The sequence below is a fragment of the Chionomys nivalis genome, chromosome 26, assembly GCF_950005125.1.
Source record: "Chionomys nivalis chromosome 26, mChiNiv1.1, whole genome shotgun sequence".
Lineage (NCBI taxonomy): Eukaryota > Metazoa > Chordata > Mammalia > Rodentia > Cricetidae > Chionomys > Chionomys nivalis.
The window spans coordinates 1,560,190-1,682,085 of NC_080111.1; the positions used below are offsets into that span (position 1 = coordinate 1,560,190).

The 121,896-nt window shown below is 45.3% G+C and overlaps 3 protein-coding genes across 5 annotated transcripts; 1 reads left to right on the forward strand and 2 right to left on the reverse strand.

Annotated features, from left to right (window-relative positions):
* Positions 1–25,597: 25,597 nt before the first annotated feature.
* Positions 25,598–82,942, forward strand: LOC130866786 (aldehyde oxidase 1). 2 transcript variants are annotated; one of them, XM_057758367.1, is made up of 36 exons: positions 25,598–25,924; positions 29,830–29,887; positions 30,737–30,833; positions 32,132–32,240; positions 33,265–33,391; positions 35,916–35,977; positions 36,980–37,072; positions 38,647–38,727; positions 39,820–39,964; positions 40,760–40,852; positions 41,662–41,813; positions 41,990–42,083; positions 42,437–42,546; positions 43,464–43,648; positions 44,541–44,703; positions 46,329–46,421; positions 52,736–52,905; positions 53,222–53,336; positions 54,514–54,636; positions 55,300–55,396; positions 57,800–57,924; positions 59,417–59,550; positions 60,418–60,505; positions 63,204–63,290; positions 64,054–64,245; positions 65,752–65,979; positions 68,132–68,227; positions 68,912–68,992; positions 70,230–70,358; positions 70,946–71,020; positions 72,819–72,871; positions 73,855–73,969; positions 80,463–80,528; positions 80,943–81,131; positions 81,597–81,764; positions 82,653–82,942. In XM_057758367.1, the coding sequence occupies exons 1-36, from the start codon at positions 25,883–25,885 to the stop codon at positions 82,701–82,703; spliced, it is 4,086 nt and encodes a 1,361-aa protein (XP_057614350.1). In that variant the 5' UTR covers positions 25,598–25,882; the 3' UTR covers positions 82,704–82,942. The 2 variants fall into 2 exon arrangements, with proteins under 2 accessions (XP_057614350.1, XP_057614352.1); XM_057758369.1 differs by lacking the exon at positions 68,912–68,992.
* LOC130866787 (DNA-directed RNA polymerases I, II, and III subunit RPABC4) lies at positions 78,017–78,334 on the reverse strand. Its single transcript, XM_057758370.1, has one exon. The coding sequence runs from the start codon at positions 78,281–78,283 to the stop codon at positions 78,107–78,109; it is 177 nt and encodes a 58-aa protein (XP_057614353.1). The 5' UTR covers positions 78,284–78,334; the 3' UTR covers positions 78,017–78,106.
* A 13,421-nt stretch (positions 82,943–96,363) lies between the features above and the next one.
* On the reverse strand, positions 96,364–119,007 carry Sgo2 (shugoshin 2). 2 transcript variants are annotated; one of them, XM_057758609.1, is made up of 9 exons: positions 118,886–119,007; positions 115,356–115,481; positions 113,421–113,596; positions 112,334–112,411; positions 109,578–109,663; positions 106,718–106,962; positions 102,657–105,227; positions 100,924–101,074; positions 96,364–96,638 (listed from the first exon to the last, which is right to left on the reverse strand). In XM_057758609.1, exons 2-9 carry the CDS (start codon positions 115,477–115,479, stop codon positions 96,623–96,625), a joined length of 3,447 nt encoding a protein of 1,148 aa, XP_057614592.1. In that variant the 5' UTR covers positions 115,480–115,481; positions 118,886–119,007; the 3' UTR covers positions 96,364–96,622. The 2 variants fall into 2 exon arrangements, with proteins under 2 accessions (XP_057614592.1, XP_057614593.1); XM_057758610.1 differs by lacking the exons at positions 115,356–115,481; positions 118,886–119,007 and adding an exon at positions 113,700–113,826.
* Between the last annotated feature and the right edge of the window lie 2,889 nt (positions 119,008–121,896).

The following is a 121,896-nucleotide window of genomic DNA, read 5'->3' on the forward strand; positions in this document are numbered from 1 at the left end:
TGTTTTGATTTGATACAGGAATCAATTAATATGCTCATATTTTCTGTCTAAAATCATTTCTACCTGCTAAATCAAATCACATTTGGTATTATTTTACAGTGTGCAGGAAAGAATGGGCAAATACGGTAATGTCTCATCTAGTTTTACCAAAGCAAAGAATACAATGATGGCCAAATCACAGACGTGGCTGGTCCAGTGACACAGACGGTTAAAGTGAAGAAGACTTGACCCCAGGGCACCAGGCTCCTTGCTTGGCGTCCCCTGAAATGAAAGTTCTGGACAACTGGAAACAGCATGGTCTCAACCATCTCTGCCAGTTAATATTAAACAAGGCAACATTTCCCAAGCCGGAATAGAATTGTTTATTTTGTTTCAAATGAACTTTGATGACTTTGATCCTCGCAAACATACTTTGTGAAAACACGCTTGCTCTTTGGGTTAGCATCCATGGGAAGACCTTTGCGTATAATGTCCATGTTTTCATGGGTCATCTCACTGAATAATTTGTCATACAGGAATCCTGGCCAGAAGGCTGATGGAAACAAGCTGTCTCTAAAGATGGATTGGTTAAATGAAAACGTCTCCATTGCTGTAAATGCTGCATGGGGTTGTGTGCCTGTGTGCTGAGCATGGAAGGGTGACGGACAGGAGCGCTCCTGGGCACGTGGGAAAACTCTGGTTGCTGCAATGGTTCCTGGGCTCTCAGAAGATGCAGCCAGCATTTTCAAAGTAGAGCCAGAACACTTCTGCCAGTACCCCCAGAACACATTTTCAGGGTTCCAAAGCCAAAACTGTTTTCTAATGAAGAGCAATGTGTATGATTTGCCTTCTTCCTTCACATTGTCTCAGGAGTGTAAGGTGGTGTGTAAAATCTCCCCAGTGAGTGTTCTCACACCTATGTGCAGCCTGAAGCCATATACAAACCCAGCTGCTTTCCTGTAAGTCAGAGGAGTATGAAAATGCTGAACGATGCGCCTCTGGTTACTGAACTTGGTTCCCAGCACCCACACAGCAGCTGACAGTCATCCATTATTCCAGACAGATCTGATGCCATCTTCTGGCTTCCATGGGCATTGCAGACATGTGGTGTGCAGACATACATTTAGGCAAATCACCCCTACATATAAAAATAAATAAATCTTTATTTTAAAAAGTTTGCTCTGGCTACTTATAAAGAAATGAATGAACAATTAAAATATTTTCCACTTGGATTTCACACACTTTACCTGTCAATAGCTAAACCCACATGACAAAGACTCGTTGGGTTGATATTTTTAAAGATGTAAATAGCACTGAAACCAAATCAAACCAAACAACAAACAAAAAAAGCCAAGAACCGTGCAGAGTGGAGAGCGGTGGTGCCTGGGGAGTGAAGAGTTTAGCACTTCTCCTGCCAGCATGCGTGGGCCCACAACCAAGGCAGCTAAGAGGCAAGCACCACATTGCAGGAGACTGCCCAAAGGGGCAAGCAGGAGGGGACACTGCCCAAACTGGAAGGACTGTCCTCAGGAAGAGGCAGTTTGTCTTTTCTACATCTGGGGTGTCCAGCTTGCGGCCTGATACTTGGGGCTCTCCCAAAGAGAAGCTTGTGAGACAAATACCAAGGAGTCCAAGGGAAGCTGAGAGAAGTGCTTTAAACCTTGGAAGGAGCAGCTTGATACTTTGTACCCAGGTGGAACCTTTCGCTACTGAAACAGGGAGTTCGGATCTACCCCTACCTGCTCCTAAATTTTTATGGATCTTTATGGATGTTGAGTATAGCACATATTTTCCCTGGACATAGAGTTTGAGAAAGATCAGGGACAAGATGGGCCTGTCCACGGGCAAAGTCTGGAAACCAATTTAAAATATTTATTCATGGCTCTGGAGGGCCACATAATACAATGTTACCCAGAGGAGGCTGGTGTGCAGTTTATGACACAAGCAGTGTGCACAGAGCTGGGCACAGAGATGTGAGACCTGGGCTCTTCCCCTCATGTGTCTGCTTTGGGCCTGCAGACACCAGTGGCAGGCCTGACCCCTGTCCCTGCACACAGGGGTATTTGGTGGCTGTGGGCTAAAGAGCCCACATCATTCTTTCAAATTCTTTCCTTTCCCTTCTCTCTAGACTAAAAATCAAGTGAACTTGACCTTCAGAGGAAATTGTATTTTTAATGTAATTACTTTAATATCCATGGGAATTTCTTTTTGTCCAAACATTTTGTGTGTGTGTGCATGCAATTATAATAAAATCATGTTGAAGTGCTGAAAAATCTACAGAAATAAGACAGCTTCATAATAGCTTGGTGCAGACTTATGGGCACGTATATTTTTTCCAACCCTAATTTTACTTTGTATATACGTTTTATATTGTATATGCTGATGATAGTTAATGGAGCCAATGTCTCAAATTTCAAGTTACTCCACATTAAACAAGTCATTTTTATTTTAAAATTCTTCAAAGGTTACAGAAAAAGATTCCAGGTTAGTGTAAGCTCCCATGAAGCAGTCACATCAGGGTAGTCTGAGTGATGCCCTCTTGCTAGGCATTCAGGCTACCTCCATCCCTTGTTACAAAGAACACTGTGGTTCATATGATTTTCTCATAGCAAATATGGACCTACTTCTGGTCATTCTCCAGGAGTGGATTTCTGGCAGTGGAATTCCTCAGTCAGAAAGTATGGAAGTAAGATCTAATGCCCTTGTCACACAAATCCCATTGCTTGCCACAGCTGACAAAAAAGGAGATTCTGAGACTCCGTCATTAGGAAAATCAGACATTTAATACGCAACTACTGTGTCTTGCCATTCACCTTGGGACTTCCTGAGCAAATATACTCTATCCCATACTTCCTGCAGTGATTACCCACTTATATTGAAGAAGTCACAGAGTTGGCGTCTTCCCAAAGCCAGCCTCCACATCAGAGCCATCTTTACTATTGTCTGCTGCCTAGTTCTGAGGACTTCTTTCTCCCAGGTGGACTCGAGGTGGTGTGACCCCAGGTCAACGGAAAGAGAGGGACCGTTGGCTTTGGAGCCTCTGCCCTTTCCCGGTACACAAAAAACCCTCTGACCCTTGTGGGTGGCTTGCGCTGAGGGCAAATACAGGAAGATGAAGGGGAGTGAAGGGAGAAAGGGGAAACTCATAAGGTTTGCTTCTCCGAATCATTTATTTCTTCATCCAAGCAGCACTGCCCATTCCCGTTCATCTGGCAGCAAGATGAGGTCTACAGGAGCAACAGTGTGGTTAAATCAGGGAGTCACTGAGTTGTTAGAATCCAGAGGGGGTCAGGTTGGCTATGATGATGGCCCACTATGCTTTCAACGTGTGCTCCTCCCGAGCTCATACTGAAACTTAATAGCTGCTGTGACTGTATCAGAAGGAGTCTCCACCAAGACTGATGGCTACAGCGGGAGAAGATTCCCATTTAAAGGACAATCTAGGACCCCTTCGCCTCTCTTCTGCCCTCAGATCTCTTCACTATTGCACTGCCTCTGCCACGTTATATCACAGCAAGAGAACACTTGCTAGATGGAACACCCTGCTTTTGAATGCGACAGCCCCCAGATCTGTGACCAACAGATTTCTGTGCATCAGAATTGATCTGGTGTGTGGTTTCCAGTTACAGTAGCATAGAATGGACAAACACAGCGGTGGTGGAAGTGTAAACTCTGAAGGTTCTGGTCTAAGTTTGGTTTGAGCAAACAGTGTGCGCTCAGCATGGTGCTTGTGTGTTGTTGACATGCTGTGTTTCAGTTCTTTTAATCACGATTTCACTTCACGGACAAGAAAATGGGGGCTTAGCAAAGTTATATGACAAATTATAGCTAGAGAATTGTGGAATCAGAATTTGAGGCTGTGCATTCTGATATGAAGTTAGTTTATGCTCGTTCAGCACAACCTTATATTCTAATTATTGTTAGTAACTGCAACTCCCTGATTGTCTACCCTAGTCTAGGGTTGTGCTCATTGCTTCCCATGTATTAAAGCCTTAAGTTTTCAATGAACCTCTCCAGAGAGAGGGGTGGGGGCAGGTTGTCCAAGGAAGGGATGAGATTCTTGGAGGACCCGGAGCTTCTGAAATCAGGATAATGTCCTCTGGGTTGTCACCAAATGCAGGGATAAGTTTCACTGAAAACTCCTTCCCAGGACTGAGCTCTTAAGGTCCAAATGAGGAGCAGAAGGAGGGAGAACATGAGCAAGGAAGTCAGGACCACGAGGGGTGCACCCACCCACTGTGACAGTGGAACTGATCTATTGGGAGCCCACCAAGGCCAGCTGGACTGGGACTGAATAAGCATGGGTTGAAACCGGACTCTCTGAACATGGCGAACAATGAAGGCTCATGAGAAGCCAAGGACAATGGCACTAGGTTTCAATCCTAATACATGAACTGGCTTTGTGGGAGCTTAGCCTGTTTGGATGCTCACCTTCCTGGACCTAGATAGAAGTGAGAAGACCTTGGTCTTCCTGCACGGCAGGGAATTTGGACTGCTCTTCAGTATCGAGAGGGAGGGGGAACGGAGTGGGGGGAGGAGAAGAGGAGTGGGGGATAGGGGGAGGGGAGTGGGGGAGGGGACAATATGTGGGAGGAGGGGGAGGGAAATGGGAAACGGGGAGGAGGCGGAAATTTTAATTAAAAAAGAATAAAATAAAACAAAAAAACAAAACAAAAAAAACTCCTTCCCATTACTGAACCTGTGCCCACTCCTGAATGGCCTTAGTATGGAATTAAGTGGCAGAAATATCCTATGACCAATGGGTTTAAACATGCAGACCCCCAACTGGACCCAGTGGGGGACCCAGTGGACTAGCCTGGGTGTAGGGGCTGGAGATTGAGCGCTGTAAAAACTTTATATTTAATTTTTGAGATGAGACAAGGTCTTACTTTGCGGCTTACACCACGCCTGAACTCACTGTGTAGCCCAGACTGTTCTTGAATGTGCAGTTATTCTGCCTTAGCCTGTCTCCTGGGTGTTGGAACTGAAGATGTGTGCAGCCATGCAGTTCTAAGAACGCCTGGGGCTGTGAGATGACTTAGAGGTTGGAGCGATTTCTGAGTTCAGTCCCTGAAACTCAGGGAAAGCTGGAAAGATAGAACCAACTTAACAAGTTGTTCTCTGACCTCCACATACACGTGTGTCCACACGTATGCCATATACAAGTACTCACACCCTATATAAATTTAAAACATACAAAAATCCCTTTGGACCAGAGACATTATGAGTTTTCCAGTTGGTGAAACACCCCTGTGTTGGAGCATGATAGACCTCAAGTCCACTCACAGGAGTCCTTTCTGGATAATCCCTGCTATACCAGTTCCTTAGCTGTTCACCTGTTCCCTTTATGGCAGATTTTAGAGTAACCCAGCAAGAATAAGCAGGGTTTCTTGAATTATGTTGACTATCCTGGCAAATTATTGAAGCTGGGGAGGTGAGGGTCTAGGAACTCCTGATTTTTAGCTACTGGATCAGAAATACCAAAGGTCCAGACTGGCATTTGGTGAGATAAAGTCAGTCTTGTGAGCCCTAACTTGTAGATTGTGACACTAACTCTGAGTAGTTAGCATCAGAACTAACTATGTTAAACCAAAGAATGCCCTGTGTATAGATACAGAGTTTCTAGACTGCTTGGTTTGGGAAACCCTGCACGTCTGCCATCAGGATTGTTCCATGGGGTTGTGGGGCAGAATCTGGCATCTGCTCCAGAGGGATCTGCAGATGGTGAGGGCAGAGGGAGTCCCAGGCAGATGCTCTGTGGATGTTGCAGATCTCACTTTCAATTGATTCCACCTAACGTGAATGATGGCGACGGCTTCTCCTCTCTTCCCCGTCTCCCATCATATTAATCTCAGATGGCATCACATATAAGGAAAGAGGGACATTCACCTGATGGAAATGTTTCACTCGGGCTATGTCTCAACTACAAGTGCTGTGGAAGCAACAATCTTAGAAACAGACTTTTGTCAGGTTTTCTTTATCATGAAGCAAGATACTAGAGCGGCCTAATCCATCTTCACTAAGAGTATGCCTTTTCCAAACTTCACCTTCAGAAAGGGAGCTATTATGGTGCTACCGTCTGTGGTTCTGAAAACAAATACCCAGTTATGCTCACTGAGATGGGGAAAACAGAAAATCATTTTTCTTTAAAACACAGTATTTTACTTTCCTTGAAACCCATCTGGCATGTGTATTGGGGCCATTAGGAAGGAGCCAGCATGGGTAGGGGGAGTGATGGAGGCTCAGCAGCCATCAGCCATTTCTTACTCACAGGGCTGAAACTTCCACCCTCTCCACAGAGGGTCTGTGTCCAGTGCAGAGGCATAAATTACCTGGGCGAATGAAATACACAGTTTCAGATCCAAGGCTATTTCTCGGGGCTTGTGGCATCTCCCTCAGTCACACCAAGTCTCTCCCTTCACCTGTAATACCTCCCTTGCCAACCATTGAAAAGTCCCAGGAATCTTTCCAGATTTTACACGTCATCAGGATTTTCTCAGGACCTATTTGTGGGGTACACTCTTAAGAGAGGTACAACACAAAAACTCAGTGAACAGAAGGGACAACATCAGAAAATACAAAAAAAAAAAAAGAAAGAAAAAAGAAAAAAATCAGAAAATACCACTATGAGGGACACAATTCCCATGCCAGAGATGTACACCGCTTGTGAACATTCACTGTTCGGGTCCAGGTTGTTTTCCAGGACAGCTGTATAGAGAGGTAACACAGGGTCTCATTGCAGGAATGAGAACTTTTAGTGTAACAAAGATATGCCACCTTCTAGGGGGCTTAGCACACTCTAGATAAGACTTGAGTTCCCTAGATCCCGGGTTCTTCCTTGTGACATAACCCATCACACACACAGGGGTTAAGGGCTCTCTCCAAATTGCCTTGGGATCTGGGGCCCAGGAGCCTCTGTGGATGCAGATGCTCCAGGCAGGCTTGTTCTGCTGAGGCCTTGACCCAGCTGGGGAATCTCACGACTCCACCAGTATCCACCATCAGTGGCAGAACTCATTGTCTGGTGAGCAGAGTGAAACACAGACCTTTGCAAGCTTTTGAGGACAGGTAGGTGGTGTCAGCAATGTCATACTCTCAGAGGGATGGACCAGAACAGAGGGACGGACCTGACACAGAGGTGTCATTTCACATTGTCGAGTCTCTGTGGGTCACTGCCTCTCTCTGTTATTAGATGAGCTTGTAGACTCTGAGACTGCAATGGTCTTTCTGTTCTGTTCTGTACTTTACACAAAGTTCTCACAGAGTCCTTCAATAGAACAATCTGCATCAGAAGTTCTTGAGACTCATCGCCCCCAAGGTCAGGGCCCACAGGCACATCGCACAACACAGACCAGGTGGTTGTTAATGCTTCCAGAAGGACAAGGGGCTGAACAGGAAAGACAGATGACTCAAAACAAGCATAAATTTTATTCAGTAGTATGAAGTAAAGGAGTCTGCAATTTGCTAGAGAAAATAATAAGAAAACAGTCCTGTAAACAAATTCAGATGAGATGATAAAGACCTAGTGTCTACATCAATTACCCAGGTTTAAAACCAGATTTTTTTTCCCTTACTAGGTTTAAAATCTTGGGTAATAACTCCACTTATTTTGTTCTTCAAGTTTTTCACATAAGTGACCTGTAGTACAATTCATGGAACGGTTTACAGTGTACAGAAAATATTATAAAAATATCAGGAGTTAGCAGTTGTGGCCATCTCTGGAAGAGAGAGCACAGACTGAAGGTCTACAGAGGACTTCTTTCAGTGTTGGTGCAATGAGACTTTGGATGTGTAGCAGGAGCCTCTAAACCCTGGAGAGATGAGATTCAGTAAAACACGTGGCAATATTACAAAATAAAATCTAACAAAGGCCCCAGGGCCTATGTGGGAGCCCACATATGGCTCAGTTTCCATCTGGAGTCCACTCTGACTTACAAGTCATTGGAGTTCAAGCTTGTCCGCTATGCTTTTTCCAATAACCTTGAGGGCTGTGAGAGACTTCTGATTTATCCCGTGAGAAAGAACACTCTATCTGGTAGACAGTACACTGCTGACGACAAACCCCAGGAACATCAAGATGGAAAGCAAGGCTGCTTCCCAGCAGCGAGCACATGTAATTACAAATTATAAAACTTGTACAGGGATGGTCTTGTGGTTAGATACCGACTGACCGTCTGTGCTGTGCTTTGTTCTGCTTTTGAATATAAGCAAGTTCTGAAATAAACTCTGGGCTGTTTGGCTGTTCTGTTATGACTGGGCAGACCTCCCAATTCTATCCCATATTTTCTGTCATCTGACTTTTCCTCAGCCTTAACAAATCCCAATCCAGGAGCCCTAGCTGAGTTTGTAAGGGCCTAGACGGTCAAGTACATATTTGAGTCACAATCCAAGAGGTTCCCCAGAAGGAAGGTATCGAGACCACTGGGGACACAGCTTAACAAGAACCACAGGCTGTGGGCTCTGCAGCACATCACAGGACAAGCTGCTTCTTGAAGGCAACTGTCCTGATTTACTACTGCCTTTCCTAACTTGCTGCTTTAACCTGATTCTCTGATTCTTAGCTGCCTGTGACTTTTGAAATCTGCTTGTAGTCCCTCAGTTTTCAGCAAAGTATCAAGACTCCTTTCCTGATAACCCCAGCTTCCCCTTTGATTCAAGGCTCTGCCTGAATATTTTCTTTTCGCAGCCCCTGCAGCCCTCCTGTGGAAACCCTTTATACAGTCAACACCTTCCTACCAGTTGAGCCAGCCTCTCGCTGCTACAGGAGGTGGACAACACAGGTCCCCAGGCCCAATACTGGGTGTGGACACAAAACTTTTGGCAGAAGCTGTAACAGAGGAAGCCACAGCTGAGAAAACATTTAGGGACCCAAGACTGGGAGGTTTCACCTTGACTAAAAAGGGGGTTGGGGTACAGACTTCCTGAAGGTCATAAAAGTCAGAAAATCCAGTGTCAGGCAAGACTATAAAGCCAACCACAGGCTGTGATGTGACAATGGCAGGTACTGGGGACGGGGTCTCTGAAGGTGGAGGATGCTTGATGTTCTTCAGGGCAGGTGTTGTGACGAGGCAATTTCAGAAAGTCCAGCGCGGTGACAGAGCCCCCTCCCCATGCTGGTCAGAAAGCACAGGCGGAAGCCTAGCACAGAAGCTGGGAAGCACTCAGCTGTGGGATTTAGGGTATGTGACTGGACGTGCCAAGAAGCGAGGGAGGAGGCTGTGAGTAGATTGCCTTCTGATCAGTGAAACCAGAGAGGAGAGAAGACATGTTGAAAGTCAGAAGACAACGCAGAGAATGGAGAGGAAAGTGTGGGACAGAGCAGTGTCAGGCTGACTGGACACGAGGCTGGGATGGGTTTGGGAGAAAACACAGTCATCAACAACACCAACACATCCAAGAGAGAACAAGCACATTGCTCAGTGAAGACAGAGTAGCGTTGAGAGGCGTCAGAGAGAAGGCGCAGCTGCCCCGTTCTTGTGATTGCTCACGTGTCTCTCACAACAGGAAGAGCTGGCAACAAATCATCAGCTGAGCCTTGTTCAAACAGCCTTGAAGCACAAGATAAGTGGAAATTTAGGAGAACTTGGAGCCCCTTTGGATTTGTTCAAGATGTCACATGGATCAAGTGAATTGTGTCTCACGACAAGATGAGCTTGGGGAGCTATGAGCAGCAATCTTTGTGAGGCATAACAGAAAACCAATGTGGTTCTAGAACATGGGAATCAGTAACCTTTGGCCCCTTTTTTTATTTTGCAATGAGGATTAGGTGAGATTGACTCTACTCTTGGCCAGTTCTCTGTGTTTGTTCTGACGGGGGTTATTGGTGACACAGCCCAAGAAGAGCGGTCTCTAAGAGGAGACAAGGGACCCAAGAAAGCTAACCTTCTCTTTTGGAGTAAGGATTCTAGGCAGGATCTGCTTAATTCTGCAGACACAGTGCATGGAGATTTCACAGGGCACTTGACAGGTTTGGGCTCCTCTGTAGCGAGGACAGAAAATGTAAATGCATGAGACACAATGAAACAACATTCAGTGTTAATGATGCTGATTAATGTTCTCATGAAGATCTGCTTGGCTGATTCCGGTCAATAGTTTAGTCCATTACTTGCATAAGGACAGGAGGCAATGTTCGTCAGATTTGCAGAAATGGAGAAATTAAAAAGTGTCTTGAGAGAATGATCTGCGCACAGAAGACTTGAGAGGAATAAAACTCTCTAGGAGAACAAAGGAGGAGAAATTATCTCTCAAGTCTCGAGGCATCTCAATGGCTTGCATGTTTGTGAGTTTCTGCATGCTCTTCCTTGATTTCTGAGAGTCCATGATTTCATGAGCACCGGTTATATTCCAGGAACAAGCGTGACAGCAAGGCACCTCAGTAACAAACAAAAACAAAGCACAAGTTCGTTGCTTCTGTAGGCCAGCTCCAACGGCATGAGTACAAGATATCCAAGTCTTAATCTTTCCAAACCATTGAAATCTCATCTGTGATGCCCAGAGAGTGGCTATTTCAGTGAGCACGTGGCATACCAACATGTAATACACTAACGCCCTGAGAGAAGACATGTTGCAAGAATGGGATAGTTACATGGAGAATGTCCTTGACGTTCACCTGGTTGCCTCAGTCTGCCCTCCTGCTCAATGGGGATAATAATACTTTTCAGCACTGATTAAGAAGTGCATACCATAAAGATCAGTGTATAGACCTGTGTCAAGTTCTTTGGATTTCTGTGCATGGAGATGCTTCAGGATCCTGGCTGCCTTCTGTCTCTTTATCCTACAATTTAAGAAGTGGTGCCTTACTGCCCAGGGTTTCCATTAACTGTTCTGTGGAGGGTTCAGAGAAACAATAGCAGCAAAGGAAATCAACAAAAATGCAAGTGCAGGGTTATAATTACTTTGATAGGAAGGTAATTGAGTTCATGTAAAAATTAAATCATCAAATAAATAATTTTGAATTTAACTATGTCTGCCTAAATATAAATATTACAATTAAAAAAGTCATTAACAATTATCTTGTTAAAAATAGGAGTTGAGATTGAACTCCTCAGGGGCAGGCCTGAATCAGGGGCATCTGTGGGAGCAGGCCTAAGCCAGCCACCTCCATGGGATCAGGCCCAGGCCAGCGACCTACAGCAGAGCAAGCTTGAACCATCAACCTCCACAGGAGCAGGTACAAGGGAGCAACCTCCAAGGGATCAGGCCTGAGCCAGCAACCCTGGAAAGACAGGGCCCAAGCCAGCAACCTCCATGGGAGCAGGCCTGAACGACTTTCATGATAACGGTCTCAGAGAGAGCAGGAATAAAAGGAACATACCCACATATGATAAAGACAATATACAGCAAGCCAACAGCCAACATCCAACTAAATGGAGAGAAACTCCCAGAGATTCCACTGAAATCAAGAACAAGACAAGGTTGTCCACTCTCTCTCTATCTATTCAATATAGTAATTGAGGTTCTAGCCAGAGCAATAAGACAACAAAATGAGATCAAAGGGATATGAATCAGAAAAAAAGAAGTCAAACTCTCACTTTTTGCTGATGATACAAATGAGATTTTACATAAGTGACCCCCAAAATTCTATCAGGGAATTCCTTCAGCTCATAAACAAAATATACAAAGAACTCAAGAAATTGGTCATCAAAAGAACAAATAACCCAATAAAAATATGGGATACAGACCTAAACAGAGAACTCTCAACAGAGGAATCTACAATGAATGAAAGACACTTAAGGAAATGTTCAACATTCTTGGCCATCATAGAAATGCAAATCAAAACAACTCTGAGATGCCATCTTACACCTGTAAGAATGGCCAACACCAAAAATCACTGATGACGCTTGCTAAAGAGGATGTGGGGTAAGGGGTACACTTCTGCATTGCTGGTGGGAATGCAAGCTGGTACAGCTGCTATGGAAATCAGTATGACAATTTCTCAGAAAATTAGGAAACAACCTACCTCAAGACCCAGGAACAACACTTTTGGGTATATGCCCAAAGGATGCTCAATCCTACCACAAGGACTTGTTCATACCAGCACTATTTGAAATATCCAGAACCTGGAAAAAACCTAAATGCCCCTCGACCAAAGAATGTATAAGGAAAATGTGGTACAATTTCACAATGAATTACCACACAGAGGAAAAAAATTAATGCTATCTTGAAATTTGCAGGCAAATGGATGGATCTAGAAAACATCATATTGAATGGGGCAACCCAGACCCAGAAAGACAAATACAATATGTACTCACTCATAAGTGGCTTTTGGACATGAAGTCAAAAATGCCTAAAATTCACAATCCCAGAGAACATAGACAACAAAGAGGACCCTAAGAGAGACGTACATGGATCTAATCTACATGGGAGGTTAAAAAAAAGACAAGATCTCCTGAGTAAATTGGAAGCATGGGGAGCATGGGGATTATGGGTAAAAGGGTGGAAAGGAGGGCAGCAGAGAAAAATATAGAGCTCAATAAAAACAGTATAATACAGGTGCTGAAATGAACTTGATTGATATGCCCATTTCATCCCTTCAGTAGTAAAAGCTAGTTAATAAGGAGCAGTTTCTCCTCTGCTAGTATAGGTTGTGTGTGATTTTAGGAAATGTCTGGAAGGTTTGGGAAGCAGTGAAGTGAGAGGACCTGTACGGTGAGTCGTGTAGCAATTAGTTCCACCAGTGTCTACTTCCATGAATTCAAGTCACTTTGCCTGGACCCCTGTGCTTGGGGGAATGATAGGAGGAAGCAGACGTTCACAGTTCTCCTGGTGTGGCACTTACACAAAGGATCTTGACTTTACAGAGCAATGGATTTGGGGCTCATGATCTAATACTCACTAGTTCTATGGCTATGGTGAGAGTACAAATTCCTCTGAACCCGGTTTCCATCATTTGTATAATGTGGTGCCTGTATCGCTAGGACCAGGTACAAGTCTGAGCACATTCTCCAAACAGTAGCTTACAGGATGTTTATTTTAGTTCCAGCTCGTAATCTGCGGTTGTCTCTGAGTCCTTTCTGGAGTGAAATGCGGTCTCCAGTGTACCAGGAATAAATGCTTGGGGGAGTCAGTGTGCAGTCCACCACAGGCCTGGCAGTGGAGGAAAGGTTCCCCATCTTTTTGGAGATGGTGTTGTATTTTGAGATCATCACTGTGCGAGAACCACACTTACCTCCTCCACAGCCGCACTTGGTCCCTGTGAGTCAGACGAAAAGTATTAGGGTTCAGGAAGAAAGAGGAACTGGAACTTTCGGTCCTTACCATAAAAAATATTCATTAATGGCAAGCCTGCCATGAGAATGGACATATATTCTTTCTGTTCTTGATGGCGTACAGAGAAAATGATTATATAAGATGAGGCCATTTCCATCTTGATCTTTAAATAGTAAGAATTATTTAAAAAACATTTTTTGATTTTATTTGCCAGATTTGATTAAACCCCATTCTTTGGAATTATGAAACCATGTAATGCTGTATGATACTTGGCCATACTTTGGCAAGAAAATGTGTGGCTTTGCTTCGGAGAATAAGCAAGAATTCTTTGAATTCTAACACAATTCTTTGAATTCTATGGGGTCGAGAAAATAATAAAAGGGCATAAAAACTTGAAGAGTCATTCCTACAGTATAATAAAAGGCAAAGAATTAAACTGAGAGTTTTAATTCTTTTCTCCACCTACTAAGCATGGTTTGTGGTCTGTGTTCCCCAACCAACTTTAAAGAGCTAAGTAAGCATGAGTTTGGCAAGAGTAGACAAATGCCATTCCTCTGGCAGCTGCAAGGAAACATTCACATAAATCCCCAGCACCTCCCTTTAGCCCCAGTGTTCTAGAAGAATGGCCCTCTCCCCAAGAGGAACTCTCAGAGCCTGGGAAAGGAGCCCAGAGATGAAAACCAAGGTCTCTCCCATATTTGTTAGCCAAGCAATCCTGGGCATGTTGCACAATCATCCTGAACCTTCACGGAGTAGAGAGCACAGAACATACAATATCCTAAGCTCTGTTTAAACTCTGACTGCCCTTCATTGTGCCAATAGTGCTGAGAACAAAGGTGTAGGGTTTCCCACCACACACAATTGTCAAGGACATCCAGCATCTATGCAAAGGGCATATTGCACTCATCTGTGCTTCTCTGGGTTTCAAGAATTCAGGATAGTGGGATGAGAACGCAGTTGAACTTGTTCTCCTGAGTGAGCTAAGACCCCTCATTTGTTTATTTGCTTGTTCATTTATTTATTTACCTTTCTACCTTTATAAGCCACCATTTCCTCTGTGACATGTCTGTGTCCCTCTATCCAGAGGCAGTCCTTTGTCCTCTGGGACAAATACCCCTGCCCAGTCTCCCTTGTCCTCTGTCTCCTGTCTTTGTCTCTTATTCCCTGCCCTCTGTCCCTCTGGGGCACATAAATCTCCACTGTGCTGAGAACTTGACCTTGGGGTCCTGAGCCGATACTTTTCCTTTCCTATTACAGTATGTATGGCTACTCTATGCATGTTTGGTACCTATGGTTGTAGTGATATTTTATTTGTATTTTAATAAATTTATTTTAATAAATTTATATTATATTTGTATAGTAATAAATAATAAAGCTTGCCTAAAGTTCAGAAAGTAAAACATCCACACCAATCAATCTTACAGACCAGGCAGTGGCTGGATGTTTCGTCTTTCTGACTTTCAGGTTGAACCCCAATTTCTTTCTCTGGGGTTTTATTAATCATGCTACACACAGAGGCCAGAAGAGTGTCATCTCACCGGAAACTGGAGTTCCAGACGGTTGTAGGCCAGCATGTGGGGAGTAGGGATCAAACCTGGATCCTCTGCTGTTGAAGACCAGCCTCAACGAAAACCACTTCTTGCTAGGGGAAGGCATGGAAATTGAAGAAATACAAGTGAAAGATACGAAGATGCATAAAAATAATAAGACAGAAAGCAAGACAGTGTCGGGAGGGAGTTTCCTGGATTATTCAGATCCCCAAAGTCTCCCACGTTTATTTTCCCACAGGTTTTCTATGAAGGTAAGCCGAGGGAGCAGATAATAAAGGCTGTCTTTACCATGACAACCCGAGACTTCCCATTATCAGCACTCTGTTGCCTCGGTCGCAAGATGACTCAAGTCACCTTCACTTGGCCAACACTTGGTCATGTAGGCAGAAGACACCTCTTCCCCAGGTGACCTACTAGTTACACAATCACATAACATCCTGACCACCTGTCAGGATGCCATAACTTCAAAAAGGCCAGGCGACCATCTCCTGTGTTGGAAGGTGAAATTGTGCCTGTTAATCTCCAAACTCTGATCGCCAGACAATGGTGAGAAACGGGCCTGTATTTCTCCTCTTCTACCCTGTGTAAGAGCAGCGAGTTCTCTTAACTCCTGAACCATCTCTCCAGCCCCCACACAATACTCTTAGCCCCAGATTAAGCCCTATTTGTTGTCCAAGGGGATAAAAAAGTTCATTTGCTTTGGATTAGCTTCAAGACAGCTTATGCAAAAGACTAAATTTAATCTATCACAACAAACAGTGAAATATCAAACACCAATATCTCTGTCCTTCAAAGGCCTCGTTGCAAAGCTCCATGGCTTCTATCCAAGCTAATCCATGGAGTCTACCCAGGTCGGTGACATCACCGAGCCATGGATCAGGACGGGTCAGCAGAAAGATGTTCAAACTGCTTTCCACTGCTGTAGAGCTTCCATTCTGTGGGTGGGGAGAAGAACAGGTCCGCCCTTAGGACTTGTGATCTGCTCACCTAAAAGTGCAGAAAAGAGAGGGCCCTGCCTGTCCCCCAACAAGTCTGTAGAGTCTTGGTGTGAAAGATGGTTTCCACCATGCTAACACACTCTGTTGATAGTTAAGGAGCAAAGAAAATGCACAGCTGGGCGGTGGTGGCACGTGCCTTTAATCCCAGCACTCCAGAGCAGAGGCAGGTGGATCTCTCTAAGTTATTCCATATCCTAGTTTTTTTTCCCAACTTGCTTGATATTTTAGTGCTGTTCTGAATGAAATTGTTTTGATTATTTGGGCCAGTGTCTCATTTCGCTGAGGCTGGCCTAGAATTCCTATTCCTCCAGCCTCCACTGCTAGAGTGCACAGATTACAGGCGTGTACCAGGACACTTGGTGCCATTGTTTCTTAATAATGTTTTCTTCTTGATATGATTTTGCAAACACACAATTAATTTCCAGATACTGGCTTTGTTCCCAGTGAACTTGTTATTGATTCCAAGTTTGTCTCTCTGAATTTTCTATGAATATACTTTTGTTATTTGTGAATAAGAATAGCTCCTTTTTCTTATTTTATTGCAATAACTACTTGTTCACTGGGATAAAGTAATAACACCTCTCATTCTTACCATCCTCCTATTGTCTGGTATGATGTGAGCACTCGGATTTTCTAGATTTTGTCAGATTAATAAAATTCAAGACCGAGGCAAAGTATCATAGTCATGACAAGCTGAAAGCTGGACAGAGGCATCTGAGCCCACAGTTGCTGTTTCCAATTATTAATTATTGCAGTACGTGGGGTGTGTGTGTGCGTGTCTGTGTGAGTGTGTATGTGTATATGTGTGTGTCTGTGTATGTGTGTGTGTGTGGCTGGTGTGTATATAGAGTTTGCACAGACGTCATAGGACAATATTAAATGATCATTTCTTTCCTTCCACTGTGGGTTTTAGGAATTTAACTCAGGTCCTCAGACTTACATGGCACCCACTTTTACCCAGTGTGCCCCTCACTGGCCCTACACCTACAGGTTTTTCTTTTGTTTTATCAAAAAAGTTTTTGATAATATCCCATTTCTCTTACTAACAAGGGCCTTCAGATTTCCTATTTCTTTGTCAGGCTTTTAACTTCTCTTTACAGGATTCTTCCATTTCTTCTCCATCATCTAAAGAGTCAAATTCTAACTAATAAAGTGCCGTCAGTCTGCACAGTCAGCTGACTCAGAAAACAAAACACAGATAAAATCCCTTTGTTGGTAGCTAATGAGAGTTTCTTCATGAGCTGTGCAGTTAAACGAGGGCTTTTCCTGTCATTGTTGAAAAGACCACTTTTCTGTTAGTGCAGTGAGCTTTTACATTTCCTGTTCGTGTAACGGAATACAATGATTGGTTCATTATTCTTAGTGTGTGTGTTTGTGCACATGATGTGTATCTGGGTGTGCAAGCGAGCGCATGACGTGTCTGTGGATGTCAGGACAGCTTTGTGGAATCTCTCTGTAATGGGTTCTAGGAATTGAACTCAGGTCCTCAGGTTTTGCACAGCAAACACGTTGATGTGCTGGGCCGAATTTCTCAGTGATCTGTTTTTAAATATTAACCCCCATTGCATTGCTTTTCTGAATCACAGACACATAGTTGTTGTTTAAAGGTGTTTGCATGTGTGCAGAGAAAGGGACTGAAGATGGAGCATCCAGCTTTTAAAGGCTGTCTTGCGCATGCGCACAGGGGGATGATGTGGCTACGTCATATGCAGATGACTGAGCTCATGCATGCGCACAAGGACTTACGTGGCTGTGTCCCACATAGGTGATGCAACCATCCCGCAATTGGGTCACGCAGGGCATTTTAAAGATCCCCGGAATGACTAGGCATTTTTGCCTGGGGACTTGTCCACACATGTGTGGCCCTGGAGCTCAGAAGTGCCAGCCATACTAGTTTGGCTAAAACCATAACACATACCCTTTCAGTCAAATCTCTTAAAGATTGTAAATTTGATCCGTGCCAGAATATCCTACATTGTAATATAAATAAGCCTTTGTTATGCCCAGATCACAGAGTTCCCCCCACATCAAGTAGACCAAGTCCTGTATGTAAAAGCAAAGAACTTTGAAAATCCTTACACAAGTTTGCAATCTCGGTCTCTCTGTGTGTCCAATGTATTGGAGTGGTTGGAATGCCCTGAGTTCAGTTAGGGTTGGGGTCTTATAGTAGCAAAGATGGGGGTGAGGGATTTCTAAGGTTCAGGACCCCGGATTGGTTGACATTTGTCTAGGGGCGTCCTGGTGAAAAGTGATGGGTGTGTGCTGGCAGGTGATCCTAGCTATAGTGGTTGGAACATTAGGAATTACCTTTGGATGGCCTGTTTCTGGGTGGTGCGCAGGTGGTCTCACCTTGTGGTCCTTCTTAGAACCAGGTATTGCCTTAGGGTAAAGTGCTGAGACTCAGGCCTCTATTGAGCTTGTCATGGCTGGGTCCTACACCTTCTTGACAGACATTTGTGATTAATAACTCAGAAAAGAATACTTTAATTTTCAAACCAAAAGGATAAAGAGACCAGTTCTGAAAACCTAGACGTTGCAAATGCAATTCATATAGCTGACCTTTCCACCAAAGATAACAAAACTGTATGTGACTTTGAGACCCAGACTACGCTGGACTTAAAAAGGTTTGTCCATGCTCAGCAAACTCAATCAAAACTAAATAAGCGTAAACAGAACATAAATGAGAGGACAAAAATAATTTCAAGTATGAACCAAATATATAAGCATACTGACAAAGACAAGCCCCTCCAAACCCAAGCGACTAAAGAGTCCAAGTCAAAGAAGAAATAAAGGGAGAAATTGGAGAAGCGCTTGGCCTGGATTAGTGTCTGAACACTCTCAAATGTCAATCACTAAAACATGTTCATGTGTACGCAGGATGAACTTGGGAGAGATGCCATCAAAATGAAACTTCTTCTCCTTTCTCTTTCAGCTCTGGTTTTAAATTAAATTAGTCTCAGTTAGTTTCCATCTTACTGCTGTCATTTTAGAAACTTTAATTGGTAGCTATAATTTTTTATATTTGTTGAATACAATTTACCAACCACTGTTTTCATAGCTATTACCCACATTTATTTCCTGCGTTGTTCCCTAGAAGTCAGTGTGGCTTATATTTCCTCTGGTCCTGAAGAGAAACAATTTTTTCCTAATTTTTTTTAACTGCAGATGTACACTAGCAAAGAAAGACTTGTAGCCACTTTACCCATCTACCCCTCCTCAGCTTTAGTAGTCATTGACAATGTGCTGGGTTTGATTCAGGTATGCTTCTAAAGCAGGTCTCTGATACTGAGTGATTTCATTCACAAAACACTTCTGTATTTGTCTTTAAAGACCGGAGAGATGACTTCATCAGTAAAGAGCTAGAAGACACATGAGGACCTGAGTTCAGAGCCCCAGAAATCACGTGCAAGTCAGGCAGGGCAGCGTGTGCCTGTCCTCCCAGCCATAACAGAATGTCCTGTCGTATTCACAGTTCGTGCCAGCAGTAGGTGAGAAATTGTCACCCTGGCCCTGCCCCTTACATTCTGGGGTCCTGGCCCAGGTGTTCTTTGTCCTCAGCTCTTATGTCTTCTCTGACTGATCTTCCTTATATTAAAAGTCCTGCAGAGAAATCTATGTGGTGCTGGGTCTCCATCTGTCTCCCCTGTTTGGTCTTTGTTTCAGAAAGACAATTGTTCTGATTTAATATGAAATCATGGCTATATATTCACTATGGTTTGTAGATTTTACTGTAACATGTCTTCTTTTCATCTTCAATGCTTTGCAACTTAAAAGATAAAGATTTTTAAAATATGTTTGTTCCATCCGCTCCTACATTCCAGCCCTCGAGTACAGAGATGTCTGCTTGGGATGGCCACATCTGCCGTGTTCTGTTTCTACATCAGGGTTGTTATCATTCAGTATTTTCCCTGAAAGTATATTGTGATTTGTGTTTAAAAAAATTTTTTTTTATCAAGTCCAGTTAGTTACTCAAAGTGGTAGCGTCATTGTCTCTGGAGATGAGTTACGGAAGAGAAGGGACCTGCTCCCTGCCTGCCTTTTCTGCCTTTTCATGCTGAGACTATACACATGCATCTCATGAAAAGCACACACACTTTACAGAATTCTCATGAAGAAATATTCTGTTGTTTTCTTTTCTATTTTGCGGGGGGCTTTCATGGATTATTGTTTGTCTATACGTACATTGAGGTATTTGTGCATCCAATAGCTGTATTTCAAAGAGGAAACTTAAAAAAAAATTGGTCATCACATAACTTGTTAATTTAAATTTCTACTGAATGTCATTTAGTAATTCAACTCATTTCGTTTTAACCTAATAAACAGGCTAGGACAGGAGGTAATTTTCAAACCCTCTTTCATCTTCATGTCTATTCAGTGGCTCAAAACAAAAAGCAAGGTATCCTGCTGTGCAAGATAATCAATGCAAACGTGTTTATTGTTGCCATTTCCTCCACCATGCTGCTTTCAGGAATACTTGTTAGGTATTATACCCAGCAAAACTTTCAATCACCGTAGAAGGACAAAACAAGATAGTCCATGATTTAACCAATACTTAGCCATAAACCCAGCCCTACACAAAGCACTAGAAGGAAAACTCCAACCCAAGGATGTTGGCTACATCCACAAAAACACAGACAATTGATGATATCATATCAGCAAATCCCAAAGAAGGGAAAAACACACAAATTAACCACGCCAACAATGAAAACTAAAATAACAGGAGATAGCAATCACTGATCATTAATATCCCTTAATGTAAATGGACTCAACTCACCTATAAAGAGACACAGGTGAACAGATTGGAAACAAAAGCAGAATCCATCCTTCTGCTGCATACAATAAACACACTTCAACCTCAAAGACAGACACTGCCTCAAGAGTAAAGAGTTGGGAAAAAGTTTTCCAATCAAATGGGCCTAAGAAACAAGCTGATGTAGCTATCCTAATATCTAACAAAACAGACTTCAAACTAAAATCAGTCCAAAGAGACAAGGAAGGAAATTTCATATTAGTTATGGGAAAAATCCATCAAGAGAAATCTCAATATTGAATAGCTATTCTCCAAATACAAGGGCACCCTCATATGTAAAAGAAACACTTCTAAAGCTTAAATCACACATTAAACCCCACACACTAATAGGAGGAGACTCCCCTCTCACAACTGGACAGGTCAATCAGACAAAAAATTAAGAGAGAAATAAGGGAACTAAGAGTTGTTATGACTCAAATGGCCTTAACAGACAGTTATAGAACATTCCATTCAAACATATAAAAATATATCTTCTCAGCACCTCATGAAACTTTCTCAAAACAACACAAACTTCAACATATACAAAATAATTGGAATAACCCCTTGTATCTTAACGGATTACCATGGCTTAAAATTAAAATTCAGCAGCAACACTAATTCTAGAAAGCCCACAAACACGTTGAAATTAAACAATGCTCACCTGAAGTATCAATGGGTCAAGGAAGAAATAAAGGCTTCCTAAAATTCGATGAAAATGACCACACAACATAACCAAATTTATGGAACACAAGGAAAACAGTGTTAAGCGGAAAGTTCATAGCACTAAACGCCTGCATAAAGATGCTGGAAAAATCCCACACTAGTGAATTAACAGAACATTTGAAAACTTTAGAACAAACTTACCCAGGAGAACTAGATGTCAGGAAATAATCAAATTGAGAGCTGAAATGAACAAAGTGGAAACAAAGAAAACAATACAAACAATCAATGAGACAAAGAGTTGGTTCTTTGTGGAAATCAACAAAATAGACAACCCTTGTCCAAACTGTCCAAAAGGCAGAGAGAGAATATCCAAATTAACAAAATCAGAAATGAAAAGGGGGACATAACAACAGACACGGAGGAAATTCGGAGAATTCAGGTCATATTTTAAAAACCTGTACTCCACAAAATTGGAAAACTTAAAGGAAATAGACAATTTTCTGGATAAATATCACTTACCAAAATTAAATCAAGACCAGATAAGCAAATTAAATAGACCTATAACTGCTAACGAAATAGAAACAGTCATCAAAGTCTCCCAACCAAAAAAAGCCCAGGACTAAATGATTCTAGCTCAGAATTCTACAAGATTTTCAAAGAAGAACTAATACCAATACTTCTCAAATTGTTCTACACAATAGAAGCAGAAGGAATATTGCCAAACTCTTTTTATGAGGCTATATTACCCTGATACCCAAACCACATAAAGACATTACAAAGAAAGAGAATTACAGACCAATCTCACTCATGAACATCGATACAAAAATACTCAATAAAATGCTGGCAAATCAAATCCAAGAACACATGAAAAAAAATCATCCACCATGACTAAGTAGACTTTATCCCAGAGATGCAGGGATGGTTCAATGTATGAAAATCTGTCAACGTAATCCACCATATAAACAAACTGAAAAATAAAAACCACAAATACCATATGTACTCACTCATAAGTGGCTTTTAGACGTAAAGCAAAGATACCCAGCCTACAATGCCCAATCCCAGAGAACCTAGATAACAATGAGGACCCTAAGAGAGACTTACATAGATCTAATCTACATGGGAAGTAGAATAAAACACAAATTGGGAGCATGGGGACCATGGGAGAAGGTTGAAGGGGAGGGGGGGAGGAAGGGAGGAGAGCAGAGAAAAATGTGTAGCTCAATAAAAATCCATAAAACTTTCTATACTGATAACTGCGTGGCTTTTAGCACGCTGAAGTGCCCTGGTGTGAAAGTATTCACTCAGTCAAAGAAACCTTTGTTCTTGCAGTCAGATACACGTATAGCCAGTTCCCTACAATTATCCCCTACAATTGCTAGTCCCCTACAATTATCCTTAATGGCAGGCACGACACCACTCAAGAAAAGGAGACCACATAAGAACCTCAAAAGACAGGCATTGAGCAGGAGAGACAGCTTGTCTGTCCTTACTGATAAACCAGTCAGGGAAGCCCTGAATTCTCTACCAACGGACTCAGGAAGGTGCAATCCACTGGCCTTTGCTCTCTCTAACAAGCTATTCATATTGTGAATTTACCTTTCACCTTGGTTTTAACTGACACAAGATCTTAGCCTAAGAAATTAACTATTTATGCCTTTACTCCTAGAGATATAGGAAAAAAAAAGCTTGGATCGCTAAACCAGACCCAGAGAAAGGAATTCCTTTTCACCTGGGTGCTAACAAGCACCCCATTAGGGGCTGGAAGTGGAGGTCTCCAAAGAAATTCCCTTTAAATGGGCAAGCAAAATGCCTAAGCAAATCAAGAGCCATGGTCTTCCTCTGGAGGCCTGCACTGGTTGCCATGGTTACCACAACACTGTGTTCCCAGCCTCCATGGAAGGAACTGGAAGTGCTCAGCTTGCAACACTACTGCTGTGATATCCTCTACGGTTACGAACCACAACTTCTAGCTTAACAAGTCACACTTAAGAAAGGTAGTTAGTGCACAACCTCACACCCCCTTCTTTCCTCTTCTTAGAATTCCATATTGATTGGAAGCCCCATCCTTAACCAGCCCTTCTGGTGTCTGCTGAGGGGCTTCACAGTCTCACCCCTTCTGAGAGAGTCATGAGCTGACAGGTGCCTGGTTCCACGGCTCTATGAAATGCATGCTTGGTGTGGCCTATGGAATTGCTAAGTGTGTCTGTATGTGTATATAAACTGAACGCTTCATGGGAAATGGGAGCTTTTTTATGAAGAATAAAGAGACATGAACATGAAGAGGAAACACGTTAAAGTAGATTTGTCCGTCCTCAGATCTATCTATCTATCTATCTATCTATCTATCTATCTATCTATCTATCTATCTATCCATCTATCTATCTATCCTCCCCGCCTCAGATTCTAAAGGCTGGAAGAATTACAAGCGTGAGTCACTTGTAAACCAAACTCCACTTTTTAATACCCGCCAGCCATTGTCTCAACTCTAACTTTACACTTTCCTGTATGGTATCAAGACTAATGATTTCTGCTCTTTGCTGGCTGACCTGCTGTGAACTCCTGTCAACAGGGGCCACAGAGGAGAGAAGTACTGAGGGCACGGGGCTTTACTCGCTCAGTCCTAAGTGCTGGCATTTGTCAGCCCCACCCTAGTAATGCCCAACAGCACTAGTTTGTTCTCAGCCTGCTCCAGCAATCCCAGGTTCTGCCTGATGCTCAGTCTGGAGCTGCGCACCTCCCTCAGAGGCTGCAGCCTGCCTTCCCACAAGTCCCCTCCTCCCTCGCAGCCCACCTCCCAAATCTCAGGTCCTGCCCCTGAAATGCCCCCTCCTGAGGTGTTGACAAAGAGTGGGCAGTGCCCTCCCTCAGAGGTTCCCAGATATCTCGGCGTTACTAATCCAACCCCTTCCCTCTGATACCACGGTTTCTTCTTGCACATTGCTGGAAGCGTGCAACGTGATAGAAGCTCATAGAAAAGATTTTGACAATATCCAGAAAATGTACATACGCAGCTACTGTTTGTTTCTGCAGCCCCACATCTGGGAAACCATCAGAAATTCTCTCAGACCAATGTCAGGGCGCCACGGTTTGCTCTTGCAAACAAGAGCAGCAAAAGCATCGCATTCATTGCGCCCCACCAGAACAAAAATCTGAGCAACTGCCAGTGGGTGGCAGCCATTTGAAAACCCTGTGAGATGAGAGCATCTTTTACTAAGTCGGTGAGCGCGGAAGGGGTGACTGGTGTGGGAAAAGATTGTCAATTTGTATCACAGCAGAATGTGCTCCATGGATAAAAAGACTTAAACAGCCACCAGTTTTATTGGTGCATCAATACGGATGTTCTTGTTTTTAAATAGATCTATGGACAAAATAAAGCAAATAGCTTGGCTTTTTTTAGATTTTGTGTGTGTGTTATGTGTTTGTGTAAGTGTGTGTTATGTGTGTGTAAGTATGTGTGTATGTGTGCATGCCTGTGTGTGTTATGTGCACACCTGGGGTCCTGGGACGTCAGAAGAAGGAAATTGGATTCTCTACAACTGGAGTTATGGATAATTGTGGGCGTTGGGAATTGAACCCTGTCCTCTATTGGGGTAACAAGTGCTCCTAAGCACTGAGCCGGCTTCCCTGCCTCTATCAAACAAAGTATTTTTCAAAAAAGGTAAAGCATGCCAGGTATGGTGGAGCACACCTTTAAACCCAGCGCTCAGGAGGCATAGGCTGATGTCAGTCAGTACAAGGCCAGGAAATTTCAAACTAGCCATAGCTATATAGTGAGACTCTGTCACAGGGAAGGGACAGAAGGAGGAAGGAAGGAAGGAAGGAAGGAAGGAAGGAAGGAAGGAAGGAAGGAAGGAAGGAAGGAAAAATGTGTGCGCGCACATGTATTTTGTGTCTACTGATGCATTTAAGCATAAAACATTGCATCTGAAATTTCCTTGCTGACACCCAGGAAGCCAGGAGGTGCTAACCACTTCCCACTAAAGCCCCTGGAGCTCTGGAGATGTAGATTATTCTCTTCTATGTACAAACTTGTCAAGTTTCCCAATAACAATGCGGTGTAGCCCAGCACTCAGGAGGCAGAGGCAGGCGGAGATCTGCTAAGAGACAGCCAGAGCTACACAGAGAAGCCCTATCTGGGAGGGAGGGGGAAGATGTGTTTGCAGGAACATCGTCTAGGACGGTGCACTAAGTGAGACAAAGTATGAAAACTAGTTTGATCTCAGTTGAGATTTCCCAAGTTTTATAATGTAAGAGATAGACAAAAAGTTGCCCTCGGAGCGCAGGTTTTAAGTATGTAGGTAAGATTTTTCCTAGTAAATAAATGTGGTTGTTTGCCTTTAAGGGCACTGTTCTCTAGGAAGTGACTCAGCAATACCGACAGCCTGACCTAAACAAGCAGAGAAGATTCAAATGAGCAGGAAGCCATTTCCAAAGAGCAAGTCTTTGCATCAGCTACGGGGACCTCCTTTGCCTGCAGTGCTGCTGTGAAGCAAAATTGAAAAGATGCCGCAAGATTTCAGTGTGTCACCTGCTTGGCACGCTCCATAGGTGTCTGGAAAGTTTTCCAGTTAGGAACTGGGCAGCACCAGCTCTTCCAGAACTTTCTGGGCGGGCAAGCCCCTCCCCTTGTCTCAGGCAACTTATTCTCTCTGGTGTCTGGTGCTGCCCAGGACCTGCTGGGAACCTCTGGAGCCATGGAGTCCACTCAGCTGCTCTTCTTCGTGAATGGCAGGAAGGTGAGAGCCCCGGGGTTGCCCACGCAGGGCGGACCCTGCACGGGTGCCTGGCCCTTTCTCATCCTGAGCCCTGCTTTCCCTGAGACCTTGGCGTGGATGACTTTGCCTCACTACCTGCACACAGGAGACTAAGGGTTAAGGGCAAGTTTCAGAATTGTCTGAATCCCAGGACCTCTTCCTTCCCAACATCCCCTTTCCATGGCCATAGCAGGACACCCTAGCCCAGCCACTCCTCAAAGAGCAGGTAAAAAGAGCTCCGTTCTTATCCATCCAGCACTGTGAATCCAGCCCTTCCCACCCTCAAAGCCCGAGCTAATAGCATCTTCCAGCCCCGATTCTCCGCTTGTCCGGGGAGTGATGCGCTGATTCAAGCTATCCTGTTCTTTCTCAGAGGAAGCCATGATTTGTGAAGTCAAAGCAAGTTCCTGGCACAGCCCAGCTTGCCAGAGCCAGGCTCTAGGGACTCTGCTGACTGCGGCAGTTCGTTTTGTTTTATTTCCGTGTGTGCTTTGACTCCGAGGACCTTTATGACTGTTCCAAGCAAGGCCTGTTGCTTGCGGACAACAAAGTCCCTGAGCATCATTTAAAGCCGAGGTCTGGCAGTGAGCTGGCTTACTCGGAGTGTTCTCGGTAGACACTGATGGTGCATCGAGGGGGTGGGCAGAGTCCTGCTGTCCACGGTGCCAGTGCTCCTCTGTTTGGGTCCCCTGTGGCTGTTTGGTCCCCTGTGGCTCCTGCATCTGGCTATGGACAAACGGAGCCCCAGCCCTGGCTGGCACTGGCTGACCCTTAGGAAGCCAAGGAAGGTTTAGCACCAGACTTTCGTGTGTCTGTTCTGAGGCCATGAGTTAATTCAGACAGTTGTGGGTTTGTAAAGTGTTTTCTTGAAGAACTGGATCTCTCAAATTATACAAGCCCCACTAAAAGCGTGTGTCCGTGTTGCCCCCCCCCGAGCTTTATGGGCCTCACATGGGATAAGATGGTTCCTTCATGAGCTCCATTAGGACCCCAAAGGACCAGCGTGAGGGTGAGCTAGGCTAATGGGGTGAAGGGTTGCCTTGCTCCTTCGTGTTTTCTTTTGCATAGCAGAATAAGCACAGGAGTCTTCTGTCCACAGTAAACAAGCAGGGGTTCCCTTACACGCCTGCTGCTCACCCAGGTGGCCTCAGGGAGACCACTCCTTTACTAATGGGGGCCATGCTTCTTACTGCACAAGGAGTGATCATGAATATTCAATCTGTGGTTTTGTTATCAGCCTATCGTATGCCAAACTGTGTTTGGGTTTATGGGATACGGCAAACCAAAGAAATGATGAGGCCCCTGCCGGTGTGGAGTTAACACGTCCTGGGGTGACAGCTGACGTGCATATAAATAAATGGAGAGAGCGTGGTATGGGCAGTGACAGGCGCTGGGTAAGAACACTGAGACGGGCAGGATCTCGTGGGGTGGGTGATGGGGATGCTTTGGTCTTTCGGGGCAGTGTGTGGAAGTAGCCAAGCATCCATGTGGGGAAAGAACATTTGAGGCAGAGAAATCCAGGGAAAGAACATTTCAGGCAGAGAAATCCAGGGGCAAAGGCCCTGGGGCAGGAGAATGTTTCCATGCTCAGAGAACAAACTGTTGGGGCTGGAGACATGGCCAGGAGCCAGAGTACAGGTGATGCTGGGGTTTAGTTCAGTGAGGCAGCAGCTGTTGAGTCTGATGTCTCTCACGTTCTCCCTCCCTGCTTCCAAACGGGAGCCTTTCACAAGTAGTGCACCTTTGTGTTCTCATGATATTTAAGAGTAAATGAGCCCTTTCTTATCTGAAGGCTTCTTTAATCTCTCAGTCCCGCCATTGGCACCGCTGGGGGCTTCCAGGAGCCTTGGACCAGGTCCTGGGACCAAATGTTCTGTGATCCCTTGTAAAATAGACTCTAGAAATACTGGTTTGGTTCTTGAATTGTCCCCCAATCCCACAAAACAAACAAACATTATGTCAGCTTTCCCCTCCCGTTTTTGTCCCTCCCAGTTTTAGTGAAGCGTGTGTTTCAACCCTGGTCAGCAAGCTGAGAGTGAGGGGCTATTCAGAGAAGCATGAAAAGCCACTGGGCAGAAGGGTCCTATGAAATTCCAGACTTCTGTGAGTCAGGTCTGCCTTTGCAAGGCCTCCTGGAAGACCTTCAGGGGCTCTGGTGACCCGCACAGCAGCCCTCCAGCTTTTGCTGTTTGTTCATCAGGAAAGGAACGCTGAATGCAGATATAATGAAAGTTAAAAGTCCATGTATTGTCTGGGTTCGATTGGCATAAAAGACACACTGCCAGGAGTTGAAAGTGTCAAACACAGGGACTCTGACTTTAATTCACTGAAGTTGGTTCCCCTCCAGGAAATCCTGATTCCAGAGCAGAAGAGGGGGTCATAACACGTGTGTGGCAGGTTCAGGAGTTCCCTAGGTGATATGGCAGCTGCACAGGTGATCAGAATCGTGTCTTAGAGCTGTTGCTCCTGCAGACCAGGTTCTCAGTGGCAGAGAGGCAGCAGAGAGACCTGTGAGTCAGCTGTTGTAACTGTGGAGGGTCTGGATGATAAAGGCTGTGCTGGTGGTGGCAGTGTAGTGGAGAATCGTTTTCAGACACCCAAGGAGCAGAACCTGGTGACGCTGATTGCAGTGGGCGGAAAGAAAGAGAAAGTTAGAAATAACCTTAGATGTCCTGGCAGAGTGAGAGGCTCTGAGCTGCTTGGGGAAAAGAGGGATGACAGTAAACTCAATGAATTAACATGACGGTTGTCTGAGGGCCAAACTTATTGTATTGCATAGTCTTCCTTATTGCATGTTCCTCCAAAGGGCTTGCTTTGTCCTACTGGTACCTGAGTAGAGTCACAGGGGAGTAGGGGAGTCAGCACTGGATGTGTGCTGTGCCTTCTCCGCCTTCCTTCCCAGAGGGACAAAGTAGCACAATGTGGAGAAGGATGATTGGCGTTTCAAGCAAGCCATGCTTCTTCTGCCTGTTCTGTGACAGCTGAAGGAATCTCAGATGCGTGGGAAATGAAAACAGAAGAGGATACAAGCTGGCGGCCCTCAGGGGGAGGGGATGAGTTAAAAACAAAGTAAAAATGCCACAAATCCATTACCTTATGTGATAACTTAAAACATTCAATTAAAATCTTATTTTATGTGTATGTGTGTTTTCTACATATATGTCTGTGCAGCAATGCATGCTCAGAACATTAGTTTTTAAATAATTTAATCAACACAGAGAAAGGGGGATCCCAGGGGACCATGGACTCATCAGTTTCTGCACCTGGCTATCTGCCAGCCCAGTTGCTTACGTGTGCCTGGCTGCACAGCCCTGCGTGTGCCTAGCTGCACAGCCGTGCGTGTGCCTAGCTGCACAGCCCTACATGTGCCTAGCTGCACAGCCCTGCGTGTGCCTAGCTGCACAGCCCTATGTGTGCCTAGCTGCACAGCCGTGCGTGTGCCTAGCTGCACAGCCTTACGTGTGCCTAGCTGCACAGCCCTGCATGGCTCTGCACAGGCATTTGCTCCTTAGTCTGGGTATCTGGGGACATGGCTGGTCACAGTCTCCACTAACTTGGCAAACAACTCTTTTAAGTTGGCTGCATCCCTCTCTTGGACACTCTGCTCTGCCAGCATCTCTCCTCTCTCTCTCCCTCCCTACCCCACTGCTCTGTTCTGTTCTAGGGTCTTTCTAGGAGAAGCAGGGCAGAGTCGCCAGTGTTCCTGGGAGTGGAAAGAGCTGCGATATCAGGGGACAGGCAGTGCTGGACAGTTACACTTTAACTGCGATGTTAATGCTTGCACATCCCGGGTGCCTTTCCCGCAGGAAGGCAGGGTGCTAAGCAGTGTGAACATCACTTACACCAGCTCTTGTCCTTGTGCACATCACTGTGTTTCTCTCGCACAGGTGATAGAAAAACATGCCGATCCTGAGATGATGCTGTTACCGTACCTGAGGAAGACCCGTATCCTTTGCTGTGTGCTGTGAGCGTGTGTGCTTGTGAGTGTGTGAGCCTGAGGGTCTGTGTTTGTGTGTGAGAGTTCCAAATTGCTCAGCCCCAAAATAATCACACAAAAACTATATTATTTAAGACACTGCTTGGTCTATTAGCCCTAACATCTTATTGGCTAAGTCTTACATTTTAATTTAACCCATCTCCATTAATCTGTGTATCGCCACATAGCTGTGGCTTACCAGGTAAAGTTCCTGCATCTGTCTCTGGAGGCTCCATGGCTTCTCTCTGCCTCTGCCTCCTTTCTCCCAGCATTCAGTTTAGTTTTCCCTGCCTAGCTCTGTCCCCTATAGCTCTGCTATAGACCCACAACAATTCCTTTATTAACCAATGATGTTCACAGCATACAGAATCTCACATCAAGAAGATATCTGAGAGAGCAGTTAGAAGTCTCCGCTAACAAGATGCAGGCAAATGACTCATTGTGTTTCTAGTGTGACGCAGACATTTCATAGAGTATTTATAACATAACATTTTAACACCATATAACATCAGAGACCCACACGATGATAAGGGCAGATATACAGTGTGCCCCCACATGCACATTCTCAGAACACTGCCACGCACAGTCTCCTCTGCAGTCTGGCCCTGTTTTTGGCAGACTGAGCTCCAGCTCCATACAAAGAATGGGTGCAATCCGTGATACACAAAAGGAAACAGGAAGTGATAAGACCTAAGGAGCGGCCTTTGGTGAGTCGACATGGAACTTTCCTATTGTCTATGATGGTGTTCTGTACTAAGTCCTGGCTATTCTGGACATAAATCCATAGACACCGTGATCTTTAACTCAGCCTCTTCCAGTTCGACTCCCAGGCACGAAGTACGGCTGCGGAGGGGGAGGCTGTGGCGCCTGCACGGTGATGGTCTCGCGGTACAACCCCAGCACCAAGACCATCAGGTACCTGCGGCAGAGCCCAGCTCTGAGCTAACTCTGCAGGTCCCAGCTTTATTTCCTCCTCTCTTGGTGACGGTGCTCACCGTGTGGGAAGACCTGTGCGGGCTCTGGGGACCCAGGGATAAACAGGAATACGGGAAGGGTGGGAACATGACCTCAGCTGAGCTGAAAGGCCGCCGACTCTGCCGTCTGGGAAGGAAGGCCGCTGGGAGATGACCATGGAGGAGACAGCCGTGGTCACGCATGCGTAGTGGGGGCCCGCTAACTTCTCTATGGTCACGCATGCGTAGTGGGGGCCTGCAAACATTTCCGTGTTACTATACGTGCGTTCTCTACGTGGAATTACGCCAGAGACCTCCCCTTCCGGAAAGGATCAGTTGGCCTAGCTCTTCTGCTCAGAGCCGCCTGTTGTTGCCTGCTTTGTTCGTGCTCTGTATTTATCTCCAGCGCATTATTGTTCCACATCTTCATCTGTTCCTGTCTCTCCCGTCTTCTGGGATATTCCCATCATGCATCTGTCAAACCACTTCCCTCATCCCCACGTTCCAGATGAGGTCTAGGGTCTGAGCAGCAGCCAGGTCTATGCTGGGCCTGCATTGGCTGGGAAACCTCTCCCTGCCTCCCAGCCTGGCTGCCAGCTCGTTAGGGAACCGGAAGTTCTCTTTGTGCTCCTCTCTTACTGATGTTTCAGGAGATCTTGGGTCACCATGCTTCCTTATCCTTAGCCCCTAAAGGGGAATGATGCCTTTTTAGTCAGTGAAAGCTTAGCGCGTTCTCTCAGCTCTGCCCATCAGGAGCTACTTTTCTTCAGAGGCTGGGAAATCTCATTTAGCTTCCTCTCCTCCACTTTGAGCCACACATCAGGCATCTTCAGCAGTGGTCCTGTGGGGTGGAGCAGCTCTTCACCTGGCGCTACCTCTTCTTCTGAAGAGCGGCAGCAAACTCACTTCATCGCCCACGCAGACTTTGCCCAGCTCCACCCGCAGGACGAAAGCGGCTTTAGTTCATAGCCAGTCACTTGCAGTTAGAGAATATGGGCCCCGACTTGAGAGGGAAGTAATTAGGTTGGTGGAAGCTTCAGGGATTGGCGTCATGAGGTCTGATTTCCATTCTGCCACCGGCTCTCCAGCTGTGACCCTGAATTCATCACTCTGATTCTAGATCTGTGTCTGTAAAATGCCTTTGTGCTGAGAATGAGACACAGACTCCTGCCTGCCTACGGGAGGTGCCCACGGGGCGCTCGGTCCCCTTGTCACGGGATGTCGTTAGTTTGTCACGTGTGCTTCTCTTTGCATCTGAAGGCATCATCCCGTCAATGCCTGTCTGACCCCCATCTGCTCTCTGCATGGCGCGGCCGTCACCACAGTGGAAGGCATAGGCAGCACGACAACCAGACTCCATCCTATTCAGGTGAGGCTGCGCCGCTCCCTAAAGGGACTCTGAGCCCCCGAGCCTGAGAGTGGGACGTCTGGGCCCCGCTGCTTGGTCAGGGATGACAGTAAAAGTCTCTGGAGCTGAGGATAAAGCTGGGATGCGAGGACGGATGAGGGGCTGACTTCTCGGGAAGGTGCTCTTGGAAGACTATAAGATTCCCATACCTAGGCAGATTCTGGCCTGACCAGCTTTGTTTCCTCTGTGTTCCAATTAGAGGGAGGTATCCATCTTGTACCCCACAAACCCAGAGGGAACACCAGCCATGTGCATTGACACATACAATTTTGTTGTTGTTGTTGGAAATTGAGGCAGAGGCAGATGAATCTCTGGGAGTTCGAGGCCAGCCTGGTCTACAAGAGCTAGTTCTGGGACGGACACCAAAGCTACAGAGAAACCCTGTCTCGAAAAACCAAAAAAAAAAAAGCTGAATTAAAAGTATCATACTCCCTGCTCCTTCCCAAATGCTGTGTGAGCTTGGACTTGTCAGAGGAAGATGTAAACACTCATGAAAGAGAGAGAGAGACAGAGACAGAGAGAGACAGAGACAGAGAGAGAAGTGTGGAGCTGTGTCCACGTTCCTTCCCAAGTGTGTGCGCTATCACGCTTTTTCCATGTTTTTCAACTTGAACAGAGTTTGGTCATTTCTCCAAGGCCTTCCTCTGTTGCAGGAGCTCACACTCTCCCTGCACACTGAGGAGTCTTTCACAGACATGCAGTGTTTCCTCAGCCTGACCTAACAGTCACTTAATCTGGCATGCTGCTGGGGCGGAATCACAAACTCCCTGGCCATGCAAAGTCTCACTACCACTGTCTGAAGTCAAGCTGAGCAGCTTATGGGGCTCAACCATCCGACTGGCCCAAGGGAAGCCGCCTGAGATGTGGGCTTTTGGGGGGCCTCCTCTCCAAATGCAGTGAGCTCAAGAATGTCCTGGGGACGCCGCTCTGACTTTGTAGGCCTGGAAGAGAGCGCAAGGTCTGCATTTCTAACCTTTGCTTCCAGGAGAGGATTGCCAAGTGTCACGGAACACAGTGTGGATTCTGCACTCCCGGGATGGTGATGTCCATGTATGCCCTGCTCAGGAACCATCCAGAGCCCACTCTAGATCAGCTGACAGACGCCCTAGGGGGTAAGTATGCTTTCATTTTTACGAGATGAAGACAGAAATAATTGGACACCTCCCATATGTCATGTGCTGAATTAAATGCTATTTGGAAATTCATTTAAATATGTTTACAAGATAGTTACCATTATTATCGTCATTTCATAGAAGGAGAAGCTGAGATTTGGAAAAGGTGGTTTATTAGAAATGATCCGTGTAAGCAGAAGCATTGATTTCTTGAAGTCAATCTGCAAACCAGATCTACACATTGACTTGTAAGAGAGGAATAGAGGCTTAGGATGAACACTCTGAGGAATTTCAGGCCACCATGCAGAGTCCACCTGGAATCTCACTGGGGTGTTTGGCAAAGGAGACAGATGGAAAGGACAGTAGAGGTGGCAGATGTCATGCTAGGTTTAATTACCATCATTGTCTGTGGGTCTAAGGGAAGAGTCAGCAAAAGATTCTTTAGCAAAAGTTGCGTCTAAGTCCTGTGATAGACGCCCTCGCCACCACAGAGCAAGGGTCAGAGAGTGTCTTTGAGTACAGCTGGACGTCAGGATGAAATCTACTAGGGATGCTATTTTAACAACTCTCTCTCTCTTTCTCTCTCTCCATTCATTTTCTATTTACCTATCTGTCTGTCTGTCTATCTATGTATGTATCTATCTATTCATCATCACGAACTATCTATCTCGTGTGTGTGTGTGTGTGTGTGTGCGCGCGCGCACATGTGCATACACACAGGTGTACATTCATTGATAAGGTTCTGAACACATTTTAAGCATTAATAGATTCTCATATTCTATGTCTTTCTGCTGAAATGCTCCCTGGCTCTATTTCTCTTTGTCTCTTACCTCTTATTTTTCTGTTCAGGGAACATGAGTCTAAGCTTGCTTGTTTGCTTCTGCTACAAAATATTTCAGGGGCACTCTGAACAAGCATGGGTAGAAAGGAGTGACCCAGCACCTAAACTGGATCCTGCCTAATTTCCAGGAGGTCGCATTTTGCTTTATGGCTGTTTGTGTTATAAACACTGGTGAAGGATTTTCAAATTTTAGTAGCTTAAGACAAGGGTGGGAAATGTATAAATGATGAAGATTTGAGGAAATCTCTCAGCGGAGAACTCGATCTTGTGCTGTTTCTAAAATGAGGCCTCGGGAGCTGGAATAATGGGCTCAGTCAGTGTCTGGCTTGAGCTTCTGAGTTTTGGTCACTATCACCCACGTAAAAATTTGGGACGGATGGTGTATAACATCAGGAAGATGCATCAGACACTGGAGGGACCCCTAGAACCCATTGGCCAGCCAGTTTCCAGGTTCCAGACTCTGTCTCAAAAAAATGTGGAGAGGAATTGAGCAAGATCCCCAGTGTCAATCTCCAGCCTCCGGATGTACTCACATACACGGTATACACATCAACAGATGTGTACATAGAACACACACACATGCACGCACACAACTATAATATGACCTCATATTGGGGGTGGGGTAAGGCCCCAGAACCGCTGTGATAGAAACACCGACTGACTCATCTATTGCAGCCACTTGTGTGTGTAATCACCTCCAGGTTCAGAATCCACACGCTTTTCCCACCTTTTCTCTACTGTTGCAGAACAGCTTTGATCAACTGAAACTTCCCTCTATGTGTCTCTCTCCTTCCTCCCTTTGTTCTGCCCCTGTCAGAACTGTAGCTGCCACGGTAGGTGTTAATACTGAGAGGAATTTTCCTTTTGTCTTTAAAAAAAACAAGAAAATCCTTCACTAGTAACAACACGCATGGACCATAGCACAGGATGCTAAGCGAAACAAGCCAGGCCCAGGAGAACAAACACTGTATCATACGGACAACCTGGAGTAGAACATTAGCAGCAGGGATAAGAATGGTGATTGAATAGCGATTACCTGAGGTTGGAGAAGGGGAAAATGAGGAATAATCAAAGGTTGCAAAGTTTATTATGCAAAATAAATAAGTCCAAGAAACGCAACTTGGTCCCCATCGCTATTGGTACTATGCTATATAAACAGTTGCCATGAGGGTTGATCTTTGGTTAGATGCCTTCCTTCTGGTTGAATGGTTAAATAAATAAATGGCGTGAGGAACAGAGTGTTAGGTCTGCTCGCAGTGCTGACTGGGGGATACTTATCTCAGATACACCAATCACTAATCAGTTGATTAGACACAGGAGGGTCAGTAGCAACTCAACAAAGTATTGAGTTTTGTTTTAAATTGAGCTCTTGATTGTGACTACCGAACAAGTTTTTGTCTTAAAATCACTGTGTTCTTTGAGCATCTGTCCTAAGAAGAGAGTGTAAGATGTGTCTACAGAGAGTAAGTACAGATGGCCGAGATGTTAAAATATACTCCAGGACTCTTGGCGAAATATCCCAGGATGCTGATGTAAAAATGAAATCTCAAACGCAAGATTTCAAAATGAAGGCGTCAGGCAGAGCTTTCTTCTAAGATGGGGTCCTTCATGCCATCATTCACCTGGCGTTCCATGGCTCCGTCCGGGGCCCGTTAGTAACCAGACCTGTTCTGTCTCCTTCAGGAAATCTGTGCCGCTGCACTGGATACAGGCCCATAATCGACGCATGCAAGACTTTCTGTAAAGTGAGTAGAAAGGAATGCATGGCCAAATGCGTTCTCCAGGAAATAAAACGAAACAGTATAGGAGCTCCCTGGTGTGTTATGGCAAGAATCATTTTTACTAAGACAGGACCACTTCTTAGCTCAAGGTCTACAATCTTGTGTGTCATTTTGTCTGGGAGGAGGCTTAATAGCGAATTGTGAGCATCCAAGATGCTTGCCATTGGCTGTAAGTCATTCCTCCCAAGAAGTTGCTCTTGATCTGTTTGCCTAAGTTAGGGACCTGCCTGGATGCCTGTAGCCCCCTGCAAGCATAATATGTGTGTGTGTGAGTGACACAGCATGAACCTGGTCACAGCGTGGTCCAGCATAGCCCTGGTCACTGTATGGTTCAGCATAGCCCTGGTCACAGTGTGGTCCAGTGGTCCCCGTGCCTCTGCGTGTGTTTGATGGACTGTTTGACAGTGGAGGCAGTCCTTCTCCAGGACAGGGCCACCACGCGCCAATTAGTAAGCTACTCAGTCATTAATATAAATGGAACTAACAAAACCTATGAAAGATGTGACTTTTTTCTTTGCTTTTAAACTATTATATAAAGTAAAAAGCTCTTGTGGAATTTTAATACACATTCCGTCATGGTTGGTCCTCCCCCACCACTAGAAGGTCACTCCTAGGTGAACCATGGAATCAATACCTCATAGATAAGATCAGAACAAACTGTCAATTCTTGTTACTACTATTAGCAGTATTTAAAATATTGTTAGAATCAATAATTGACATGGTTAATGTTTATTGCTGTATAACAGGATTATCTAGTAAGACCTTTATAAACTTTATTAAATAATCGCTGGCATTCAGAATTGTGTATACTTGGTTTTCATTAGCGTTACCTTCGATGTGTTGAAGGGTAAATGGTTTTCTTTTACAACACCTTACAATATTGGTTCTGCAGCTGTAGGCACCCAGTTAGCAATAGAACCCCCAGGGAATTCTCATTGCCTTGTTTTATTTTGTTTTCCTCATTAGGCTTCTGGCTGCTGTCAAAGTAAAGAAAATGGGGTGTGTTATAATGGGGATCGAGGAGTCAATGGATTGGCGGAATTTCAGGAAGGCGATGAGGTCCGTGAATGGGGACGCTGTCATAAATTCGTTCAAGACATGAGCAGTGATGACCGAGTCTTTGGGAGAATCAGTGGCTGCTCGGGTTGACAAATTCATCTATGTCAGCATTCTCCACCTCCCGTTCCCACTGTTTCCATACAGTCTAAAGATTCAGCCCAGGAGGAGATTGGGGGTAGAGAAAGGAGGGTGAGCAGGTCCGCAGTGCGGCCAGCTGAGAGGATGCCTTCTAATTGTTCTGTAGCATAGCAGGGTGATCGTGTTTCACAATGGGTTGTTATTTCAGAATAACTAGTGGAATCTTTAACATTCTCACAACAAAGAACCAATTCACGTCTGAGGTACCAGATGCTGAACAATCACAAGATCTTCTCATGCACGAGTGTGTAATGTCACTCTGCCCCACAAATAGATGCAATTATTATACCAACTGGAAGATAAATAATCCGTTTATAAACCTGTCACATCCGCATGGTCCCTCCTTGCTCACCAGTCCTGCTCCAACGCTGCCGTCTGTAGGACAGAAAAGCACTGGTCCCCAGGGTCTCTCGGTTGTTAACAGCATCTTTAGTGAACAGAAGCAGAGTGGAGATGGAGGCAGAAGAACACTTGACAGGAGAGGCGGACTCCAGGTCTCCCTTCGGTCCTCAATGTCTGCCTGCTCCTGCCGGTCCCCTCCGCTGTCCCCAGACTCGAAGGGAACGTGTAGGGAGCTGAGGCGTGCAGAGGTGTTCTGGCATCTGCATAGTTACGTGAGGTCAGGTCTGTAGTAGAGTCCTACAGATCACCTCCTGTTTGTCTTCTGTCTGTCTGCCTTCTTCTGGTGGGGTGAGGCCCTGTGGAGCCCATTCTTCCTCAGATGATCCTAGAACTAAGCCTGGCCTTGATTTCCTGCTGTTCCTGCCTCTGTCTCCCCGGTTTATGATTATAGGCACGCGCCACCATCCCTGGACTGTCTGAGCGTCTTCTTCCGGTCTCGTTGTACTAAAAACTTAAAGTGGAGGGGCCAGACAATAATACAGTAGCCACCTCTTGTCTACAGATTCTTTTCCTGCAATCTTAGTTACCTGTACTTAACCATATTCTAAAAATATTAAGTGGGAATTTATAGACATAACATAGGTTTCTAAATACATGCCGTTATGAATTTCATGAGGCACTCCCACTGTGCTCACCGCTGACTCCCTTGGAATGTGAACCACCCCTTCGCCCAATCCATCCATGCTGTACACCTCACCTGCGCGCCTGTAACTAAGCAGTTGCCATGGTTATCAGATTGACTGGCACAGCATTGCAGTACTTGTGTTCAAATAACCATTGCTTTACTTGATAATGGCACCAAGCCTGTAGTTCAGATATGTTAATGAGTGGATACAGGGTACTTTATTTTTCAGGGAAAACGTATGTTTAGTACGAGAGTATGTTGCTAAGGTTTGCGATAAGAGTGAAAACTGAAGTGTGTTCATGAACCTTCTAAAGCTCAACCTGCCTCAGGTTTTGGGTACCCACAGGGAGAGATGTCCCCCGAGAACAGGGGACACTTCTGTAACTTCTGTCATTTTCTCTTTTCAAAGACAAGTCCAGAACTCTTCTCAGAAGAGGAGTTTCTGCCTCTGGACCCAACCCAGGAGCTGATATTTCCTCCAGAGCTAATGGTAAGGAAGGCAGCTGCTCACCTTCCTGGTGACCTGTCAGGGGAGTCTTTTCAAAAGCAGAGGGCGCAGCTCTCAGACCTCATCAGAGACACGCCCTGCAGCAGATGGGTTAATGCAGACTTTACAGCTTGTCCAAGGGCAGAGAATTTGCGGGGTGCTCAGCTCAGCATGAATGGGACATCTACATTACATCCACTCCCTCCACGACTCAGGGACCTTTGAGAAAAGAGGGTGGAATTAATGTCTTCTAGAAACGACAGGGTCACTGCCCATATGAACTCATTGCCTACACAAGCTCAATTTAGTCAGCATTCAGCACGGAGAGGTGAGAGTCTCGCCAGCCCCCACCCTTAGCTGGTAAGTCAAAGGCAGCTGGGGAAGGAGGGTCAGTTTTCTTCAAGGTTATGACCACTTCTAGGTTGACCATGACCCAGTGGATGGCCCCGTATCCCTGAGTCTATGGACATCACAGAGTGTACTCAGTCGCCTGGGAGGGTGGGAGGTGAACTTTGCAGGAGTTAGGTGGAGGAATGGGAGGGAAGATAATAAAATTACACGTGTTCATACATGAAAATCTCACGGAATTAGTAAAATTATATAAAGAACAAACTGATGGGCAAATACCAGTGCTCACCCATCGTCCTCACCCCAGAGTCCAGAGAGTGTGAGCCCAGCAGGAGGTGGAGAAGGGAGGGTGGAGCTGCCATGAGGGCTGAGACGTGAGACACAGCTGATGACGTCCGTCTGTCAAAGCCAGGAGGCACAGTCAGTGGGCTTCAGTGTAGACTCGTTTCTCCTTCTGTCTGTGCGGATTTCATGATCTGTAGAACGATTTGACCAAACGAGCACATTTTTATGTTAGTGAGCATCAAAATGAGTTACTCTGAGTAAGGGCCAATGGGAACTTCAGTTTCCAGGTCTAAACACTGCCAGTTTTTAACTTTGAACTCTGACCCTTGGTGGGGCTCTACTCTATGTCACACAATTTAGTTTTCAGAAGATAAGCATTCTTTTCTCTGTTTCAATAAAATCGAATGAGAAGAGGAGGGAATTCTGTCACAAGCTCTCGAATCCCTGTTGCCTTCTCAACAGACAATGGCTGAGAAACAGCCACTCAAGACCAGGGTGTTCAGTGGTGAGAGAATGACGTGGATTTCCCCAGTGACTCTGAAGGAGCTCATGGAAGTTAAATTCAAGTATCCCCAGGCCCCCATCGTGATGGGGAACACCTCTGTGGGTATGTGAACCCCCTGGGATATCTTATGAGGGAAACAAGCTTCACGTGGGTGTGCTGTCAAGAGCCCAGCCAGGAAACCCAGTGTTGTTCAAGGGATGTTCCTGCATTGAAAACTGCCTGCCCTGGGCTTCACTGGGGCAGAGGCTGGCTAGGTGGCCCCATGCTAACCCAGCAGCAGGGCTAGCCTGTGCTTCACTGGGGCAGAGGCTGGCTAGGTGGCCCCATGCTAACCCAGCAGCAGGGCTAGCCTCTGCTTCACAGGAGCAGAGGCTGCCTTGCTGACCTCCATGGTAGACCACCAGCAGGGCTAGGCTATGCCTCACTGAGCACAGGCTGACTCCATGGTAGGCCAGCATCAGGGGTGCCAGTTCTCTGGTTTTCCATCTGGGGACCACTCTGGCTCTCATGTGGAAACTCTTCTGTCTCTCCTCTCGGGGTGGTGTCTCTGTGGCTATAATGTGCTTTACGTAAAAGGCAGTGTCAAGGTCTTCTCCTTTTCCACATAGGCCTAGGGTGGCTGCCCATCTCTCTGCAGGGCCCCCGGAATCTTCTCCCAGTGACTGTGAATGTGCCATACACCACAAGTTTTAGGGCTAAAACTTCTAAAGAGTCCTCAAGTTTTAGCGGCCACTCTCTCTGCTTATGGTTTGCAATAAACAGCCCAATAAAAGCAAACAATTTTTATATTTTATATGTCCCAAGACATGGAGTTAATCATAATTCAAATTTAAGAGAGTAGTTTTCAAATTTAAAATCCTTTTATTCTAATCCTGTGTCTCTTCCACAATCCCTCAGGGCCAAAAGTAAAGTTTAAAGGTGTCTTCCACCCCGTCGTAATTTCTCCTGACAGAATTGAAGAGATGTGTGTTGTGAGCCAGGCCAGTGACGGTGAGTTCTTACCGTCTGTGTTTCCCCGGTGCACTCCTCTGGTCTGCCGCTCAGTCCAGTGATGGACAGCGGGGAGCTGTTTCTAGTTAGACTTCCCAATTCCTCTTCAGACAGAGCCATGAGGGTCCGGAAAAAGTCCAGGCAGAATTCTCTGAAGTCCCAGTTGACCCTGTCTGAGAAGTCAGACTGTCACTGAGGGACTTTCCAACTGCAGTACCAGGGAAACTAACAAGGATTCAAGGAGGATCTGAGCCATGGAGGAGAACAGAAGAAGCAGCTGAATGAGACATGCTGGCTGCTCTCCAGAGCGAGGCAGAAGGAGAGTGGGGGTTAAGCCTCTGCAGTCTGGCCGGCTTCATTCTCATGAAGGGACTGTGGTTAAATGGCAGTGAGACCCAGCAGTCCTCAGGATGGGGGTTTGGGATAAAGTTCCTGAAATCCGATTCTTGGTGATGACATAATTTATCTAAGATCTTGGGGCCGTGACTGAACCATCTCTGACGTGAACCTATTAATATCTCGTGGTTGTGTTTACATATGTGGTTGTTTTTAAATCACTATCAGTATAATATGTGGTAGACTCAGTCTTCAAGGAATCCAACCTTCACGCTCTCCACCACCGAGTCCACCATCAATCCACGCACCACTGCCATCCCCACACCACCTGCATCACCGTCACCATCTCCACCACGGCCGATAGGCACAGCAGCATGGATTCAATATAAAGATTCCCATGCTTGTAGCTTTGGTCCAACACTTTGAGGTCATCACTGACCACACGGCATCACTCACAGGAGACTTTATTTCAGGGCTGACCCTCGGTGCTGGCCTCAGCCTGGAACAGGTGAAGGACATTCTGGCTGATGTGGTACGGAAACTCCCTGAAGAGAAGACACAGACGTACCGCGCCCTCCTGAAGCACCTCAGAACTCTGGCCGGGTCCCAGATCAGGAACATGGCTGTATGTATTTAGCAAGTCAACTCTGGCATTGTGATTTCTATGACTGTAACTAGTGACTCCTTCCTGCTCTTTAAAACAAACCAAAGGAACAGTTCTCTGATGCATCGCTTAACTTTTATTTTAGTGCTTGTGCTTCATAACTGTGTAACGGAAGTGACAGTAACCACTTTTTAAAGTCTCTAGGGGGCCACATCGTGAGCAGACATCTGGACTCCGATCTGAATCCCCTCCTGGCTGTGGGGAACTGTACCCTCAACTTACGGTCCAAAGGTAACAGCAGTTTCTGCTCGGGGAATTACTAAGCTTGATTGTTTCTCTCCCTCTGGGGAGGCAGGAAGTCCTGTGTGGAACATGACTGTTCTCTATAACATCAATAATTTCCTTTACCTTGCTGAGTCTGAGAAGTCGCTCAGTCTGTCTGAAAACTATCTCCCAGGGAGGAGGGCTAGGCTAGAGGAAACATCTTAAGATTCTGTCAGACATTACACACACACACACACACACACATACACACATACAGACACACACAGTACCACCCACAACAGCCCATAGCATCATTTCCCAGGTTTGGGAAGTTGGTTCAAGAGACTGAAGATTCCAGAGAAGGTGTCATTTTTCCACAGATGGAGATCGACAGATCCCTGTAAGCGAGCAGTTTCTCCGCAAGAGTCCCGATGCGGATCTTAGGCCTCAGGAAGTCTTGGTCTCAGTGAGCATCCCGTGTTCCAGGAAGGTGAGGATGGCCCTTCCTCTCCACTTCAAGTGTCTTGTGTGGGCTCAGGACACAGACGTGTGTGTGCAGAGGGGATGAAGTTCATTCTAGGAAGTGACAGAGGCCACTGGTACGGGGGGGGGGGGGGGTAGGGAGGCTTGGACACGGTCACTGTCACCTTGCTGTGTTGTGTCCCTGTCACCTTGCTGTGTAGCCCCTGCCACTTCTAGAACTAGGAGACCGTCTTCCCTCTTCCTCTGCCCCAAACTCTGAAGTTGCTTTTCCAAAGATGTCCTTTGCCCTCTCGGACATCTTCCCTAAGTGAGACAGCTCTGCGTAGATCCTGGAGCCTCAATGAAGCTGAAAAGACATTTGCAGGGGACCTTGGAGGGGGAAATCACAGGTTTGGAGTTGGATACCCTGAGGCCTGAGTTCTGGTTTCAAGACTTGAACTAATTAATGAATCACCCCCAAGCCCATGGCTCCTCATTTGTAGTGTGGGAGAATCAAACCTGACACCTGAGATGTGATGGTTTAGGCAGACTGCTGTCCCAAAGAAGCACACAGAGTGGCTCAAATAATAGAGCTTTAGTTCCTGGGACGTCTAGGGCTAGAACTCTGATATCGAGGTGTCAGTAGGGTTGGTGGCGTCTTTTAAGACCTCAGGCCTTGGCTGTAGTTGCCTCTTTTTTACCGTTTTGTGGTTCTTTTCATGTCTCTGTCCAGTTTGTCTCTTCACGGACACCAGTCAGTTAGGGTCCTGATTTATTAGGGACTCTCTTTACTTTGACCCCAAGAACTGAAGTACTGGGGTTTAAAATTCCAGCATCTGAATTTAGGGAACACAAAACAAGGCCATAACAGAAAGTGCTGAAATCAAATCCCTTCAGGGTGGAGTTGTCTCTCAGGGGAGTTCTGTCTGTGTTTCTTTCCCTCAGCGGGAGTTTGTGTCAGCCTTCAGACAAGCCCAGCGCCAGCAGAATGCACTAGCGATTGTCAATTCTGGAATGCGAGTCCTCTTTAGAGAGGGAGGTGACGTCATTAAGGAGCTCTCCATTGTGTATGGCGGTGTTGGTCCCACCACCGTCAGTGCTAAGAACTCCTGCCAGAAACTCATCGGAAGGTGAGACTCTGTGTGTGTCCTTAGCTTCCAGGTACCCGAGCCACCTGCCCTGTGGGAAGCTGCAACAGAAAGAAGACAAAATGCTTGGGATCTCCCAGTTTGATGGCTGGGAACTCCAACATTTTATCATCATTCTTGTTGCTTCTTAGCAAATTTAGAAATGAGCATTCTGTAATCTGTGTACAAAGTGTGTGAGCATGTATGATGTGCATGTGTGTCTGGTGTGCATACATGTATGTATGTATATGTGTATTTAAGAAAGAGACAGAGACAGGAGGGGGATCAGATGCTCATTTCTTCTCATATAAATTTACATTTTTTTTCTAGGGGGAATTCTGATTAAAAATAGAGCATGTGCTAACTGGTTGCTAATCTCTTTTTCTTACCTGAGTTGTTTTATTTGTAGGTAACAATAGCTAATCCTCCTTGAGAACTTTCTAGATGAATTAAGAGAGCAGTGATTCAGCACATGTGTTTTAAGCCTTCAGTGGTTCAGACTGCCGTGCATATCTTAGTTCAGTGTCCTTAACTCAGTCAGTCTATTTAACACTATGGAGCCTCCGTTTCGTGACCTGTTACAGAGAACCAAACCTACTTTATGAGTGGCTGAGCAGGTTACATATGCGAACACACACAGTGCTACCCCAGGAGCTGGCGTACAGAAATGTCTAGGAGTAGAATAGGCAGGCAGTGACTCTTGAACTAAGGACTTCTGATGGGTGAGACCTATCAAGATGCTTGGAGAGTGGCTGAGTATCCTAAACTCGGCTTGCCTGGCTGTAGATCCTGCTCTCCTGCTTCCTGTAAAGACTACAGCCATCGGCCTTATCTGTTAGCCCAGCCTGTGAGATCACGAGCCCTGGCAGTGAGTCTCCTCCTGTGCCCCTCACAGGCCCTGGGATGAAGAGATGTTCCACACAGCGTGCAGGCTGGTTCTGAATGAAGTCACTCTTCCGGGCTCTGCTCCCGGGGGGAAGGTGGAGTTCAAGAGGACCCTCATTATCAGCTTTCTCTTCAAGTTCTACCTGGAGGTGTGCCAGAGTCTGAAGAGAATGGTGAGTGGGCCATTTTGTGAACTGTGATGCCCAAAGCTGGGGCAGTAGACGCTGCTGAGGATCCGTGAACCGGAAAGGATGAGAAACTAGAATCACATCCTCCTGATGGCTTTCACTGGGAGGTCTCGCGGACGGCTGTATGTCTGAGGAGGGATTATAAGGAGGGCACAGACCTGCACAGGGGTTTGCTTAACACCTCTTGGTTATTAGGACTTCTCATCTGTCTGGATAATGCTGTGAAAACTTGTTAATGAGGTGAATGCGATCTTCTTCCCACCTGCTGAAGCTTACCTTATTGTGTTTGATTCCTTGTCTGGGTTCACCCTCATTCATACGTGGATGGCAGCCACCTCCATATTGGGAAGTGAGTCAGCAGAGGGAGGAGGCTCGGCGTGGTCTCTAGCAATTCAGAGGATGCTGGGTAGAATCACAGTTCTTAGCGATGCTGGTGACCCACAGGCATTCCTTTCCTGCTTTCCCTTAGCTCAGGGCCATGTGATTGCTGCCCAGAGAAAGCACACCTGGAAAAAGTTCCCTGAAAGTTCTGGGTGAAAGGAACTTGGACCTAATTGTCCTCATTAGCCTCCTGCCACAGTCAACCCAATTAGACGAGAAGCCAGGACTCCTTGCCTTGTACAGAAATCAGACAGTAACTTTAAGTCGGATGGAAGAGTTGGGAGAGAGGGCCAATTGGATCAAAACACATTATACAGAGCTCTCAAAGAATTCCTAAAAGTTAATACATAAATAAATCAATAGAAGACAGGAAGTCCTCTCGTGGAGGTCTTGAAAGGCTGCCTTCTCAGTATGGATGAAGATAAATACGAACCTATAGGCCGTATCAGATGCTCGAGATGACGAGCTGGAAATCGTCTCTAAATGACGTATTTCTACCAGGTCTCCAAAAGTGAGAAAATAAAGCAACTGTAGACCCTCACGCCTAATGACCAGCAAACAATACAGTGCTTGGTGAATCTGCTGATATATTTGACAACGTCTGCCCCCATTTATCTTCTCTCTTTGAAAATACTAGCTGCTGTCGGCTTTATTTTCTAGTAAATTTTTTAATTATAAAAGTTAAATCGTGAAGTTTATCATTTAACGTCTTCTATAAAGTAGCGCCTGACCTTCTGTCTGTTCTTAAAGGTCCCTTCTGTGGGGAGACGGCAGCTGTGCCACCTCTGCCCTTCACTGTGCCTGCAGATGTCACCAAGCAGCTTTGGTTCTGACTTTTCCTGCTTCAATTTTGTCTTTTCTGCTTTATTTGACTTCTTTCTGTTGTTGTATTGGTGCATACTCTCCTCCTGCCACTTAGGAGAGCAAGTCTGTCCATCTAGACAAGATTGAGAAAATAATGATGGCTGGAAAATAATCTAATAGAGCAGAGATGGTGGCAGTGAGTGATATTCTGATTTCGTGTGGTCTGTCCCATCACAGAGAAGGATATGTACCTGCAGGGTCCTGTCCTGTGGTCAGGAGGGCATTTAGATTTCCAGGGCTCTGAAAGGGTGAATACTTAACTCCAGACTTCAGAGTAGAGATGTTTGCTGGGAGCTGCACCAGCGTTCTCCCCTAGAACATTCTGGTAGATTGAAATTCCCACTGTTCTTTTCCTCTGTCTACAGGACCCTGCTCACTATCCTAGCCTGGAAGTCAGGCATGAGAGTGCATTGGAAGATCTTCATTCAACACCTCACTGGAGAACATTAACCCACCAGGTTAGTGTGTGTGTGTGTGTGTGTTAGTCTGTGTGCACACGTGTGTGTGTGTGTGTGCATGTGTGTGTGTGTGTTAGCGTGTGTGCATGTGTGTGTGTGTTTAATTTCAAAGACAAGAAGGGCGGTGGGGGCACATGACTTTAGTCCCAGCACTCAGGAGATAGAGGCCAGCAGATCTCTGTGAGTCAAGTCCAGCCTGGTCTACAGGAATGAGGTCCAGTGTAGCTAGGGCTACACAGAGAAACCCTGACTCAAAAAAAAAAACAAAAACAAAAACAAAAACAAAAAACAAAACAAAACAAAACAAAAAACCAACAACCAAATAAGCATTTCAAAGAAAAGACTGCAGAGCCTTTGCCTGTTGGAGACACGTTGCCTTCTTCAGTATTTATTAAAACTTCCTAACTAGGTTGGGAGTTAGGTTGGGAGTCTGGTTCAGTGATGGAGTATGGACAGGGCCTTGAGTTTGATACCTAGTACCTCAAAAAGGGAAAAAGAAAAGTAACCCAAACCAATTAAAAAATCACGCAAAACAACAACAACAACAAAACAAAAAACCCAAACAACAAAACAAAGCAAACCAGGAAATGTTAAAGAAATATGCCTGGTTTTATCATAAACTCTCTCTCTATATATATACATACTATGGCTTCAGGCCATGGACATAAACAAGCAGGCCCATTGTTCCTGGCTTCCTGCCCTGGCTTTGTAGCTATTCATCAAAGCCTAGTTCTGAGTTGGCCGGTGAAATGTTTTGGTACATTTCAGAGGACAAGAACACACCCCTGTCCCCAGGGGTCAGGGAACCACAACACAAGATATTGCAACAGCTGCTAGTTTGTTTTTTCCCTGTACTGGACTACTTTCTTCCCGAGTCCTTCCTGTCCACGTGGGTTTCCGCAGGTTCATTTTATTGTGAAATCAATCAGAGCACAGCGAGCATTTTCCAGGTTTCCTGCTGCAGGCTACACTATGAGAGTGTGTGACCCTGTAGCTTTGGTTGTTTTTGTTTGTTTTTCCAGACACGGTTTCCCTGGGTAGCCCTGGCTGTCCTGGAACTCATTCTGTAGACCAGGTTGGCCTCAAACTCAGAGATTCACCTGCCGCTGTCTCCTGAGCACTGGTATTAAAGCTGTGTGCCATGGCTGGCTTTCCCATAGCTTTCAAATGGAAGTTCTTGTCATAACATCATAACAATATAACTGGATAAGATTAATGTGTGCTTTCTTGAAATAATCTCAGGAAACTGGACCTAGAGTTTGTTAAGCAAGAAATGAGAAGAGATTTTAAAACCTCAGTGCACCCAACCTGTTGACAGATTTCGTTATAAAAATTCAAATCACACCACAGTGAACACTGAATTTGCTGAGGGTCCCTGGAGGTTTGCTGTTCAATATGTTCAAAAAATTTAAATATGCCACACTGCTTGGGGAGAGAACATTGTGAAAGTTAAGAACAGCTGCCTTCTCCCTCGTGTTCTGTGAAAGAACACACTCATAGTCTGTGACTTATGGAGAGACCCTTAGAGCACTTTGGCCATGGATTGCATTTCAGGGAGGAACCAAAGTCAATGATGGTTGTTCAGGTAATCCAAGAAAACGGAGTCTCCTGAGCAGTTGATATTAAATGGATTTGGACAGCTGTGTTCTGAATCAATGTTTGGGGTGTTCTGTGTCTCCCACATAGATAAATTTTGTGGTCTCAGTTTCTCTCTGTCTTTGTCTCTGTCTTTGTCTCTCTCTCTCTTTCTCTCTCTCTCTCTCTCTCACACACACACACACACACTCACTCTCTCAAACACACACACTCTCTCTCTCACACACACAAACACTCACTCTCTCAAACACACACACACACTCTCTCTCTTTCTCTCTCTCTCTCTCTCTCTCTCTCACACACACACACACACACACACACGAATATCCAAGTTTCTAGAGCTATTTCAGCTCTCACAACAAACACTTCTCCCAGTCACGTTCTTGCTTTGAAAGTTCGCTTTCAGACCCTCACAGACACAGGTCGTCAGTGACAGAGGAGGGTTGTTGGGCATCAGGGTCCTTGACGAGTGGACCCCTGCTTTTAAGCTCTTCCGTGAGGGGTAGATGGCAGGGTGAGGGACGCATGGCAGACCAACTGTGACCCTCATACCAGCAAGTAAGAAAGGAATGGATGCGCTCCCCCAATGGCCTAACATCTACACCCTAGCCCGCCCCAGTAGAACCAAGCCTTTTGGAGACATTCTGCATCTATTCCGTCCCTGGTGACTTCAGGAGATCACCTGACTGGGGGCTATCTGATGGAGGAAGGTCATTTGTCAATAAACAAACTGCCTTGGCCCATTTGATAGGCTACCCCTTAGGTGGGTGGAGTAGACAGAATAGAATGCTGGGAGGAAGAGGAAGTGAGCTCAGATGCAAGGCAGCTCCTCTCAGAGACAGACGCCATGCTCTCCTCTCCAGAGCAGACGAGATGAAACTCCAACCCAGGATGGATGTAGGCTAGAATCTTCCCGGTAAGCGCACCTGGGGTGCTACATACATGAATAGAAATGGGCCAAGCAGTGTTTAAAAGAATAGAGTTTGTGTGTCGTTATTTTGGGGCATAAGCTAGCCAGGCAACCATGAGCCGGGCTGTGGGAAGAGGCCCGCAGCCCTTACTACAGATGGCGCCCACATGGATAACTGCATCCACAGAAAGCCTGAGAAAGCTTGGGAAAGAATAGAGTAAAGCGTGTTTTCTTGGTAGCAGCAATTTCTCGGGTCTGCTCTGCTTGCTAGAGGCAAGCAAGCGCTCTCATCTAAGAGAGGCTTCCTGACTCAGCTTCAGCTGTGAAACCTTGCAGCTCATTTAAGAGGTCCTGCCACGAAATACTTAAAACGGTGTTGGTGGAAAGCTGAAGGCATGCTTTTCGGTTTTCAGCCGTAGCAGGAAAAAAATTGTGCTGTTTTAAAATGCCGGCTTTCTGGGCCATCCTGCCAGGGCAAACTCTGACTGTCTGAGGCAGGAGGTCAGCTACAGAGAGAGTATTTGAGTGTTGTAGCTTGTTTGCTGACAAGGACCTTGAAACGCCACAGAGTTGTGGTGATAAACATGGCTACAGCCGGTACCTCAGCCATGAGGCTGGAAAGCTAAGGAATGTGCTGGATCCAGCCGTCAAAGCCACGGCTTTCGTCCTACTGATATTGCTTGGTAAATTAAAGACTCATGTGGTCAGAAAAAGAGAGATATACAGTAAAGAGAGATTCAAAGACAAAGAAAATTTCTAAATTGTGTGTTAAAAGTATATGCAGGCTAAAAGTTCTTAAAAAAAATAAGGAAGAAAGCAGTTGGGTGTGGTAGTACACACCTTTAATCCCAACACTTAGGAGACAGAGGGAGATTGACCTCTGTGACTTCAAGGTGTGGTAGCACACGCCTTTAATCCCAATGCCTGGGAGGCAGAGACAGACAGATCTCTGAGAGTTCAAGGACAGCCTGGTCTAAAGAGTTATTCCAGGACAAAGATATACAGAAAATATAAAACAAAAGTAAAAATAAACAAAATGGAGTTAAAATAAAGCCGCACAAAGATGGAAAGTACACAGAAAATCTTGATACTGTATGCTATTATGCTCTCTTTGAATTGTTTGAATGCTGAGGAAAGAGCAACATCTGCTAAAAGATATTTGTTTATAAATGCTGCTGAACTAATCCAAGATAGATATTTTCAAAATACCTTGACTTCAGAATTTGGATCTAAGGATATGATACTTTGGAAAAGAGTTTCTTCTTTTGTTTTCACAGAAGATGAGACACTGTGGATTGCTTCTTTGATCACGATATGGTATGATAGACCACGCCCTCCTGAAGGGTTGCTGTGAACACCCTTAAAAAATTGCTTCGCTCAACTGCCAACTGAGATGAACCTAGCACACAGGTTATACCCTGAAATATCTGATTAACAGCGCCCCCATTCAGCAGGAAGCAGTTTGGAGAGAAATAACTGCGCCCATATTCCCAAATATTGTTTATAAATGTTCTTTTACATTTCAAGAGGGAGATGATATAGATGTGAATAATTTGCATTGATATGAATCTTGGTTTACTGATATTAATTTAAGGTCAATTTTATTATATGTATATGTATTTCTGATATTGATTAAGGTATTGTGATTGTGTAGTTCACTTAAAAATGTAATGTCTATAGGTTGTTAATGGATAATTATCAATAATAGTCAAGTTTGTAGTCATGTTAGTTAGATTTTCTAGATGTGCATGCATATATTTCAGATAGGCATTCATCATATCTTTCAAAGGCTAGAGAATATGGTATTTTAAATGTTTTAATAACTTAGGGCTTTTCATGACAATGAGACACTCTGCTCCTGGCAGCACCAATCTACTTCAAGAAGAAGATGGGCATCGAAGAGGATCCTTATGGAGTTTGATAGCCATTTGGGCAAGAAACTGCTCTTGCCTGGACTATTTTATAAACTGGACACAAAGAACCCGCAGAGAGAGGACTGCTGAACTTGCCTAAAGGTGAGATGATCTTTCGGGGTTCCTGATTCATGAAAGAGTCTGCGAGACATTCTGCAGGACACAGCAGATAGTGACTGAACTGCCTTTAAATTTCCTGCTTCATGGAAACGTCTCTGGATACTATGGACCTTTAGGCTGAAGATGGATGCCCCAACGGTACAGAGGAACTTTGGGTGACTGTCCAGGCAGTGAGATGTCTCTGTCATTTCTAGAGTTTAGAAGTTGCTTACTTTTTGTTTGCTTAGGTAATATTGTATTCTTCTGGAGTCTTTGATGGAGTTGAATAATAGATAGATAGTTATAGTTTTCCTTAGTTATGATAAAGATAAAATAGATGTAAATATTGTAATTTTTACTTGATAACTGTTTTGTTATATGTAATTTTGCTATGTTAAAGTTAAAGCCTTCCTTTTTTTTTTGTTTAAACAGAAAAAAGGGAAATGATGGAGGAAGGTCATTTGTCAATAAACAAACTGCCTTGGCCCATTTGATAGGCTACCCCTTAGGTGGGTGGAGTAGACAGAATAGAATGCTGGGAGGAAGAGGAAGTGAGCTCAGATGCAAGGCAGCTCCTCTCAGAGACAGACGCCATGCTCTCCTCTCCAGAGCAGACGAGATGAAACTCCAACCCAGGATGGATGTAGGCTAGAATCTTCCCGGTAAGCGCACCTGGGGTGCTACATACATGAATAGAAATGGGCCAAGCAGTGTTTAAAAGAATAGAGTTTGTGTGTCGTTATTTTGGGGCATAAGCTAGCCAGGCAACCATGAGCCGGGCTGTGGGAAGAGGCCCGCAGCCCTTACTACAGCTATCCACCTTCACCCACTGTCTCGAGCCATGTAACAAGCAGAAGGAGGTAGCCAAGTGCGCTGGCCCGCGGTCCGCTCCAGCTGGCCGCTACTTTGATAAATCAGCGTTCGCATCTGGCTGTCACGGGCTTGAAAATTCCCTCAGTCTTTTGGCACACTGAACACAGTGAAGTTTCAGAAGATTTTCTTCACAGTTGTGAAATGTTCCATTATTTACAGTAAAAGGTGTTAGCATTAATAATAGAAAACTCCAGGAGCCTTTTAGATCCCTGGGAACACGTTGGCTCAGTGTCCGAGCCGATAAATTACCTAGAATTCTGCTCCTCAGGATGGAAACAGAAAATCTCTGAGAGTATTTTATAAAAACAAAAAAGAGATGTGGGTAATTTTTCACTCAGATAGTGTGGAAGCTGAGAGCCTATATAATATGATTTTTCTGTACTTTGGGGGAGATTTTTTTCAGAGAAACCGATTTCTCTCTCTGCAGCACTTGAGCAGAAGAGCCTGGTGTTGCTGTATCATCTGTTTGTGTTTTCCTCCCCAGCTCAGGTCTCTGAGGAGAGGGAGGGGGCGCTGTCAGGGAGCAGGGCAGTTGAGTTGGATTGGTGGAGCTGGTGGATGTTGGGGCCGCTTCAGATCCCCGCTCCAGCCTGAATCCCAGTGTGCAGATTTGGTGTCATATAAAGAAAGGATTGAAACCCATGTGCTGAGACCAGTGGAGTTTCTGTTAGAGATATCTGGGATCTGCGTTTCAAAAGCTAAGAAAATAAAAATGTGTCACACTTCCACATTCCAGTCTGACTATTAAAGTGTTCTGATAGGCTGTCTGGAATAGTGAAGACAATGGCAGTTTTCACACTCAGGAGTATTGTGGCTTCAGCATACATGTACACCGCTACTCTCCCATGGGAGACACACTCTGTGATCAGCCCTGCAGTCTCTATGGAAACCTAAAAGCTAGATGTCGGTCCTCTATTCCACAGAGCGTGGACCCAAAGCAGATTCCTCAGGACCCGATTGGGCGTCCCATCATGCACCTCTCCGGGATTAAACATGCCACCGGTGAGGCCATCTTCTGTGACGACATGCCTGCAGTCGACCGGGAGCTTTTCCTGACCTTCGTAACCAGTTCCAGAGCACACGCTAAGATCGTGTAAGTGTCCTCACCCTGCCGCTGGGGAGATTCTCCTCGATGTCTGACTCCGCTCTGTTAATGGAAAGTAGTGGAGTGGAGGGGGTGAACGAAGCTTGGTGACCCCAAAACTAGAGAGGACATGGGCTGGAAGTGTCGGATTCCTCACGAACATCCTGCACAGAGTCACTTGACTGTGCCCCAACTTCGTCCTGTGTCTGGCAGAGAACTGTCAGAGTAGTTACCTCTCCTATGGTCCTTATTCCCTAACCGCCACATTCTCAGTGTCTCTGGCCCACATGTCTGCTCTGAGAAGCTGTCTGCTCTGTTTCCCAAGGTCCATGGACCTGTCCGAGGCGCTCAGCCTGCCAGGCGTGGTGGACATCATTACTGCAGATCATCTTCAAGATGCAAACACTTTTGACACAGTGACATTCCTGGCCACAGATGAGGTATTGCCTTTTTGCTTTCTGTTTGAACAATTTTCCCAGCCAGTGGCACCTCATGTTTTCATAGAGATCGTGTCTAATTTGTCGTGGGAGGAGTGAGGATATGAGCAAAGAGGTCAAGACCATGATGGGTTCACCCACTAAAACAGTCTACCTGAGCTAATGGGAGCTCACCAACACCAGCCGGACTGGGAAGGAACAAGCATAGGACCAAACTAGTCCCTATGAATGTGGTTGACAGTTGCATGGCTGGGGCTGACTGAGGGGCCACTGGCAGTGGCACCAGAATTTATCCCTACTGCTTGTACTGGCTTTTTGGGAACCCATTCTCTTTGGATGGATACCTTGCTCAGCTTAGATATAGTAGGGACGGCATTGGGCCTTCCCCAGAGCAATGTGCCTTACCCTCTCTGAGGAGTGAATGGGGGTTGCTGGATATGTGGAGGGAACTTGGAATTTGTATGTTTAATGAATTCAGATTCTAGAGGAAGGAGTCCACGGTTCGTTCATCCATACTGTTCCATATCCCATGGCATTTTATAATGAGCTCAGCAAAGACGAGCAGACCCTGACCATACAACACTTTCCCTTCAGGGAAGACCTAATAGTCTCAGCCCCCTCTCCTTGTGATAAGTTCATTTACATGTTGTAGATAACCCCCTGCCTACCGTAATTCCTGAAGTGAGAGCTCACGCTTTATTTATGTGTCTGTTTCATGTACTGCTTCCCAGATGGGGTGAAGCCGTGGGGAGCTGTTCTAACACAGGCCAGGTGAAGGCATCAAATGATTCACTTTGACGACGGGATCTCAGGCTACTGCAATGCAGCAAAGACGGGAGCGAGATTCTCCACATAGCTGAGACATCTCAGTCCTCTGTCTACCCAAAAGAACTTCCTAATTTCAAACAACCCAGCCTCTGGCTCTCCCTTAAAGGCAGCTAGGCCCTCACGAGTCTGAAGTCAAGTGTGAAGCTCCCCAAGGCAGGCCTGTGCACACCATTGGAGGCCATGTGACTCATGGCTTTTCCATGTTACAAGTCAGGCTGCACACGGTACCGGTCCTCAGAGTCTGCCCCATAGTCTGCCCCACACAAGTAGAGTTTGCCTCTCTAAGAGTGTGAGCAAGGACCACAGCCAGCGAGAGGAGCCCAGCTGTGTGTGCCTCCTTTCCGTGCCTCAGGTGCATTGCGTGGGCCATCTGGTCTGCGCCGTGATCGCTGAGTCTGAGACCCAGGCCAAACGAGCAGCGAAGCGAGTGAAGGTCGTCTACCAAGACCTGGAGCCGCCGATCCTGACGATTGAGGTATGAGGTCAAGCTGATGGAGGCAGATCAGGGGCCAGAAGGCCGGTGTGAGTGGGCAGCGGTCGGTCCATTCCAGGGCTGTGGTACCCTGGCAAGCCTTATGTGAGCCGTCAGTCTGGGGCTGGTGGCCCCTGGTGCCCCACTGTCCTGTGCAAAGGAAAAGCTCATGGCCCTCCAGGACGAGCGTGACTCTAGCAGACAGAGCCAGTGACTCCAGTCATTGGTGGTTTAGCCAGCATTTATAGGTGTTTACGCCATGGAGCCCTTTATGTGTCTCATGTCACCGAAGGCTGTATGTGCGCCTGCCACAGATGATGCTCAGAGAGGCCCTGCAAACACTAGGAAGTGGGGGCAATGACCAGGGATGGACAGCTCTGTCTCGGTCTGAGTCAGCCTGGAACACAATCGTTCTCCACTGGATCCCCTAGGTATTAGGTGTTTTCTGAGCAGGCTGTGTCCTTGGACTCACTGGGCACGTTTGCATTCGCTTCCTGGAGAATCTCTGAAGCTTGGCTTTCAGTTTAGCATCCCAAGGCTAATGGGGGAATGCCAGGATTCCTTCCACAAGAGGAACGCGACCCAGACACGATCATTTTCCACAGGGCTTGGACTCCCAGGCTTCTAACCCAGGAAGCCTCGCTTTCCTCCCCATTCCCGTTCCAGGAAGCCATAAGGCACAAGTCCTTCTTTGGGCCGGAAAGGAAGCTGCAGTGCGGGGATGTGGATGAAGCCTTCAAAATGGCTGATCAAATTCTTGAAGGTAAAGCTTGCTTTAACAGTGAGCCACAGGGAAACTTTCTAGTCATGTCTAGTTTAGGTCTTGCCTTGTCTCCTAGAAACCATCCCACAGCTTCAGAGGTGCTGCTCCCAGGGAGCAAGTCCCCATTCAAACCACCTTTCCCTGTGTCTCTGGTGGGATCCACAAGCCATGTGAGGGACCCAGAAGCAGGGCATCTTCTCGTCCATCGCCAGCCTGTCCTGTTACTGTGACTTCCCGCTCCTTGTTCGAGGATATTTTCATCAAATACAGAATTCTGAGTTGACTACAGTTGAAAGTTTTGTCCCAGCTCCTCTGTCACCATGGTTACCATGGAGAACTAATAGAGTGTTCTTAGAAGTGCTTTCTTCTTGCAAAACAGGCACCAACCTTTTCCCTGGCTGCTTTCAGGATATGGCTTAGTTTAATCTTTAGTTTATTTATTTATTTATTTTTTTTTTTGAAATTGAACCGTGCTGTGTCATGCCGAGGATTGCTTTGGATTTATCCAGTTTGGGGGTCACTCAGCATCTTAACTCTGTGGGTTTCTATTATCCTCCAAGTTTGGAAAATGGTCAACAATTACTTCTTAAATACTTGATTTCAGTGACATAAACACCAGATTCCCTGTTCTTGGCCACATAGTTTATGAGACTCCATTTTTTGTTTGTTTGTTTTTTTTTTGGTTTTTCGAGACTCCATTTTTTATAGTCTGTTTATTATATTGTTCAGATTGGCATATTTTTTATTATTGTTGTTGATGTTATTATTATTATTATTTGAGTTTTTCTCCCTGTCTGTCATAAAACTCACTATGCAGACAAGGCTGGACTTGAACTCACAGAGCTCCATCTGCCTCTGTCTCCCAAGTGCTGGGATTAAAGTCATTACTACCATATCATTCTTGTTGGAATCATTGACATGGCCCAGCAAGGAGCTGGGTAGTACTCATAACACCCTGACATGGGTGGGAGTTGGGGTTCCCCTCTTGACCTCTGCAAGGAGAGCTGGGGCTCCAGGTCCTTCTGTGGCATCTGTTGGTATCGACTGCTTTCTGGGTAAAGGGATTCTGTCTTCCTAGTTTTCTCTCCTTAGGGTCCTTTGGCGTTCATGAAGCTGTTTTTTTTTTTTTTTTATATAGCTTCAAAATTAATTATGTAACCAGCAGGCATCTTTTGATGTCCTCTTGGCTGTTGAGAAACAGAGGGAAAATGAGAAACACCTGTCCTATTAAGTGATAGAATCCACTTTACAAGAAGCAGTTAGGAGACAGTATTGGAAAAGACGTGGCTTGGCATTAAACCCGCTAAGTCAAAAATAACCTGAGTGGAGGATCTGAGAGAAAGGAGAGTGTGCCGAGGGTCAGAATCACTTAGAAATCCTACAAAGAAGAAGTTTTCATTTACCTCTGTAGTGGGAGTGAGGTTTGTACTTCGCCTGTGGGTGTTTTGGGAATTCTGGCTTCTCTAGAGCCAGTACTGGCACACATGAGGTGCAGGATAACAGAAACTCTGAGAGCAACTGCTGTTGGGTCCTTTATTGTATCCTGAAGTCCTGTTCATGCTGTTTTGTCCCTCCAGCTTTAGGGACTTCTGTCAGTTTGGAGAGAAAGAGAAAGAGAGAGAGGGAGAGGGAGAGAGAAAGGGAGAGGGAAAGAGAGAGGGAGAGGAATGGATTTATTTTGAAATAATATGTAAAAAATAGAGATTTCAGTATGGGAGATTTATGCAGGGAAGGGCTACCCTATTATCTGGAGAACAAAGGGAAAGGTCAGGTTTGTTGGTGGAGAAAAGAGAATCTAAGTTCCATTTACAAAAGCCCAGTGATATTGGCAGCATCACCAGCAGAACATGGGCACACCCTTACTGGCTTGTGTCAATATTTGGTAGATAACAATTATGTGTAATATTACATTAGGTCCTCTTCACTTTGGGTTGGGTTTGGGAGATAGTTCTAGAATGCAGACACACAGGCCGTGTTCTCTCCATTGGCCTCTTGTTGTCATTTCTGTTGTGTATGACACGGTGACTCGATTTTGGACAATTAACTGTCATACTTCTTAGATTAGCTTACATGTAGGGTTCAGGGAACTAGATACATTTAGGGGGAGGAGCACAATATTCCTCTTGTCTAGGACCTAGAAGTCTCCTGTCACAGAATTCTGACTCTAGAGACTCAGAGGTCTTTCCTTAGGGCTCTGGCTGCACACAGACAGGCCCAAGATACCCCTCTATATCTCTGCTTTTGCCCTGGAAGCTGAACACTGGGATTCTTCGCCTTCACGGTGAGGCTTCTCTGTCTAGAGCTCACTCAGTGCAGTTTCTGTGTCAGGAGACAACAGGAGTGGGTGGGAGAGACTGCCTGCTTTTCTGCCAGCTTCTGACGTCTAAGTATTTTCTGTAACAGGTGAAATACATATCAGAGGCCAGGAGCATTTCTATATGGAAACCCAGAGCATGCTTGTTGTTCCCAAGGGAGAGGATGGAGAGATTGACGTCTACGTGTCCACACAGTTTCCCAAATACATACAGGTAACACAGGGTCAGAAGGAGGGGGCGGGGCTAGATGGTTTCTGCCAGCAAAATGGACCGAGAACAATTACAGGCAGAACAAATATAAGTATTTAAAATATTAAATTGGATATTAACAGCCATATAGCTTCCTAACATAGAAGAGGGTTTTTATTAAAATAGAGAGAAGACTTTGTCTGTGGATCCATAGCTATATTTTTTATTTTTATTTATTTTTTTTGTTTTTCGAGACAGGGTTTCTCTGTGGTTTTGGAGCCTGTCCTGGAACTAGCTCTTGTAGATCAGGCTGGTCTCAAACTCACAGAGATCCTCCTGCCTCTGCCTCCCGAGTGCTGGGATTAAAGGCGTGCGCCACCACCTCCCGGCTGGATCCATAGCTTTAAAATCAGCAACAGCAGGCATCTTTTGATGTCCTCTTGGCTGTTGAGAAAGAGAGGGGAAAACAAGAACAGCCTGTCCTGTCAAGTGATGGGACCTGATTTACAAGAAGCAGTTAGGAGACAGTATTAGAAAAGATGGGGCAAGGCACTAAACCCGCTAAGTCAAAAATAACCTGATTGGAGGAACTGAGAGAAAGGAGAGTGTGGTGAGGGTCAGAATCACCCAGAAAGCCTACAAAGAAGAAGCCTTAATTTGCCTCTGTAATGGGAGTGAGGCTTGTTAGATGGCAGAAGTGAGGCTATCCCTGGCTGTTCTGCTGTTCAACCATGGGTTTCTTCTGAGTGCACTGGATGCTTTGGTCCGCCTGCAGTGGTCTAAGCATCTAGGTAAAAGTTAGGGGACAAAGCAAAGGGACCTGGAAGCAGTGAGGAGGCACCAAGGAGCCAGGGAAGGAGGAGCATGGGGGTGAACAGGGCACGGGGCAGGTAGAGCACCAAAAGGGACCAGATCACTGCTGTCCACAGCTCTCCTGCTTCATTTCCTGTGTGACAGTGGGCCACTGATCTTGGGCTCCCCCTCAATAAAAAACAGTTGTTTAGACAAAATGGTCTATAAGCGTTAGGATGATCAAGATTTCCTGGGAAGTCCACCTGGGCAGTATTCTCAGTTTCCCAGTAGGGACCCGAAAAGTAGAGACGGGCGAATAGAGAAGCTTAGAAGACCACAGAATCCAACTGATTCAGAAAACCTCCCTGAGGCAATAGGGGGAAAGATACTCTGGCCGTAGGTCTAGTAGGCACAGAACTATTTCACTGCTATAGAAAGAACTAGTTAATATTAGCAGTGGTTTTGGCAATGCCATTCAAACCAAATGAGTTAACTGTGAGCATGGGTGTGGGTGATGGTAAGGTTATTGGACCTTTTTCCTTTCTGTTATTGATGATAACTACATAAACCTCATGATTTGTGTATCGTACTCAATATTATGAAATCCATCTGTGTAATGGCCCAGGCACTTTAGGATAGACTTCCTGTTAAGTTTGTGGGTATAACAGTGATGGCCGTACGTCTTGCTGAAGATGGGACTAATGAAAACTGTTACTGTCCCCAGGATGTAGTTGCCTCTACCTTGAAGCTCTCAGTCAACAAGGTCATGTGTCATGTAAGGCGTGTTGGTGGGGCGTTTGGAGGAAAAGTGGACAAAACCAGCGTCTTGGCCGCTGTCACCGCCTTTGCTGCCAGCAAGTAAGTGGGAAAACCTGTTACCAGATGCCAGCTTAGGAAACGTCTTTGCCTTTTTAAAGAACCAAAAGAAGTATCAATTACTGAAAAATATGATGGAAACCAGTGTGAAAATATTACAGTTCTTGAGCTGGGTGTTAGTCTCAGCAATCGGAGGCAGAGGAAGAATTTCTGAGTTCAAGGCCAGCCTGGTCTACAGAATGAGTTCCAGGACAAACTAGTCTACACAAAGAAACCCTGTCTAATAAAGCCAAAATAAATAATAAACAAGCAAATAAATGAATTATTATAGTACTTGGAAAGTCAACAGGAACAGGTCCTGAGTGGATGGAGTCACTTGCTTTGAGCACTGAGAGCCTGAGCTGTATGCTTATTGATCAGCTATATAACTGTGTAGTCTCCCCAAGTCAATCAACCTCCCTCTTTCCTCCCCTTACTTCAGTGTGTTTGTCTTTCTTTCTCACTCTTGAATTAAATAGATATTTTCTGGGTTAAGGTTACATTTATTTGTCTCTCTCAAAACCTCACCATAGGAAATTGTTAGCATACAAAAGAGTTCCACAATAGCCCCAAATGGATATTTATTTATGTGAGAATAATCGCACAGAAAGAGATCTGTAGTTCTCTGTGTACTCGGGGAACTGGAACTGAATCCAGCAGCCAAGAGGCATGCATGTCCCTACATCTGCTTAAATAGCACAGGAAACCATGCCCAAAGTGGGGTAGCATCCCAAAGGCCATTGGCTGGAGGATTTCCCACAGCAGGAAATTGTCTTTGGAGCCAACACACCTAGAAGGCATACTATCATTGAGGAATAATCGCTAGCTCTCTTGCTCGCTTGTTTCACGCTTCTTTATTTTCTGTGGCAGACATGGTCGTGCAGTCCGCTGTATTCTGGAAAGAGGAGAAGACATGTTAATAACTGGAGGCCGCCACCCTTACCTTGGAAAGTATAAAGTGAGCAGGAGAAGTAGCCGGGGAAAGAGTTGTGCTGCAGATAGAATATTCTATACAAGCAGATGTCAGTGTCTGTCTGCTGTGCCGGGGAGAAAACACGCATCAATGGATGTGTCCTCTTCAGGGTGTCTACAGCTGTGATGAAATGCCATGACCCAGCACTTCAGGGAGGAAAGGGTTAATTTTACCCACAATTGAATATTACAGTTCATCGTTGAAAGCATTTAGGGCAGAAACTCAATCAAGGCAGGATCCTGGATGCAGGAGCTGATGCAGAGGCCATGAAGGAATTGTTTGTTTCCGTCGCTCGTTCGACCTGCTTTCTTATAGCACTCAGGACCACCAGCTCATGTTGGCATCACCCCAATGAGCTGGGGCCTCCCCCTTCAATCACTAATTAAGAAAATGCCCTACATCCTTGACTACAGCCCAATCTTATAGAGACATTTTCTCAATTGCTGTTCCCTCCTCTCAGGTGACTCTAGCTTGTGTCAAGGTGACATAAAAACCAGCCAGGACAGAATAATTGTCTGCTTTTCTACTTCTTGTGCTCCAGTTGAATTACCATCCAGTTCAATGAGATTTCCTGATTTGCTCAGAGATGTCAGTGAGAGAGAGAGAGAGAACCTGCTAGAATCGTGCACTGCAGAGTGAATAATTGGAAAACCTCTGACTCTGTATGTCCATGAATGGAGATCTGATAACCATTCTTTTCACAGAAAAGGAAAAAATAGAATAATTCCTATAACAATAGTGCTATATAAAATTGCAATTATTTGCAAATTGTTCCTCATTTTTAATATATCAAACATATCTTGAAAAACCATGACCCAGAAATTCCTAAAAAAGATTTTATCATAGAAATTTATTATCTTTTACCTTTTAAAATACTATTCTACATTTTCAAGTTGTCTGATAGCTTTAACAAATAACCAAAATCTGTCAGGATCTTAAGCCTTTATTATGTCATTTCTCATGTAGGTAACAGCCTTGTAGCATGCATAGATTTGGGGAGGGAGGCCTTGCTCTAGTCATTCAGGGACCTGTTTCTCTAATGACAACTTTATCCCTTTAGACTTCACTAACACTGTGACTATGAGCTGTGTGTAACTATTTAAATTAACAAAATAGAATTAAACTAAGATTATGTTCTATAGTGGCATTAACAACATTTCAAGTGCACAGTGGCCACCTATAGTTACTGACTACCATGGTACACATGTAGTCACAATGTTGTAATCATCCCCAAGGACTCTATTGCAACTCTGTACAGGGTCTCTGAGTCCTTCATGGAGCTGTATACACAAGGCAGTGGACAGAGGCACACTAATGAGGCTGATACATCAGGTCTAGCCCTGTAAGTAGGGGACTTAGCTTCTGTCTTTGAGACTGACTTTGCCACTCCCTGGCTAGGAAATGGAGTCTTGTGTGCCCAGATGCCAGCCTGGGGGAGCCTCAGAGCCTCAGAATAACAACTTTAAACTTGACCTCACACAGAACAGTGAGACTGAGTTGATGGTTGATGAGTTACAGGCGTAACTGGTTTCAGTCCTCACTGGAGCATCGTGATACTGCAGGCAGGATGGTCTGAGAGTGAGAGGATGGAGCAGGATATGGCTCAGGAGGCAGGATGAATGCAGGCAGGAAGCAGTAGAGTTGATACGTGGTTGTAGGATATGGATCAGATGAGCTCCCGAGTATACTGTATACAGTAAAACAGTGTTTGTTGAAAACCTTAGTACCATGTGACAAAGAAGGCCACAGAACACAGCCTAGAGATTTCTAAAAGAAAAAAATCAGAAAGCAGTGAGCATTCTGGCAGGAAATTGGTGATCTGGTTTGTGTAAGTTTGGGGGAGAAAGGAAAACTGGACATGGAAACAGAAATGCCCTTCACCTAAATGCACCTTCGCTGAAAGAACTGGGCTATAGTTACAGAGGCCATGACCATGGCAGTGATGTTCAGTGGTGGAGAGCGCGTGAGGACTGGGAATGAGATTGATTTTTACATGGTAACACAGATGCTCTGTCTAATGAGCTTTTGTGCTTCTACTTCTGCACATCCCCTGATTTATTTTCATTTCAAAGCCAGGCAGGGAGGTTCCCCCGTGTATTCTCTGTGTTTTCCGTGGCTGTGACAAAACACCCTCCAAACATCTTAAAGGAGTAAGGATTTATTTTGATTTCTAGTTGGAGGGAATTGCCCATCATGGCGAGGGTGTGGAGAGAGCAAAAGCAGAGCGTGAAGGGTGTTCACACTGCAGCGCAGTCAGGAGGAGGGGAACTGCCTATCATGGCGAGGGTGTGGAGAGGGCAGGAGCAGAGCATGAAGGGTGTTCACACTGCAGTTGGGAGGAAGGGAAGTGTGAGAGCTGTGCTCAGCTCCTGGTCTCCTCTGAAGCTGTCTAGGACCTAAGCCAAGGGGATGGCGCCACCCACTGTCAGGGTTGCTCTTCCCACTTCAGTTAACCCAGTCAAGATGATCCCTCCAGGGATGTCCAGAGGCAATTCTAGATCTGTTAAGCTGATGATTAACTGCCACACAGTGTTTTCCCAGGGTCACTAAGCCAGCTACACTTCAAAGAAAGAGACGTCCAATCTGACTCTGTGAAGCTTTCCAAAGCATGACTAACAAACTTTCTGTAGACTCGATCTCCTGAGCCAGTATCAACAGGCATTTCTCTGCCCCCTGCCCACAGGTAGGATTCATGAAGGATGGCCGAATCATGGCCCTGGACATGGAGCATTATTGCAATGGAGGGAGCTCCCTGGATGAGTCGTTATGGGTAAGCATATTAAAGGAAGTTTTCATTCTCCAAAGAGTGTGACAGGAAATGACTCCACTCAGGAACCATTTATTCTTTATGTAACACTTAATGAGAGTACAGAGACTCTCACTGCTCAGTAGCATAGAGTTACTGCAAACCACAAGTGGAGACGAGACCGTGGCCAAATTGTGTCTCTGCTTCCTCTCCATGCTGCCCACAACCAGCTGTGAGCCCTGGACTGAGCTTTCTCAACTTTGGCTCTCTGGATATTTCCAACTGTGTAATTCTTTATGGGGCCATCCTGTGCACTATGAGATGTCACCAGCATCCTTGACCTGTAGATGTCCCTGTCATGCCAGGTCCCAATCTGAGCAGCCAAAACTATGTTCAGACATTGCTAAATATCCACATTTGGTAGAAGGAAGGATTTCCTCTGGTTGAGTATCCGTGCATTAAAATTTAAAATTTCTAGACTGTCTCAGTCTATAGGCCCAATGCTTAGGGGGAGACAGACATATCCAAGGCTTCTAGAAACAGCTAGAACTTGAAAAAATGATTTGCGCTAAAGTGTGAAAATCAAAGGCAATAATTGAGAAGAATTCAAATCCCTTAAAATTATATTACAGCAAATTGTATTGACCTGGGGTGTCATGTATTTCAGTGTTCTTGTTGAGATGTAAGGAGGGAGCTGTTTCCAGCTTGGTTTCACTGGGAGGTGTCTGCATGATAAGACATTCACAGAAGGCCAAAGTTTTCTCACGCCCATTCTGGGTTTCTGCAGGTGATTGAAATGGGACTTCTGAAGACGGAAAATGCATACAAATTCCCCAACCTACGCTGCCGGGGCAGGGTCTGCAAAACCAACCTTCCATCCAACACGGCTTTCCGTGGATTCGGCTTTCCTCAGGCAGGACTGGTCACCGAAGTCTGTATCACAGAAGTGGCAATCAAATGTGGCCTGTCCCCTGAGCAGGTAACCCTCCTCTAGTCTCGTGTATAAAAAATGCTGACTAAAGCCGGGCGGTGGTGGCGCATGTCTTTAATCCCAGCGCTCGGGAGGCAGAGGCAGGCGGATCTCTGTGAGTTCGAGCCCAGCCTGGTCTACGAGAGCTAGTTCCAGGACAGGAACCAAAAATGCTACAGAGAAACCCTGTCTCGAAAATAAAAATAAAAAAAAAAAAAAAAAATGCTGACTATCTGAGCTGGGAAGGCTTGGGGTCATTACGGTTGAAGAATTTGAGAGGTGATCCAGAGAGGAAATCACTGGCCTGAGTTTGTCCAGCCTTTATTGCCTCTGTCCTCTTATTTTGGTAGCAGGAGTGAGAGGGGGAATACTCAAAGATATCCCTTCCTGTCGATAGCAACGTAGATCTCTTAAAATCTACATTACCTCCAAAGGCACATTGCATTTTGTTCCACTTTTTCTCTTACAGGGATGTAGGCAATTTCTAGACGGGTTTCTGGGGGAGTGTGTGTTTTTATAATGGCCTCTATCTGCTGTGGAGGGAGCTGACCATAACTGGGAGGGTTTCTCATCTAGGAATCCAAGACACTTGGTGTCTTTTGCTCTCGGGTGAGGGTCTTAGTTGCTAGTTTTGGGAAGACAGTCACCATCTACTCTGGGTGTCAGACTTCTGGGGATATCATAATATGTTTGGTTGTGGTTTCCTGTGTTAGACCTATCCAAGACGGAGCCAGTCAGCATTTCATCATGGGAGTGGAAGGAGATCATGCAGCTTCCCCTGCCTTGAGGGAATAATGGCTGTTTGTGGTTGCTCTCGGCAGGGCATGTCACTTTCTTCAGTGGTGTAACCACTAGTCAGTTCCCCATGCTGCAGAAAATAACCTCCTACCCAAGTCTGCACGAGCCGCAGGAGTTGTGTAGTTCATACAAAGCATGCACGGGTGGAAGAGCCTGGGAAGGAGAAAGGTTTCAGTGGGACGGGCAAGGGGCTAAAGAGGACAACGGGAAGGGAAACAGCTAAAATGTGCAGTGCGCATGCATGGAACTCTCTAAGAATTTACAGAGTAATCTCATCTGTCCTTCCTACTAGCCATCAGTTCAATTTAGACAAATATTCCTGTGGGTTGGCTTTGGGAATAAGTGGTCCTATCTTGCCATAGCAGCTACATAACCCAGGTTGCATAGCCCAGGCACCTTTCAAACAGATACCCACAAATACAAGAACTGAGAGTCAGGAATGTAACCGGACCATACTGAGACACTGGGAATAGAGGCCAGGGGCTCCATCCTATAAACCTGGACAAGAATGGCATAGAAACAAGAGAGTCTAGCATAGCTGATGCGATTCTGAGTGGGGGATAAGGAAGATGTCGTGCTTGAGAAGGGCTTTAGCGACAATGGGGCAGCACATAACTTGGCCCTTTCATGACGGGCAGAAGTGGAGGAAGAGGACGGGGTGAACAAACTGTGTCTTCTGAGCTTCCCCTTACTTCTCATTCTCCTCTCCTTTCATAGGTTCGAACCATAAACATGTACAAGCCAATCGATTGTACCCACTACAAGCAAGAGATCAATGCCAAGCCCCTCCTGGAGTGCTGGAGAGAATGCATGGCCAAGTCTTCCTACGCTATGAGGAAAACGGCTGTAGAAAAATTCAATGCCGAGAATTCCTGGAAAAAGAGGGGCCTGGCCATGATTCCCCTGAAGTTTCCTGTGGGTCTTTTCACAGTAGCCATGGGACAGGTCAGTTCTCAGAACCCAGGTGGGATGTCACCCGGCAGAGACCTGGGGAAACAGAGGAGCTGAGGGAATATCCTTCACATTGGATCAGCCGTGTGATGGCAGGGACCAGATGTGAAGTCCCACCCAGGCCGGGTTAGCCTAAGCTGCAGTACTCTGGGACACAATGGCTAGTCTTCTTACACTCCCACCGTGGGTAGGGACATTCTTGGTGGGAAATGGGGCACCCGTGATTTACTGCTGGCTGACGCTAAGCAGCTGAGATACCTGCTTGGGATCCTGTTCATGTGTCCAGTAAGAGACTCCTCTTCTCCCGCTGGGACTTGGTGTTTCTAGACATGAAACTGAAATGGGACATGGTGTGGCACTGGGTGCCCTACTTCTTGCTTGGTAAGGGTCAGCTAAACCTGGAAAGGTAAATTATTTAACTTTTTAAATGCAATTTTAGGAGTTGCTTCTCCTCGTAACTTTTTTTTCTTTTCTTTTCTTTTTTCTTTTTTTAATGGGTTTTCGAGATAGAGTTTTTCTGTAGCTTTGGAGCCTGTCCTGGAATTAGCTCTTGCAAACCAGGCTGGGCTCAAACCAGAGATCTGCCTGCCTCTGCCTCCCGAGTGCTGGGGTTAAAGACAAGCACTGCCACCACCAAGCTCTCCTTATACCTTTAAAGAGAAAAGTCTTTGAATTGCTGTCCTGGTTCCTTTAGCTGACTAAATCAGTCTTTGCTTAGCCCCTGAACCTTACTCTTTCTGCCTCTGGTTTTGAATAGAACTTGTGTGTGCTCACTGGTGAAGGACGGCTGTGTTCTAGCTTCTGTATAGCAGCGATGGGGACTCCTTATCTAGTCTATTACACGTATGTGTGTATGTTGTGCATGCACACAGAGATGCGGCTGAGCCCTTATTACAGTATGTGTGTATGTTGTGCATGCACACAGAGATGCAGCCGAGCCCTTATTACAGTATGTGTGTATGTTGTGCATGCACACAGAGATGCAGCCGAGCCCTTATTACAGTATGTGTGTATGTTGTGCATGCACACAGAGATGCAGCCGAGCCCTTATTACAGTATGTGTGTATGTTGTGCATGCACACAGAGATGCAGCCGAGCCCTTATTACAGTATGTGTGTATGTTGTGCATGCACACAGAGATGCGGCTGAGCCCTTATTACACATATGTGTGTATGTTGTGCATGCACACAGAGATGCAGCCGAGCCCTGACGTCACTGGTTGTGCCTCCTCTGTTTACATGAGTCTCACAGAGGGAGAACTGGGAATGGGTGGGGCCGTGGGATGGGCTCTCATTGACACCTGTGCAGTGTGTGTCCGGAGCGAGAAGACTGTGCGCAGAGAGTAGGAGGGTCCCTTCCTCTCCCCATCTTTATCCTGTCAGCTTCTAGATAAACAATCACAATAACACAGTGAATGAGACTCCACAGTGGACAATTCTAGCCCAGTAAGACTTGGCAGAAGCCGCATGCTCGTCAGTTGTAAACGAGGTCACTTAGTCTAGCTGCTTCTGAGTAGACGACCTTTATATTCTGTAGGGAGCTTGATTGCTTCTGCACAGTTCGGAGGAGCTGTGCAGTCAGGTGATCACTCCAGAGGTCTGCAGCTCTGTGCTAAGATGGCTCAGGTCAGTGGTTCTCAACCTGTGGGTCGAGATGCCTCCGAGGGTCACAAATCAGATATCCTGTATATCAGATATTTACATTATGATTCCTAACAACAGCAAAATTGCAGTTATGAAGTAGCAATGAGAGAATTATATGGTTGGGGATCACTACAACATAAAGAACTATGTTAAAGTGTTACAGCATTAGGAAAATTGAGAACCACTGGTGTAGGGTGGTTCCGGGTCATTTTGCAACTAAACAATAAATGTTTCTCTGTGTACCTTATTTGGATTAGCATTTTGGGGTGATCACTATGCAACACTAGCCCTGCTGTTACCCTAGCTCTGGTTAATACATACACACACGTATACACACAGATAAACACAAACACACACATATATACACACACACACACATACACGTATGATATGTGTGTATCAACCAGCTTGGGGAGAGGGGTGGACAGTGTTTTAGTTACAGCGACACGTCCTGACAAGGGTCAGCGCCTCTTCTGATTCGCCTCTTTTCTTCCCCTCCCCAGGCAGCCGCCCTGGTTCACATTTATCTCGATGGCTCAGTACTCGTCACTCATGGTGGCATTGAGATGGGGCAGGGCGTCCACACTAAAATGATCCAGGTGAGAATACAAACACTGGATTCTCTTGAGTGTGTCCGTACAGATGTGTTCATGAGCGAAGACTGTGTGCATATATCGCTGTCCCAGAATAAAAGGGTGGGACACTGTAGCTTGACAGTTTAAGCATTAAGCTGTTAGCATAAACTGGGTAAATAAGTCAGTTTTATTACTGAATGCCAGAAAAGTGTGTGCCAAAAGATGGGTTTGTTGTATTGCTGAAGATGGCTGTGTGCCTGCTTTCTGCTACCATTCTGATGATTGACAACTGAATTGTCCTTTTCTGAGTTTTTGCTGGGTAGTGAAAAAATGTGTAAACTCAGAAGGATTGTAATGTTTCTCGACCTTTTTATATTAAGGGCACCAAGCAATCAATAACATAAATCAGACTTGATATCTCTAGCCAGCATTATTAGCAATTCTGTGTTAGGGTCCTTCTATTTTGTCAGATTTTTTTTCCCTCAAGATGGGATTTCTCATGTAACAGTCCTGGCTGTCCTGGAACATGCTTTGTAGACCAGGCTGGCCTCAAACTCACTGAGATGCTCCTATCTCTGCCGTGCAAGTGCTGGGATTAATGCCGTGCGCCACCACCACTTAACCGATTTACCTACTATAAAAATTACTAAGATGTTGCTGGTGTTATGCTGTTCATTGTCAGATTTTTTTGCAACCAGCCTTACACAGGAGGACCACTGCTTCCTGTCATTGCAAATTCTTCACAATTTGCCACACCTGTGCCTGCCTATAATCCTAGCCCTCTGGAAGGTAAGGCAGGTGGATCAAACTCAGGCCAAACTCATCCTGTCTCAAAGGCAAAACAGACAAGTAAAAGACATTCTTAACAATCATGACTTTTAATGGCTGCTTGGGGGGTGTATTTATAACTAACTCTACCTCAGTTATTGAGCTATTCCATGAATATTTCTCAAAATAAACCTGTGATCCTCTCACCATCATTTTCTTAACGTGACTCACCAGCAGAGGAATGACTGGACCATGGGGTATGGGCATTTGGAATTATTTGACACGGGTTGCCAAGTTGTTTTCCATAAATTATCTGTTGTTTCATTGTGCCGTTAACTAATGCTAAATTTGATGAATTGTTGAAATAATTAGATAATTTGCCAGGTGAATGAAAGGAGCTCAAGTGATGTCATTTAGATTTTTAAATTACAGGGACATGGGATGTTCAGGTGTTTTTGTGTTTGTTTTTTGTTTTCATGCTGCTAAAACTTGAGAGCTCTTAGTTCTATTTTTCAGTGAGTTTTCTGTGTTTTTTTTCCTTCCTTGAGCCAAAGTCCTTATGTTGAGAGCCTGTGTACTCTGTCAGGATGCTTCTCTGAGAGCCTGCTATTTTGGAAGGGTTCAGAATGCCCGTGTCCTTAGACAAATTGTGAAAAAAAAAAAAAAAAAAACGCTATCAAGCATACTGCTAGCCAGAGAGAGGTTAATTTGAATCAACTAAAATGTAAAATAATAGACCAAAGCAATCCCTGATCCCCATGTTGGCCCTCAGAGGCTCCAGCCCCATCCCCTCTTCCAAGGTTCATGTGTTCCTGAGGCCCGAGTCCTTCCTGAGGAGTGTTCATTTCCTGCAGTGTGTTCAGAACTGCATAGAGAACCACACAGCTCCTGCTAAAGTCATATCCTCTTGGCTAGGATTTTGCAGAGTGTGGTGGTGAGATTAGCTTGACAGTGCTGATTTCATTAAAACAGAGACGGGGATGAGCTTCTCCCCTGCACTAGCCTGGAGCCTTTTCCTCACTTTGTTTCACATGAGAAAATCAGCAGAAAAGAAAATGTGTTTAGAACTTGGAATCTAGACGAGCTAGCCACCAGGATTTTAGAAGAGAGGGGTTTTGTACTTGAAGGAGCTCAGGGTTCTGCTTCTTCATCCCTGCCCTGCATCTGGGGGCTGCACACATGTTCTGTGTCAACTACGTCTGAGCACAGGGCTACAACTAACCAAAGCGTCTGAAAAGAAACTTTGTTCCAAACCTAGGTGGTCAGCCGTGAACTAAGGATGCCGATGTCCAGTGTCCACCTGCGTGGGACAAGCACAGAAACCGTCCCCAACACCAATGCCTCTGGAGGGTCTGTGGTGGCCGATCTCAATGGGTTGGCAGTAAAGGTAAAGCCTCCTAAAGTAGCATCATTCACGAGCCCTTCAGGGTCAGATCCATGGCTGGAGATCAGAAGAGAAGAGTCGCTCATCTCCCAAGTCTCCTCAGTGCAGGGCAGGGCGGGCGCACAGACCCAGCAGGGATTCAGTGCCTGCTGGTCCACTGGTCACCATTCCTCTTACTTCCACCCCAAACCCCCAATGTCTTCCCCCTTCTGTGTCCAGTCAGATTCCGACCTCTTGCCAGGCCTTTGGGCGATGCCCTCTCTCTCCCAGTTCATTGTGTTTCAGTCTGGCTTCTTGAACCCTGAACAAGATGCCCAGAAGATTAACCTTCTGCAACCAGTGTTTAGTTGTGTACAGGATCCTTCTGTTAAGTGTTGACCTAGTGTAGGATGTGAGGAGACTGTCACTTATACCAGTGCGTGTCTGACATGCTCACACATGCAAACATCCCTGCATGAAATCTTTCATGCCATCCTCTACTGCACGGACACCCTATGTCTCCTTGTTTCTCTGTGGGATGACATACCGTGTTGTTTGGACACTGATGTCTTCGCAAAATTATTAGAATTGTAACTTAAAATCACTTACAGGACGCCTGCCAGACTCTTCTAAAACGCCTTGAACCCATCATCAGCAAGAATCCTCAGGGAACGTGGAAGGATTGGGTGAGAGTCACCGCTTCTCTGTGTTTTTCATAGAAGCTAACAAGCAAGAGGAGAGGGGGGAGAAACAAGTGTGGGTTGTGTTCATGGAGAGGGTGATTCATAGGCTCTGTCACTGCACAATGACAAGCAAAAGCCGCTCTGCGTGTGGCACATGGAGATCCCATGCAGTGGGAGAAGGGGTGCATGCAGGTATGTTTCTGATAGAGAAAGATGGTGTCCATGCTCCAGCTCCTGCCCTAAGCTGTGTTCATGCATGTTTCGTCCTGTGGAACCAGGATGCTCCCTGGATACCTGCTGTGTGTTCTCCTTCAGATTCCCTGTGTCTAAATAGAAAAGCAATGCTGAAATCATTCTGCGAAGCCCAGATAGACACTCACTCAGAGATGGGAAACCAGGGGCGGGAGAGATGGCTCACAGGTTAAGAGGACGTGTTGCTTTCCCAATGGACCTGGGTTCAGTTCTCATCACCTACACGTCAGCTCACAGCTGTCTGTAACTCCAGTTCCGAGGGATCTGATGCCCTTTTCCAGCCTCTGCAGGCAGTGCACACACAGTCACACCTTCAGGGGAAACATCCATACACACAAGAATAAAACAATTCGTAAAAACAAATAGGGCATATTCTATACAAGTCACAGACTGGACCAGTCTAGTTGGAGGAGAAGACACACGCTCTGTCATAGACCAGCTACGTTTTCACGATGGCGGACTGTTAAGCGTTAGATAACGTCGAGCTTACATTCATAACCCCTGGTGCAGCTGTCATGCCGACTGCTCTACGTGATCAGTTCTGCAGTATCAAAGGACAGGTGTGGCAAAGGTTTGCATACGGTTCTGTTTGGAAAGACCCCAGCGCTGAGCTCGCCCAGTATGAGCAGTGTGCCTTAAATCCTGGTGGCTCGATTCAGTCACCTTTCTCTCACTTAAAAGCTCTTGTGTTTCATAAAGGCTGATTTCATAATTCATAATTATGAAGTAAGCTGAGTGGTGCCTTTAATCTTGGCACGCTGATCTCTGATTTTGAGGCCAGCCTGGTCTACAAAGTGAGTTCCAGCACAGCCATAGCTACTCAGAAAAAGCCTGTTTTGAAAAACAAACTACCTACGACTACTATTATTATTATGGGATATGAAACTTCTGCATCTGTTCTGGGCATCATTGTTTGCCCCCTGCCTAGTGTCACCTGACCCCAGAAAGGTTGAACATGGCTGACTGGAGAAAGTTGCCCCCAGACGTAGTTCAGGAACACCCTCCTTTGTCATCCATTGGAGGATGCTGCCATGGAGCCCGCCTTCTTCCATAACACTGCACCTGTCACTGTCTCTCTTGAGTCTGTTGACCTGACCTTTGGTTTTCTGTTGAGTAGCCAACCATATGTCCTTGCAGAAACGGGAGACCTGTTGATGTCACTGCACAATTTAGAAAATCCCTCTGCTCGACTGAAACTGTTATGCACACATGATATAAGATTAAACATTTAACCATTGTGTCCCAGAATTAATAACCAAAGTCTTTCCAGGTGACTGAATGATCTCTTCATAAGCAGGAGTTGGATGACCATTATAGTTCAGTTGACGAGCATATCAGGGCAGACATTTGTCACAACCATGTGCATTGAGCAAGTGTGGCTACTACACCCAGCGAGCCATGATTGCTTCTGTAGACAGAGATTGGTGATGGGAATGGTTCAACTTAGGCCATGCTTATGACTGTAATACTTAAGACATGTTGAGACAAACCAAACTCCTGAGCAATTTTCTTGGGAATCCTTATATCTTGCTCTGCTCATCCCTCCCAGGCGCAGACTGCTTTTGACCAGAGCATCAGCCTCTCGGCTATTGGATATTTCAGGTAAGACTGGCCCTTCAATCCGGTGTCATGGAAAATTCTGGCATGAGCTTGAGGAAGAATTTCAGTTCTATTTGCGATTTTGGCCCCCAACCTGACTCACTATGTTCAGTTAGGCTGCTGTGAGAAGAAACTTTTATCTGCTAGTTAATCCAAGTTCCCAGACGACCGTTTCTGGGGAAAATAGTTCACACAGGTGAACTTGGTGCTGATTCAGTTCCTACTGTGGCCGTGATGTGGCTTTCTATGAATTGGTGTTTGAAATCCACAGCTGTGGCTTTTGTTGAGAGTGCAATTTATCCCTGAAGTTAAGACCCAAGAGTGTGGGTGAAAGCGAAGCCAAAATTAGGATAGGCACCTCCTGTGTGAGCAAACAGAGATCTGAGTAGCTGTGGAGCCCTGAGCACCCCACCCTCTAGGAAACCGTTGGTTGACTGTTTCCATGGAGAGTGAGTGCTGAGACAGGGCAGGGTCTTAGCTCCTGTTCTCACTCTGCCTGGGACTCCAGCTGCCCATCAGGGACAGACACTGGTAGCCTTTTTCATGGTCACCTCCAGGCTGGGGACAGAGGGGAGACAGGGGAGAGGACTCAGCAGGCTGCTGGCCTGGACTTCTTTTCTCTTTGACATTCAGCTGTTCTTACTGAAGAGAGGGGGATGGAGCAAGCATAGAGCGAGCTCATGGGAGCCAGGGGACCTGATTCCTCACAGGCAACACTCAATCCTGGAGCCAGAGGGAGAGAAAGCAGGCAGATAAGGCCCCTTGAAACCGTGTTTGCCTTACGATGCAGGCTGAACCCTCAATCTGAGGACCATAGAAGACGTGTTTCTTGGACACGTGTTAGGCATGTGTTATGTGCTGGCATGTCCCTAGACTCAGGTCCTCCTCTGAGTGCCACAGCTCCCTTTTTGCTGGCTTTATCATCATTGTCTGAGATTGCAGGCATTGATCACCTAACAATGCTCCTCAACAATTCTGTTTTTCAGGGGTTATGAGGCGGAAATGAACTGGGAGACAGGGGAAGGCCATCCCTTCGAGTATTTTGTGTTTGGAGCTGCCTTCTCAGAGGTGGAAATAGATTGCCTGACTGGGAACCACAAGGTCAGTTCCACCAGGGCATGTCCCCTGACTGTACTGGGTGAGATGCTAAAAATTCCACACATGCTGCCTACTGGAAGGAAGTTGGGTGTGTGGCAGCACCATGCATTAGCTCTAAGGGTGATCTCTCTGTATTGCTAGAAAAGAAATGAAACTCACCAGTTTCCTTCATGGTTTAATAGCTTCTGTGAAAAACAAAAATCCTTCTTCGTAGGTGTTTCTTTCTTTCAGTTTTAACTGGAAATAGGAAAGAAATGACTTCAAAACAGCCCGACGAGAGCTGCCATGCAGACGTTTTTCTCAACTAGCAATCCTGACTCTTGTGAGAAGTGTTTTAGCGTGATGCTCTTGAAGGGCACTACAAGTGTCCACAGCTTGTTAAGAAGGACCAAGGGTCAGTTCAGGAGAGGCAGTGGTCAATCATGCCCTCTCCTTGGATTTCTTAAGTGTCATCTTAAACTTTTAGGGGATGGGTGGGGTATAGATGCACACTCCTGGACACACACAACAGCATTGAGGACTCAGCTTCCTTTCAGGGTAAAGAAAGTATTCATTGGCCATTATATAATAAATGACCACAGATAAATCAGATGGGACTGGGGTAGCCTTCACAATGTCATCTCACTAAGCTACTAGGTCAGTGATAATCTGCCCCCAAACCTACCAGGAAGCAAGCTCCAGCTTTGATATTTCCAAAATTTTGTATCTATATTCTTAGATTGTTATGCATAACTTTTCATTTATATCTTGTTAGCATATATTTTTAAAGTAGAGTCAGCCTTATCTTTGAAATTATGTATCGCCTCATTGAGCCTCCCTGCTAGAATATCAGATTTGTCTTGATTCTAGAGCAGATTGCATCTCTCTGGGGAACTTGGGACAGAGGCAAAGGACTGTCACTTCAAGCACGACTCTGGTTAGAGTGGCTGTCGCACACTACACTGAGAGTTCTCTCGTGCTAACTAATCTCTGAATCCCTTTGCCCTCAAATGAAAACTTGGTGGGAACACACCTGTTTAGGTTTTTCTTATGTCTTGGCCTTGTGGGAGCTCAGAAGAGTAATAACTAACCCGGTGTTTGTGCAGGGTTTTGTCCCTTTGCTTGTTTTACTGTAATTGAACCTTTATTGACCCACTCGTGCTTCTTGAGCTTTGAATGGCTGGACACTCACGGTTACCACAGACAGACCTGGGGCGGTGCCTCTGAGGTAAATGTCACAATTCTAGTGAAAATTAAAGACATGGACTGTTGTGCAAAGCAGAAGCAAGCTTTGCAAATAAAATTACAGTGAAGTGGGGAATTACAGTAAAGTGAGACTCTTCAGAGTGGAGGGGTTTCCAGGAGGGAAAAAGCCTCGACATCCTTGTCAGGGGTTTTGATCAGGTCATGGTAGAGACTGGAGGGAGTCTGGGTAACTCTATGAGACGGTTAGCTCTCTGGGAGCATCATAGACTGAGCCAATGGAAGGCCCACATACTGTGAATGTCCCTCTAGCCCAGCCAGGCAGATATTCATGTGCTACCCACCCAGTTCGGGTGGTTGAAGGCCCCACCCACCTCCGTCTATCTCTGAGATGTGCTTTCTAGGGGCCCTGGTTTCCTGCTAGCATTGATCTGCATTGCTATGGCCAGCATTACAGGAGCCTTGCTCGGGGTTAACTAGGCCATGTTCCCTTCACTGATGTCTCCATGACCAGCTTGCAGCTCTACCACAGTGGAGACTTAAACCTCTTCCTGCCAGGTAGACTGCAGTCCTTCCTTTCCTAACATTTAGCTCCCTACTGTGGAGGGGCCTGGATGGTCTCCCGGTGGAGGTTTCTTGTGAGAAGCCATCCTTACAAGTCTGTCTGTTACAATCAGGGACATTAGGCAGAAGGACGTGGGGAAGGACAGAGGTGCCTTACCTGTGTCCCTCGAAGGCTTTGGGCACAGGGCCGGAGAGTAGGCAGAGCCTGTCTTTCCCAACCCTGGGTCCTGCCACTCCTCTGTCTGTTCTGCTTGGTTATCTCATCCCCAGATAGAAGCCCTCTTACTCGGGGCTGCAGATTTTGCTGGTTTTCATCCTTCATTGTTCTTTTAACCCCAGGGTGTTCTCAAGCAGCAACTCGGGTCCTTTCCCTTGCTGCCTACAGAGATAGCTCTTGCATCAGTATGAACTCCCAAGATATGTCCTGGCGTGCGTTTGAACAATCTGAAGAGATTTGCAGTATTGGTAGCTCAGGGTAGGCACCGCCATTGACAGAAGGCCAGTGTGTGATGTGTGTGACAGCCTACCAGAAGTTGTAGTTGTTTTTGTTTTGTTTGTTTTGTTTTTGGGACCACCATCGAGCTCCCAAATACACACATGGAGACTTACTCTTTCTAGGAATGCTCGGCCTTAGTTCAGCTTGCTACTAATCAGCTTTTTAAACTTAAATTATCCCATTTCTCTTTAACAAAATTTTACCTCTGGGCTTTTTACCTTTCTTTATTTTATATTTATATTTCTTTCTTTCTTACTCCATGGCTGGCTGTGTAGCTATGTGACCGGTTGTCTATCTCCTGGAGCCCTCCTCTCTTTTTTTCCTCAGTTCTCCTCTCCCCTAGAGTTATCCTTCTATTTATTCTTTCTGTCCACCACCCCACCTATCCTTTCTCCTGCCTAGCTATTGGCCATTCAGCTCTTTATTAGACCAATCAGGCACAGCAACACAGCTTTTCAGAGTTAAACAAATGCAACAGAAAAGAATGTAACCAGCCAGGAGGTGGTGGTGCACACCTTTAATCCCAGCACTCAGGAGGCAGAGGCAGGCGGATCTCTGTCAGTTCCAAGTCAGCCTGGTCTACAAGAGCTAGTTTCAGGACAGGCACCAAAGCTACAGTGAATCCCTGTCTTGAAAAACAAAAACAAAAAAATAACTAAATGCAACACATCTTTAACCAAATAGTTCACAGCATAAATGAATAAATGTATTTAACACATCTTAAACTAATATTCCACAATAAGAAGACCTCCTTTGAGGCTTGTTTCTCAGCCATTCTCATGTTGGTGAAACAGCCTTCCTGAAAAATATCCCATATTTTGAACCTACATCTGTATGTTAGCTTCCTGTTACCGTATAACAAATTGCCCCCAAATAGCAACTGGAAATAATAAATGTCTACTGGCTCACACCAACTCTGAGGGCCAAGCATCTGGGTCGATGTGGTTTATCCAGGTAACACTAGCTAGGATTGCTCCTGAGTCTATGGTCATGCTTTTGGTGAGGGCTACAGTCACTGGTTCTGCTTCTTAGCTCCACCACACTGTGGTTAATGGGACGTGTGGTTCTCTGTGTCTGTCAACTAACTGCCTGCTTTCCTTAAATGATCTCTTTGTCCACTTAGTGTCCCAAGGACATAGCTGCTGACTTCCTTAAGATTTATCAGCTCCAAAGAGTTGGAAATACAAACACATGGAAGATACCTGAATCAGAAGCCACAGTTCTTTCTCCTCTTGTTTCAGAGTGATGTGCCATTGTCTCTGCTGTGGTCTAGTTGTTATTGTAGTAGCAGGCTCTCGTTTGTTTCCCGGCCGCCCAGACTGGAAATAATCACACATACTGTATTAATTAAAAAACTGCTCAGCCTATTAGCTCAGGCTTCTTAGTTAACTCTTACATCTTAAATTAACCCATTTCTGTTATTTTGTATTTTACCACCAGGCTCGTGGTTTACCAGTAAGGTTCTGGGAGAGTCTGTCTCCTTTGCCAACTACATGGCGTCTATCAGATCCTGCCTTCTTTCTCTCCATCTCTGTTTAGATTTCCTGACTGGCTATATTCTTCCCTGCCACAGGCCCAAAGCAGATTCTTTATTAACCAATGGTAATAACACATATTCACAGCGTGGAGAGGGGAACCCCACATGAAGTTGTCTCAATGACTGACTTTGCCAAAGATTGGTGAGAGGGCCATGCACAGGCTGTGAATACCAAATGGAGGAGTTTGTTAAGCACTCTCTTTTTTTGTTTATGCTAAACCAAAACTTCCTTTATACAAGTATTAAAATACAATCACATTTCTAAAGTGAAACCATAGGTACTCGGCTGTAGTCGTAAAGCTACACAGAGAAGCATCAGTGGGGCAAATGTTTGACGAAGACACTCCTGAATTTCACGTTTTCACCGAGCATCGAAAACCACCAATCTTTTAGTCCTTTTCTTGTACATTATTCTGTATCCACATTCTCTGCATCTGATTGGATCTCTGGACTTTATTTCATTTTCGGTGTGACACTCTCCACAAATATATATCATCGGCTGCTGCTTTGGGGGTTGGACGTCTTTCTGGGTATCCATTGTTAGTGCCTCAGCAGCTCAAACAAGCTCTGTGCACGCAAAACCTTTCCCGGGTCCTTAAGCACTCTCTTGGAAGCAGGCTACTGCAGCCCAGTCCAGTCAGAATACAGTGGCAGAGAGTCATAGTCCATGTCTTTAAAAGAAGAACCTTCACTAACCTTAGACTCTACAGGGTCCCTCTTCATCTCCCGTGGAGGCCACTTGTCACCTAGAAGAGCAGTCAAGCTAACTGGTATCAAAGAGAACTTTTCAGTTTATTGTTTTTTGATAAAGAAAGGTAATTACCTGAACTTTTATGGAGTCAGGTGTTCTGGATAATTATCTAATTTTCTACAGGAAATAAGAAGAGCTGTTTTCTCTCTCTCTCTCTCTCTCTCTCTCTCTGTGTGTGTGTGTGTGTGTCTGTCTCTCTCTCTCTCTCTTTTTTGGTTTTTCAAGACAGATTTTCTCTTTCTAAGAACCCTGGCTGTACTGGAACTTGCTTTGTAGACCAGGCTGACCTTGAACTCACAGAGATTCACCTGCCTCTGCTCTAGAGTGCTGGGATTAAAGACCTGCACCACCACTGCCCAATTGTGCATTCTTTCCTCCTTAACGATCAACAGAGTGTGTTAGCATGGTGGAAACCATCATTCACACCTAGAATCTACAGACTTGTTGGGGGATGGAAGTGTTGCCAGCACACAGGCAGGGCCCACTCTTTTCTGCACTTTTAGGTGAGCAGATCACAAGTCCTAAGGGCGGACCTGTTCTTTTCCCCACCCACAGAATGGAAATTCTACAGCAGTGGAAAGCAATTTGAACATCTTTCTGCTGACCTGTCCTGATCCATGGTCCGGTGATGTCACCGAGCTGGGTAGACTCCATGGATTAGCTTGGATAGAAGCCATGGAGCTTTGCAACGAGGCCTTTGAAGGACAGAGATATTGGTGTTTGTTGTTTCACTGTTTGTTGTGATAGATTAAATTTAGTCTCTTGCATCAGCCATCTTGAAGCTAATCCAAAGCAAATGAACTTTTTTATCCCCTTGGAAAACAAATAGTACTTCATTTGGGGCTAAGAGCATTGTGTGGGGCTGGAGAGATGGTTCAGTGGTTAAGAGCACTCACTGCTCTTGCAGAGGATCCAGGTTCTGTTCCTAGTTTTCACATCCTGGCCTACAACCATCTGCAACTCCAGTTTCTGGTGGTATGACAGTCTTCTGGCCTCAGTGGTCACCAAGCAGAGTGGCCACGCATACTGTAATAGGAAAGGAAAAATATCGGCTCAGGACCCCTAGGTCAAGTTCGCAGCACAGTGGAGATTTATCTGCCCCAGAGGGACAGAGGGCAGAGAATGAGAGACAAAGACAGGAGACAGAGGACAAGGGAGACCAGGCAGGGGTGTTTGTCTCAGACGACAAAGTTCTGCCTCTGGAAAGAGGTCACACAGACATGTCACAGAGGAAAATGGTGGTTTATAAAGGGAGAAGGTGAAACCCCATGTTAGGATGAGGTGTAAATTAGGTGAGCCAAAGGAGAATTTTGATTGCTTGACTTCAGTAGTTTGTTAGCTGAACATTGATAACCTCAGGAGGAGGAAGCGGCCATATTAGTGATCAGACCTTGATGGCTGTCTTTGGGAATGTAATCTGATGGTTTTTAGCAAGGCAGAGAGAAAGGGAGAGAAGGACAAGGCCAGTGGGAGCTACACCCGCCAAGATGGACCTAGCTAGATTCCCTTCACAGGCATGGAGGCAAGTACCCAACCCCCCACAAAAATAAATAAATAAATCTGTTTTTTTTTTTTTTTTTTTAAAGCCATGCAGAATGGAGGGTGGGAAGAGCTCAGTGGGTGGAGCATTTGCCTAGGATGTCCGAGACCTCGGGTTAAATCTTCAATATCACATAAGCCATGCATGGTGGTGCATGTCTTCAACCAATGGGGAGGTAGACACAGGAGAATCAGAAGCTGAACAACATCCTTGGCGACATTTAAAGCCAGCATGGGCTACATGCGACCCTATCACAAAAACAAAGGTTTTAGATAACAAACGTGGTTACACAATGAAAATTTGGTTGCTTCTTTATCATGAAAATAACATGATAGGTCCAAAGAAAGACTTGACCCCATACCTGGAAGAAGGCATTTCTCAGCTTCTTCTCTCTGTGTTACCTGCATTAAATATTTATTTTTGTAGACCATCAGAACAGACATTGTGATGGATGTTGGCCACAGCATAAACCCAGCCCTGGACATAGGCCAGGTACGTGTAACTGTTTGTTCTTGTTTCCTGTTGCGGGGGTGGGGCAGAAAGTGCAGTGAGGTCTGAAGAGGAAACATCCCCTGCCGGTCCCCTGGGGACCTTACCCTGGTAGTCGGGGTCCGTGAAGGGTTCCGTCTGCCCCATTGGAGGAAGACATGACGGTTTGTGCACAGGCCTGTGCGGACTCACCCAGAGTTACCATTCCAATGGCTAAGCTAAAACCCAAGGCCTCTGACTTGGAGTCTAGCACTGAATGGGACATACAGAAATGGCTGTGGATGGGGTCCTGGGGACACTCTCCGAGATGCCCTGGAAGGTCCCTTGAACTGCAGTTCTCCAGGTCAGGCAAGCCACAGGCAGCAGACATGCTCCTGGGAAGTCGCCTCTTGGGATACATTCCTTCTCTCCCCTCAGGTGGAAGGCGCATTTGTTCAAGGAATGGGGCTTTACACCATAGAGGAGCTGAGCTACTCCCCTCAGGGCGTTCTGTACAGCCGCGGTCCAAACCAGTACAAAATCCCGGCCATCTGTGACATCCCCACAGAGATGCACATCTCTTTCCTGCCGCCGTCTGAGAACTCCAACACCCTGTATTCCTCTAAGGTGAGCTGTGCTCGCTGACAGAGCCCGGGTTTCTCTGCTGTCTGTAGGGTGGGGAGACGCTGGTCTGCTTGGTGTTTGAGGTCTTTAGGGCACTACAGAAGGAGCCCAGAGTAAACATTTAATTATAAAGTAACTTAACGACATGTTGCAATATTTACAATATGCCTAACATGGACTATCAGATCCCATTAGACTTTTTATATTGCAATAATCAACTTCATTTCTATATATGCTTGCTCCATTTGAAATCATTTTCTTAAGCTAGAATTCTAAATATAAAAATATTAAGGTCAGTGGGTAAATTACTTTTTCAAAAACAATATATGTATGGCAGTCTGAAGGTTTTATATATGTTTGTGTGTGTGTGTGTGTATACTACATGTGTGTACATATATGCATATGAAACTATATTCAGAGAGGGAGGGGCATTTTGTGTCCTAACCTACATGGCTCATTTCTCTCAAGGGTCTAGGAGAGTCTGGGGTCTTCTTGGGTTGTTCGGTGTTTTTTGCCATCCATGATGCAGTGAGCGCAGCAAGACAGGAGAGAGGCATCTCTGTGCCACTGAGGTTCAGAAGTCCACTGACTCCAGAGAAGATCCGCATGGCCTGTGAAGATACCTTCACAAAAATGGTATGTTGCACTCGAGATAAAAAAATCATAAAATTCTTCATTTCTGTCCCCTGGCTCCAAGGCCACATTTCTTTAGCCCACTGCTGTGGTTTTCCATGGAAGAAAAGACGACAGGAACCCCTTAGGGCACGTGAGCTGGATGGAGTAGCTCTTGAACTTGTGCCCTTTGATTGTGTCATCAGCCTGGCCTCGGTTGGTCTCCTGGGTGCTCAGGCCCTTATCACTTGAGGGGACCAGAAGGTTCGTTCTCTCGGTTTTATGTTTCCACCAAGTGAGGCCTAGGAGTTCAGGGTCTGTGGCTTGAGCCTGGGACACAGCCAGGAGTCAAGGTCACTGAGCTATAGTCCACACTCACCCACGCAGGCCCTGGCAGCGTGAGGGAAAGACCCCTCCAGTGCAGCGTCCACGCTGAGCACACACTAGGGTTCTCCACTGTTTGTACAGCAGCATGATTTGTGATATTTCATAGTAAAGGAAGCCGCGTCACTCAGTTCCCTCCCCAGCTACAAGACAAGTTTCCTTTACTTGTGGGGTTGTCCCTCCCGCCCTGCTTCCGTGCAGGCTCTGCATAGAATCCTGGGCCTCACCCTGGACAAACAGCCACCGACTCCACGTTTTCTTCGCCCTTTCCACACGGGATGCAAAGTTCTCCATCCCTCTGCTAGATCCTGTCCAGGACGCCTCTGTACATCACGTGATGTGGTTCTCTGACCTCTCATTGGCCCTACCCGGGATGCCTCCGTACACCACGTGATGTGGTTCTCTGCTCTCTCATTGGCCCTACTGCCTCTGCTGGTTTTCACCTTCACCGACTTCTCCTATATATTTAACCTACGTCAGGAGCGTGTTTCTAACTCATAAGCATCCAAACTTGCTCTTTCTGTCCAGATTCCAAGGGATGAGCCTGGGTCCTTTGTTCCCTGGAGCATCCCTGTGTGAGTCAGATGCGAACTGAGGGACTGGGTCCACCGTCTGCAGGATGCACCTCGCGGTCTCTCTGCTGGAAGATGCTAACCATTAAAGCCAGATTTTCACAGCCCGGAATCATCCACAGCTGATTTTCATGAAGCTGATTTGGAAGTTTCACTTCAAGATGCTCCAGACATACCTAAGCAATTATAAATCTTCTTGTAAATCGCACAGACATTAAATTGTTTCCTCTGAAGTGGTTTCATTCATTCATTTGTTCATTCGTTCATTCGTTCATTCATTCATTCATTCATTCATTATTCTGCCCCTCAGATCTGTACAGTTAAATACAACAGCTAGGCTGTGCTCACTTTTGGTTTGTATACACCAACACAATTATACTATCTAGTGAATGGTGATTTTATAAATGATTTCTTTCCTATTGTGATCTGGAAATTCATTTTTTTTTCATTTCTCCCTGAGAGCAATCACCCCATTTTCCTAATCAGGACAGACATGGGCCCCATATCTAAAGAGTCCCTGGGACCACGGGGGTCAGGAGGAGAGAGATAAATGAACTTCATCAAAACTTCAAAGGTGCTAACAGCATTCCCACCAATCAGGAGGGTGAGGAAGAAGGGTCTAGATTCCAAGGCCAGCCTGGGCTACATAGTAAGACCATGTCCCAACAAAACAAGGGCTAAGGATATAATTGGTGATGCAGTGCTTGTCTAGTGTGTTCAGGGCCCTTGGTTCATTTCCAGCACAGGAAAGAGAGAGAGAAACCCACAGAATAAGACAGAATTTTTGAAAATATATGACAAACGTCTTGTGTACAGAACATTTACAACTTAGAGCAAATCACTTTTCAGTGATTCAGGGCAAAGTACAAGTGGGAACGGAAGGAGGAAGCAGGCACATGGGCAAGTGTAGACCCCAGCCAGCAGGCATCCCATGTCATCCTCTCTCCCTCAGCTCACACCTCAGCTCACACTCCATGATGGAACAGAGTGGACTATCCCACTGACGGTTTGATGGGCACGGAGAGAGACGCAGCTTGGTTCACAGGTTGGCTGGCACCAGATGCAGGTACAGACAGGATGGCAAGTGTGCTCGACAGTCTCTCTAGCAGTTGGTGAGGGACACATTATTTCAATGGACAGAGTTAGATAGTGCATGTGATTATCACCTTCTTCTGGAACATGCAGGTTTCCCACAGATAGAATGATCATGGGGGTAACAGATGGTTTGGCCAGGTGTTCAGAGCATAAAAAGAGACTGGTGGGGAGTGCAGATAAGAGCTGCATAAATGGATGAGCGTGAGCCGGTGTGTGAAGGGTTTTATATCACCGTGTCTTAGTTACTTTTCTGTTGTTATGATAAAACATCAAGACCAAGGCAACTTATAAAGGAAAGCATTTAATTCGGACTCCTTGTCCAGAGGATTGTAGAGTCCGTGACAGTCATGGCAGAGAACATGGCATCAGGCATAGCCTTGTGCAGTAGCTGGGAGTTCAGATGCTGAGACAACAACCATGAGATGTGGTGGGATCAATTTTAGGAAAGGATTGCCAAAGACCATGGTACCCAGTGTGGGTTCTGCACTACAGGCATGGTGATGAGCATCCATGCTCTCCCCGGGAACCATACAGAGCCCTCAACAGAACAATATAACAGAAATCCTGCCAGGAAGTCACAACTTCTTAAATTGTAGGATAAGGAGGCCGCAGGCAGCCAGGATCCTGGAGCGTCTCCATGCACAGAAATCCAAAGCACTTGACACAGGTCTATACACTGATCTTTATGGTACGCACTTCTTAATCAGTGCTGAAAAGTATTATTATCCCCATTGAGCAGGAGGGCAGACTGAGGCAACCAGGTGAACGTCAAGGACATTCTCCATGTAACTATCCCGTTCTTGGCAACATGTCTTCTCTCAGGGTGTTAGTGGCGTAGATCACAGAGGCGCACACACCAGCCCATCAGTGTTGCCGTGGACAGCAGAGGCGCACACACCAGCCCATCAGTGTTGCCGTGGACAACAGAGGCACACACCAGCCCATCAGTGTTGCCGTCTGCTCCTAGGTCTCAATGTTGCTGAGTCACACAGCATAGCCCTGACGCTGGGGTTTCATTATTCCTCTCCGTCTTCATCTTGCCAATGAACCGATCCTCACGGCGTAGGCGCGCTTTCGACATCCACTGAGCTGTAAATGATCTCCAGCAGCTGTGTGAGCTCCAGCGGCAGGGATCTCAGTTTAGTCAGTGATGACTCAGGGTCCAGAGAAGACAGCTCAAGAAAGTTGACATCCTGAGGAGAGAGGTGGACAGGGAACAGGTATCGCCTTTCTAGATGAATCTTTGGACCCTTGAACTGGGCTGTTTGTTCTAAGATAATCTATTGGGCCAACAAAACAAAACTTTACTAACGGGAATTCTGCCACAGGCACTCACACCATGAGTCAGGTGAGCCTTCCTTTCTCAGATGAGGCAGCCACGCCTCCTTATGCCAGAGCCTGCTTCCTAAAGATTCCTCTGGCCACAGCCCTTTCATTCAGCTTTGCCAAAACTAAACCACGAGCTCCCTCTGCTGGTATTTGCTGAAACAACCGAATCTAAACATTTGCATTCTTAGTAAGAATTCATAAATTATAATTTTTCCACAGAAAGTCTGTGACTCTGACCTAGAGTGGAACAGGATGAAATATACAAAACAGAGATGTATTAGCTGTACGTTTCTGGTTTCCTGACGAGATTTTCTAGGCATGGCTGCTCATAGGTGACCCTTTCACGGGACCAGAAATGTCACCGGGAGATGCCTGCAAACACCTCTCTCCACACCTCCTACAGCACTTTTCATAGCTGGAGTCACAGTATTTATTATCTGCCTGGTTATCTTTTTCCCTATTGAACATCAGCTTAAGAGGAGACCTTATCTGTAGTCTTTGCCTGGGATGTTGCTCACGGCAGGTGCTCAGAAACTGTTGCTTAGTGAAAGAAGCAGGTCAGAGGTTATTCAGTGTCTTTTAAGATAGCGGTTCAACTAGAGATTGACAGAACACAGGTCACATAAAAACAAATACAGGTTTAGTAGTAAATAATAGAAATGAGAAAAGCAGGGCTGGAGATGGCTCGGTGGTTAAGACTCTTACACACAAGCCCGAGGGCCAGAGTTTGGAATCCCAGAAGCATAAAGGCTGAGTGGATGTGATGGGCTGCCTGCCACCCCAGCTCTGAAAGGTGTGGCCTTGTAAAGAGTAGGTGTGCCCTGTTGAAGGAAGTCTGTCACCGTGGGGCAGATTTTGAGGTCTCTTTTGCTCAAGTTTCACTCAGTGTGACTGACAGACAGTCCACTTGCTGTTGCCTTCTGATCAAGATGTAGCCAGCACAAAGCAAATCTCAATAGATACAAAATCATTGAAATAACCCTCTGTATCTTATTGGGTCATCATGGCTTAAAATTACAATTCAAAAACAACAGAAAATACAGAAAGCCTACAACCTTGTGGAAACAGAACAACACTCAACTGAATCACCACTGGGTAAAGGAAGAAATAAGAAAGAAATTAAAGATTTCCTGTGATTCAATGAAAACACAACCTATCCAAACTCATGGGACACTATGAAAGCAGTGCTAAGAGAAAAGTTCATAGCACTAAGTGCCTACATAAAGAATTTGAGGAAATCTCACACTAGTGACTTAATAGCACACACAAAAGCTCTAGATCAAAAAGTAAAGCAAACTCATCCAGGAGGAGTAGACAATAGGAAATAATCAAACCGAGGGCTAAAATCAATAAAATAGAAACAGAGAGAACAATACAAGGAAATAATAAAACAAAGAGCTGGTTCATTGAGAAAATCCACAAGATAGACAAACGCTTATCCAAACTAAACAAAAGGCAGAGAGAGAATATCCAAATTAACAAAATCAGAAATGAAAAGGGGGACATAACAACAGACACTGAGGAAATTCAGAGAATCATTAGGTAATACTTCAAAAACCTGTACCCCACAAAATGCAGAGGTGCAGATCATTCCAGAGTAGATGTAGCCAGCTCCTTCGACAATGTCTTACAGCATCAGAACGTACCTTCTCCCCACCTAGCTCTTAGGGTCGGGACACTTGGATCCACAAAGCAGATTGGTGAAAAGGACCGATACGTTTAATGTATAGGAGAGGAGACTGCACCCCAAAGAGGTTTTATCATTTCACCCAAGATGTGCAGTGAAACCTCAGTGGAAACAGGACCCCAGGCCACCACCCACCTCTGCAGACCTAAGTAGAACAATCATATTAACATCATTTGGCCTTGCTCGTCCAGACTGATGTTTTCCTTAATGATAATTACAGAGAAGTGCGCGGTGCCCCGGTGAGGTCCAGGGACACGAGGATATTCCCAGCATTCCTCTTCTTAACCTGAGACTGTCCCCTTGCTCTGTCTTTACTGAACATTTCTATTTCGTTTTGTATCCTTTGATTTCTATCAGCGTTGTTTACCTTCTTATTTGGGGAATTTTCAGGCATACAGTGGATAGCTGCATAACCTATAAATGCCCAACTCTTTTCTGCTCCCCTATTGTCACCAGGGCAGAACACTGCAAAGTCTTTCCCATCACACGTCTACATCCTGAGAGGCAGGACGTCCCACCCAACACTCCAGCCGTGTCTCTTAGGGCATGGCGGCACTGTCACACGTGAGTGGTGTCTGGGAGCACAGAGAACGCGTGATGTGGGGGGCTCCGCACTCCCACGTGCTGTGAACCCTTCTGACACCGTGTCTCGTGAGATCGTAAGACGGCGGTGAGTGTAAAGGTGAGTGCTTGGGATGGTGACGGCCGGTAGCCGTCAATACGTAGCCACATATCCAGCCTTACAGAAAGTAATAGAAGGAAAATCACTAACCAAGGAGTCCAACATTGACCACAATATCTCAGACAACTAGAGACCCTTCACCAGCGCAACTCGAAGAAGGGAAACACACAAAATTTACTACTAAAAAAATGACCGGAGTTAACAACCACTGGTCATTAATATCACTTAATGTCAATGGACTCAACTCACCTATAAAACGGCACAGACTAAGAGATTGGATACGAAAACAGGATCCAACATTCTGCTGTTTACAAGAAACACACCTCAACCACAAAGACAGACACCTACTCAGAGTAAAGGGTTGGGATAAGGCTTATCAAGTAAATGGACCTAAGAAACAAGCTGGTGTGGCCATACTAATTTCTAACAAAGTTGACTTCAAACTTAAATATATCAGAAGAGATGAAGAGGGACATTTTCTACTCATAACAGGAACAATTCATCAGGATGAAGTCTCAATCCTGAATATCTATGCCCCTAATATAAAAGCACCCACGTACGTAAAAGAAACATTGCTAAAACTCAAGGCAGCAATCAAACCGCACACATTAATAGTAGGAGACTTTAACACTCCTCTCTCACCAATGGACAGGTCAATTAGACAGAAACCTAACAGAGAAATAAGAGAATTAATGGAGGTAATGAATCACATGGACTTAACAGACATCTATAGAATATTCCACCCAAATAGGAAAGAATATACCTTCTTCTCTGCAGCTCATGGAACCTTCTCGAAAATTGACCACATACTCGGTAACAAAGCAAACATCCACAGTTACAAAAAAATATCTGTAACCACCTGTATCTTATCAGATCACCATGGATTAAAGCTAGAATTCAACAACAATGCTACCCCCAGAAAGCCTACAAACTCATGGAAACTGAACAGTCAACTATTGAACCATACCTGGATTAAGGAAGAAATAAAGAAAGAAATTAAAGTCTTCCTTGAATTCAATGAAAATAAAGAAACAACATACTCAAACCTATGGGACACTATGAAAGCAGTTCTGAGAGGAAAGTTCATAGCACTAAGTGCCCACTTAAAGAAAACAGAGAAAGCACACATTGGAGACTTAACAGCCCACCTGAAAGCTCTAGAAAAAAAAGAAGCAGACTCACCTAGAAGGAGTAGAAGACTGGAAATAATCAAACTAAGGGCTGAAATCAACAAAATAGAAACACAGAAAACAATTGAAAGAATCAATGAAACAAAAAGCTGGTTCCTGGAGAAAATCAACAAGATTGATAAACCCCTATCCAAACTAATCAAACGGCAGAGAGAGAATTTGCAAATTAATAAAATCAGAAATGAAAAGGGGGACATAACCACAGACACAGAGGAAATTCAGAGAATCATTAGATCTTACTACAAAAGCCTGTATGCCACAAAACTGGAAAATGTTAAAGAAATGGACACCTTTTTAGATGAATACCATATACCAAAGTTAAACCAAGACCAGGTAAACAACCTAAATAGACCTGTGAGTCGCGAAGAATTAGAAGGTGTTATCAAAAACCTCCCTTCCAAAAAAAGTCCAGGACCAGATGGTTTCAATGCGGAATTCTACCAGAACTTCCAAGAAGACCTAATACCTATACTCCTAAATGTATTTCACAATATAGAAACAGAAGAGTCATTGCCAAATTCCTTCTATGAGGCTACAGTAACTCTGATACCAAAACCACACAAAGACTCAACCAAGAAAGAGAATTACAGGCCAATCTCACTCATGAACATCGATGCAAACATCCTCAACAAAATACTGGCAAACCGAATCCAAGAACACATTAGAAAAATTATCCATTATGATCAAGTAGGCTTCATCCCAGAGATGCAGGGCTGGTTTAACATATGCAAATCTATCAATGTAATCCATCATATAAATAAACTGAAAGAAAAAACCATATGATAGTTTCATTAGATGCTGAAAAAGCATTTGACAAAATTCAACATCCCTTTATGATAAAAGTCTTGGAGAGATTAGGGATACAAGGGTCATACCTAAATATAATTAAAGCTATTTACAGCAAGCCGACAGCTAACATCAAATTAAATGGAGAGAAACTTAAAGCCATCCCACTAAAATCAGGAACACGCCAAGGCTGTCCACTCTCCCCATACCTCTTCAATATAGTTCTTGAAGTCTTAGCAATAGCAATAAGACAACATAAGGGGATCAAGGGGATTCGAATTGGAAAGGAAGAAGTTAAACTTGCGTTATTTGCAGATGATATGATAGTGTACTTAAGCGACCCCAAAAACTCCACCATGTAAATTATTGATTCTAACAATATTTTAAATACCGCTAATAGTAGTAACAAGAATTGACAGTTTGTTCTGATCTTATCTATGAGGTATTGATTCCATGGTTCACCTAGGAGTGACCTTCTAGTGGTGGGGGAGGACCAACCATGACGGTGTATTAAAATTCCACGAGAACTTTTTACTTTATATAATAGTTTAAAAGCAAAGAAAAAAGTCACATCTTTCATAGGTTTTGTTAGTTCCATTTATATTAATGACTGAGTAGCTTACTAATTGGCGCGTGGTGGCCCTGTCCTGGAGAAGGACTGCCTCCACTGTCAAACAGTCCATCAAACACACGCAGAGGCACGGGGACCACTGGACCACACTGTGACCAGGGCTATGCTGGACCATACAGTGACCAGGGCTATGCTGGACCACGCTGTGACCAGGTTCATGCTGTGTCACTCACACACACACATATCACGCTTGCAGGGGGCTACAGGCATCCAGGCAGGTCCCTAACTTAGGCAAACAGATCAAGAGCAACTTCTTGGGAGGAATGACTTACAGCCAATGGCAAGCATCTTGGATGCTCACAATTCGCTATTAAGCCTCCTCCCAGACAAAATGACACACAAGATTGTAGACCTTGAGCTAAGAAGTGGTCCTGTCTTAGTAAAAATGATTCTTGCCATAACACACCAGGGAGCTCCTATACTGTTTCGTTTTATTTCCTGGAGAACGCATTTGGCCATGCATTCCTTTCTACTCACTTTACAGAAAGTCTTGCATGCGTCGATTATGGGCCTGTATCCAGTGCAGCGGCACAGATTTCCTGAAGGAGACAGAACAGGTCTGGTTACTAACGGGCCCTGAACAGAGCCATGGAACGCAAGGTAAATGATGGCATGAAGGACCCCATCTTAGAAGAAAGCTCTGCCTGATGCCTTCATTTTGAAATCTTGCATCTGAGATTTCATTTTTACATCAGCATCCTGGGATATTTCGCCAAAAGCCCTGGAGTATATTTTAACATCTCGGCCATCTGTACTTACTCTCTGTAGACACATCTCACACTCTCTTCTTAGGACAGATGCTCAAAGGACACAGTGATTTTAAGACAAAAACTTGTTCGGTGGTCGCAATCAAGAGCTCAATTTAAAACAATAGCCACTTTGTGGAGTCGCTACTGACCCTCCTGTGTCTAATCAACTGATTGGTGTATCTGAGATAAGTATCCCCCAGTCAGCACTGCGGGCAGACCTAACACTCTGTTCCTCACGCCATTTATTTATTTAACCATTCAACCAGAAGGAAGGCATCTAACCAAAGATCAACCCTCACGGCAACTGTTTATACAGCATAGTACCAATAGCGGTGGGGACCAAGTTGCGTTTCTTGGACTTATTTATTTTGCATAATAAACTTTGCAACCTTTGGTTATTCCTCATTTTCCCCTTCTCCAACCTCAGGAAATCGCTATTCAATCACCATTCTTATCCCTGCTGCTAATGTTCTACTCCAGGTTGTCCGTATGATACAGTGTTTGTTCTCCTGGGCCTGGCTTGTTTCGCTTAGCGTCCTGTGCTATGGTCCATGCGTGTTGTTACTAGTGAAGGATTTTCTTGTTTTTTTAAAGACAAAAGGAAGATTCCTCTCAGTATTAACACCTACCGTGGCAGCTACAGTTCTGACAGAGGCAGAACAAAGGGAGAAAGGAGAGAGACACAGAGAGGGAAGTTTCAGTTGATCAAAGCTGTTCTGCAACAGTAGAGAAAAGATGGGAAAAGCGTGTGGATTCTGAACCTGGAGGCGATTACACACACATGCAATAGATGATTCAGTTGGTGTTTCTATCACAGCGGTTCTGTGTCCTTACCCCACCCCCAATATGAGGTCATATTATAGTTGTGTGTGTGTGTGTTCTATGTATACATCTGTCAGGGTGTGTACCATGTGTGTAAGTACATCCGGGGGTTGGAGATTGAACCTGGAGGTCTTGTTCAATTTCTCTCCATCTTTTTTTGAGACAGAGTCTGGAACCTGGAAGCTGGCTGGCCAATGAGTTCTAGGGGTCCCCCGGTGTCTGATGCACCCTCCTCCCCGAGGACAGTAGTCATTCACAATCCGTCCCAGGCTTTTACGTAGGTGATAGTGACCAAAACTCAGAAGCTCAAGCCAGACACTGACTGAGCCCATTTCACCAGCTCCCGAGGCCTCATTTTAGAAAGAGCACAAGATCGAGTTCTCCGCTGAGAGATTTCCTCAAATCTTTGTTATTTATACATTTCCCACCCTTGTCTTAAGCTACTGAAATTTGAAAATCCTTCACCAGTGTTTATAGCACAAACAGCCTTAAAGCAAAATGCGACCTCCTGGAAGTCAGGCAGGATAGTCAGGCAGGATACTCCTTCCCACACACTGCCCCGAAAGACCAAAGCATCCCCATCACCCACCCCACGAGATCCTGCCCGTCTCAGTGTTCTTACGCCAGCGCCTGTCACTCTGTGTATTTATATGCACGTCAGCTGTCACCCCAGGATGTGTTAACTCCACACCGGCAGGGGCCTCATCACTTCTGTGGTTCGCTGTATCCCATAAACCCAAACACAGTTTGGCATACGACAGGCTGATAACAAAACCACAGACTGAATATTCATGATCACTCCTTGTGCAGTAAGAAGCATGGCCCCCATTAGTAAAGGAGTGGTCTCCCTGAGGCCACCTCTGTGAGCAGCAGGCGTGTAAGGGACCCCTGCTTGTTTAGCGCGGACAGAAGACTCCCGTGCTTATTCTGCTATGCAAAACAAAACACGAAGGAGCAAGGCAACTCCTTCACCCCATTAGCCTAGCTCCTTCTCACGCCGGTCTTGTGGGGTCCTAATGGAGCCCATGAAGGATCCATCTTAGCCCATGTGAGGCCCATAAAGTGAGGGGGAGGGACGACAAGTTTTTTAGTAGGGCTTGTATAATTTGAGAGATCCTGTTCTTCAGGAAAAGACTTTACAAACCCACAACTCTCTGAATCAACTCAGCCTCAGAACAGACACACGAAAGTCTGGTGCTAAACATTCCTTGGCTTCCTAAGGCTCAGCCAGTGCCAGCCAGGGCAGGGGCTCCGTTTGTCCACAGCCAGATGCAGGGGCCACAGGGGACCCAAACAGAGGAACACTGGCACTGTGGACAGCACGTCTCTGCCCACCCCCTCAGTGCGCCATCAGTGTCTACCGAGAACACCCTGAGTAAGCCAGCTCACTGCGAGACCTCGGCTCTAAATGATGCTCAGGGACTTTGCTGTCCGCAAGCAACAGGGGCCTTGCTTGGAACAGTCATAAAGGTCCTCGGAATCAAAGCACACACAAGTAAAACAAAACGAACAGCCGCAGTCAGCAGGGTCCCTAGAGCCTGGTTCTGGCAAGCTGGGCTGTGCCAGGAACTTGCTTTGACTTCATAAATCACGGCTTCCTCTGAAAAAGAACAGGGAAGCTTGAATCAGCCCATCACTGTGGTCCTGTCAAAGTGGGCATCGCTCCCTGGACAAGCGGAGAATCGGGGATGGAAGATGCTGTTAGCTAGGGCTTTGAGGGTGGGAAGGGCTGGATTCACAGTACCAGATGGATAAGAAAGGAGCTCTTTTTCCCTGCTCTTTGAGGAGGGGCTGGGCTAGGGTGTCCTGCTATGGCCATGGAAAGGGGATGTTGGGAAGGAAGAGGCAATTCTTAAACTTGCCCTTAGACCCTTAGTCTCCTGTGTGCAGGTAGTAAGACAAAGTCATCCACGCCAAGGTCTCAGGGAAAGCAGAGACAGGATGAGAAAGGGCCAGGCACCTGTGCAGGGTCCACTCTGCGTGGGCAACCCCGGGGCTCTCACCCTCCTGCCATTCACGAAGAAGAGCAGCTGCGTGGGCTCCATGACTCCAGAGGTTCCCAGCAGATCCTGGGCAGCACCAGTCACTAGAGGGAATAAGTTGCCTGAGACAAGGGGAGGGGCTTGCCCGCCCAGAAAGTTCTGGAAGAGCCCGTGCTGCCCAGTTCCTAACCGGGAAAACTTTCCGGACACCTATGGAGCGTGCCAAGCAGATGACACACTGAAATCTTGCGGCATCTTCACAATTTCATGTATTATCAGCGCTGCAAACTCAGGAGGTCCCGAGCCATGGCTTTCGTAGCTGGTGCCAAGACTTGTTTATTGGAAGAGGCTTCCAATTCATTTAAGTATTCTCTGCTTGTTTAGGGGGAGGTCAGGTTGGCTGTAGTGTTGAGTCACATTCCAAGACTGCAGTGCCCTTAACAGCAAATAACCACATTTATTTACTTGGGAAATATTTATCTTCATACTTAAAACCTACACTCAAAAGATAACTCTCTCCTTACATTATAAAACTTGGGAAATCTCAAGTGACATCAAACTAATTTTCAACCCTTGTTTCACTTAGTACACCTTCCTAGATGATACTGTTAATGCAAATGCAGTCCTCATCCCCCAACCCCAACAGAGGGTTTCTCTGTATAGCCTGGCTGTCTGAGAACTCTTTGTAGACCAGGCTGGCCTCAAACTCACAGATCTCCTCCTGCCTCTGCCTCCTGAGTGCTGGTATTAAAGGCGTGCGCCACTACACCGGGCTACACATTTTTATTGTGAAACTTGCCAGGTCTCATTATGGAAGGCTGTGAGCCATCAAGTAGTTGCTGGGAGTTGAACTCAGGATCTTTGGAAGAGCAGCCACTGCTCTTAACCTCTGAGCCATCTCTCCAGCCTGCCTTGGCATTTACTTCCCCCCTTTCTAAGTCCCACCTCAGAGAAGGTGTGTGGGCGCTTCCTGGGGACACGTCTGTGGGACTCCAGGACCAGCCCGCTTGCTTTCTCAGTTCTTTAGATCACAGTAAACAGTAATTACACATTTTATCTCTTGGTTGGGTGCCAATCAAATTTCAGCACCAAGCAGCATTTGACAAAGTCAGTACCAACTGAGATTTCAAAAACCACTCAAATAATAACAGTTTATGCTGCGATCTGATTACAATATGGGTTCTGACCGTAACCCCACCTTCTTCAGGAGAGGCAATCTCACAGAAATTAGGAACAGGACGGAGACACTATTTCCACCACTAGCAAACACTGCAAGGAGACAGACACGCTATTCAGTGAAGAAACACTGTGAATGGCTGGGGATTCATAATCAAGGAAAATAAAAACTCTTCAGCTTCATTTGCTTTCATTTTAAACGTCATTAATTTTGGAGCTCATATGGCTTGAGAAACGCTAGCTTAGCTGTAGACGGAGCTGCCTAGAACTCAAAACTCTGTCTGCGAGTTCTCCCTGCTCTCTCTCCAGGAAAAGATGCCACTGTTAGTGGCTCGCTATCCCAAGGAAAAGGTCTTCAGTTCACTAATCAGTAACTTTTCTCTAGATTACACAATCCATGTGATCAGATCTTCAGATAAGTCAAAGCGAGGGCCAAGTACTTGCGAGACTTGCTAATACAAGTGAAATCACTGTTAATTTGCAATGAACTGTTTACCGTGAATCACCTGAATAGGAATGTTCCCTGTAGGCTCATGGCATCAATATTTGGTTTCCCACAGTTGGTGGCACAAGCAGGATTATTCCTTAAAGTTTTAAGATACGGTTCAGTTCATGCTCTTACAGAGAACCCAAGTTCAGCTCCCAGGAACCATGTCAGAGGGCTCACAACCCCACTCAGGATTCCTCAGGCCCTTGCACTCACGTGTGCACATAGACACTGCATCTAAAATAAATCTAAATTTCAAAAAGGGAGAAGGAAGACATTAGGCGAGCCCAGTTCCCGATCTGGGACTGACGAGATGGCTCGGTGGTTAAGAGCATTCGCTGCTCTTCCACCACTGTGGGCGGTTGACACGGGCCTGTAACTCGAGCTTCAATGGCTCCCTCTTACCTACACAGACAGTGCCCCCTCCGTCCTCACACAGACAAAAACACATACATTAAAAACATAAATAAAATTTAAGTAAGGTCTGGAGAACTAGGATATTAGCTCCTTTCCTGGTTACAGGCACAATACCTGACACATAGTGATTTAAGTGAGTGAGGGTTCTTCAGGCTGCAGCTGGAAGGGATCAGATCCACCATGGTGGAGAAGGCATGGAGCAGGCACGTGAGGTCGGGGTCCCATCTCAGCCACAGTCAGGAACAAGGTTCACGTTGGTGCCCAGCGCACATGTGACCCCAGTCAGTGGGACGGGGCTGCTTTTCCCACCTTCGCTAGTCAGGAAAGCCACTCACAGCACACCTAGGGTTTGTCTGCTGTGTGATCCCAGGTCCTGCAGAGATAACAGTAGCCCTCACAGCTACCACCGCCTGGGCGCTAAGATTACAGATAGTGGGAGTGATGAAAAAGCTGACAGCTAGCGAGTATTCTGAAATCAGCACGGCGGAGGGCACGGTAACAGACAATAACGTTCAAACCCTTTCATCTTCATGTCTACTCAACAGCTCAAAACAAAAAGCAAGGTATCCTGCTGTACGAGTTAACCAATGCAAGCGTGTTTATTTGGTTAAAAGGAAATGAGTTGAACTGCTAAATGACGTTCAGTAAAAATTTAAATTAACAAGTTATGTGATGGCCAATGCTTTTTAAAAAAAGTTTCCTATTTGAAATATAGTTATTGGATGCACACACACCTCAATGTAAGTATAGACAAACAATAATCCAGGAAAGTCCCCCAAAATAGAAAAACCAAACGCAATACTCCTTCATGTCTCATGTCTTGATTTTTGTTATGCTTCTTCTGTTCTGACTTGTGCTTTGAGAACTCAGAAAAGCTAGGATTCATATCTCCTTCATCTTCTCATCTTGCTGCAAAAGAAAAGAAAAGGCAAGATTAGCAATAATGATTCCATGCTAATTATCTTTTTTTCTGGAAGAACTAAGAAGAAAACCATTTCCAGTAAGTGGTTCTCACCTGTGGGCCATGACCCTTGGCGCGGGGGTCGAATGGCCTTCCACACGGTCACCCAAGACCATTGGAGAACACAGATGTTCATGTTATGATTCATAACAGTAGCAAAATTACAGGTATGAAGTAGCAATGACAATAATTTTATGGTGTGGGGGCCACCACAACACAAGGAACTCTATTCAAGGGTCACAGCATTAGGAAGGTTGAGAACCGTGACATCATAGTAAGCAATAAAAACGGAGAGTCTCACTCAGATGGAAGGAAGCTAAGCCTCAAAAAGGACTCACAGATCAGCCGAGCTGCAAAAGACTCTGAGACCACAGCCGCCTGGAAGCAGAAATCAGCTGAGCTGTCTGGAAGGGTTAGACCAGCTGAGGCACCTAAAGGACTCTCTCCAGCCTGTTGAGCTACCTGCAGGCTGCTCAGGGAGCTCCTGGTTCCCAGCTCTGTGGGCTTCACCCATGCTCGGTGGGCTTGGTGATGCAGCTGTGTCTGGGTCATTTCTCCTCTGTAAGTAGCCCCTTACCTGTATAAGCACATTCCTATAAGTGACCCCACTCAAACTGACTGGTCCATCAAGTTGACGTTGGTGGTACCTGTCTGTTGTGGGCTTCCTATCGGATGTGAGTAGATGTGTGGGTGCATCCCCCAGGAAAGCTGTGTCACCAACACTGGATTAACAGATGTTTCCTAGTGCTGTCTGTGAGAGGGCCCAGCCACAATCCCTGGGTAGACGGACTTGAGCCAGGACACCACCCACAATCCCCTCTACTGGCAGTCATGCCTTTATGTAAGCCCTTCCAGTTGGTGACGGGAGGAACAGTGATTTGTGTCCAACCATGGGGTGACAAGGGTGAGAGAGAGGTCATCTCACTTCTGAGAGCACATTTCACAGAAAAGATGATCTCACTGGAAGGTTCTGCTGTAGGCTCTTTCTATAGCTCTGAGCCTTGTGGGAGAGGGAGGCTGGAAGTGAGAACAGTCCAGGGCCAAGATCAAGATGAGGAAAGTCTCCCGACAACATCTGTTAGGAGATCCTCAAGAAGATCCAGTCTCTCTGACACCCTGATTGCAGTACTATAAAGACCTAAGCCGAGCCCCCATGAAGCCATGCCCAGAGTCTGAGAAATGATAGTAGGTGCTGTCTTCTCAGCAGCTAGATTTACGGTGATGCCAACATCTGTTAGGAGATCCTCAAGAAGATCCAGTCTCTCTGACACCCTGATTGCGGTACTATAAAGCTCTAAGCCGAGCCCCCATGAAGCCATGCCCAGAGTCTGAGAAATGATAGTAGGTGCTGTCTTCTCAGCAGCTAGATTTACAGTGATGCTGTGCAGAATAGACAGGAAGACATTACCACACAGTGTCAGCCATGAGCACACGGAGGGCATCATCTGATCCCAGGTCAGGGCAGGAAGAACATTATGATGACTGAACACCTGTGTGGTCAGAAAGCAGTGGACCGGTCAGAAGAGGAAGACGCCTTGTTGATGGAAATCAGAAGCTGTTCTGAGGGCTCCCGATGCCAGAGTTGGGATCACGTGAGTAACGAAGTAAAGATGGACCACGTTGGATTCCAACTAGAATATAACAGCGGCTATTGGTTCGCCTCACCGTGTCAATATTAAGAAAGAAAGGACATTATTTCCTCAGAGAAACAGCAGAACAGAAACTCAACGATGCTCTCACACATCACACTGGAATGATTTCAAACAAACCCTACTAAAAATATTAAAATCACTAAGCAAAATTTTGAGGAACAGGATGTATGGACTCAAAGCATCTCCCCCAATCCTTAAGGAAAAAATAAAATTTTCACACCGTAGAAACCCAGCAGGTCAGATCAAGATGAGCCTTCCCTGCCAGTGGAACAGACCGACATAGCGAAGCCCTGATATGCTGCGCCGAGGATGTGTCCTTTGCGTGGAACTCATTCGGAAATGCATCACGCGTGTAATTATGAGAACAAACAGGAACAATCCCCAAGCCTCAATTTGTGGATATTCTAAGAAAATAACTGACCTGCGATCTTCAAGTGCCAGGAGAACAAAAGGACTAGGGAACCGGCAGGTGGAGTGGGCTAAGGAGAAACAGAGGCTGAACGAAACACAGGGCGCAGACGAGTCCTAATGCAGAGAAAGGCCACGAGCCGTGTGCAATTGGCCAGCGAGTACACGCAGAGATGCTCGGCAACCCTGCTCACCAGAGCTCCACAGAGAGGCTAGAACCAGAGAGCCAAACGGGCGATGAGAGTGAAAGGAACCAGATTCTAACACAGGGTAGTAATGTAAAACAGTCTGGCTCCGTACACAGTTTCCAGCCTGGGTGTAAGATCAAAGAGAAATTAAAACACGGCCATGCGAGCATTTACACACCACCTTCCAGACCGCATCGTTCCTGACAGTGGGAATGAGAGGGAAGAGAAATGAACAAAGGTCTGGTCCAATCCCAATAACGGGGGACGAATGCTTGCTCATCCACCACATGGAGGAGCCCAGAAAACCCCGTGCTAGCGGAGTAAGCCAATCTCAGCGACTAGATACGATTGTGCTCACACACGTCCAGAACAGAGGTGGCTACAACTAGGAAGTAGAACAGTTAACTCCAGCTAGAAGGTGCACAGAGGACAGGATTCCTTTCTCGGATAAGGAAATGTTCTAAATTGATTGTGGTAGTGGCTGTACATACTTGTGAGAGGGTTTTCTTGGTGGTGTTCAGAATTGAATCCACGGCAAGGGCTCACACACTCAAGTATGCCCTGCATCCCTTATCTGTGCGCATTTAAAAACCTATGATTCTGTGCACTTCAAAATGGGGGCAACATATAGTATGTTCCCAAAGACACAGTGTACATCTCAAAAAAGCTAAGTTGTAAAAACCCCTTGGCCCTTCCTTCCCATTTCACCCTCCATGGAGTACTGCCACCTGCTGGTTCCTGCTTGGAAACGCCTGACAGAATCATCAGGGTTTGACAGGAGGAGCAAACACTGAAATGACCCAAAGGACATTTTGTGATCATTTTCTCCAACTTACGGAAAATATTTGTACACAATAGGATTTTTTTGAGAATTGTGAGAAAAAAACTGATTTTATGAGTCAACAGTCATTGGGGTATCTTTATGGGAATGAAGGAAATGTGCAGAGTGGTTATTAGAAGGCAGTAAGAGTTTATAGTTTTGTGAACTACAGTCTCATGCAAGCAAGGTCTACCCTGAGCTGTAACCCAGCCCTGCTGCATCCTAATGCACGGTAACTTCGTTAAGAAATTCTGAGTGTGCACGTGTATGTGCATGCGTGCGTGTATGTAAGAGGGAGAAAAAGGGAGTACATACATATGAGTGTGCACGGGTGCGTGTGCCTGTGTGTGTGTAGAGCCCAGATGGACGTCAGTGTCAATGCCTTCCTTAGCTGGCTCTCTCTGAGCTAGGGTCTCCCACTGAACTAAGATTTGCTAGACCGGCTGGCCAGCAAGCACGGGGACGCTGCTGTCTGCCCCTCCCTCTCCAGGGCTGGGAGGACAGGCGCACGCTGCCCTGCCTGACTTGCACATGATTTCTGGGGCTCTGAACTCAGGTCCTCGTGTGTCTTCTAGCTCTTTACTGATGAAGTCATCTCTCCAGTCCCAGAAAACCTTATTCTTTAAAGACAAATACAGAAGTATTTTGTGAATGAAATCACTCAGTATCAGAGACCTGCTTTAGAAGCACACTTGAATCAAACCCAGCACATTGTCAATGACTACTAAAGCTGAGGAGGGGTAGATGGGTAAAGTGGCTACAAGTCTTTCTTTGCTAGTGTACGTTTACGGTGAAAAAAATTAAGAAAAAAAATTGTTTCTCTTCGGGACCAGAGGAAATATAAGCCACACTGACTTCTAGGGAGCAACGCAGGAAATAAATGTGGGTAATAGCTATGAAAACAGTGGTTGGTAAATTGTATTCAACAAATATAAAAAAATATAGCTACCAATTAAAGTTTCTAAAATGACAGCAGTAAGATGGAAACTAACTGAGACTAATTTAATTTAAAACCAGAGCTGAAAGAGAAAGGAGAAGAAGTTTCATTTTGATGGCATCTCTCCCAAGTTCATCCTGCGTACACATGAACATGTTTCAGGAGTGTTCAACACTAATCTAGGCCAAGCGCTTCTCGAAGCACAGCGACAAGCCCTGCCACACTTGCCTTACGAGGTTCGGCTCTCTCAGGTTGAGAGGGGCGCACTGCCTTTTCCTTCTCGTCTGCTCTGCAGCCTGCTCGTCTGACCCATTCTCGGGGTTAGCGGGGTTGCTTGACACAGAACTGGTGTCCACCAAGTCCGGGAATATTGCTCTACCTGAAAGGAATATTTTCACAAATACTTGTAAAAGCATATATAAAGATATGGAAATAAGTATGAAATAAATAAATACAGTTGGCCTAGCAAAGAGAACAAAATTTAAGACATAAAATTCATTTTGTGAGGAAAACAGACTTACTTACTTAGGGTTCTCACTACTGTGACAGAGACCCCGGTTATAAACACCTTGGGCAGGGCAGGGCCTACTTCACTCACAGTCCATCATGGGAGGCTTCAGGGCAGGAACAGGGAGGCGGGAGCACATGAAGAGGCCATGGAGGGCGCTGATTACTGGCTTGCTCCTCTTTGTTCAGCCTGCTTTCTTATAGGACCCAGGACCACCAGCCCAGGGAGGCCACTCCCGACGACAACGGACTGGGCCCTCACCATCAATCACTAATCAAGAAACTGCATTACAGATTTGCCTGCAGAAGGAATTTTCTCAGCTGGGAGTCCCTTGCACAACTGACTCTAGCTTGTGTCTCGCTGAAGCAAAACTAGCCAGCATCCCACTAACAAGGGCTACAATGTTGCAGCTCTAAAACACAAAAAGCTCTTCATGTTCAACCCTTCCTAAACCTACAGCAATCTCTGCACACTCATTCACACACACAGCTCTGGCTACTCGGTGTGAGTGTCACCTTGGGGCACACAAAGAGGAGTTATTCTTCTAACGTATCCTACCACCCGGACTCTTGTGACTCTGCTACCTAGGGCCCCTTTCATCTAGACTAGCCTTAGCCTGTAAATCCCAGTGTGTATAGACACACTGAAATGTTGGTCCCAAGTAGAAAAACTTTTACATACAAATGTCTAATGCTACAAAATCTTACAAACTCTCTGATGACAAAGAAAATCTTTATGACTGGGCTTTCAGAAAGAAGTGGGGTAAGTAGTTTTATATAAAGCATGATTATAGTATATGTTTAAAGATCCATAATGGTAAATGGTGACAGCCAGTTTCAGCGAATTTTTTCCCATCGTTGTATTTGGTTATTGGTAATAACTATTATTTTTACAAGCAGGGTTAAACAAAAGTAAACACTAATGCTGAAAGTCTTGACTACCCATCAGAGTCTACAGTACGACCTACATGATCATCTCTGCAGCTCACTGTCTGCTTTATAAACGACTTCCTGCACACTGCGCAGCGACCCTTACATCTCTGTGCACCCACACTGTGGGGAAGAGCGGTCTTACTGCTGCTCTGACCACACGAACTGAAGGCAGCTGGACCGAGCCCCACCTTTCCAAACTTGCAGTTTCCCTCCCTAAAATAAATTCAGTGCAATTAACCACCACAAGAATTTACGACATTTAATCCCCTTCCAACACATGAAGAGGGGTGCGATCCGCCCAACACCATCATTAGATAACGCTGTAGTAAAGCCTGAATCGGGTTTTAGGTGCAAATGTGCAAGAGAATCTGTTACCCTTCTCAACGTACAAACCTTTCATTTCTTCTGTTTCTATATGTGCAGTCATATACTGCTTTAAAATTTTTGCAAAACTGCCCATTTCAACAGAAAATACACCAGTGGTCAAGTGAAAAGAACATAACTCTAAAACCTTAGCCTACCTATTCCGGACTTCTGCGTTCTGCGGCAGCTTTTCTGAGTCCTCTCCTTTGTCTTTTCAGGAGCAGGCCCACCTGCTGGAAAGATGAATGCACTCTCCAGGAAAGAACTTCCTTCCATCAGCAGAGTTTTACAAGAAGTCGTCGTCAAAGGTAGTGAGCTCTCCCACATATCGTCAAAGGAAGAATTCTTTATGTTAGATGAGCGCATCTGAGATAAAGGTTTCAACGCCTTTGGGCAGAAGTCCAGTTTATTCTTGGCAATTTTCCCATCCTCCAAGTAGTTTTCCTTATCGGCCTTCTGGGAGTCGCCTGACTTTGTGTGGTCAGTGCTGGCTGTCATTTCCACCACCCCACGGGTATCTGAAGAAAGAGCTAGGGGCCTCTTTCTTTTCTTTGATTTGGATGTCACTCTATCTCCTCTTTTAGCTGGGCAGCTTCCTCCTTTGGCCACACCCACAGACCCGGCATCTCCCAGTGCAAGCCCAGGGCTCTCTTCCTGGCTCTTTGGCGGGCTAGTGGACTCTCCAGGAGGAGCATCTGGTTCTCCAGGACCAGCATCTGTTCCATTCCCGCCCTGGGGTGATCCAGACTCTAAGGCGACAGACTGCTGTGAGGAACCTGGAAGCTGCGAAGTAGCTTCGCTCTTCCCTCCTGTCAAGATGTTCTCCGCTCTGCCTGCAAAGTCTCTCCTCTGCTTTTGAACTAGTACACACGGGTCTGGGATTGGCTCGCCATTTCCCTCTTTATTACTCTTGATTCCTCCAGAGTAGGAACTCGTAACAACTTGGTCTTTGACACAGCTCTTAAAGCCATTCACGTCTTCGTTAGTATTCGCATGTATCTGGCTCACTTGAGAAACGATTTCTGATTTATTAACCTTCTGGCAGACCTTCTTATTTAATGGGTCATGCACACTTCCTTCATCATTTTCATGCATTTGGTTGGTTTTAGAAATTATTTCTGTCTTTCGAAGTGCCTTTTGTCTAGGCTTCTTATCTTCTTTTGAGTCCTTGTGACTAGCAGGTGGCACCTCATGGTCGTGCGCTCTCATCCCCAGGAGGGTGTGAGTCTTATACTCACATGACTTTGCACTATCTTTGTTACAAATGGCAGGCACTTCAAACTTACTAAAATCTTTTAAGGTTCTGGTGATGTCTTTATCCTTTTGAGGTAAGAAAGACTCGTCTATTTCTGAACAATGACCACCTCCGTCATTACTAAAATTATTCACCCTGGAGATTACTTCTGTCTTGCGATTTACCTTGTGCCTAGGGATCCTGCTAACATGGGACTCTATCCGAGCAGGGTGCACACTGGTGGTTTGCTTGGACAGATCCAGAACATTCTGCGCCTGACAGTCATGTAAGCTTCCATTGTTTCTTGCGACAAGTGGAGGTGCTTCTAACTCTTCTGCAGCGTCGACGGCTGCACGGGTGGGCTCTTTACTCGCTGGGGTTTGGAGGGAGATGTCTTTGTCAGTATCCTCATATATTTGGTTTATACTAGAAATTATTTTTGTCCTCCGATTTATTTTCGGCTTAGGATTATTTAGCTTGGATTGAGTTTGCTGCGCGCTGACCAACTTTTTCAAGTCCAGCGTAGTCTGGGTCTCAAAGTCACACACAGTTTTGCTATCTTTCGTGGAAAGATCAGCTCTATGGAGTGCATTCCCAATGTCTAGCTCTTCATCCTTCTGGTTTGGATAGAAATGGTCCTTTTCAGAGTTACGAATCACAAATGTCTGTCGAGAAGGCTTACTTCTATTACAATCCGGGGCGTTCTGACACTGATCAAACTCACTACCTTGAAGGAGTCTGACTGAACACGGAGAGAAAGGACGTGTTTCCTCCTGCTCGCCTGTCTTACGCCTTTGCTTCCTCTTTTTATTTTGGATGGTCTCTTGATTCAAGCTGCTCGGGAGGGTTATTTCCTTCAGCAAGTTTGCCTGAGGTGGCTCAGTACCAGGAATACAATTTGGATCTTCCAAGTCCCCTCTGCCACCTAAGACAACAGAGCCTCGTTCTGGTCCGTTTTCCATCTTTCCCTCAGCACCCATTTCTGAACTACCTTTACATTTTCTCTTGGATCTTTCTCTCCTTTTGTCAGAGCTTGGATCTTTCACTTTTCTGAACGCTTCCTTTCCACAATCTGTCTTTTTCTTCCTTTGATTTTTATTGCTTTTTGAAATTGCAATGATTTTATTCACTTCACTGGCAGTTAAATCCATGTCGGCGTTTTCGTACACAGATTCTTGCAACTGAAACGCATGGGTGTTCTGCACTGTGGCCACGGGCTGTGTCTGAGGGTCGCCGGCAGCCTCAGAAGGGAAGCGGGGAGAACTCTGTGTTTCACTAGCACAACCATTTATCTCAATGTCCCAGGTAAACCCTGGACTGGACATCTGTGGGTAACCTGGGTCTGTACTGCGCAGTTTCTCCGCAGAAGACCCGCGCTTTCTCCTCTCGGTCACATTGCTAAGTGATGGTTTTTCCCTGCTGAGGCAGGAAGATGGTGCAGTTTTCCTCTCACTCAGAGAACTCGTAGGGCTTTGGTCTGAGTCATCACGGCTTTCTGCAAAATAAAGAAATATAAAAGTAAGTATGGTGCAGTAAAGAAAACATACTTGGCTATTTCAGAGAGGACTTCTGATAAGCCGTTCTTCTCAGATCCTTGTATTATCCAGAACTCACGCTGACCACAGTTAGCCCTGGTAGCGGAGTTCCTAGAAGCTGTGCTGGCGCCACTGTTGGGCACACGCCACCCTAATCCTGAGCGAAGGTGCGGCTGTGTCCACTTTCATGGATGTGAGGTAAGGGTGACGTGTGAGTGCTCCATTATCCTAGTTAATGTTTCTCAGCAGGCTCTGAGCTCAACAGTTAGGGTTCCGAGATCCAGTCTGAATATCTCCAGCCAATCTGTGAGCACCGCAGACTACAGCCCAGGACTGTCAATCAGGAAGACGTGTAAATAGAATGTCTTCTCAGTGAGTCAGGATCAAGCTCATTAGCACGAATCCTCTCGTTTCTGGCGCTCTGACTAAACAGACACTAGCACTTAGGGGAGTTTATTCAGCTCACAGTTCTTGTTACAGTTCACCCTCGCCAGGAACCTGAAATGGAAGTGCCATACGTGCCCGAGAAGAGTCAATGGAGGATCACTTGCACTCAGCTTGCCTTCTCCACTTCATTGCCTACCCGGTGAATGGCACCACCTATAGGGGACGAGTCTTCCCAACTCAATACAACCAAAACAATCCTCACAGACCTGCCCATGGGCAACCCTCATCGTAGGCAATCTCCCACTGAGATTACCTCTCCACGGTCTCCAGATTATGTCAGGTTGGCAACTAAAACTTATCATCATAATCAGTAACTAGTTGTGATTTAAAAAGTCACTATATCCATCTACACCCCCACTTTTCAGATCCACGAAAAGGACTAGATAAGACTAAATCAATGTAGTAGTATTTTCCAAATCACGATAAACAAAGTGGAGTCTTAGTCCTGCTCATTTCTCAAGACTGCTTCCAGACTGACAGTCTTGGGTCTCAGAGGATGGGACATTTGCGGAGCTTCATTCTTCTGGTTGAATTTCACCAGCAGTTTTAAATGTCAGAAGTTGGAAAGGACAAGTTAGTAATGCAAGAGACCTGGCTGACTGTGGCAGTCTGAACATGATTGGCCCATAGTCTCAGGGTGTGGACCTACGAGGTGTGGCCTTGTGGGAAGAAGCGTGTCACTCTGGGGGTGGGCTCTGGGGTCTCCTATGCTCAAGACACGGCCAGTGACACAGTTCACTTCCTGTTGTCTACAAGACGTCGAACTCTCAGCTCCTTCTCCAGCTGTCATGCTCCCTGCCACGATGATGACGGACTAAACCTCTGGAACCGTGAGCTAACCACCTCAGTGAAAGGTCTTCCTTTATTAGAGTTGCCTTAGTCAGGGTGTCTCTTCACAGCTATCAAAACCAGAACTAAGACACCAACTCATGAGCTTTTTAGACATTGTTGTCTTCAAGAAAGTCTGATGAACAACTACATAAAATTTCTAAAACAATCCTACCTTTAGGATGAACATCAACACTAGAAGAAGTTCGTTCTGAATAACTGGAGACACATGTATTCTGGTTGTCTTCCTTGGGAAGCAATAATTCCAAGTCACACCGGCGTAAGGACAAAGATTGTCCTGAGAGCGAGGAGGTGACGTCAGGTGACGTTTTTGATGCAATTCTGCCATAACACTTTGTTCTCCATTCATCACCACCACCACCACCATCATCATCGTCATTTTCTGAAGTTAATGGAACCCTAAAGGCAAGTGAAAATCAGACAAGAAATTCTGTGTTTTATAAAAATCATATAGAAAGAAAAAGATACCACTGTACATCTGTCAATAATCTGACCTGTTTCTTAGAAGAAAAGCAAAAATTATGTGAAGAAAAAGAAAACAGTGATAAGCAAAACATAGGGATTATTAAAGAACTGGGATAGCAGCTGGAGTGATGGCCGAGCAGCTAAGAAAAGGTACTGCTCATCCCGCAGACCCGAGTGTGGGTTCCCTCCACCCAGGCTGGGCTACTCCTGCTCCAGAAGGATCTGTCTCCAGTCTGCATGAATATCTGCACTCATATAATTAAAGATAATAAAATGTGCTAAAAGAAATGAGACACAATCTAAATTTCTCTGCAGGAAAACTTAGATAACTTTTTTCAAGGTCTTAAAGAAAAATAATCCTTTATGATATATTTCCAGAAAACAGATTTCGTATCAATCAGTGCTACGAAAATACCTACCCCTGAAAAATAACTGCAATAAAAAAATTAGGAATAATTTTCATTGTAACACACATGCAAACACCTTTAAACAACAACTATGTGTCTGTGATTCAGAAAAACAATGCAATGGAGGGTTAATATTTAAAAATCGATCACTGAGAGACACAAGCTCAGCACATCAGCGTATTTGCAGTGCAAAGCCTGAAGACCTAAGTTCAATTCCTAGAACCCATTACAGAGAGATTCCACAAAGCTGTCCTGACATCCGCAGACACGTCATGCGCTTGCACACCCAGATATACATCATGTGCACAAACACACACACTAAGAATAATGAACCAATCATTGTATTCCGTTACACGAACAGGAAATGTAAAAGCTCGCTGCACTAACAGAGAAGTGGTCTTTTCAACAATGACAGGAAAAGCCCTCGTTTAACTGCACAGCTCATGAAGAAACTCTCCCTAACTAGCAACAAAGGGATTTTATCTGTGGTTTGCTTTCTGAGACAGCTGACTATGCAGACTGACTGCACTTTATTAGTTAGAATTTGACTCTTTAGATGATGGAGAAGAAATGGAAGAATCCTCTAAAGAGAAGTTTAAAACCTGACAAATAGGAAATATGAATGTCCTTGTTAGTAATGAAATGGGATATTATCAAAAACTTTTGACAAAAAACAAACAACCCAACAACTGCAGGCTTAGGCCCAGTGAGGTAAAGTGGCTGCCATGTGAACACAGTGGAAGGAAGGAAATGACCATTTAATGTTATCCTCTGACCTCTGTACAAGCTCTGTGCACACACCAGCCACACATAGAGACACACTCACACAGACACACTCACAAACACAGACACACACACCATACACACTGTATAATGAATGCATGGAAAAAACCCAAAAAACCAAACAGCTGTGCGCTTAGATAACTCTGTCTAGGTTTTAGCAGTCTGGACCTTTGTTGATCTGACTGTACTGACTGTAATCTGACTATAATCTGACTGTACCCTCTCAGGGGCTGCGATTACAGGCCGGCACCACCACAGCTGGCTGAATATGAATATATTCGAAACAATAAATGCCTAACAGCCAGTGTATGCTTGAAAAAAATAAAGGTACAAGACAATACAATTTACTATTTTAAAAATACAATTAATAAAATGTACTGGTAAAAAGTGGTATCAATACAGATAATAGATAAATTGACAGAATGAACTAGAATAAATAAATAGGAAGCGAGATAAGTGATCTGACAGGAGGCTTCTTTTTTCTCCTGTGGTATAGGATATTTCATATCTAAACACGTCTTCCTGTTTAATGTTTTCATTACAATGCAAAGTTTCCCCCTTCATCAAACTACCCAATGTACAACTATAATTCTACTGATGCTTCTTGAAATCACCTTCTAATTTTCTGCTATGTACAGGAGTAGTATACGTGCATCTACCCACACATACTAAGACCTTTACACAAGGCAATGCATGACTATGTATGCACTATGTAATACACAGGGTTTGTAATACTTCAACACAGATAAAAGCACCAGACTGATGAAGCCATACACCAGAGACACCAAGTGAAGCAGACAAAGATTCCGGCCACCGCTGTCCACTATCACTCAGTTCACCTCACTCAGCCTCAGTGTTTACTGTGCAATATGTCAGGGTTGAAACTGGTACTTTGATGACTTGTAACCAATAATCAAAAACAGGAAAAGACTTTAGAGAAGAGAATATCCAAAATGAGAGTTAATCTCACAGGTTAAGACGTGATGTTAAAGAGGCCAGAAGAAAAGTAAAACTACTATAGATGAACTTAGTTTATCTGCCTGTGGGGACAAAGTTTCCCCAGAGCCCCGAAGACCGAGTCTAACGAGACACCACACACAGCTCCCATTTCCACCTGAGTAGCACAGCCACAGGCTGACCAAGAGAACAGGGTTTCATGAAGCCAGGGGCATTCGAGCCCAGGTAACACATGAACATGTCTAATTCAACAAAACAACGTAACAAACTACCTACAGTTGTTTTTCTGGTTTCGGATGTGAGTAAACAAAACACTCGAAGCCCAACCTAGCATCTTCTAAGGCAGAAACATTCCTCCATCAAACACATAAGTTGGTATCTAACCAAATTTTAAACAATTACCTTGCAAATGGAAGATGCGCGGACTTGCTTTGCTTACTGATCCTTTTCCTCTTCCTAGCTGACAAGAAAAAAGGACTTTGATGGAACTGTTTGTGAATAAAACAGAGAAAATGGTGAAATATTTGACCATCTCAGCGTTGTCATTAAAACAGCAAGCTATACCAGGAAACCAATAGAGACAATAGCAAAATAGCTCCCTCACTGCACTGTGCATGTGTGTGGCTGCAGACTGACTGCACTGTGCATGTGTGCTGCAGACTGACTCTGCACTTTAGCCTTTAATAGCTGAATTAGTACAGTATAAAGATAAAATTTACTTTTCAGTGATAATCATTCCTGATATTTTTTAGGCAATTTTCTAAGTGTTCTATAAATAGAAATACAAATGCATACACCCATATATGTGTATACATATTCTGTCTCTCTCTCTCTCTCTCTCTCTCTCACACACACACACACACACACACACACACACACACAATAGTTGTAGCTATATGCAAAATGTCTGCTACATGTGTGTTATACAGCATGGAAACACACATTTGGGAGTTACCAGTACATGTCAGTAATTAAACAAAGACTGGAAGAATTACTCAGTGGGAATGAGTATAGACAGAACAGAGAAACCTGCGTCTGGGACTCTGAAAATTAGCAGCTGGGGAAGGAAACCAACACGGCTGAAAGAACAGCAGAAGGTGGAGAAAGGGCTTGGGGGGGTGTAGCCTCCGGAGAGCCCTAAGACCGGCCTACGGAACAGCTGGGACCTGGAAACACTAGAACCACTGCTCACTTTCTGAAGAGCTGCAGCAATGGAGAAGTCCAGACTGTGACTCCAGAGGAAGGAGTATGGAAACAACTCTCTCAAAAGTAACACAGACAGTAGCTGAGAAGGGGATGTAGTTTTTGTTGCTGCTTTCAAGATTAGTTATAATAAGTTTTTGTATAAGGATGCAAAATAATCCAGAAAAGAGAAAAATGTAATGATACAGGAGGAAAGTACTCTACACCAACCAAGGCAACAGGAAAAGACAACCACGTGTCTAACAGCAGGAGATGTGGGGTAGAGGGGTGGGGGCTGGAGGAAGTCCTGACAGGTCTCCCAAGGCCCAGAACAATGGCGAAGCTTTCCCCTGACTCAAATATGAACGTTGACACGGTTTCCTGTTAGCTAAAACCAGCATGCACAGAAGGTATCAACTGTCTGGGATGCCCGCAATCTGAGACCGCTCCCCTACAAAGACCTGCTACCTAGATTAGCTAATCTGCCTCCTCCTCGGGCTGTGTCTGGGCTGCTGGTCACCTGATTCCAGCTTTTCACTTGGTGTGGCTATTGTTTCTTCATTCCCAGGCACTCTAGTTAGGTCAATGCCTAAGCCATCACAGCATAAAGGGATTGCCAAGGAAGGCTGATAGCCTGAGTTCAACCCCTGGAATCATGTTAAGGTAGAAGGAGAGAATCGACCACACAAAGTTTCTTCTCACCTCTATATGCACAACAAGACTTGGAAAGAAAAGCAAGTATTTACTTTGGGTTTGCAAGATGGATCAGCAGGCATTTACACACAGATCTGATGACCTGAGTTCAATACCAGATCTCACAAGCTGGTGGAAGAACCAACTCTGTCCTCTGACCTCCACACCCCATCACGGCATGTGGGTACCCACCACACCCATACATACAAAGTAACAAAGAAAACTAAAAATGAGGGCAAAAGACAAGTAGGTGTGAGACCTCATCATACGCTCGTGATATTGCTCCCGAGTTAGAAGGGTCTGGGCCTTTGCCTCCTGTCAGCGATAACTGCAGGGAGAAGGGTCTGTGCAAGGAGAGACAGGACTTGTCTGCTGGACAGCACAACCCCAGCTCACATCCACTCCCCACTCTCACAGGCCTATAACAGACCAAGGACAAGGTTGTCACAGAATTACAACAATAAGCTAGGCAGTGCTCCTGGGACAAGTATCCAAAGTCACCAGCAACCATGACAACCATGACAACCACGACACGCCCTCCACAGCTCATCAAGCCCTTGCTTTCACTTCCCCAGGTCAGTTCCTATACTGAGTCTGTATATCCATTTGTTGTTTGTTTTATGTAATCATGCAACCATCTAGAATTTATCTTAGAGACTGATACACAATAGGATCAGCCTCTCGTTTTCACCCCAGTACATTTTCAATTTGTCTTTTTATTTTAAAATAAATTCTTTTCTAACTTGAAAGGCTACCTTTCTACTGAGACTTTGTTTCTAAATATGTCTGGTGGGCCATTATGTTCCAAAGAGCTATTCAATCTATTATTTTAAATCAAAATTTGATTTTAATGAAATAATCTCAGTAACCAATTATAAAAATGATAAATTATTTTATATGATTGGAGAAATGGCTCAGCAGTTAAGAGCACTGGCTGCTCTTCCAAAGGTCCTGAGTTCAATTCCCAGAAACCACATGGTGGCTCACAACCATCTGTAATGAGATCTGGCGCCCTCTTAAGGAAGAGACCTGGTCGGTCGTCCTCATCAACTTAGACCATGAAGCACAATATGGACAAGTTCAACAGAACCGCCATATATGGGCAGCCCACGCATGCTCCAGCATTGCCAGGGCATAAACTTCAATTTTTTTTCCAGATTGTGCAAGATTCCTGTTCTTTCTTTGCACTGCACACCTGAGGCTCTGGCCCTGATGCCCCACGGTTTGGCTCATCTGGGCTCCCGTCAGCCACCACACAGCCGCGCTCACGGGGGCTCACTTACCTCAGACAGGCTGCTCATTTCGATTGCCGTGATCAGATTATTGTTCACAAGGGATTCTATTTCTATAAGCTTCTTATTCTGTACATGCAAAATAAAGACGCCTTTGAGTTAAAATTCGGAGCTGGTTATGATGACACCACATTTAAGGAGAGCATCAGTGTGAGAAGAGCCAGCTTTAAAAATGGTTGTCTTTATTCTTATTTTTTGAGACAATTGTCTCACACTGTAACCCAGACTGGTCTACCCAGCAGACAGTGGTTTTGAATTCCTAGCAAGCCTCCTGCTTCGGTGTCCAGACTACTGGGCTTACACCATGAACTCACGGCCAGCCTCCTGCTTCAGCTTCCAGACTACTGGGATTACACCATGAACTCATGGCAAGCCTCCTGCTTTGGCGTCCAGACTACTGGGATTACACCTTGCAGTCAGGTCTGGTGACTGTTCTCAGCCGAGTGCACACTGAGCTCTAAGGCTACTGCAGTGAACAGTCAGAACAGCTGTGCACACACGCAGACACACTGTGAACATTTACAACAGCAGTTATAAATGATCATTTGCTTTCCCATTTTCTCACTCATATATCTCACGGAAAATAACACAGTTGGTCAGGAATAGGAATTTAATCATCACTTTCTTACAGGCCATTTTTTCCATTTTAAGCTAATTTCTTCTCATTTTAGACCTACAACTACAACTTCACTAGATACTAGCTCTCACTGTGGTTGGAGGTGGGCGTGTAGTCAGTGATGTGCAAGGCCGGAAGAAGGCAGAGACCCCGTGGGAGCCCCTTCAGTTCACTACAGGAGCTTTGCTCACCATTTAAAAGGCATGGACAGCCAAGTGCTGCTGATTATGGTGTTATGCTGGTTTGCAGAGCACACAGCATGCGTTTAGAATAAGACTTAAGATGTCTATTTTACTACCAGGAGGTGTCTGTCCTTAAGCATGGATTTCCATGGCATGCTGACTTTCAACAGTTCTTTACAACGGGAATCTAAAAACATCGTTAAAGTTTCTACACAATGTAGTTGATGTAGTTAAAAGATTCTATTGTAATGCAGAGATCAAAGCAATACAATTTCCATACCAAGTTACTGAGCTTGAGGCGAAGAAAGGTATTTTCAAAGTTCAGTTTCTCTACTTCCTTCTGTAATAGCATCTTCTCGGTAGTGACTCTTTGGGAGTTCTCCTTCTCTCGACTCAGAGCCCGGGCTAAGGCTCTGTTGTTGTGCTTTAGAGAGATCTTGAAAATAGAAGAATTGTCTGCAACAATATTTAAAAGTTAATACCGAACTTGTAATTTATATTTCCTTAATAAAACTGCACATTCCTTAGTAAAATAATTTCAGAAAAAAATGCAACTTACTTTATAAATATCAAATGATGGTTGGAAAAGAACGGCAATACACGAATAGTTTCAGAGAAAGAAAATATTCCCCAAGTTTGAAGCTGAAAAGCAGAGAGGCGTGCAGCTGGGGCAAGGGAGCAGTGGCTCTGCAGACAAAGCGGTCACGGGGGTCAGGGGGACTGCGACTACCTGCTTCCATCTCGACGAGCAGCAGGCTGGGAGGCTGACCCCACAGGAGCTAGGGCAACCAACTTGAATGTTTACATATTTTCTGTGCTCCACACTCAATAAAATTGTCTATGCTCCCAAATCCCTTCTCTTCACCCTCAAATGAAAGGATTGATTTGTCCAGGACCTGTGAAATCTTCACCTCTCCCCAGAAGATTATTCCTTTCTAGTAATCGATCGCAATCTAGACTTGACCTCTTTTACTTATGTCAGACTAAGTGAAATCAATACTGAAGTGGAACAAAGAGATTCAGTGAGGATTTAATGGCTATAGTCACCTTAAAAGTTTACCTCCCACCAGGTGGTGGCACACGCCTTTAATCCCAGCAGTGGGAGGCGGATCTCTGTGAGTTCAAGGCCAGCCTAGTCTACAAGAGCTAGTTCCAGGACAGGCTCCAAAACTACAGAGAAACTGTCTCAAAAAAAACACAAAGAAAGAAAGGAAAAAGAAAAAAGTATTATCTCCCTTTAGTATAGTTAAATATAATTAGAATTTAGATCCTACTACATGCCAATAACCTACCTACTCCACAGTACAATACACACACAGAGTCTGAGAAAGGGCCTTGCTATGTAGTCAAAGGCTAGCCTTAAAATCGAGATCCTCCTTTGTTAAATATACCCTTTTTAGATATTCATAGGAAGTCTGGAAATCTTCAGGAAAAGACTCCACAGCAGGAGCGTCTTTGGCACAGTGTCTCACTCGACCCTCCTTGGCATACCCCAGAGAAACGGATTGCAGCTGTGGGATTTTCAGAGGCTCAGAAAGAATAACAGCTTCTTGCTGTTTTCCAAACAGCCTTGACAAATGAAGGAAGACACGTCACTGTGGGAGAAGACAATTCACAGGACTGCCTACAGACCCTGATAGGTGAGTGTCGTGATTTCCAGGTATTTAGGGGTCTCGGGTGTGACAACGGCAGGGTATGTCACTATGGAAGTAGGGTCCAGCGTGGCTCACACGGGTATAAATGACTGGGATAATCTGTGGGAACAATAAAAGTGGGGGGGGGGGGGAGTTTTGTTTGTTTGTTTGCCTTCCTGACACCTTACTGCCGGCACTGATAAAAATCTCATTTCCAAAGCGCACAGTGTTGTCTTAGCCTTGGCCTACAGGAAACCATGTACTACCATACTCGTCGTGGCCAAGAACCTCTAGGTTACTCCCTGCCTGCCACAGCACACGCCAGGCCAAATCTTTACTCTCTTTAGCTCTTCTCCAGAGAAGCCATACTGGTGCTGTCTTCGCAGGCTAAGAGGCAGGACCCCCCAGCCACACAGCTTACAACTCAGCTGTCAGCAAGGGTAAATTAGCTGTCCCACACATTAGAGGAGCTGGAGGCCATGGAAATAGCGTAGGGAAAAGGTACCAGCTGACATTTTAGTAGTAAATGAACGAAATCTTCAGAGAGCCTTTAAGTGAAGTTAAAGATGAATGGCGCTTACTTAATATTTTTGTTTTGATTTTTGAAGCAAGAGAAACATTTAACTTTGTCTTTGCAATTCTGTCTTTTACTCGTCTCTTGATTCCTGAAGTAATAGTGGCGGCTTCCATCACTGGGTACTCCATCACTAAACGAAAGGAAGAAAGGATGGGGGAGACTTAGTTACTGTTTACTAAGAGTAAAATAAGAGCAAACTGATACATTCTAAAGAGAAGCCACCATAACTTAAAATAAACTGTGTACACAATATTTACAAAATCCTTTGCATAAAACCTGAAAACAGGAATTTATATGATCAGGAGAACTAATGAATTCCAAAAAGGTAAATACTTTGTTTTCCCATTCAAACCTGTATGGTACGTCTGGCAGGCATGAACATGTAGGGGCAGGTGGCAGGATAGGGTCCCTGCTACCACGGAAGAAATATCCAGCCAGAGATGGGCACTGTTCTGCTACTGGGCAAACGTGGAACCTTAGGTAAGAGGGGTTTAACGGGAGCACAAAAGAAATAACTAACGCAGGAGTAGAAAAGGGCTGGAGAAAGATGGGAAACTATAAGCTTAGCTACGTCTACTAGATTTATGGTTTACTAGGTTTGCCGCATAATAGGAACAGGAGGATACATATATATGCAATCTGACAAGAATACTGAAAATCACACAAGATAACAGAGAAGGAGTCAATGCCGCCTGGGCAGAGAAAACGGACCAGAGAGCCCTTCACTGGGGTGCAGGGATGCTGACCTTTGTGTTTGAATGGGTGAGACCTCCCAAACCTACACTCCCTCCAGGAGCCTTCCTGTGTCCACCTGCTTGTACCTATAGAAACCCTGTCACCTGCCCCAGACTCAGCTGCTCCACTACTACCTGCTTTGAGTCCACAGGACTCTCTCAGTACGCCTTTCACGTCCATCACAAGAATCCCTAGATTCCCGCCATCCTCATCGTCCTCCCTCTAATTCTCCTCCAACTCTGCACATCTTGTAACTTGGTCCTACACAGGCCGGAAGACGACAGCCAGGCCCCTGTGATTCTGTCTATGTCGAGTCTGCAGATCTAAGGATCCAGGATGAGATTCTCATTCGTCGAGGTAACACCATACCTAATACCATTCCAAGCATCTTTACAGGGAAGAGCAGAGATTAGAGCCATGCTGTCACAGCCTTCCCTCAAATGTCACTTTCTTAATGAGCCGTCCATGTTCAGAATAGCCCATCGTCCGTCTCTGCTGAAACGGAAACTCATTGGGGGCAGTCTGCCTGATGCTGAACTTTTACTGATTTCGTGCCTGGCACATAGCAGCTCCTCAGATAGCCATTTGTAACAGAAATAAATACGGACAAATGGAAGAACTTTCTGGTAGAAACAAAAATCTGCTCAGCATTGAAATGGTCTCTCTCGCCTGAAAGCACTGAGCAGATGGAAGTTGTCAAGCAAGTAACTGGGAGCATGGCCTGGGAATCTTTTACAACAGGGAAGACGTCCACAGAAATGTCTCAATACTAAAGCTCCATTCGTCTAAGGAAAGAGAAAAGAGCAGGGAAGGAGGTGGGCTAACCGAAGATTTTCACCCTCCCTCTGCTCCTCCAAATCCGACCCCAAGTCTCACCGCCAGCTCTGAAGCAGACCTTCTGCCGTGGCCTCTCCTCACCTTGCCCCAATTCCCAGGGAAACAGACAGATCCTGTGAAACACCTAGCTCTTCTCCCTCCTGTGGACCCCCTAAGACACCCCAGCACATCTATCCCAATACCCAGAAGCACATATTAACGGAAACCTCCAGGGGCCACACCTATCAGGACCCTAGGCAACACATAGCCACCACACATTCCTAAGAACCAGAGAGGAAACAGAAACCAAGAAGCAAAACACCCTCCAAACAAAGATCAGACATCAGCACCTAGGATTATGATCTTCTCAATCCCAGAGGCCTGTATGTCAGCATAAAAAATCCAATAAAGCCAGGACAATGTGTCTCCACCAGAATCCAGCAACCCTACTACAGCAGGTCCTGAGTATTCTAACATAGCTGAAGCACAAGAAAAAGACCTTAAAACAGCCTTTATGAATAGTATGAAGGTCATGAATAGGACCTCTAAAGAGGAAACAAATCCCTTAAGAGACTATGAAAAAAACAAACAGTGGAAAGAAATGAATAAAATCATTCAAGACCTGAACTTGGAAATAGAATAGAATCAATAAAGAAAACCCAAACTGAGGCAGATTTGGAAACCACAGAGGTAAGCCTCACCAACAGAACGCAAGAGTTGGAAGAGACACTCTAAGACATTGAAGACATGCTAGATGAAACAGATACCTTGGTCAAAAAAATTGTTAAACCTAAAAGACTCCTGACACAAAGCATCCAGGAAATCTAGGACACGATGAAAAGACCAAAACTAAGAATAATAGGTACAGAGGAAGGAGAAGAAACCCAGGTCAAAGGCACAGAAAATATTTTTAACAAAAATCACAGAAGAAAATTTCCCTAACCTAAAGGAGATGCTTATCAAGATACAAAACGCCAGACAGGGCCAGAAAAATTATACAGAACACCAGGCAAGAAAAGAAAGTCCCCTCGTCACATACAGAACAAAGAAGGGCTATTCAAAGCTGCAAGGGAAGAAGACCAAGTCACATACAAAGGCAGACCTAATAGAATCACACTCGACTTCTCAATGAAGACTCTGAATGCCAGCCCAGACCACTATACCCGCAAAACTTTCCATCACTACAGGAGAAAATAAGACATTCCATGAGAAAAAACAAATAAATATATTCCATTTATACAAATAAATATAGCCCTATATACTAGAAGGAAAACACCCACCTAAAGAGGTTAACTACACCCAAAAGAACACAGGCAATAAATAATCCCAGACCAGAAAATTCAAAACCAAAGATTACTATCCCATAAACAGTAGACTATAAAAAAGCACACTGCCAATAAACTGTCACCCCTAACATACTTGAAAAGAAACCTAACATAAAAAAAATCAGCTGTCTTTCAAATACTCCAGTCAAAAATAAATAAATAAATTCCAGCGGAACTTTCCTTCCCCATCAGCTGATCCCCTTTAATTTAACAAATGTCGCTGTCGCCCACCCAAATGCTTGTGTTTCTACTAGAGTCTCCCTTAACCGCCCAGCCCACCAAGCGGCACGCACAGAAACCAGAAGCCGGCCCCTTGGGGTACGATATAGACACCAAAACATGCCGGGCAACGGTTACGACTCTTTTGGGGGAGTCCCAGCTCCAAAGTGCAAGGAAATAAAGGCTAAGTCCCTCGTAGGTGCTGGGCGAACGGATGTGTGCGGTGCCGACAAGGGGACCGGGCTACCTGCTCCGCACTCAGGACTCTTCCGTTATCCCCGGGCCACTCTCCAGGAGCCGGGGTCTCCCCTCCCCGAAAACCAGACCCCGCCGCCCGTGCTCCATCCAGACAGCGTCCCAGATCCGAGTCGAGCCCGCCGGGAGCGCTCGGCGCGCCGGCCCCGGGACCCAGATCCTGTCCCTCGGGGAAGGCACTGACCTGCAAGCCGGTGGCGGCGGCCGCAGCGGCCTCACCGGCGCCAACTCACCGTCCCTGCAGCCTCGGAGACCGCCTCACGCCCCGGGAGCTCGGCCACTCAGCCGACCCGTCCTCCGGTTCAAACTCCGCGGCGGTTGGCGGCCGACGCCACAGCCAATCGGAGTGCGAGGAGGAGGCGCGGAGGCGCGCTGGTCCCGGAAGTGGAAGCCGGAAGGGGCGGGACGCGCTGCTGCGGAGAGCCGAGTAGACGTGGCTGGGCGTGGCCGCCCATCGATCCGGTACCCGAAACGTTGCCAGGCAACTCGAATCTCTCTCAGGGCTTGGGATCACTCGCCTGCGTCCAGTTTCTGCATCCTTGCCTCCCGGTGGTGATCCTCACATCTTGCTCTTATAAGCCTTTCTCATTTTGTGCTTGCAAGAGCGGCGGTGATTCTCCGTTTTAACAGGACCGCGAGACTGGCATTTTAAACTGTCACAGCTATATTTTAAAATGTGTGAGCCTCTTTATTTTCCAAGACAGTTTGGTTCCCTTCATAAATGATTATAGTGCATATGAAGAATTTAGAGAAACTATACAATAACTTTTGCTTTGGTTCATCGTATTAAAAATGCAATAGGGAGCTGGAAAGATGGCTCAGAGGTTATGAACGTTTGTCGATCTTGCAAAGGACTCAGTTTAGTTTCCTGCGCCCACACGGTGACTCGAAACTCTTTGTAATTCCAGTTCCAGGGAATCTATACTCTCTTCTGGCCTCTGCAGATACACATACGGTGCACAGACATATATGCAGGCCAAATATTTATCCACATAAAATAATAAATCTTTTTTTTTTAAAAAAAACTTTTAAATAGCTTGCCTTTTAATTGACCATAAAGTAGTCATTTTTGACATTTTTATCGTTTGAGGACATTTGAGCATTTTTATGACTACATCTTAAAGAGTCTATGAAATGGCAGCTTGCTTTATAAATGAATTTGGGAGAGGGAGATATGTAAACATCTTTAAAATAAATTTGCAAAGAAAAATGCTAAAACAGTGAAAATCATTTGACCAAATTTTGGAATAACAGTGAACAAAGGAAGCCTAGATATAAAGAAGGAAACTTTAGATCTTGACATAAATATCACTTAAATGTTTTAGATTGGTTTATGTTCCTCACACATAGTGCTATGTTTCATAATGACAAATTTAGGTATAGCGGACGTTTTGACAGGATTCAACCCGTCTCATCAACTTCCCTTCTTCCCTTTGTGTCTCCCATTTGTTTCCTCCCATCCCCTCATCTTCCTTATGATTTCATGTTATGTACATCTGTGTAAACGGTTTTATGATCTATAAAGAATTCTAGTGCCTACAGATGAGAAAAATGTGATATTTGCCTTTCTGTGTCTGACTCGTTTTTTTAATATGTTGATCCCACTTAAATCCATTTAGGAAAACATAGGGGAAATATTTCAAGATAGCGGCATAAGCAAGAACGTTTTTGCTTTGTTTTTTTGTTTTTTGAGACAGGGTTTCTCTGTGTCACAGGCCTGGATATCCTAGAACTCTCTTTGTAGACCAGGCTGGCCTCAACCTCACAGAGATCCACCTGCCTCTGCCTCCCAAGTGCTGGGATTAAAGGTGTGTGCCACCACGCCCTGCTAGGCAAGAACTTTTTAAAAGGGAATCCAGTGTTTTAGGAAGAAGACTAACCATTGGTAATTGGGACTGTGTTACATTAAAAGGCTTCTGCACGACAAAGGAAGAAATGGAAAATGTATGGATGAAAATCTTTCCTGCACCTTGGGAATGTGCCCAGGTGAAGTCCTGGTCCCACACTGGATACGGGTATCTAAAATAAAAAGCCTCTTCTTACTAAAATTTATTTATGGTCCTGGTGAATCTCTGAGTAAGCCCAGACCCACAAGACTTTTGATGGTTCATTTTGATTGTTAGCTTGACTGGGTTTGGAATCACCTAGGAGACACACCTCTGGGCCTATTTGTAATGGTGTTTCCCATAAAGACTTACCCGAAGAGGGAACACCCACCCTGAATGTGGTCAGCACCCATACCCTAGACTGGAATCCTAGACGGAATGGAAAAGGAAAGAAAGGAGAAGGTGGCTCCGAGATCAGCTTTCGCTTTAAGATTGCTGTCAAGATCCAAGCTAATGGCAGGCACTGACCTTTGGGTCACAGTCTAGACACCCTGCAGTTAACAAGGCTAAGAATAAGAAGAAGGTCCTTCCCACTCCCAGGTTTTCCTTTGCTACACAATAACTTAGCTTGCAACTCAGTTTGGAATGGAGCTTCCTCCTTCCTTAAGGAGCTTTCCTCAGGTATTTGCCTCAGCAACAGGAAAATTAGTTAAGGCATTGAGCAACAGACTTTACTTTGTAGCTCCAATGCTAAAATTTAAAATAATAAGAAAAGGAGACAGAAGTCAGAGGCATCACAGATGTCAAAAACAGGGCAGTGGTACAAATACCTTTTTTTAAAAAGGCTTGCAGGTTTTGTTTGTTTGTTTTTGGAGCAATTGGGAGGGTATAAGATTTGAAAATTGTCTAAAAGCTTTTGAAAATATAAATTTTTATCAGGCACCCCTAGAAACCTGAGATTATCATAGAACTGAGCAGAATTTAACCCAGTCTCTGTTAGGTTTCCATCGTTGGGCTTTAGAATGACAGAGGGATGCAGGAGTCCTGGGGAAAGTATCTGGAGAAATGATTAGTTGTGGCTCAGTCTTTAGTTGTGTGTGCCTTGTCCTGAAAGCCTCACCTGTAAAATCAATGAATTACCTGTAGCTTTGTGGAATGGCAGTATTGTTGCCCGTGATGTTTTTATCAGAGGCTCAATTATTGTTAATTAAATTAACAGAGTTCCCGGTTTAGTTGTGACACTCCCCGAGGGTGGACAGTGCCTTTGCTCTTCCCCAGTTTACCTTGATTCCTTCAGCAATTAATTGTCTCCTCTTCTGTACCTAAGGCAGAATTCCAGGCAATTAAATTTCGATTGTCTGGAGACACC

What these genes read in the sequence shown, in the direction of transcription:
- Sgo2 (XM_057758609.1), bottom strand. Translation starts at nt 115,479, where the DNA reads ATGGAGTACCCAGTGATGGAAGCCGCCACTATTACTTCAGGAATCAAG. An exon ending in GCCTCAAGCTCAGTAACTTG is followed by an intron (nt 112,412 to 113,420) that starts GTATGGAAATTG and finishes TTGCATGTACAG; the next exon opens with AATAAGAAGCTTATAGAAAT. An exon ending in TGTTGATGTTCATCCTAAAG is followed by an intron (nt 105,228 to 106,717) that starts GTAGGATTGTTT and finishes TTTATTTTGCAG; the next exon opens with AAAGCCGTGATGACTCAGAC.
- LOC130866787 (XM_057758370.1), bottom strand. Translation starts at nt 78,283, where the DNA reads ATGGATACCCAGAAAGACGTCCAACCCCCAAAGCAGCAGCCGATGATA.
- LOC130866786 (XM_057758367.1), top strand. Translation starts at nt 25,883, where the DNA reads ATGGAGTCCACTCAGCTGCTCTTCTTCGTGAATGGCAGGAAG. An exon ending in TGTGAGCCAGGCCAGTGACG is followed by an intron (nt 40,853 to 41,661) that starts GTGAGTTCTTAC and finishes ACTTTATTTCAG; the next exon opens with GGCTGACCCTCGGTGCTGGC. An exon ending in CATTCCTGGCCACAGATGAG is followed by an intron (nt 53,337 to 54,513) that starts GTATTGCCTTTT and finishes TCCGTGCCTCAG; the next exon opens with GTGCATTGCGTGGGCCATCT.